A 122,972-nucleotide genomic window follows, 5' to 3' on the forward strand; every position below is an offset into this window, starting at 1 on the left:
AGCTAATTTATCCTTTGACATTTCTTCCATTGCCTGAGTTAACTGACTTATTTCCCTGTAACTATCTGCTAAACTGCTTGTTATGTTCCCTAATAACTTCTCCATATCCCTGTTATCATATTCCACTTCATCGATATTTCTGCTGGATGACCTCTCACTAGCTACATGTACCGGTATTCCTTCACACTGACTTTTCTCTCAGGTAGTTTGTATGGCTGACCAAGGAAGCTCTCTACATCACCTTCATTTTTCTTTTTTTCAATACATTGGTAATGAAGTCTCCACCACTGCTGTCTTACTGCATGGACATTTGTATTAAACTCATTTCCTCGTATGAAAGCTTCTAGCCAGCTCATAGCAAAATTCCAGGGCAAGTGCTGAGTTACTAGAAAAGTCCTCAACTCAAGTACATGCTTAACTTCCAAATTTGTGATTGTGTAATCTTTACCCTCAACAAAACTGCATGTTTTCAAAGTGTCAGCTGTGATATCTTTGTCTAAGAAAATAAAGGATAGCTGAGGCTGAGAGTAGGTGACTGGAATGCTACTTTGCATCACGTCAGCTTCATTTCCTTCCTTCCTAGCACTATCAATCTTCTTTCAAACTTTCTTTATCAAGTTACTAATTTAGATGGCAAGCCATGATAGTATGCTCAAATAATCTGATGATTCCTGGCAATGACTGCTGAATATTTCTACCTGTGGCTTAAAGACTCTTATGAATATTAAGGAGTATCGTTTGTCAAAGGATCTGCTAAACCTAATTCTGCAAGAGTAGTCTCTCCTGACAATAAAAGGTCGATGTTGTCAACTATTTTATATGTAGTTTCCATTGTCTATATGAAGAAAAAATAGCATGTCAAACTAATTAATCAACTGTCTTTGACTTTACATCTTTTTATAATCCAATTATTTGAAAATATTTCTAATGAAATAAAAAAGAAAAACCTCAGAAAAACCCAAAGCTTTGGGAAAGAACACTTTTTACATACAGCTGTACTACATGTACTACAGTATACATAACATTACTTCCGGGTTTGGGGATCGTTGACAGTGAGTTTGAAAAAAGGGTTTCAAGGGAAAAAACACCCTTTTCAGAGATTATGGCTTCAAAAACTTTATTTATTGTAAAAAAAACCCGGACATTTCAAGGTTTCTTACATTGTTCTGCGATTTCGCTAGCAACCATGACGATATGATCGAGACCCTAAATTTTCCGTATGCCATGATGTAAACAAAACGGGTAGTGTACCGGACCTTCTCTGTACGCGTCGCTAACATTTCTCATCGCACAATCAAAAATTAAACGTTAATGATGTCACACTGATCAAAATTACGTATGATCGGCTCAAATTCTTATAATTATGCACTTTGGTGACGATTTTTTCAATACTAAAGCGAACGATCGCCAGGACATCGACGCACACTGTTCGACCGACCTCTCGAGTGATACCGGTGCACTCGCCGATGTCATTTTTTGAAATTCAATTCGGAAGGGTAGCTCGTCAACTAAAATGAACAGGAATCGACTCAAATGATAATTAAAATGCTAATTTTTTCAAAATTGTTCGTTTAAAAAAAGTACATACCGGCTATGAATCTGAAATCGATCGGCAAAAACTTTGACCTCAATTTACCCATAGCTATAGCTGCCTCATCTATATGAAAGAGGTATCATCTTACAGCTTATCTTATTGGCTATCATCTAAGCATGGTTTAAAAGCTCTTAACGGATTGGCTACCCCTTCGCTTTTCCATTTTATATCAGGCACCCCGCAACCAGACGGTGCCGTGCTATACAATCGTAGAGCGCTGTAAGCCATTGGGCGATTTTTCCACCGGGAGTGAGACTTCAAAACTGCACGTACGCCCTATTTTCAGCGCGAAATCAGTGTAAATTTGCTTTCTTCAAATAATTATCGTAAATTGAAGGCACAATAATAACCAGAGTTGCTAAAAAACGACTTTGAAAATTGACATCTTTTAACAGTGTGCTTAAATTCGTACGGCCGCCATATTGGTTTCTGAACTCCCTATTCCTAGTGAAGCATTAAAATATTTTGTGGCTGAGATATATGTAGCTATTTGGGCTGGGGTGGATCTGATGGGATAGATACAAAGTATGTTAACTGGAGCAAAGGAAATGACACCAGCTGCTATGCTGTTGTAATCTTGGCAGGATTGCCTTGATCGGTGATTGGTTGGAAGTTTCAAAGGAAACATCTAGAGGCCGTTGATTGCCTGTGACTGTGGTCGTCTTGGATGAAGTGAGGGTGCCACTCTAGGTAGCACTAGTCAAGACTCTTGCTTCAATTGGCTGGGGCACTGTGAGTATCTACCGAAACAAATGAATTATCCCAGTATGTCTATGAATCAGGACGGACCTCAGCAATCTGCTTCACAAGGTGGGCTGCCAGATCACTTAGATCGTATTACCGCCGAAGTGGGGCCATGGATGGTAGGCAGAGACGAGAAAATGTTACACAACATAGGTAAACTGATGGATTCGAAGCTGCAAGGCTTTCGTAACGAAGTCAACAAGTGGGCAGATGAGAATCTAAACAAAATCCGAAGCCACCTGAAGTACAGAGAGCCCAGAACATTTAAGAAGAAAGGCTGCAAGAAACAATTCAAACACAATGACCAAGTGCTGGACTGTATAGAAAAAGCAACAAAGGAGATTGATGCCAGGAAATTGGAGAATGCCACAGAGACACTTGAAGCAGGTACAAAACTTATCCATGATAGGCAGAAGTTACTTTAGTGCTCTTTGCCAAATCTGAAAAACTTGGATGGAAGACTGCAGAGGAATATGAAACTCATTAGCTTGCTGACGATGAAGAGGATGAGAAATGATTCTGGAAAGCGGCTCAAAGGGCTGAGAAACGAGCAAAAGAGCAGAAAGGAAAGAGTAACAAACGTAAAAACTTTTCAACAGTATCCTGTAGGCGCCCAATTTCCCTGCAGCACAGGGACAGGGTCAGTGGCAGACTGGAAGGAGATGTACTCTACGTGACAAATCACGCTATGTCTGTCACATGTGCAGAAAATCCAGCCACTGGCAATCCGACTGCCCAATATTTAAAGCATGTGAGCCACTCCTCATGAACAAAGTGATTACCATTGTGTATTGAGTGTTTCCTGTCAGAAGGTAGATGGAAGGGGAATGTCGACTAAAATTTATTAAAATTAACACCGACATAAATTTTGGTAAAATAAGAAATTTCACCCACAATATATGTAACCTGTTTAATCCTTACAAGTGCGTAAATTATATTCACAAAATTGCATGATCAATATCAATCGTCTATTCATCATGCAGACAAAGTAACACTAACATATATGGAGTTCTCCGAGCATATTGTGTTTTAGCACCTAAATTGCACAGTGTAAGGTGTTAGTGTACACAAGTGAAAGTGTTCAAGTTCATTCAATGGTAGCTACTGATGTTCCAATGTCAGAGACATCTTGACTTTGCAAAGTCAGAAATGTTCATGCTTACTATAATGACTAGATTCAACTTGTTTGTAATGTTTCATCATTGAACCACAAGTTGCAAGGAATGGGGACTACAAACAAACTTATACCGTACTAGACACTTCTACAGTGAATCTTTATGGTTTCTGTACAAATTAGTTAATGTTTGAAGACATAAATGTATTATATGTTACTTTTCTGTTTTACAACCTCACTTGTCTGTCAAACTTTTCAATGTAATTCATCACCAATATACCTATAAGGACATCAAAATTAACAAAAGTTCATATTTACACATCAGATTGATAGAATCTATTACTTGAAAAATAAAATAATACTGAAAATTAGACCAAATCATGTGTAAGAACCAACCAGGGAAGTAACTGCTAACACAACTGAGTAATGGTACTCGGAATACATATATCAAATGCATTCATTTACCAACTTGCGATAGCTCACTTCACACACTGTACCCCACAATCTTATTTTGCTACATGTATGTAACACTAACAGTAATGAATTTTCTCTGACATAACAATGCTAAAATGGGTCAAACATGTATAGCGTAATTACAGTACATGACACAACATATAGTTCATTCACTTACCTGTGCATATGCATGATGTACTTGAATTAGAAAGCAACAGGCATTGTCTTGCATATTCCAATATATCCTTAGGAAGTTAGCCAGGAGTACTGGTAATCACGTGCATTCATAACGCTGATGCTGACCATGAAAGGGAGCACATTGAGATGTGAGGATTGCCAGATTGCTCATGCATGTAGTCTATTAGCCATAGCTTGCTTTTAGCTTTTCTTAATACCCTCCCATGACAAATTTCAACAGCAGAATCATTCAGATGACAGGGTTTGCACTTCACAGTTGAGTTTTCTGTGCACTGCATGAAATCTACTTTGCATACATGCTTCATTAAAGTACACTTAGATCTGACAGCCCATCGAGTGGTTTGACTTTAAGCATATAGACAGTAGATGGGGGAAGATCCAGAAGCCATAACTTTTCAAAGAACAAAGTCAACACAGCTAATTTGTCTTGTCTGACATAAAATACATTTTCTGAAACCATGTTCAAAGAAACACGCTTATTTGGGCCTACCGGTAATTCATCACCTCTAAACTTATACAAACGATGAGCACCCTGCTCTTGGTACATTAAGTACAGTATGCTTGATTCTTTGACGGATACTCATATTGTCACTGAGTGGTTGCTGTTATTAAAGCTTCACAAAAAACACTTTTGGACAAGAGACTTCAGTGGGTGCTAGCAGAAAAATCCATTTTACCTCGTAGAACAGTACTACTAATCATACTGATAGATAGTATAGCTAGAGCAATCTATGCAAGATTTGCAAGATTATTTATGTTTGGGAAGTTTACATCATTTCATATCACACTTTTATCAAGCATTTGGAATATCAGTTTTGACAAAATTACATACCGGTACATCCTATACATATCAAACAGATTAAATCTGGCAACTGAAACACTCTGCAATACAGTCATGGTTAACCTAGTGCCAAGAAAAATATATGTTGCTAATTCAAAGCATGCTAGTTCAGTAAAAGAGATCCTACGTTGTTATTTTTACTAAGATGCTGGTAGAATGCATATTTCATTTAAAAAAATGGTGCCTGACACAAATGTCAACCACTGGCATTCCTGAGTGTAAATTTTATTACTTCTATTAAGATGGCAAACATAAAGTGCTCACCTGCTTGTTTGTTAAGGGGAGAACAGTTTCATTTTTGGGTGTGGAAAATTTGGGGGAAAATTTGTTGGTAGGTGAAGAAGGAAAAAGAATAATTTGGTCCTCTTATGGCTACAGACTGAGAAAATGACAATTAATAGAAAAAAAATTGTTGTCACATTGTGGGGGGAAATTGCCAACATACCCATTTCCTCTAATCCCCCCCCCCCCACGAATGAAATGGTTCTCTCTAACAAGCAATGCCATGCTACTGTGTATATGGGATTGTTCTTCACAAGAACTATAGCTTTGCCTATTTAGGAAAGCCATCCCTCTTCTGAAAAAGCCTTTGATCTTCAATTACTTTTAGTGTTCGGACTGTGTCATAATAAATACAATTACTGCAGTACCTCACATGTCAACAAACTATTAGATCTGGAGTTCTACGAGTAAGCATTGTTTAGAGATCGTTGAAGGTATGGTAGCTCTCCACTCCATAAAACATCAAACATTTTCACTTTTATATCTCTTTTCAGAATAGATTTTTAATCCCCTGCCAACCACTTGTCAGGAATATTTCAGGGAATGGTGTTTAGCTTCCTTGACATTTTCAAGTGACATGCCCTGACTCAGTTTGCACTGATATTTTAAGGGGCTAGTAGCTGTGATCATTGATTTTTTTTCACAGTGACACTATTATATTATACTCTTGCATGACTATCAACATTGTTAACAAATGAAAGTTTCCTTTTTTATGAACCCAATGAGTCATAAGTTACAAAAATAGTTCAAGGCCTGAATAATTCACTTACGATAAGGTAAATATGACATTGCTATCTACCAGGGTGCCAACAACTAGGGTTTCTGATGAGATCTAAATTGATGGGATGTTTCTGTTTTGTACATCATACATGTACTATTTCCCTTGTTAACAAAGCGTCTACACAAGTAGAATACAGTTTATTAGCGTTTATATTTGAATGCTAGTCAGGACCAGAATTCATGTGTCAACACTTAAGTTGTTGCAGTTTACATATGTACAGGTTTATATGTTATGCTTAATACTGTGTATCTCAACATACTTCTGGTGTAGAATAAGTAATAAAATGGTGGAAAAAACCATCAAGTATTACTGTAACAGCTCTGTCCATTCAGGAGGGAAAATGGCAAAAAAGTCAAATTGAATGTGAAAATGATTCCCTTCAAATTCAGATCAAATAATTCTTGCTGCCAACTATACAGCTTTTGTATGTTGAATTTTTGTAACATCTGTATTCCTGTTAATAATAGCAGCACTGATATAGCATGTTAAAGCAGCATGTAACTCAGCAGCTGATAGACCTCCATTGTGATATTGATACCAGTACACTACAATTGATTTGAATGACTGTCAATGACAAAAATTAATCATATCATGCTAAGTTCACACGCCACAACAGTTCCCATGTATTGCATTTGAACAAGCATAAATATTTAAAGGCTCCTGAAATCTAGAAACTCTAAAGGTGATTTTTACTGACCAAACCTTCCATAACATAACTTGCCAAATAGGTACGCGTACGTATGTATAGATTTGATTCATCACCACTTTTTGCTGACTCAGCATATGTGGAACTGAGAGTGTCTGGATATGGATAAGGCATGGGATAAGGCTTAAAAGATGGCCAATAAAGAAGGCGATTTTAACACAAAATGATCAAGTTTGTTTTCAACATCATTATTTGTTCATAAACTAGATAAAATTCCTCTCTTCAACCTGCAAGCTTGGGTTATGACCAGTTTCAATTCTCAAAGGTAATGTTCTGTTAGGCCAGAATAATTAAAGTCTTTGTATTGCATCCACTCAGAACTTCAAAAGATAATCAGCTAATCTCTTCAAACACACACACACAATATTTCACACATATCACAGGTTTTACACATTGAATATTTGATTTGTTTCTATGAGTGACAATTCAAAACTCAAAGCAAACACTTCACTTCCTTCTCCAAAAATACACAACAATTTAACTTGCTTAATTTGCTGACATTTTGACAAATTTGTAACAGATTTGTAGGCACGAAAGCAACATAGTAAAAGCCTATTCAAATGAGTAGACATACACTGTTTTTTTATTGTTTTGTTTTTGTTTTTTCCCTTGTTTTTGAAAATATCCAAAATATAGATGCATAGGGATGCAAAACAAAGAATTATACTTCCTAGGCCATATTATGTTCTTGTTGTTACAATAACTCAACACGTGTGGAATAGTGAACAATCGACAAGGTTCTGTACAATTGTGTTGGATGGTACAATATGAGAACTACATTTAGAAGCAAACTTTACCATTAATTTTTATCATTTGTTTCAGTTCATTTTTCAGCAGTTGAAACCACACATGTGTGAATCGTACAGGCATGCCACGGGCGCCAAATAGGTGAAACAGATAAAATCTTTCTAGAAAATGATATATCTTGTTCAGCAAACTCTTTGTTCAAAACAAATTGCATGTGTTCCTACACCTATGGACGTGAGCAAGTTCTCATATCATTTAAAGTAATTTAACATTCTTGCAAATTTCCACAAAACAGAAGTACAAAAAAAACCTAACAAAGGGGCATTTGAGACGACAAAACCAAACACCAACGTCCCAAACAGTGGATAACATACTTGACCATAACTTATTAGTCAAAATAAATATGTTTTTTAAGAAGAAGTGGGTTAATCATAGACAGTGCATGATCAGTGAATTTTATTGGTTTGCATGTAGAAATGCATGAAAACTTTGTAATATTATTTTCTTGAACTTTCACAAATGACTAAGAACCAAAGAAGGTGTCATGATACTAGAATTCAAGATACAATGTGTCAAAATTATTCCTTTCATGAAAAGAGAAACTGAGAAAAAATGCTGACTCTACAATTTTTCTCATGGCTTTTAAAGTGGTTAGTCCTCAATTTCTGGTTCTCCTGGTGACACTGATTGACTGTTTACTTATCAAAAGTCCATTATTCTCCTTTGAAACTTGAAAATAAAACTGACAGCGAACCTCAGAGTACTACTGTGTATCTTCATTGAGGGGTCAACAACACAGTTTTACCAAGGCCATACAATCTGGAGTCATTTGTAATGTTTTAGAATACTGCACTTGAAGAGACAGTGATTTAATCAGCTCCATATACATTTTTGGGTTGAAGTGTGTCATGAAAAAGAGTAAACTGCGTAAAATCAAAGGATATAGCATATTTCTCTTTGTGAATTACCACTGGGAAGCCAGGATCAACAAACAAAGAAATAAACAAACAACCTCCCATGAGTTAACTGAGCAGTGATACTGACGGAACATCTTGAATATGTGCATGTGTCATTCAGTCAATTATTTCAATCCTTCAATTTATTATTTTCTTCTTTATTTATTTTCATCTGTTTATCTGTTTGCTTTCCTGTGGAATCATCTCAAAAGTTAGGATGAAAATCAAAAGTTAAGATGAAAAATCAACACAATTCTCATATACCAACGTCTCTACTGCTGTGTAATCACTTGGCCATGAAGGTTCTGTAGGCAACCTGTACACACATATGCAGCAGACTGTGAGTATGGACTTTGACAGGACTGTGGCACCAGCACAATAGCTGATGAATGGGTACTCCTAAATACAAGCACAGCCGCTCCATGCTAAATTACAATTGAATATATTCAAAGTTGGTTGTTTACATGTAGCAATCCAGCAATCCCACATCATCACCTCTCCACAGTACATGAAACTCTGGCTCCTTGTTTGTCTGTTTGTTTATGTGTTTGTTTATTACTTATGTATGATTATTCCATATACAGTAAAAGCCCAATAAAAAGTTGCTTTAACATTTCTCGATAAAGATCGGTGTTTCCTTGTTTGTTTTTTGTTTGTTTGTTTGTTTACAAGTGTAGTCAATAATTGATACTTTAAAAGTTTGTAACACAATCCTACATATATAAAGCATACCCCCTTTGCTGTGAGGAGTGAGCATTCATGTGTCCGCAACATTCTCTGCATACTGACCCTTCTGAGTGCTTACTCATTTACTGACTATACCTGTAAACAAACAACAAAACAACAAAACACCATTCTTAATTGACAAACAATATAAATACAACTCTTTATTGGTGCTTCATTGTATAAGGAAATAATCATACATAAGTAATAAGCAAACACGCATAAACAAACAAACAATCAAACAAGAAGCCAGAGTTCCCAGAGTATGGTCAACAACAGGCTGCTTGGCCACGACGTCTCTGCTCGCTGAAGTCTTCGAATACTTTCCGGCAGAAGTAAAACGCGCTCGCTTTATATAAATTTATATCACAGACCATGGAGACATTGGCCATAGACGTCCATGGATGAGCGAAGCGCTGCACCGACTGACATTATCTTGGGGCCCACATGAATTTGTTGCATTTCCATACGCACAACAAGCCAAGGGGCCCAATCGCGAGTCACTCAGCACAGTGCAGTGTGGTACACTTTTAATACTGAAGCCGCCGCTGAATGCAAATGAATCACAGTCTGGTCCCTCCAACCAAGGACGTGTTTTTACGTCCATGCTCCACCCCGAGACTGATGAATGAAATTATTGACGTACTTATGTAATTAATAGTGTACCAGCACAAGGGGTGATGATAATGATAAAGAGTCTCTCTCTCTCTCTCTCTCTCTCTCTCTCTCTCTCTCTCTCTGCAAAACACCATTGCTACATTTGTAAGTTCTGAGAGGGAGATGCGCTCTTATGCAAAACTTTGAAATCTCTGGGGAAGTACTGGCTCGGCGGTACATCGCAAGTTAATGCAGTGATAAGGGAGAAATGCTGAGCGGGCTGGGATTTGAATGCTCTAACAAATGTGTTCAAAAACTTCTAATACACCAAAGTCAATGCAACTTTTTTAGGGTCTATGGGCAATGTAAGAAGACAGTAAATTCATACCTCGTCGGATGGTCTTCTCGGCTTCTCCTTGTCAATGAAGGACATCTCAGAGTAAACAGTAAGGCTTTTGTGTCATTACATAACAATGTGTGAATGGGCTTCCCAAATCTTCAGTCTCGACTTGAGCAGTGGCACGTGTCACACAAGACATACTTATAACTCATTACGTGATTTATGCACTGTAAATACATGTCCGCGAAACTTTTTGAGAGAAAGTCAGTGAGTCCATGTCATTAAAAGCTGTCCTATGGTATGATTTACAAGGTACACAGTTCGTGTCCGCTGAAAAACGTCCGTATTTCCATGGATTCTTGACAGGTCAGCGTCGAAACTGCTAGCTGGTCCGGGAACATCCAGGGTCTGTTCCTCGTCTAGACGATAATTTGTTGCGATTTTCAAAACCACGCGCCGCGCCGCGCAAGCTCACATGATGCGGATAGCGCCCGCTATGTGATATGTACGCATTGAGAGCTTCGAAGCCAGACTCCGGACTATTTAAAAACAGCCTTTTTGTAAAGAGGGTACGACTGTCGGAATACATGTTTTGGTTTTATTTGACTAAAATAGTTTCCCTGCCTCGGGATTATTCGTTTAGCTACGAAATAATCTGGTGAGAGGCAGCATTCAAGCGCTGCGCTGGTGGAACTTGCCTTAAAGATAGAAGTTATGCAGAGCGGACTTTCAAAATTTCAAACACTTTTCTGGTCTTGTGCTTATATGGACCAATTTTGAAGCAAGTGGAGGCCCGTGTGATACGGAGATATAACGGATAGCGTTGCATCAGACAATTCCATTGGTTTGCATGTACTAAGAAATGCAAGAAAACATCCTTGCAATATTATCATTTTCTTGAAACTCACTGAAAAAGATTTGGAATAAGAATTCATTTAGAAAATAATATTCAAAAGTGGTGTCAAAGTACAAGATTTCACGATGAAATGCCAAGAATATTCTAGATCTGTACGAAAGACCTTGCAAAAAATGCCGACTCAGCAGTTTTTCTTTGTGTTTTTGATAAATATGTCGTAGTGTAACTTCCTCAACTTCTCAGCGACACTCATTTTCTTCACACAATCTAGGCCTAACAGTCATTTCTAAGATTAAAGATTTTTTCGAACTCTACACTGCAGCATATAACATTTGTACTTTATTCTTAATCTGCTCCGTACAACCTGAAATTTATCTTAACGCTGTGAAAATTCCATAAAATCAAAGGGTATGGCATATTTCTATAGATGTAACTGAAAAAGCAAGACGGAATACTACTCTTCCTCCTCATTTTTCTTGTCTACTCACTGTACAGGATATACAAACATTATAGAAAATGACTGTGTTCTCCTACAACTGTTAGCCGCATGCATATAATGAAATGTAAGCCAATGTCTGAAGACACAAAAGGCACGGGGTAGGGGTGGTTTGGGACTCCCTAACCCCATAAATAGAGCGGTAACCCCTTTTCTGTGTATTTTTGTTGTTAAAAATTCAGAAAATTTTTATCTGTAATCACGGTGTATCTCGGCTATTTTATATGTAAAATATCGGTAGATCTTATTTTTATTTGTTTCTCTCGTCCTTGACCGGCAGCAGTGACCCCAGATTGTTTTAGTATCCTTTAATGTAAGGACAGAAGTCAGTAAACCATGAGCAAAACTTTAAAACTTTCAGTTTCGATGCGCATATTACCCAAAGGGCGAGGGCTTCTGGTCTCCCTATAGGTCACACTGAGTGGCAGCCACTTCTATTGACCGGCATGCAGAAATGCACACTTTAATGCAGCTATCATTTCTTCAATAATTCACGAAATCAGAAACAGAAGGCATGGCAGGAAAATGTGTAGTTTAAATTATCGTCGCGGATATCGGGACAAAAAAGCAGGTTTTCTCGTTCTTTACGAAATAAAAGGCAAAGAAATTTATGGTGACGCTGCAATTTTTCTAAGCGCATGCGATTTTTTTATTATTTTTACTCTGATATGAAACGACAATAATGCTTAGGTTTTAACAAGCTGTCTGCATTAAATCAAACAGTAAGATGTATTTTTTCATTCAATGAATCTCAAAAGTAAGTTTGGATGGAACGCCAAATTTTCTGATTGTATTTCTCATGTTCTCACTGTCACCTACAGCTTGTGAACAAAATGACAATATTCTTTAGCGGTGGTCCACCTTAACATTCATTAGTTACTACGATGCGTCTATTTGTGCAAGATGCGAGGTATAATGATATTCAAATATGCAGATTACACTAATGAGCATTGTTTCGGTCAAAAATAATTCTCGGGTTTGTACTTTCATGCTAAGATGTGATTTACAAAAGCGCATTTCTGACTCCATATTCAATCATGGTTGAAGCTCTGAGACAATACTCCGCGCTGCCGATCACGCTATTATAAAAAAAAAAAACATTCCCATCGTCATTTTCTTGACCAGTTTCAGTTGGAAAATGACCAGTTTCAGTTGGAATATTTAAGGGTTTGAATTACTAGTAAAATTCAAATATAAAACTACCTATCCGAGAGGTTCTTCATTTTCTATAAAAGCATTGGCCCGAAATTCAGATGAGTGAATCATGCGTTATATGCCATGTAATTTTTTTAACCAGAAGAAGATTATGTCTGACAAGTTAGTGTTTTGTTCACCATAAGTCCTGTTTGTGGCTCCGAAGAGATCAAGGTAGGCGAATCATCATCCAAAGAAAACAGGACCATGGCCGAACTGGTGGCAGTAGCATCGATTGTATATACGTCATAACCTAGATCCAATGATTCACTTTGACCGTGTTGATAGAAACGATTTGTGTGCCGCGGGAACACAGATCGATATTATTCTCTCTCTCTCTCTCTCTCTCTCTCTCTCTCTCTCTCTCTCTCTCTCTCTCTCTCAGCAGTTAAATAGCAAATGACGTTCCTCATTTTTTAAATATACAGGTGCTACTTATAAAACAGTAGTCTGGAGAGTTAGTTTCCTCTTATCTGGTTTAGGATGTATACCTCTAGGTGCCATGTTCAGGCAACCAAACTGTGATTATCGTTCCTGAAACGATACTAAATATATAGAGTCCAAAATGGACATAAAAACGACTAATCATGGTTTCTGCGTTTTTTCAAGGTTACTCAAAACAGAACAAAACACACAACGCAACGCAGTCACAAAATTCCCAATTTTATTAGAATAGCTTTACACCAAATGTAGTTCAGAAATCATTATCACCAAATGTAGTTCAGAAATTCGTTATTTCATGATTTTGTTCCCGAAAGGTTTAAATGCCTACGGAAAAGATTTTATTTCAGTCTCTCTCTCTCTCTCTCTCTCTCTCTCTCTCTCTCTCTCTCATCCGATAAATGTACAGAAGAAAACGAACAAAAATACAATTCCAACTATTAACAGGCAGCATTGCCCTAACACAGTGAGTACCGGGGTACAACATAGGCGTTTTGACATTTTACGACTGCAACAGAAAGTAACGATGAAGTTTGAAGCTTTCACATGTTTGTAGGTAGACTTGGTTCAAGTCTGTGATTTGTTAATGTTTGAGTGGCTTGAACGCAATGATTCGTATTTTGCTTTCATGTGAAACGCGCGCGTGAGTGGAGTGTACGCGATGAATGGGGTGAACGCTATACAGGGGAGTTTCACCCGGAAGAATCCGGCAGAAACTAACTCGAGACTGCGCAGACTCAAAAGGTAACGCAGTCAATCGCTGGGAAAACCCGGCCTGGGTTACCAAATTCCGAATAGGTTTGTACGACATAGGAGAGAAACAAGAGAAACTATTATAAATGCTGTTATTTTTTTAAAATATTCACCGACTTGAACCAAGTCTAGTTTGTAGTTGATAATGCTTGGCAAAGCCAGGATTACCACTACCTTTTGTGATGTTACGTAATTGTTTAAACTGTTCCCTTATAGAAATCGGAGTCACACACTACTGTATATGTAAAGACACTGTACATGAAAACGAAAGTCTCTCACTTCAAACTAAAGGGAATAAACTTAAATATATCGCGACGCTGACTTGCATGTTAACTTGACATCATAATTTATTCCTTACACCCAGCATTTCCTATGATTGATAATATCCGGTATGTACATTGAAAGCTGGTATTGCATTGATATTTAACCATTTCTAAAACAGATATTTCAGGTCTATTTACTACTTACATATGTTTAGTCACCGCGCACTGGTGAGCACTGTTGATGACAGCAGTGTGATATGTTTAGGGGCTGAGGAGAAGTTAGTCGATGCAATGTATGTGTTCTCAAAGTTGCTTTCAGTGCTTTCTCCTCTTTAGGGAGGCCCAAGTAGTGGAGGCAAAAATTGTTTGTTTCAGCAACACATTCTAAAATGATTCAAGCTCCCATTTTGTGACAGTGAGATGATGAGAGAGGCCCGCGTCAGTTTCGATAACATGTGTATATAGGCTTTATGACCTGCCAACGCTTTCTTCCGAATACACGAGGTATGACGTCTCCGTCATTGTTTGAAATGAGGCGAGCCTCAGAAGAAATTATAATAATAATAGTGCACGACTATCACGTAAGAAAACAAAACAAATGAAAGTTTTCTAAATTGGCAAACGTCAACTAAATGGGCAACTATGAGATTTGAGGGAAAAATACAGACGAAATAAACCTAGATTCCCCATACCTAATGTATCTATTTCAACAGATTAAGGTTATGCAATGCAATGATTTTGTCGGAAACTATGATGATGCAGTGAATATGAAATCAAGCAACTCTAAAATTGAGCAGTACGTGCAGCTCGGTGCTAAAATATCACACTACATACCAAAAGACTAAATTTACCCTGTGATATCATAGCACACGTAAACACTACATTTCTCATATAATATTTCCGGATACGATAAAAAGACGCGTGCCTTATATATTTGTAAGTTTTAACTTTGAAAGCCCTATTAAATTTAACCTTTGATGCATTTCACTTCATCCTCTTTTTTCTATACGATAACTTTTTTATTCTGCTTTCATAACCATATCAAACTACCTGGCATTAATGATTATCAAAACGTCACGAGTGTTGTCATTTCAGACAAATGAAGCTGCAGTACAAACGAAACTTCATCGGAAAAAGCATTTTCCCGTAATTGTTTTGCGTAGGGTTTTCTCTCTCTTTGCTTTTGACGTATGTGTAAACGGAAAGCGGTTGATTGTGAAATAAATTATTCAGTCTTCAAGGGGACGTGCATGACGTTGATGACGTAAAGGGTGCGAATTATTGCATCACTCTATCACAAGACTTTCTTGCAGAGGAAACTCCTTTCGTCGATAGTCAAACATGGTCGGAGCATGCCCAATCGAGCTGATTAAATATAGACTATTTACACCCATTATACCGTAATTCAAAATAAGTTTGAAACAATTATTTTCCTTCCGCATGTCTTCCTAGTGGGTTTTTTCATATTAACTTGACAAATGCGGCAAAATATTCCAGAGAGTGAAAAACTATAATCATAAGCCGAAACATCGCTAAGTTCTCAGTGCATTGTACTTTCAAAGTAGCACCAGGTTACTCAATAATACTGGAAGGGAGGCCAGCAGGTCGCCAAGGTCATGCTGAATTGACACTCAATCACCAGTGACTTAGTCATGTTCAAAATTGAAAAACATCGATAACGGGAAAGAAAATTGTGGAAAAAATACATGAGGCTAAAATTAAAAATGCAGCTATTCTCTCATATGTTTTATATTTCTTTATATGAACTACTTACTTTTTGAATAAACTGCAAAATTGAGCTAGAAACGGTACCGGGAACGGCGATCTGAAACATGGCAGCACCTAATATTTACATCACTGATTTTGAAACGCATTTTTGAAGGTGAGCCAATCAAAACATCCCTTACATCGAATACTCATTTGAAAGCCCAGATCTCGCTCTTTCTCGCGATATAAGGTTCTTCACCAACATAGGGCAGTGTATATGACCAAATCTGAGACAAAAAATTGAGAGCGATTTTTCCGAGACCTAACCCGACCAACTCTCAGTGAAACGTCCTCTAGTACGCAGTTTATCATTATTTCTTTTGAATTTTTGCTAGAAAAATGAGAAATTTTGAACAGCTCACGTATTTATTGACGGAGATATTGACCACGCTTCACAGTAAGTGAGGCTACCCACAATTCTCCATGATCCGTACACACGGAGATCACTCATTGAACTGGAGCAAATTTCTTCTGTACACAGAACAGCTCGGTCCATATATCAAAATTCTGGGACCATAGTTTTGATAATCATAATTCTCTAATTTCTCACGGTGAATAATGAGAAGATCAATCCCTTTTGCACAGAGGAGATAGCAATTTTGTGATTTTGTCGACATAGATTTTTGACAGCCATACATGTACACAATATTTTCAAGGAAACTAAGGGAATAAGTTGCATCTGTGTTGGCAAAAGAAAGGGTATTGATTTTTTTAAATGTTTGTAACAAAGGAAATTTGCATGTCTGACAGGTGGTATGATGAGACCATCTTAGTTGCTGATAACTTTACCATGACAAGTATGCAATTTTTAGCACCTCCAAACATCGACTTCTCATTCAATTTACTCCTGAATTTTAAAGATGATCAATAATTTTGGAACATAGTTTTAACCAATAATCCTTAAATTAAATTCTAAGTTTCAAATTGTTCAGAAACTGATAAAATTGAAGAAGCCTTTACCAAATAATGTCAAAACTCCACATGGCCCCAGTGGTGATGTTTTGAAAGCCTTTATTTGGATAAAATACTTTTTGTAGGTAGTTTTAATGCAGTAGAGCTATTCAAAAGTGTCATCAGCTCAAAAAGACCTTCAATTTGATATATCACTTATGCAATTTGAGCTTAATATTTTCATTTTCTCATTTCTCGTTAAGTGTCGTTCATCCGTTGCCATGGATAAATCCAATATGGCCACCATCGTAATCGCGTAATTTTAGGATACATTTGTGTGTGCCATTTAAATCTATCTCCATGCCAAATTTGGTACAAAAGATGTTTATTAACAAAGTTACAGCAATTTACTGTAAATTTCAGCTAAAACTCCTTCATTTTTGTCCCATTGTTCCCATTGTTATTATATGTATTGTCTTTCTACAGAAAGAGTAAAAGTGAATGTTTTAAAAAGCTATAAAATTGTAACCGTTCATCCAATTTCGAAAATTAAAAAAACGTTTAGCTTCTCTCATTGAAATCTAAAAAACTACATTAATTAAAATGCAGATTGAACATTTCAAAATTTCAGTTGGCCTCCCTAATACTGGAAACGCACGATAATCCCCCCGGCAATTTTGTCTATCACTGATGAAAATAACCCAAGTAAAGGCTAGAGTCTCCTTTAATTCATCGTCTAGTTGCAGTGGATGCCGACATCAGACCAGACATTCATGTCAACACTGAGACGTTACGAGTTACGTTACGCTACTTATGTTATAAGACAATGCTTTCCTCCACTTTTTGCGTTAAAGATATTCCCAATAATTTCACTACTCTGCTTCATGACTTTCTGAGAATCCGCTGATCAACACTCTTCATTGGTAGGAACTTTTTCTGTGGAGAAAGAGACAGTTATTGAAAGTTAATGGCATTAGTCAGAATAAGCAAGAAGTAGTTTTCCCGAAAATATCTGTACAGACGACCTGGATTTGTTAAAATAAAATCGATCAGTACCGCCAGTTATGGCCATAAGAGGCCCATTATCCCTCTCAAAAAAGGGAAATATAAATTAGATTTTGACCTAAAATCATTATTTCATTTCAAAGTCTGTCGGTGGTCCTAGGATCAGAACAGGATTTCGGTCGCTCGTATCAAAAACAAAACCGAATTTAGAAAGGGAATGGCAGTAATTCAGAGCGAAACGAAAGTATCAACACGTGTTATCGTTTTCATGCATAGATAATAGACCCTCCATATAGTAATGTATTCTAATATTTTGACATTGGTCAACCGAGGTTTTTTGTAAGTTAGTTTTACTATATACAAGGGGAGACACAAACTCGATGCTAAGTGCTTCAATCAAAACACTAACTCGGCACGGTCTTATATCAAGTTCTTCATCACAATGCCCTGTACCAATGTCCACAGTCTCCTCGGTAACAATGGTTTGGGCCATACCATCGACAACGATGGGTTTGGGCCATACCATTGTGTCGACAGGGTTAAATGTGCTCACCTGCCTTCTTCCTTCGGGAGTGCGTACACGACCAGAATATAAAAAGTAAAAACATTATGCCTGTGAGGACAAGGCCCACGATGACACCAACTATACATTGTCTGTCACAGGCAGGCGGGTCTGAAATTAAAATATAATGTGATCGTTAAATGGTGAAATGACGAGAAGCTGCCGATTAGGTTTTTACTTTCAGATGGATGGATTAAAGAGAGAGTCTGTCCATGAGGTAATATGCGCCTTGAAAATGGAAGTGAAAGACGAAAAAGTTTTTTTTTTACTCAAACTTCCCCAAAGTATACATTTCATCATTTACTTTTAAAAACAAAAATAAAATTTAGGGTAAGTTTGCAAAATGTGGTACCAGAGAAAGAAACTACCTGACATTTACTTTTAGCGACACTGTGAAATTCAAAATGGTCACGATTCCCGTTTCAAGAATGTCCGAATATGTGTCCCCGATGTACACACTTCCTCGTTATACATTTCTTTTTAAAATTTTGTATCACTTGACAAGTCAGTAACAGTAATGTAATGAAAGAGTGGACGACAAAGTCTTTGCACCTTAACTTACAGACCACACAGCAAAAAAAAACTAGAAAATGGTGGCATTCCAGTATCTACAAGAATATGTGGTAAAAACAAGAAGGCCAAAAATTTTATCAACAGATTAACATGTGTCTGAGAACAGGGTGTTCTTATTTGTCGTAGTAATTAAGGCCGGACTCCTGACCTCGCAAGCTAGAGGAGTTGAATTTACAGTGCATTGTAAAATTCCAAATGTGACACATTGACTTCTAATAAAACTGACTCATAAGACCCTTTTACTGTATCTCTAAGTAGAATTCAGCCCATGCGTAAATGAAATTAAACCAAATATTCATAAGTTAACTATACGTCCACACAGTCTCATTTCGGTTTTGACAGAACTATTTATTGCCAGAAAGTGTGTAATAGTACGTGACAACTCACGGGGATCTTTGAGTGTTCTTGTCAGGGAAAATTCACCCATTTCATTTGATGCATTACAGGTGACCGTTATTTCGCTGTTTCTGTCGTCATCTTTCACAAGCCAAGTACGGGAGTTTCCCCCGCTCCTACCGCCCTCACCCGACCATCCATATGTGACGTCATCAGGATTTGCACTAGCTATGCATTCCAGTGTTACGCTGTTATCGTCCTTCCACGATAAGATTACAATATCGTGAATCACTGGTTTATCTGCCAGATTTCAAGAAGACAGAATATTTCAACGTAAATTTTCATGATACTCATGTTATGAAAACGAACAAAGACAAAACTGAGAGATCTGTCAAACGTAAATATGGATATGAAATCGCTACAGCAATTGGTTTAAAAATAACCATTGGCAGTCACGGTTAAATGTCACGATAGCACAATAAATAGAAATCGCTACAGCCCCAATATTAAACTGCAATACAGGCCGTAAACTAAACTGAAGGCTGAATACTGGAAGACAGCACGTACCGTGGAGGAAACACGAACAGAACTTTGAAGCTGTTGGTTTTAAATGACATTAATAATCGACATAAAATATATGCTGTGCCTAAGCTTACACTTCGACATACACAGCTGGTTTGCTCTGAAGTTGGAGGTACTATCACAGCTGTAGAGCAAGCTTCACCTCGAATTGTTAGCTCAGCGCTAGTAGTAAATTCAAACTATGATACAAGGCTGACACTGTCACCGTAGCTTCACTTCACACAAGAGCAAATCTGATCACTGCATTTAATCAGAGTTATTCGCAATCAGACTTCGGCACTAGTGGAAGTACGTATACCGGGTGCACCACGGTCCCTCCACAAAAGTGGAGGTATCGGGTGCACACATGATGACGATTATGGGTCACGAAAATAAAAGGGTGAACTCTCGATAGTTGTTGTATTGTGGCGAGTACGAATACGTTTACTGCTTATTGTTCAGACAGTGCACAAATGTATCACCCATTGTCACAGTGTATTGTAAGACGGAAAAATGCATCGGAAGTGACAAAGTTCCTCTAAGGACAATGTATTCTCTCACGGGAGGTACATCACCTGGTCTAGTCAGAGATTGAATGTATGAGTGTTACTGTGGAGCTGAATACAATGTTTATCACTGACATAATTGCCTCTTGGTTTGAAAATTCTGTTTTACATACCTCAGGCGTTGTCTCTTTTGTATTTGAAACTAAATCTGACAATAGTCAGCTACCTGATCAATCTCTGATCAAAGTCATTTTCTGTCTCAGTTATGAGCACTACATGTCAATTAAGCCGACGTGGTGACTAGTCATAAACCACTGACCCGTGCTAAATTTACACCTGATTCAGGGTCACTAAACATTTACGAAAAGACGTTTCCGAATCAAGAACAGCTTTTGCTCAACAGTATTTATATTCTCGTTTTCTGCCGTCAGGGATGGCTTATTGACAATAGAATGACAACTACATGATTACATAGACAACGAGCAGTGTGTTACTCTTGTCCGGCCAACTAGACAGATGTGACACAGCAGTGCTGTTATGTTATAGATGGAGATCGTACTAAAACAGTGGATGTGCTTTGCAGATGAAATTACTGAAAGTTTGTGTGCAAACGTTTCTTTCATTTTTACTTTTTACATCGCCGGTTTTTAGCGACATTCTGGAAAGTCTTTTTATCTCGTGTAATCCCCGACATTTTACGATGTTGTGAAACTGTTGCTGTAGAAATAGGACATATTGTAACATTTCGATGGGAGCGAGAAATAAGATAAGACCAAACGGACATTGTAGCTCACAATAATTGTTCTGTATAATGAAGTTCTGTTTCGATACTTACATAAAACATTCAGCGAGATTTCAGTACTGTTTGACCTGAGGGCGCTGTGTTGAAATGATTGGCACTTGAGTATCTGAGAGTCGTCGGATGAATTGAAGACATACTCTAGGACACTTTGACTGTCGTAAAGTCCAGCATTTTCTGCATTTTGTGTGGTTGTATTGGTGCTGAAATCAGTCACGTCCACGTCGCCTAGGAACCAGCTCAATTCAGCCTGAGGATTCCCAGCTGCGCCCTCACAAGTCAGCTGATAACTCTGACTGGCGTTGACCGTGATGGTTGCACCTGCTGTGTAGCCATCGATGACAATAGAATCGATTTGGTCTGTAAAGTCATAGGAAAGTGTGTTAATCATTCTCGCTTCAATTTTGTATTGTCATTTTGGTTTGATGAGCTATGTCACGATTCCTTGATGACCTGGTCGACTTCTTCATAAATATTGTGATGATCACCATGTTGATGATCATCTTGACCCATCTACCAATCAATCCATTCTCCATCCATCTACAGTATATATCGATATCAATCCTGATAGGTAGATAGTATCTATTAATCTACCTGCCTATCAGTACCTGTCTGTCTGTGTCTGCCTGTTTCTGTCTGACTTTCTATCTACCCATCTGTACCTGTCTGTCTGTCTGTCTGTCTGTCTGTCTGTCTGTCCCCATCTATCTCGTCCAAACAAATTCACAGGCTTTAACACAACTTGTCAAAACGGTTGGCAAAAAAAACTAAAGGTAACGTGTTGATTTCACGTGTAATCGATAACGTCGTCTTAAACCAAAACGTTTGAGAGGAAATATTTCCTTTCAGATGTTTTAGTATTCTACAGGTTATATCATAATTGAAAATTCTCTTTATTACCTAATACGACTAGTCGTGCATGCGGCGAGGGTGGTTCACCCAGTGAGTACGGGTAGCAGTCGTACTCGGCGTCCTCGTCCAAGGTAGCAGAAACCACTTCAAGTACAGACGTAGTATCGTTGGACGAGCCTGAGATCGTCACTTCATACGACGACCGATATTCCGTCACCCATTTTGTGGCGCCACTGCGATCAAATTGACAAATTTGCAGCCACTTATCGTCCACTCTCTTGGCCCACACGACTGAATCTGTCATATCAGAACCCCAATCCACGTTACAGCTGAATGACACAGAGTCCGATACGTTGGTGTACTCTGTGTTGCTAGGTCCTACAACCGTTGTTGCCACTCTGAATTCTAAACACAGATGATGTTAAAATGTCAGTGTTGTGTTGAAGTTCGAAACTTCTCAAGCAAATGATATTGATCTATGAATATTGAGGTATTTCATCGCAAACACTGACACCTTCAGTAATTGCGAGACATATTCCGGCAAGTTGTATCTCGTTTCATATCAAACATGATACCATAGAAGATTATTTTAGAAAAGTACCAACCCGATAATACACTATCCGCTATTTCATTAGAGAAAGAGATGTATGACGTGTAAAAATGCCGTGTACTCTCGCTTCCTGTTTGACCACACTAACTAGCCCGACTTATACAGCAAAAATAATTTACATAAAAATGTTTACCTCTGTCAAATACCCAAAAGTATATTACGGTCCTTGGAGCAAAAATTACTTTTCGAAACCCCAGTGTCACTAAATGAATGCACATTCTGAATATGTTGGATCGATTGCTCCTTCTACAACAATTTACCACTTGCTGCAGGTTTTACGACAACGCGAATAGTTATTCCTGACAAATATACGGCTATCTTGTTTAATTACAATAAAGATGGTTATAGTGTCAAATTTCGTGAAAAACGGGAGATTAAAAGGGAAAGTTACGTGAGCGTGCAATATTTATGAGTAAGCATCGCATGTTATATGTCACATTGTGTAAACAATCTTGGATAGGCAATACACCTAAATTAATTTAAAATGTGCACGGCACAGTCGGTGATATGCTCATTCTAATGCAAACAAGTCACGTGACAAGATACTTACCCACAACATTCAAGCGTACACTGACGGATTTCTCTGCCAAATCTTCGTTTTGAAAGGTAGTACAGGTCAGCTGCAGATTATCATCAGAGACGCTGAACGTATACCTGAGAATGCTCCGACTGTCAAAGAGATGGACGTCCCTATGCTGTGACGTAGTATTGGAGCTGTAGGCTGTGACGTCATTGTCACCGATAGTCCATTTCAACTCAGCTGGGGGATTGCCAGATATTCCTTCACATATTACCTGGTATTCCTGGCTCGCATTGACTTTAAGAACTGCGTCTGATGTTACATTCACGAAACTGACAGTGTCGATCTCATCTGTTTGACAAAATACACACGTAAAACAAAGTCTTAATACATTATCAGCATTACTTGATGTTGTCTTTGTTGGTCTTAAACGTAAATTTGGTAATTAACATGAATGGTAAAGTGGCAGTCAACAAACTCATTTAAAACTTGCAACAGGGATGTTTCACCTTTAAGTGCGGGAAAAAGAAAGCTGTTCGTTCGACTGCCCTCTATAATTTAAAAAATCCTCTCAATCAAAAAGATTTCATTGAGAAAAGTTAGTATGTAAATTTCTTTTGTCACTTCGATCGGAGGAAAAAATCAATATCCTTTTGTTTCTAAAACAGGTGTAACTAGTCTCTCTACTTTCCAAATGCTATCTCCTCTCTCAATCAAGCATAATTTCCCAAATCGTTTGAAATGGGAATAGAGAATTTTGTGCTTACAAGTACGTTTTGCGAATTTTTGGATTTATCTACACATGGGAGACATTGCAGACCACTTGAGGAATCTCCAATGGTACAAATCAGCATGAATCATGGGATATCTCCAGTACTGTGACGACGGTTGTCTTTAGTCAATGCAATTAATTATCCATCTAATCGATTATGCATGAGTCTGCGCTTGATCAACATTCCGTTCGACGTTAAATTGACGACCATTAACGCTTGCTTAGCGGATTGAATTACCGAGTACATGTGCGTCCCCCTTACAACCGTGAAAATTGCGTCGCGGTCATCCCAAATGAAAGTATCTTGACGCATTGCATACACTGGGACATGACCTGATAATCGTTTTGTGTCAAATGGAAAACTATGAAAAATGACTATAATGGTATGGATGGCTACATAATCTGTGTAGGCAATAGCCGTCAGGTCACGTGGCGAGTTGAATAGGTCAGATATATTAAATACAAGCTAAATTGAAGTGCACCAGCTGTTGCTGTAACAGATGTTCGGAAGTGCGGAAAAGATTAAAAACACTCAAAATAAAAACAACGAAACTGTTCATGTTGCTTTCATCGAAAGAAATTAAATTGTCAAATACGAAATATCAATCACCATGTGTTGTAAGTCAATGTGCGGAGCCGTCTCTCTCTCTCTCTCTCTCTCTCTCTCTCTCTCTCTCTCTCTCTCTCTCTCTCTCTCTCTCTCTCTCACACACACACACACACACAAACACACACATACACACACATTCTTCAAACACTTCAATTTTAATTGATAGAAACAGGTTGAATTGCGTAACAAAGGTTCGACATGTCGTGTACGGAGTCGAAGTATAGATAAAATTACGAAACGCAAAAAAATGCTGCGCAACATTAACTTTATAAATCATGGAACCCTACTGATGTGTTCATATATCATGATTATTTACTAACTATATTGCGATATGAGGCATTATATGGCAAGCTATTACATATCAATTATGCTGCTCATACACATCTTTATGCACTGACTTTCACATATGTACACACCTAGAACTACCAGTTTTCCGTGTGGCATTGTGGGTACTCCCACAGAATACGGGTAACAGTCGTAGATACCATCCTCTGACAGGGTAGCACTCAATACAGTCAGCTCAGAGACAGTAAATGGCGGGTCTAACTGAATTGTGTATTTGGTTTCATACTCCCGGACCCATTTCACCGACCCAGTACTGAAAAACTGCGCCAGGTGCGTCCAACCCCCGTCTTCGTACTTGCCCCACACTACTGGGTCCGTTGGATCGTTGCTCCATGAAACCGAACAGTTGAAAGTCGCTGACTGTGATTGGCTGACGTACTCCGTGTTACTTGGCCCAGTCGTTACAGATTGGCTGTAACCCAATCGTAATCCTGCAGGTGAAGGAAAATGGAAACAGGTTGAAGTGACATTTTTGTATGAGGGAGTTAGCACATGTTCCATGTATTATTTTTAAACAAAATTTAAATATTTGGTTTTGCTATTAGGCCGGCTGATCTCGCGCACTCCAGAGAAACAGTCATTAATTGCTTTTCTGGAGAAGTTTTCATTAAGACGGTCCAGTGAATTTTCGCCACTGGTATGCACACACTGGCACACTTGTAACTGTACTTGGTTCAAGTCGGCAATTGTGTAAATAATGTCACTTCAGCAATTGTTAACTCACGCTATAGTGAAAGGCAAACTCTCTGGGTTGTCATGGTGACAGAATCTGAATATGCACTGAGTGAATGCGATCGGCAGTAAGTCTACCCATGACTCCATCACATATAGGCAATTAAAAAGCCGTGAGTACTCTACTAATATTACACCTCATTTACTGAATTAGTTCTTATTCACAGTCCAGACATACTATATAATACAGTCTCACTTACAACCCGAGGTCGGAAGTACGAACACGATTAACAACATATACGAGAGTACGGTGGCTGGCCTAGCACGCACCCAGTATACTTTTGTCTAAATCACAGACAAATAGAGAGAGAGTCTTTCTAATTGTCTGTGTCTATATGTAGCATAATCCAGCCCTATAGCTGTGGGTCCATATCTGTGGTGTTTTCACACGGGATTCCTGCCTTTTTAATTTTGGCTGATTTTGACTTTTACGACTTTTAACGCCTCAAGTCGTAAAACACTGCAGCTATGGACCCACAGCTAAATCCAGCCGTAACATTATATATTGTAAAATATTGACTGTTGTCATCAAAATAAGATACATAGAAATATCACATAGCGAGTGCATTGTACATAACGCTATCTGCACGCTAGATTGTGATGACATTCGTTCTGTGAACAGAAATATCACCTGGGCTGCCATCAATGCAATAGACGATGTTCCGCTGATTGCGAGATCTCGCCGAGACTTTAATACATGCCCGTAGAAAACAGGTTTCCAGCTTAGTAATACAAGTCAAACTTTGTATGGAACTAGAAAAAGTGCAGAACTTAGCAAAGATTGCAACTTCATATATTTTATGCAGTGTTAACGTAATTAGCGACTTGTCCTGTTTTACGCAGTTTGTCCTGTGTTGCGAGAACACGTCCACTGCGAACACATATTCTCGCGATATCTCGGAATGTCTCGCGCGGTTCGGAACATGGTCTATTGCACTGTCGATGAATCAGTGTTGAAGCTTCAACCCATACACAGTATGCATGTCTGCATAATTATAAATGGCAAAAATGAATGGTATACAGTGCACGATGTTGAACCATATGCATGTACCACGCAAGATCGTTGTTGATCGTTACTTTATTACAGTGGCATGCACGATTACTTATGTCTTCCCTTACATGTAAATTCTAGCCGCGTGATCATAGGAAGAATAACACTTATATTTCTAAATAGATTTTTCTTGTAAATTTTGCCTTATTTTCAAGTTTACATGCAGGCTAAAATTATTACCGCGTTGCTTATTATTGTTAGCAATAATATTTTCAACATTTGTGTAAAATTAAGAAAATTTGAATTGATAATTCAGCTGCACATTGATTACAAAATCCGCGTGTTTCACAAGGGCCCGGACGATCGAGACCCGGATGAACGAGAACTTGAGATGTTGTTTACTCTGCAGACAGAGCAGCAATACATATATTGAAGTTTTGCCTGTAATTTTTTTTTTACCACACTGATTCCAGAGAAAAATGTTCGCGCCGTTTTATTATAATAATGTCATTATCAATATGAAGAATGTCGAAATAAACAGCAATAGAAAACGTTTAGAACTATTGAGGACCGATTAGATTATACTTTACGCGTAAGATCCATTGTTTTCGTCTAACTGGATAACACAGTTCCTGTTACTCATTCAAATGTCCTAGAAACAACGCGGAAGTTGAAGCGATATATTCAATGACGTCAGAAAATGTGTAAGCAACAGGAATATACATTTCTAGATACATTACTTGAGACCAGGATGGTTATCTGGTAAAGAATATCCTATATTATTAGAGTGCCGCAGCGAGCAATGATGTGGATGAGAATTCTAAAGCCCCCCGGCCAAAGTCTTTGAAGCGTGTTTTTAATTGAACAGTGCACATTTAGTCATCATCATTTGTTTGAATGAACATGCTGGAAGCGAGATCCATGGAAGGGTGATTTAATTGCGGGACAATACTCTAGTTCCTACCCCAGACCATAGACCCTCCGGGGTTTTTTGGAGGGTCTTTGCCCAGACAAAGGAAAAAGAAATCAATCCACATGAGTTCTTACAATGTAGCTTTAGTAGGAACAGGTACTTGGGTCATGCGTGGCATTTGGTAGAGTCAACATTTGTACGACACGGTGACTGAGTCCTTTGTTATGAAGAAACCCTCAGGACGCGAAAAGTAAATAATTTAACAGCCCCATCCCAGTTGCTAGTATGAGTACTACACAGGTAAATCAGCCGTCTTGGCTGCAGCGCTATTTAATAAAAGGAAGAGTTCTCAATGCATTACACAGCCAGAATTCATGTCTGAGTTATTAACGTTAGCTTGACCATTGTTTTTCTTGTTGTATATATTGTGTTTTAAGGTCGCTCTCCGCCCAGACGATATAGCTTGTAAATGTGTTTACTACCAGCCTAGTTAAATCAGACAGTTATTTTTATCCGAATCGTTTCGATATATTTAGATCACTGGATAGTCTATATTTGAAATATTCTCTGTACCAATACAACTGGTATTGAAAATGGGTATAATAATTGAGGGTATATTGAAATCAGTGAGGGTCATCCAAATTGAGGCAAAAGATGTCCTCTGCATAAATTTTCTGAAAGTAATGAATGTGACCTCCTCAGGATATGCGTGAACCTCGTTTGACCTTCGATGTGTGTCGTGCATTACTGTGTCCTCGAGGACATGACATCGCGATGTCAATCGGCCGCTGAAAAGCCACGGTGTCATTTTAAGAACTAAATCTACAGCAAAAAACACGAAGCGAATAGTGGCTCCAGCGAAGTATTGTTGTTCTTGTTAATGGCATGGCCCCGCCTATGCGTACGTTCTACATACCGAACACGCGTACGCGTCGACAGACTGGTACGATTCACTTACCGGATATGAACAGGAAAGTGCTTATCGATACAAGCTGGCAGATCTCCATGGCTGAATTTTGACCTGTCTTGGAAGTGAGTAGCAGCGGTACAGCGATAGAACGGTTACAAGCCTGGCAGTGATCTTATTTTCTCTTTACGTGAACGCGTAGTACAATCCAGTGTATTATCGCTGACGACTTTCACCAGCACACACTCCGTATGCAAATATCATAGGTCATGGATCTTTAACGAGAATGTTTCGAGGTCACCGCGTGAGTACGTCAACCTCAGCGACCGGAATCGACAGCAGCGTTCTCGCTTTTCCTAGGAATCTCCACCCATACTTCGACTGATTGCATCTTTTCGTCGAAAAGGACCCGAAATCAGGCGAAAATACTTCCGCATTGTATATATTTCCATTGCTCTTACAGATTCAGCACATCGTGCACGTGAATATATTGTTTGAAAATGAAATCATGTTTTTCAATCCAAATTTCCAATAATGCACAGTGCATTCTAAGATTTCCCGCCTGAATCTTACATAACAGCGGCTTCATTGCTGTAAAATTCTTAAAGAAATTCATATCGATCATTTTACTGATGTGAAAAAAAATGTGCGCCCGCGGCCCTCCGTGTTTATCTGCCTTAAATATTTTACAAAGTAAAAAGCCAAAGTGTACAACTGATATTTATTGAGAGACACTCATGCATACATTGATAATTTACCGACGAACAAAGTATAAACTTAATGTAAGAATACACAAGCAGCCTATAGTGATGCAATATGAATAACAAAATTTTTCCGCAAAAATATCAAACAATGTGAAATCGAAACTAGACTAGGCCTAATATATAACCATTTTAAACAGGAACTTCCCCTATAAAAGCCGGATTATGCTTATCTTAAATCTATGCAAATGTCAAAAAAAAGCCACGCTACTGATCAGATGTGCTGTATTTGGTCCCAGAATCCCATAATTTTGCCATGTTTCAGGCGTCATTGTCATTGAATCTTGCATATAATGTCTGTGAATGTATAGCGACTAAACTTGAGTCGAAAAAGGTTCCGTGTTTTGTCGGAGAACGCACATGTTTCAATATATGTTCCCAGTACGACCATTTGACCCCTCTCTGCATAAGTCACGAAAGCGCCCATCATGACAACCACTATTCAAATTTATCATACGGTCAAAGCTATGCTACGAGAATTCAAAACCTCCCGCCCAGTGTATGCAAATTGGCTGTGTCATCAGTAATCCCCTTATCGTGTCCTGTATGTTCCCGTTTAATATTTTGTCGTGGAATATGTAACTGTATGACCAGTCCTTTGGAAAGTCATAATATAAGGGTGAACCATTCGGTACGGAGCTTTTGTTGCTGGACGATCGTAATGAAATGTTTGCTGTCAATACTGTGTAGCAGAATATTCCTGCCAGGCATATTACCGAACACATCCACTGAGAGCTGTTTGTTAATCGTTTAGAATCACATTAGATGTCTCGTTTTGCATTTTACATAACAAAAAATGTCATCCAATCTTCGGAGAGATGTACTATCTTTGAAAATGTCATTATTCATTAAATCCTTGGTGACGGATTTGGTAGATTAAATTCAGGTGAGTACGCGTATATTTGCTGTGCGTTCGTCGTCAGTGCTTGAAAAATGTTCATCGTGTGGTCACACTTCGGTGAGCATTTTGACAGTACTGTTGTATTTGATCCTGTCGAAAAAAATGCCAAAAGATAGACTTAGGCCCTAATGTGACTTCAAATAGTCTCTGGAGCTCCCACGAATGGGGTAAGTGGTAAGCAAGGCCCTGAAAGAATAAAGGGAAATTTGCTCCGCAGATGATTATTAAATTTTGTCTGGTGTTTTGCGTATATGGCCAAATATTAAGAACAATGTGTGTGCTTCCGGTATTCCGACAGAGCCAAGAAAAAACTGCGACCCTATTCATTTTTTCGCATTTCCAAACAATTTGACCAAATTTCCTAAATTTTACAGCGTTTTATGGGTCCTTCGACCTACTCTAATTTTGAGAGGAATGTTACCGAAAACACATATTTTTTATTTGGCCTACGTTTATAGTGCTGTCAAGTATTGGATTAATTCAGTAATTATCTTTGTTATTTTTATTGTGATTTCTGTTGATTTTTTGAGTAAGATATTAGCCATGGTCCGTATCTGTTAATTATCCATAAGTCATTTCTATAATCATTACCGCTGAGTATTATTTCCTGGCAGAACGATTCATTGAGCAGCTCATGAGACCCATCGTTTACTTTATGAGCAGCTAATTAGTTGATTATTCTAAAACTGTTATTTATCAAAACTAATTAATAAATGACTGTATAGCTCACTAGCCACTGTCTTTTGTGTCAAGAAGTAGCTGTTGTTCATATAAAGTTTGTTGACCTTTCATCCCTAGTTCCCCACTCTTAATGAAAGTTTGAGTCCGAAATTCCGATTTTAACGCTGTAGTACTAGGTGACATTGACCATTGACGCTGTTTTTCTATCATGTTCTCGTCGCTAGTTGATTCCTGAGTTAATTAATTTGTTGTGAGATAAAACTGATACAACATCTTTCGATTCAAATTAGAAGGGTTAGGCCTAAATGGATTGCCGTGGTTTTGATTTTTGGTCGCACAGGAACTTGGAAGATTATCGATTACTGTAGATTATAAAGAGTTTTTTTAAGGTTTCTTAACGTCATCAGTCACATACAGGCCAATATTCAGCGAATCAGCGCGTGGGCTACTACGCTACAGGCGCCTACAATGATCAATAGAGAATTGCATTTGAATGTGCATACCTATAGACCAAAGCATTTACTCTTAGTATGACAAACGTAAACACCAATCGGGTCAAAGGTGACAAAAATCAGGTGGCGAGTCAAGACAAGATGGAGTCGTTTATTAATCACGACGGATAGTTTAAATACTTTACATGTACAACCTAGGGGTTCCTGGCTTCGAACGTCAATAATCGAACCATCCAGTCCTTATCTGCCAAAACTTTGAAATTTTAAATTAGAATGAAAAACTTGAAATATGGACAAAAGATAGTAGAGTAAACTGCTTCCAACAGGTTATATTATTCAGGTACACCACCATTGTGTTAGTGTACGCCCACGGCCATCGCAGGTATAGAATTTAGAAACAATGCAGAAATCGATGTGCGCAGCAATCCTGTTGACGGACTCTATCCCTCTGGTGAAGAATATATGTACTGTGTACTTATATACAGAGTAACAATAACAAGTACTAGTCTTCTTTCTTCGCCACACAGTTCGTAACTATGTTTATGCGCACTGTCATGTGACAGCCATGAAAGCCATACAACGATTTTTACCGATCGGTCTGAGCTTATATACAAGCCTCATTAGGTTTCATTCGGTTAAAATAAACTCACCTTAAGCCAACCTAGACTTAAATCGACCACAATGAATATAAGATTGAACTTTCTTTGTTTTCGTCTAGTGTCGGCCCACGCATGCATTCTGTTAATTCAACTTTCTAAAATGAATCGAAATTTCAATAAAATGTAAAATTAAGAGAAAAATCAAACTTTTGTGCGCTAAATCATTAGTTACGTCACAAAATGTCGAATAACTGTAAAAGTTTATGTAAAATACCTTAAGTTTGAAATGCGATGGGATTCGATTTTCCGCTGTTATTAGATCCTAGATTTTTTCGATGTTATGGTGAACTCATTCTGCTTAAATTTCAAACAATTCAATAGGAAAATCATGCTCCTGGTATTCGTCGCCATGGTGAGTTTGACCCAAGGTGACAACTTGTGTTCATGCGTATAACGGCTTAGTGATAGGGTAAAATGTTTGTGTAGAATACTGAATAGTTTGTTGTGCAGAAGAAAGTAGGCCATCAGTGAGGGAAGGTACAGGATTTTACACGTACATCACGTGACCGCATTGTGAGGACTGTAACTATTGTTAGTCGGAAAGGAGTGTTTTGGTTTTGAAATCTTGAAGGACAATAGGTATTGAAGAATATGTGCCCTTTGTCCCGTCAAGTGGTATACCCTACCTATATACCTGCCTGCCAAGAAAGTCGTTAGTCACTACAATATATCGGACTCCAATTTGACCAGATTTTCTCAGTGCCGAGTTGCTGGCGACATTCTGTGGTGGACCGGACTTGTTCAAGACAGTGTAAGAAAAAGGTGAGCAAACTGTTTCGTCATGAAAAGGAGAAGTCCCTAGCAAATATGCGAACTAGAAAGTAAATCAAATGGTGTGTTTCAACAGGGAAGTGACAGAAACGCAGTGTCTATCGCTTTCAAAACCTCGATCAGTTTCTTCTATCGCAATTTTCACTGATAATAGATAAATCACCTTCTGTTTGCAACGAAGAGCTGAATAAGAGCGAGCAATTCTGAAGCAGTGTTTGATCTATATCCAATATTTCCAAATATTTAAAATGAAAATTGTCAAATATACATATCTCGCACAATTTGCAATAATTTGAGAAAAGTGCGTCTGGCAATGTCGATTTTTCAGTTATAAACATGTCAATATGTTAAGTTGCAATTATAACAGCAAAAATAACGTAAATAACCAATGCAACAATTAACATGGTTGCAAAAATGAAATATAATCTATACCCATGGAGACTTAATTGTACGTCGTCGTTATTTTTAAAGTAGGGCATTTCTCATTAATGGAGGTCGGCGCACCTAGAGTGTTTATAACTATTGTTGATACCGTTCACTATCGTCTATTGAATGTCAAACTTGTTTTCAATGGAAGACCTTGCGTATGGCTTTTGCAGCTTTAGGATGAATCGCTGAAACTCACCATAGTGTATAAACAGCCGATTAACCTGTTGAAACACGCGCGGTAATGAATTGAATAATCCTCAAGTATCTAACATCTTATTTTAAAATATCAGTGATACTCGCCTTACAATCTGACACTAACATTGAGACTCCACACAAGTCGATTCAATGTTAAGTTAACATCTTCAAAGGCAAAATTACACAGCAGTTTATCTCATACACTTCTCAACGTTCTCTCTGGTCGGCCAGAACAAGGCAGTCGTGCTTTCTCTAATTGTGCTCCAAAACTGTGGAATGACTTACCACAAGGAATTCGTCAATCATCAAGTCTGGAAACATTCAAAAACAAATTGAAAACACATCTTTTCAAACTAGCTTACTGTGCGGACCAATTCTTCTAAGCGCCATTGAACAGATATTTTTTCTTGGATTCTGGCGCTACATAAATTATGTTTGATTGATTGATTGATTGATTGATTGATTGATTGATTGATTGATTGATAAATTATCTGCTGTGATGTATTGTTAAATATTCTAAAATATTTCAGGCGTCAGGTGGTCAACTTGCAAGGTCACTTGCCAGTAACTTGCACGAACACGAGAACAATGGAGCATGACCTTGACCTTGACACAGAGGTGTGATGTCACCTTCAAATGACATTGTCCTGTGAGCATTGGTGATCGTTAAGGCGGTCTATGAATACCGCAGCCGAAAATCCTTTCAGAAGTTGTTCATGAGAAATTCACAAATAAAGCATAAGAGGCAGACATGCGTAACTTCACTGGTCAAGCCGAATCACCTGTCCATGAATTTCGCTCTTTAAAGTTCCGTGTCCGTTTTCCCTAAATTATGTATCTGACAGAAACAAGCGGTATATGAGTTGAAGTTCCCAAATCATAATTGAAGTGAATGCGCATCTGAGAATTTAGCGTGTAATCTATTCAAAACAGTACAAATATAAGAATTTCAAACACAATAATTTTTTGGATGTCACAGTAAAAGTAAATCTGATAGATTTAAAACTACCTGCCGATTCCAGTATCATACACATTGTCTCAACTCTCGCTAACAATCGAATTAAAGCTCTGGAAAGTAACGGCTTGGGTTTAAAAGCACCTTATCGTATGTTGGGAAACAGTAATATTATGACAAGCAAAAGGGCGAAATGTCCATACCTCTAGTCATCGATCACAACTGTCGAGAGAGGTATCATAGACCGTGCTCCAATTACCTGCTTCATAAGAATTGCGATTTTACGGGGGGGGGGGGTTCATTTGTATAATCGTTCGATGCGTTGTGACCTGTCTTTCGGCTTCCGTCACAATCGTTTCATGTTCATTTTCAGATGTCACCATCGATTTTCTTGGCGTGTCTTTTCTTCTTTGGGTCGGTGTTGGGATACTTCATCTGTGCAGACCACGAAGAAGACCCATCAACCGAGTATGTCTTGCTGAAGTTCTTACCAATAGCATCACTCAAGGCGTTCGTTATCATGCACGCCATCAACGTCGGCAAGGTGACGAGCTATGCCGTGGGTATACTGATGGGTCTCGTGGTGTCCAGTCTCGGGGATTACTGCATGGTTTACAAGAAGACACATTTTTATCATGCCCTTGGCATCTTTGCAGTGGTTCAGATCATATACACGATCACGTTCGGATTCAAGCAGATGAAACCGAAAGCTTTACTTCTCTGTATAGTTATAGCTTCATGTTTATTTCTGTATTTGTATCCCGGATTGGATGACATACTTCTTGTCGTCATCGCGTTTTACATGGGCCTATTGACATTGATGGCCTGGAGAGCGATTGCACGGTGGAACATCTTCGATGGAACCTGGACGTGGGCGCAGTGTCTGTGTGCCGTCGGCGCGCTTTCGTTCTGCGTTTCTGATTTTCTCATCGCGGTCCACAAGTTTCGACACGATGTCCCGCTGCGTGATGTGGTTGTCATGGTGACTTACTTTGTTGCTCAATTCGGCATTGCCGTGTCAGTGATAGACTTCCCTGCGAAAACTGAACCTGCCAAGAAAGTCAACTGACGAGGTCGGAGAGAACACTGACTTGTTATTAATTAATATGCCTATCAATGCATATCGAATTCAGGACGGCACAAATTAATGACATTTAAATTTTATTTTTGTCATTGGAAAACTCTCACTGCACTGGCAGACTCATTACAACAGTGGCATTTGTTCCTGCCATGATTAAGCAAGAATAGCTAGTAGTATTTCAAGACTCTGTCACCATTCTAGTCGCATTTGTTGGTACTCGATTTGAAGACACAGAATGGTAGTATAACCGCCCAAAAAGAAACTTGCGTTACCGTTAATTCATCATCTAACTCAACTATGGGGTCGTCCATCATGACACTCTAAAAAGCGTAATTTCTTAGTTTTGGGTGTCAACCCCATTCACCCTCAAAACAAAACCCGGCCCTCTTTGCCAAAATAGTTTCAGGAAAAATTTGTTCATTTTATACGTGTCCCACTTCTGTATTGACATTTTTTTCTCTTCTGTCGAATTTCTCACATTAGGTAGGTTGCACCTCCAAAGTGAAAATTTTAAACTTTTGTTTAAACTTTTGTTTAAACTTTTGTTTAAACTTTCCACACGGAATCTTTCAACCATTCTCTTTCAAAATCAATAAGGTCATTGAAAGAAATTTCTTTATTTGCCGTCTATTGATTTTGAAAAACCTACCAGCCAGTAAAAACCAAACAAAGAAAAAAAAACACAGGTGTATTAATGTTAGTGCATTTTTATTTGGTTTCTTTTGGAAAAATAATATTTCCATTTGTAATAGAGTTAACATTGGGTTTGTTTTAATTCTTCATTTTCTCTGAAAACCTACCAGCACGCCGAACGGCAAACAAAGAATTTTAAGGCGCCAAATAAAAATTGGTGGTCACGGTGGACATTTTAGAGAAACAAGTAACCTTTTCAAAAAACTAAGACGGTGAAAGTTTTTCATTCTCCAAGGGCTTCAAAATGAGCCCTGACAAGTGGAATATCAGAAAAGAATTGGAAAAGTTTGAGAGGCCGAATACCATGTCCCCGAGATGCATTCTAGCAGAACCCATCTGGCGATTTTGACGCAGGCAAACCGAAGTGGGGTCTTAACTACCACCGCTAAGGAATTGCGTTTCTAGAGCGTCACAACATGATAGATGGCCCTATTGGTCTTTCTGAGTACTTACTAGTTTTTCAATTCTATTTTTCCCCTTTTTTGTAAACTCCCTGAGAAGACAAACACGAATTTGGCGAAAGATTCCTAGTATGGAACGTTACCTGGGCGACACTTCAGTAGCTACGTGTTGTGGCTGTTTTCGTAAACATGGAAGTGTACTGGGATTTATGACACAACATGTTTAATTTTAAGTCATGTATGCGAAACTTACAAGAATGAAAGTTCAAGAACAAATAGCGTATAAATACGCATGATGTTTGTGTTTTATCGTTGTTTAATAACTTGCTTGTGTTGAAAAGTAAGGTTTTTCGATTGTCATGTTTACAGTACACTTGGATGATGAGTCTATGCCGAGTTTAATAATGAAGCTCTTGTATTTAGGGACTGGTCAGTTTCTTTGGCCTGGGGGGGGGTGGATTATTTTTTGCCGACGTCAAAAAGTGGCTGACCCCCCCATTCCAAATTTTGAAAACAGGGTGACCCCCCTATTCCAAATTTCGAAAACAGGGTGACCCCCCCGGGGCGCGACATAGGTAAAATAAAAGGTGGACATAACGTACATATATATATATATATATATATATTATATATATATATATATATATATATATATATATATATATATATATATATATATATATATATATATATATATGTGTATTATATTTTACATTTACTACGTATATTTATATTTTAAATAGTCATTCTATGTTTTAATGAAATTGTTGACATGTCAGTTGTAAGATAGGACTTTTCAAAGTGTCAATCTTAAAGTTTGAATACAGTACATTTTGAATGAGCTGTGAATGTATTTCACACTTTCTATGCTTAACAAGATGTCCTGAACTGTTGTACAGAAATGGATGTCAATCATTAATATCAAAGAGGAAAAAGCAGTGAATCAAAAACTTTGATGGGTGTTAAGACTTGCCAACCATCCAATTAAATCTCCTGAGGAGCCATAGAGAGCTTTTTTAGCCAAATCTGATGTGTACAGTGTCTGAGAGGACCTTTTCTTGTAACATTGAAACCATAAAAGCACAGCTAATAATGACAAAACTGCCTTTTTTAACTGTTATTTTGTTCATAAAAAAGCATCTTTCTACAGAAAACCTGTGAAACAAAGGAAAATAATTGCATCAATGAGAAGGAAAGATATCTTGTCATTTTTCTATCTCTAAAATAAGTCACTGTATCAATATATATTGTGAAATATTTGTGCATGTTGCTTTCTCATACTGAATTCTCTAGAGAGAACAGAAAAGTATCAGAATTTGTCATCCTTTTCATATGAAATGCAGATTTCATAATGGTACACTTTCACTTAGCAAACATCAAGATATCTCTGATTTATTCAAGTATGGCGCCCGAAGGGCGCGCCGAAAAATATGAACATCCTGATATCTCTGATATATATGCCTTGTATATTAAAGTCATGCACCTGAAGGGCATGCTGAAAAATGTCTGATATATTAAAGTAATGCAGCTTGAAGAGCACGCTGAAAATATTGAACATACAGATATCTCTGATGTATGTATGCTTGATATGTTAAAGTTGGGCGTGCTGAAAAATATGACTGATTATTAAAGTACGCGCCCGAAGGGCGCGCCGAAAAATACAACTGAATGATGAAATTTGTGGCTGACACTAGCATTTTAGGCAATGATGAGCCTGTGTCAAAATTCAAAAACACACTGACCCCCCCTATTGGGCATTTCAAAAACATGGTGACCCCCCTATCACCAAAGTCAAAAACAGGGTGACCCCCCCCCATGAATCCACCGGCCCCCCAGGCTGAAGAAACTGACCAGTCCCTTAGTGACTAATGCACTCTTTTTCAGACATTGCGATTTGTAAAAGCTGTTCTTTCCTTAGTGTAGTTTATTACACTGAAGTAGCCGTAAACTGTGTATTATTTACATGTTTATTAAACTTAAATGACGTCAGAAGCAAAGCAAAGACGTTATTGAAACGCCTTCTCCTGACCTTCCCATGAATTTGGTGTTTGGTGATGCAATGACGTCACACTTATCTTGAAGCTTCTCTCACGTGACCAAGGTGTGTGAATGTTGGTTCAAGAACTACGAGAAGGAGATAGCGTCATACCTTTATTCAGGTATCAGTAAAACTTAATGAGACAATCAAGAATGGAATATTCCATGATGTAATCCTGTTTGATCTTAAAAAGCAATAAAGAACTGACGGAAATTTCCATGAGATGCCGATGTATAATGGTGATAATTTTTTTTCTTTTATGTAAGCTCAGAAAAGTATATATACTTGTGAAGAATATTGAATATGACAGATTCGAGACCTGGAATATCACGTTTTGCTATCTTGTAAAAACGATCTAAAGTGGTGACTTACAACTAACATCTTAGATTGTCAGCTTCAGTTACTGAAAGCATTACGACCCGAGACAGTTATTCAAGCGAAGAGCGTAATACTATGAATGAGTACTTTGTAAAAACATCGGTAGACAACGAAATGGCCAGAGAGGTAACTAAAGTTGCCCCGACCATAATTAACATCACCTATATGTTCTGTTAATGTACTGTATACATTTGACGTCCTGATGAAATTGCCTCACAGAGGGGAATTGGGATAGACTGACAGACTTCGAAACAAAGGTATAACATTTCTTTGATAGGGAGCCGTCATTATTTCTGACGCGGGCGTCGGTGAATTTCATTGGTAATACTGAGTAACATCCCCAGCCAATCACGATGAATTTGAATGACCCCCTCTCTAACACACAAATTTTGGCTGATCCCCCCCCACACATACACACACACAGAAAATTTAATATCGATAAATGTATTTGTAAAATTTACGAAAATCTTTAGACCTTTCAAATTCTGGTTTACCCTGCTGCGTCAACTGCTTCATGACGATTGAAAAGGTGAAACCAACAAAATGATATTCAAAGTCATAACAAATATAGATATAAAAAGCTCACCATATGTGACAGGGAAGAATTTGTTAGAACAGGGGAAATAACACGCAAGAGACTGAGGGGAGAGTACCAGAGGTGTTCCCCTCTCTAGCATAGAAATTTGGAGAAATTCATGTGTGCAATGGTGCAGTTCTGGTGCAATCTGAGAGGTGTTTCAATTTATTTTGCACTCGGTAAAACTGTTTGAAATTGACATTGAACACCGATATTTTTGTTACATTTTTGCATGATCAGTGTGTAAGTCATGTTCCGCAACCAAACAATTACAATACATTTTTTCTTGGTGAAAAACAGTTCTCAGTTTACATGAGATTGCCAATCAAAGAACATGCAGAAATTGCAATGCGGCAACTTTATTGTGTCATTTGCAAAATCTTACATTTCTGTAAACGATATTGATGGAATAATAGTCAGAGTCAGTATTTTTCTCAATCCATTCATTGTTTGGTTGCATTTTTGAGATTTTACAGTTTTGTCCTAGATCCTGTGCACTAATTATGGTATCTGCTGAGATCATTCTTCCATGACCTCTTTATATTTAGCATTTGTCTGAGTAAAATATACTTTATCTGATAATTATTTGTATGCACAGAATGCATTTCATGCATTTTATTCATGGAGGATATCAAACTGTGTTTATTCAATATTGTGTTTATCAAGAAATGTCAAAACCTACGTCACAGATGACAGAGAAAATAAACAAGACAAAGAAAAAAATTAATGTAGAGAATAAAGTTACATTTGATTGAACAATAAAAGAAATCTCTATTGCTTAGGTATATTTGGACAATGACAAATTATTTTCTGCAGTAAAAGATGGGTTGTTATTGAGGCTGTGTATTCTTTAAAGAATTAGCTTTCTTTACTCATTCTCCCAGACAATCAGTACCCTAAGAAGAGTAGATGTTTCTCACGCTTGATCAGGGAAGTATACCAATTTTTCATCAGGACAAAAAATTGCAGTTAAGATATTCAAAATCAACTTTGTAAGATTACTAAACATTTTAAGAATCCACCAAGAAAATCCGATTTCATCAAAAGAGTATAAATGTAAATTGAAAAAGTAAGATGACTAAATGTAGGGTATTATAGAAAGTGTAAATTATGAATAGCAGCCTGCTTGAGTAATATCACAAGGTCATTTCCATAAAATATCAGTGACGGTCATTAAAAACCATGTGTGTATGCATAGAACACGATGGAAACTTACATGTCTCGTTATCTAACTCTGAAAAATTAAATAACGTCTTAAAAATCATGACCAAAATAAACAATAATATACTGTGGATAGCGATTTCCTCTGGTAAATGAAGTACCTGTAAGATACAAATACCAGCTGTGAGCTAGTGTCAAAATTTCACCGTCCAAAACTTATTCGATAGATGTGAATGTTCTTTTAAAACAGCGCATAACCGCAACCTGTTGAAGAGTCCTGGAAGGAACGCTGTAGAAACACACGAAACTCCGAATAGAAAAGTGGACTCGATTCTCATTTTACCTGTATTTCTTTGGTAAGTGTACTGTACGGCACTAGTAGCCAAGGGATCATAAAACCTTTAATCCGCTCATCTGGTTAGCAGACGTTTTCTATGAAATTTGTTCCTGAAAGGAGAAAAAATATCAAAATGACATATCTGCCTGATGGGTACTACTAGGCGTAAGTGTAAGGGAGGGAGGGGTCAAGTCCGTCCTGGGAGTCAGTCCCGTCTGCAACAGTGCATGTCAGGACACGTACAACGGCTCTGTTGGTATGCATATTTCCTAACATCTTAAGTGCCCAAATTTTAAAACGGCGGCTGTAAACGACAGGCCGCAACTAAAGTTTCTTGGCAAAGTCTGCAGTGCTTAAAACTCAATAAAACTGATGAACTATGAACATGTATACATTTGTACGACTTTAATCACCAATTTCCAAAAAAGGCAATGTTTTTAAGAAGAAAGTCGCGCAGCCGCAGACGTGACCACCGTCTATTTAAGTTGCTTATCTTCTCATAATACTGAAGTGTTTTGACTTAACGCGATCTTAAGAGTCTGATTATCAATAGAAAGTCTGTCGATCTTAACACTCACCTCTTCAGAGTTATTCAGGTCATGTAATTTTTTGATAGCGTTGAAAATGTTGGTCGACTTCTTGGATCGGTCTTAGAACATGAAAGTATCGTTTCATACCTGATGACGAAATCAAAATGGTTAATATGAGCATCGGTCACAATCGTATCCTATAGACAAAGTTTATTCGTTGAGACGTCCATTCAGAAAGAATATTCAATTTAAGAATGATAATAAAGTGAAAGTACAATTCTACTCCTTTTCTAAGCATGTCGTTAGTTTGATTTTTTTCTCTAATTCTTGTCATGGCAGGCCAGTGTCGTCATTAAACAAATAATAGATAAACATATAGAAATCAAAGTATGTTTGCGTACGTATACTTACAACAGTTTCCCGCAACTGTCTGGCTTTTTCATTCGGCGACCGCCTTTCAAAGCATTAATCAGTTCTGTCTCCTTCATATCCACATACGGTGTGTCTCCTGAAATACGAGCGTATCATGGGTAACGTCTTAATATAGTCGTGATAGATAGATAGATTGACAGACAGATAGATAGATAGATAGATAGATAGATAGATAGATAGATAGATAGATAGATAGATAGATAGATAGATAGATAGATAGATAGATAGATAGATAGATAGACAGATAGACAGATAGACAGATAGATAGATAGATAGATAGTAGATAGATAGATATAGAGATAGATAGATAGATAGATGGATGGATAGAGAGAGAGATAGATGGATAGATAGAGATAGACGTAAAGTATTCGTGTCTGTGTCTCTCTGTGTATGTGTGTGCTCATGTGTCTGTGTCTGTGTGTGTGTACTTCACATACAGACTTGGACACCCTCCAGAAGTCACAATAATCACATACCTCTGGTGATAATTTCGTAGAGAACTACTCCAAATGACCACACATCGCTTTCTACAGTAAATTCCTTGCGTGTGAAAGATTCTAACGCCATCCACTGGTAAGGCAGGCAGTTCTAGGTAGAAAGAATACGCTAATTAGAATTCCTTTTGTCCTCACCATGTCAATCCATTGCATTGATTGTGGCATAAAACAAATACACGTATTGGTCCGAGACATTTTAAACCATATGAATCTGAATATAAAATCATTACGTCTAAAATTGAATGTGTAGACTATTGCTAATTATATTGTTCTTGATTCTGTAAATAGCTAAGGAAAATTGTCACGATACTTTAATAAAAATATTTACAAGTTTTTCAGTTAGAATCGCGAATAAAGTTCTCGGGGTCGACATTGAAATTTTAAATTGATTAGCAAATGACCTAAAGATGACCAATATTTTATATTCAATATCTATCCTTTTCTGTAATTACTCTTTTTAAAATTGTATATTCGCTTTTAAATGTCCTTATAAGTTAAAAAATCCATCTCGGCCTAAGTTGTGGACAAATTAGTCGTGACCAGTGCGTCGAAGGCGAACACGTGGCATCGAATGTACCTCTACCTCTCGGCTCTGTTCGGCAACGTTCATACGCCCATTCAGAAATCTTGGACAAGACTATCCAGACTACTTGGCAGTAAGAACCGTAAGATTTTAGTCCAAATACCAATCTCAAAAACGCAATCTACCTCAGAGATATCATATCATAAAAAATCATCGACGCACCTGACTATAACAATGAACCACACGCCCCCTCGTGGTAGGAATCGGTTTTTACTTTCAGGTGACTTTCATGGCAGATCAATACATACCCACTCAGTTAATGTTGATGTGCATTACAGATTAGCATAAGACCCGCCACAGTGACTTAAACTATAGCTTACCTTGTTCATTTCAAAGAAGTCATGAGTCACTCACGACATCGCTGGCATAACTGAAACCTGATATTTTACAAGTTTTACCTTCGTATACGAGGACGTGCTTGGCTGCCAGATATCGGTGAATTACCTGAATCAAATCAATGTAGATTTACATTTCCGTCGAATTCACAAACATGTCTACATCATCATGAAAAACGGATACTGCCACATAACGTGTCAAAGATAACTTGGGCAATTTAAGCACGCACATGATTGTTTCACTCTCATTTAATAACGAAAGGAAGCAAACATCGTATATATAACCAAGGCATATTGATCAAAACATGAATCGTGTAGTTGTAAGAAAAACATCATTATTGAACATAAATGCAGCAGTCAACAACCCTGGGACACATATGAAAGTATTAGTACAAATCATACACTTTTGAACTCTGAAGTATCAAGTGAGTGCGGCTGATACATCAAAATTTCTATTTAATAATATATAAAGACATAACAAACATATAGAGCTCGTGATCAAACTAGAGACATCAATACGCATGTTCAGTTTACCCTTTCGATGCTAAGTATGTCATGACCGTGTATTTGTAAATGTGACAAAAGTAATTGCCAAAGACACAGTCAAGTGATTTATGACATATTACATCTTAGGAGCGGAGAATAAAATGCCATAGACAATTCAAAGCGTTTTTATGCATGGTTAATTGAAGGCTTTATTTAGCACATCGACGGGTAGAGATGTATTATTCTATGAGTTACTGATGAAAGAAGTCAATCAATTGTGAAATATATCGTACCTTACTTTTCGCAAGATATTCCATTCCTTTGGCAATGTCAGTTGCAAACGACAGCAAATGATTTTTTGAAAATCCAGCCGTAGCATTCTCTGGCTGTTTGCGATGTTCAATGAGAAACGTCTTCAAGTCACCATACGGTGCGTATTCCGTAATCAGGTACACAGGGTCTGAAATTTGAAGTTGATAGTGATACCATATATTATTTTCACTGCGTGACATAACATCAGACTACAATTTGCTCTGTTCGTCCTTTCATCCTCGTGTGACAAAAACTGTACCATAGGTTATCAAAGATTGGTATAGAGAGCTTTGAAATTGTGTAGCAACTTACCTTGGCGAGTACAACATCCGAGTAACTTCGTTACATTTCTATTGGAGAGAGACGTTTCAATAACTTGATTTCCTTCAGCAAGTTTCCTCTCAGAATGTTAGCCCGTGTTTGATCCGAATCTGGACACAAAAGATAACAGACTTTGCGTCATTGATGTAATAATGTTCATCTATATCTCTGTTCTTTTATTTCTTTTAGTCTTTCAATAAAGACAACATGCCCGTCGTAACATTGAATACAGGACAACAATAAACAATTTGCTAAATTTACGTCCTCTGAATAATCTCGCATTCGCGCCATTTTCAGATGATGAGCTACAAAGTGTACGTCCTTGAACATTTCAGGGTGTCCGAAAAAGTGTATAGGAAGCTTTCAGGAATTGTGAGGTGGCTGGGACTCTGGGAAAGTAACTTTCATAAAAATGTCCTAAAGGGAACTTTATTGACAGTCACAACGATAAAAGGTCATGGTTATCACTTTACTGTAAATTACTTCTACATCGTTCTGCTGCACTGTACTATTCAAGCGAAGGCACATGTTATTATTCTGACATGAAAGGCTCTGTGCAAGCAGTTAGGCGATCAGTTTATCAATTAATCAGTCAATCTATCTATCACTCTACCAGAAGTCAACGTGAGGTTCATGTTTTATACCATAGGGAAACTGGGATGGTCTCATTGTAGAAAAAGGAAATGGGGTGGGGCATATTTTGGATGACCCTCAAGTCACAAATCTCTCCCCAAGTAATTAATGACGGCTCTCTTGTTTAGAAAGAACCATAATTTTGTGCGATGCTATCCAGGCTGTTTCAAGTTTGAAATAGGTCATGATATTTATGCTGTCAGTTTTTGAAGCTCCTTATACATCATACTTACCATTCGCCATTTTAATTGCAACTTGAGTGGTACCATCCTTTCCATCAATGTACCAGGCTCCCGCCTTGACGATTTTATAAAATCTACCGATATGAATATCATCACCGATGTGAAGGCGATCGTGCGGGAATTCAAAAAGTACCTTTCCAGGAACCATGTAGATCTTCATAAAGTTCTTTTCTCTTTTGAGATTTTCATAAATGTTGACGTCATCCTGAAAGAAAATATTACAGCCATGAAGACGACAAACCGTTCATGAAACTCACGTGATCAACGGAGATATAATGACGAGATGTAAACCCAAACTTTATTTTATTTCTGCCAGGATTTTACAGCGCTGTACAGTTTGGTTTTAAATACGCCTGGTTGACGGGCCTGGTTGACCGACTGGAGATTTTAGAGAAATCATGTTGATGTCTGGCTATGTTCCCTTCTGCGGGTTAAGCCGTTAAAGTAATTTTGACAAGTATATTTTCACTTTCATCTTGGACCAAGGTCCTCCATAAAACCGTTTTGTGAAGTGACCGTGGTTGGACACAATGTTTACATAATAGTCGTATGGATTCCACCCGACCTTTGAGTACAGTTCCGACTAACCCCTCCCTTTCATCATCCAAGTCATTGACCATGAGTTTTCTGTTTTATACAATCTCACAAGCATCGACATATAAGGGTATCAGTTTCTTACATCAACTCTGGGTATACATTAGATCATAAACAGTGGAGTTGAGACTACTATCTATGACAATATAGGTACCACAGTTGGTTGGAAAGACGATTTTTTCACAGGTATATGTTCGTCTGATAACATGTTTTATAAATTCTTGTGAATCCTACAATTTTTCATATATAAGTTTCACGTTTTCAGGAATAGCTCCTTTAGTATACTTACCCTATCCAGCGCTTTAATAAAATTTGTCAACTACGCTATCAGAATGCTACTGTACTCAACATCGGACTGTCTACGTCACATTCCGGATTTCCCATCCTACTCTCTGTAGTTGCGGGTGTGACTTCGAAGTGATCTCTGTTGTTAAAGTTTTGTATTACCCTATGTGTTATGTCTTCATATACCACTGGAATAAAGAACGACGTACAAATTGTTATTTCTTCATCTTGACATGAAAATTACACCCAGTGAAATAGTAAATGATGTACAGTTAGAAATGACCGAACGTTCACCAGAAATACTTTAAAGACTACAAAAATCAATAAAAAAACCAAAATAAAATAAAACAAAATTTAAATAAACCTTACCTGACTTACGTGACCGCGTCATTCTCCGAAGAACAACAACAATTATCACCATAACACAGGCAACTACGATACCAATCGTTGCTATCACAACAATGGTAGTGGGATTACCATCGCTTGAAATATCGTTTGATGTGTGAGATTCTGTGATGAGAATGGAAAAGCGAATGTGTTGCTGAAACAATTAACCATAACTTTCCTAGAACACGATTGGAGCTAATTTTGGATAACTGTATGGTGAAGTAATGCCGATTTAATCTTCAAAAGTAAATTTTATATTACACACTGGTTTTTATGAGTAATTTGCGATATTGCAACATTCAGTTATATAGCACTTAACACTTTTGAGAAATTTGCAAAATATGAAAATAAAATTATCCCAAATTAGTTCCAATCGTGTTCCAGACAGGCTTTACTTTTTATATATAATCCCATGGTATTTTTCTCTGTTTGACGTCATCGTATACGAGTGTTTTTTTGCGGAGCCGTACAACTTCGAGCCGAAGGCGAGAAGTTGTGCGGCTCCGCGAAAAACACGAGTATACGATGACGTCAAACAGAGAAAAATTCCATGGGATTATATATTTATCACATGAACAGTCTTCTTATTTTTCTTTTGACGTGAATGGATCAAAATTATCGTAACGAATTGCACGAATTTCGTCGCGATTTGAGTTTACTTATGCGGATTACTTTCATTAAAGAGTAAAGCGGCCCGTCACCCAGGAGATACTTTCATTCATAAATCCCATCAAGCTGAAATTTGCTACATTAAATGGTATCTCCACCAACCAGACATACGGATTCTGTCACGTGAACATGTCAATCATTGTCTCGCGCTGTACCGATGCCAAGGCTAGGCTAGGCAAGTCGGCCATCGGTACGGTGGACATAACTTTCATCGTGCTAGCGACGGATAGCCATAGTATTCAGAGTTATTCAGAATATTTACAAATAGATTTATGAAATAAATGCAACAACACGATCGAAACAGTAATTCTCATTCTCAGAGATTCCGTGGCTTTTCAAAATATCACACAAGTTTACGACCGTAGCGAGCGAGCGCGAAAGATCTGTTCGATGACACAAGAGTGTACCTCATTGCATGTTTATGCCCACAACGCTGCCGTCACCGCGCCGGTCTCTGCCATGCCGGTGTCAACTCGTTAATCCCGATCGTCAATGTTTGACTTTGATGTTTGCAGTGACATATATCTCACCCGTATATACATCCTAATTTTACTTGACGTAAACTCTGTTTTGAGTGTTGTCTGATGCAACTTTCGAAGTACATCGGATTCCACAGCGCTGCAATGCATATACAGCTCAACAGTTGATGTCTTCGCTAGCGCTACAGCCTTACGCCGCTACAGGTTTGATTCCGAGCAAGAATTTACGGAATTGTTTGTATTAGTCGAATGACTGCCTGAATGTCGCTTTCCCGAAGATTATACTGTACTCATTTATTCAGTTGAACTTCCGTTGAGGTGAAGATTTCAGGTTTATCGCCAACCGGGATCGCCAGGTACGACGTCCACATTGAGCCTAGTTACGAGGCGACTCGACTGGATCGGCGGTATCCCTATTCGATTCTCGGGAACAGCTTTAGTTTTAGCGACTCGAAATTTCGCTGGACATGCCTTCTATATTTCCATGTGTGGATTTATCGGGTTACCTTTTTTGAAAAAAGTGTCATGAGAGCACGGCATCGATCACGACAAATCGGTCTATGATCACGTCGCGACCCGCATGTATGAACGGTACCATGCAAGAAAAAAGTTCCGGTTGATGACGTACAACAGGGGTAATTCGGATTTCTTATCCGTCCTGTTCTACGTCACACAGGTGGGAATTCGGGCCAGTTCATGTGATAATTATATATAATCCCATGGTATTTTTCTCTGTTTGACGTCATTGTATACGAGTGTTTTTCGCGGAGCCGTACAACTTCGAGCCGAAGGCGAGAAGTTGTGCGGCTCCGCGAAAAACACGAGTATACGATGACGTCAAACAGAGAAAAATACCATGGGAAAATTATATATTTATCACATGAACAGTCTTCTTATTTTTCTTTTGACGTGAATGGATCAAAATTATCGTAACAAATTGCATGAATTTCGTCGCGATTTGTGTTTTACTTACGCGGATTACTTTCATTTAAAGAGTAGAAAGCGGCCCGTCACCCAGGAGATACTTTCATTCATAAATCCCATCAAGCTGAAATTTGCTACATCAAATGGTATCTCCACCAACCAGACATACGGATTCTGTCACGTGAACCTGTCAATCATTGTCTCGCGCTGTACCGATGCCAAGGCAAGTCGGCCATCGGTACGGTGGACATAATCGTGCTAGCGACGGATAGCCATAGTATTCAGAGTTATTCAGAATATTTACAAATAGATTTATGAAGTAAATGCAACGACACGATCGAAACAGTAATTCTCATTCTCAGAGATTCCGTGGCTTTTCAAAATATCACACAAGTTTACGACCGTGGCGAGCGCGAAAGATTCCGTTCGATTACACACAGAGTGTACCCCGGAGTGTACCGCATTGCATGTTTATGCCCACAACGCTCAACGCTGCTGCTGTCACCGGTCTCTGCCATGCCGGTGTCAACTCGTTAATCCCGATCTCGGTCGTCAATTTTTTCGTCTTAAGGACTTTGATGTTTGCAGTGACATATATCTCACCCGTAGATACATCCTAATTTTACTTGACGGAAACTCTGTTTTGAGTGTTGTCTGAGTCAACTTTCGAAGTACATCGGATTCCACAGCGCTGCAGCTCAACAGTTGATGTCTTCGCTAGCGCTACAGCCTTACGCCGCGCTACAGGTTTGATTCCGAGCAAGAATTTACGGAATTTTTTGTGTGATGAAGGAAATTTATCGTTGTTAGTCGAATAACTTTATGCTTGTGCCTGAATGTCGCTTTCCCGAAGATTATACTGTACTCATTTATTCAGTTGAACTTCCGTTGAGGTGAAGATTTCAGGTTTATCGCCAACCACGATCGCCAGGTACGACGTCCACATTGAGCCTTACGAGGCGACTATACTGGATCGGCGGTATCCCCATTCGATTCTCGGGAACAGCTATAGTTTTAGCGACTCAAATTTCGCTGGACATGCCTTCTATGTTTCCATGTGTGGATCTATCGGTCACCTTTTTTGAAAAGTGTCATGAGAGCACGGCATCGATCACGACAAATCGGTCTATGTTCACGTCGCGACCCGCATGTATGAACGGTACCATGCAAGAGAAATGTTCCGGTTGATGACGTACAACAGGGGTAATTCGGATTTTTATCCGTCCTGTTCTACGTCACACAGGTGGGAATTCGGGCCAGTTCATGTGATAATGATCAAAACACACACACATTTTTTTCTATGAGGTTGGGCAATTGTATAAAGTACAGTTTCAAATCGCATGGAGACTTTCCCAACATTGGACAAATAGAAATCAAAGGTGCGTAATCACTAAAAATGTCATAATCATGGATACAGTTTGAGCTTATCATCTATGGTAGCTTTTTGTTATGTAAAGGTAGCTAATGAGCCTTTACGAAATTTAAACAATTAATTTATGATAAACTGCAATAATTTTACAACGAACTGAATGATTTGTTGAATGATTGTGAATCTTTTGCAATCTTCGAATAATGCCCCCCACCCCCGTGAAGGGTTTATTAACACGACCTACGTACGGTCTCTGATTCATAAACTCCTGGGCACAACCAATAACAACAGACTAATTTTAAAAGCATTATTCAACCCGTCGCTCCTTACATTTTCTCGCAGTTGAACTACAAATGTTTAGATCCGCAGTAATCGACTTTTCCTTCTACTAGCTTTCCTATGAATGTACCTGTCTCAAGGTATCAATTTTGCTGCTGAAAACCTAAACAGTCCCTTGGAAAAGATTGCCACACGACAAAACGGGAATAAAGATTCAAAGATACAGATCTAAAGTACCTGGTGAGTGCCATATTATGACGTCACTCCTTCGTTCTCCCCGACTATTGAAGCTCACCACTCTGATGTTGTACATCTTCTCTGGCTTTAAACCGCCGATGGTGGCGATATTATCAGAAGATGAATCTGTGACATCGACGAAACCGTCAGGTAGTTCGGTGTACTCAACGTAGAACATCTGCTCGTCGCCACCGTCGAAGCCTCGTTCCCAGGTTACAACTATTAAGTCTGCAGTGGTTGTAACATTGACATTGGTAACTTGGTCCGGAACAGCTAAACAGATAAAAGAATTTTTTACTTATAAAGATCATTACTCCTGAGGATCAGACTACAAGGCTTTTCTATGTGTAGTGTATAGAGAGAGAGAGAGAGAGAGAGAGAGAGAGAGAGAGAGAGAGAGAAGAGAGAGAGAGAGAGAGTGTGTGTGTGTGTGTGTGTGTGTGTGTGTGTGTGTGTGTGAGAGAGTGTGAGAGAGAGTGTGTGAGAGAGTGTGTGTGTGTGTGAGAGAGAGAGAGAGAGAGAGAGAGAGAGAGAGAGAGAGAGAGAGAGAGAGAGAGAGAGAGATACTCGGACGGTTGAGACGGCAGGATAGAACTGCAAAATAGTAGCCCAACGAACACTGCGACCGCTTTAACTTTTCTTGAAACACATTTTGTTCAAAATCCTTTGCATGAGAAATAATTGTGGTTACACCAGATCTAAAACAAACTGTAAGGTCATTACTTACATTTGTGTTTTAGAGAGATGATGAATGCGACACCTCCGTGCATGTTGCGGGCCGCGCACTTATAATCACCGTAGTCGCTACGAGCCACGTTCAGAATGGAAAGCGATGCTGACGTTGACGGCGGTGTGTCTGATGACTTTTCGTTTTGCAAATAGAAGCTACTATTTGTGATTTCTGAGCCCCGCTTGTCAAACCACGTAATATTGGCTCTTGGATTGCTATCGATGTCACACTGTAGAGTTACCGATTCACCCTCATCAGCTGCAACTTGCTTATTTATCTTCTGATTCAAAAAGTACGGTGCATCTGAAAAATATAAAGACCATTCCATTAATCTTATCAAAATTGGCTTGATACGTAGAACCAACTGTAAATTCGTCTAGCCTAATTGATGTTCACATGCAGGTTTTCGAGCATGTATGTGTGTGTTACCGCAATTATCATCATCATTATCATCATCGTCATGATGATGATGATGATGATGATGATGATGACGAATAAATAAATAAATAAATTAATTAATTAATTGATATAACTTATTATGCATTATATATTCATCGGGTCCACGATGTCAACTGTTGGAACTTGTCAATTCAAATATCATCGTATCATGAAAACAGAGCAGTAGAAAACGATGACAATATTAGCAAACTTAAAACTCGTTATAAAAACGAGACACGTTATGCGAATCTTCTGCTCATTGATTTCATACTTACAGTGCACGTTGAATCCTACGTTTCTCGAAGATAACTTAGTCCCTGGAAATACCGTATTCTCGGCTTCACAGCGGAAGTCGATACCCTTGTTTTTGGTGATAAGACCACCGTCATAGTCTGTATCGTCGTCATGCCATGGAAGTCCACTCTTGCTGTACGTCATTTTATCCAAGGATGATGTAGTTTCTACATTATCTCGATACCAGCGCAAGTCAGCGTGCGGGTTGCTGCTGCAGCTGATGCATGTTAATCTAATAGTTGTACCAGCCAGGTAGAAGCCCCTTGCAGCAGCTGATCTGCTATAAGCGCTGTTTACGTGCAATGTTGTCGTACATCCTTCTGGATATCTCGGTGAACTGAAATTCGACAATTTGTTGTGGTCTGATGAAATACCCAAGTCAATGTTGAATTCAACGATGCGATTCAATGACACGAAGAAAGAAAATTATCTGTTGCCGTATATGGAACTTATATGGGGTGATCTCATGTATGGCGTAAAAAGTAGGTAAGTAAGTGAGTAAGTAAGTAAGTAAGTAAGTAAGTAAGTAAGTAAGTAAGTAAGTAAGTAAGTAAGTAAGTAAGTAAGTAAGTAAGTAAGTAAGTAAGTAAGTAAGTAATGGCACAAGCAGGTACGTAATTGGGTATTTGATAATCTTGCTGACATCTGCTCGTTCTACGAGCACAGTTCAAGTTATTAGACCTTGAAAGAGTGTAACTTGCATTCTTACAGGAGGAAAGTTCATAGGTATAATTCAATGATAACTATGTTTACATCAACAAGGCTAAATCATATGTTTTCCTCAAAACTTGTAAATTTGTTTTCATTTGTAATTATTTTGGTTACTGTAATCGAAGCACCTCCGATACTTACAATAGACGTTCATCGGCATTGCATGGGACTTAACAGCTTCTGATGATAAATTTGGATTCATCGCAGCACAGTTGATTGGAACAGAATTATCTTGTAGAGTTGTGGTGATGTGTAATTCTTGCTTTGATATAAAACCATTGTATTCACTGTCTTCTTCAACGATCTCACCGATGCTGATGCCATCATCGATCGCGTCTATGGACACTCCGTTCCTATACCATACTATCGAAGATGCCGGGTAACTGCTTCTGGTAGTACATGCATACGTTAGGGTTCAACCAGGGCCAACGGGTGACCTCACAGACATAGCCACGTGAATTGGCTTGACTGTTTCAAAATAATAAAAATGTATTCAGGTACAGTATGTGTCACTATAATTAAGAAGTAGAATTACGTCTATATCTTCCGGACATTAAAAAGGCGTCACTGGTAAGCAGACATGATCCCAGGCTAAAAAGATCAATCGCAAACTTTTAAAAGACTACGTCATCATCTGGGTATTACGACCAACATTGTAAACATAAAAATTGTCAATATGGTGAGTATTTAAAGAGTTGAATATTTTTTGTAATTTCCACATTCCACGCACTTTCTTCAAATGTAAAATTATGATTTTTGCAAACTTACGGATTCTGTATATTGCGCAATCGATAATCGTTTAATCCAGCAATGTTATGCTCAGCGAAGCAAATAAAAATTAATCAAGTCTTTTAATTTATGTATAAAGCTTTCCTCTATTGATTCTTGACGGATGTCATATGGTAGGGAATTACAATATTGTGACGTATTAAATGTAAAAGTGAGTCCTTATATATGGAGAGTCAATATTGAGATATGCACAAGACTCAGCAATTGAAGGATCGTTTGAATTTGAACGATTTCCCAGCTTTTGCAGTCTGGAGTTCCCTCTATTGGACGTCAAGTAATGGAATGGAGGTTAACAAATTGCACTAACTTTCAAGAGAATTACATTGTAACATGTAATACTGTTAATTGCAATCTGGAATGAATAGCTTTATCACGTGCACAGTTCCTTAGTTTTGCTAGTCTGCGAGCAGAGTATTCGTATGCCACACTCACAGTCAATGTGAAAAACGAACCGTGAACTTTGATATTGCTTTCTTGAATTTAGGACATTAATTGTGAGAAGTTATAACGTACTTTTTCAAGGACATTTCATTTGACCACACTTTTCATAGTATCATGATTTTACTACCCCAGATATAGTACAATGTCGATAATCATAATGTTACCATTACATTATTGTTGATCCGAAAAATGTCATTCAGTTCTAAAATGTGAAATGAGCAATTAATGGTCCAGTGAAATGCAGGATAGCTATGACGTCATCAAAATGGCTACTTTTACACTTGCCATTTTATGGATACATATTAAGAAATCAATACTCACAGTTAACCACTACAAGTGTCTTACTGCTTCCTCGCCCAGTTCCTCCAATCTGGTCACAAAATTCATTTGTTGCTTCACATGAATACACTCCACTTTGACTTCTACGTATGGCGGGTATCCTCAGTGTTTTCCCATGGTGCACCGAAGCGTCTGGATAAACCCACGTGACCTCAGCAGATGGCATTGCATTAACACTGCACAATATTTGCAAATCGTCACCTTCGTTGATTTGGTAGAGGACAGGTGTAGACACTTCTGGGGCGTCTGTTTGGATAAAACAAACATGCCCATGTATTACTGATATTTCCCTCGTGACCAATGAGAAATAAGGACAATACAATTTGAAAAAACAGACATAATCACCAAATACAGCTTAACCTTTTGATATCTGAAAGCTGTCGACAAATGAGAGAGTTTGGTGAAGTAATGATGAAAATGAATATTTAGTCATTTGTTTTAAGGTACGAATAAGCCATGGTTAGGATGCTTTATCATTCGACTGGTATGGACACAAATCAACCGCTTACATTGGACTTCCACTGTCGTCTGACTCGACGATTGGCCACTGATACCATTGTAGTAAGTGTTGCTGACTTCACACGTGTAATTGGATGGATTTTCTTCTCCAGGTTGGATGTCATGGATGAGAAGAGGATCTTCCATCGTATGGCTCACATGTGGCGCTGTCCATCTAACTCTGGTAGTCCGTGGATTACCAATGACGTAGCTGCAATACACGCTAAGCCTTCTTCCTTTCTCAATGCAAATGTAATCGGGACCCGATGCTACCGGTGGATCTGGCGAAAATGATTGTGATCGTTAATTGATATTGCGATCATTGACTACTGAAAATGAATTTCTTATATCTAATTATTGCATTTTGTTAGACGTTCACGGTTCTTTGACTATTTCACTTCTAGCACAGAATCCGCAGTTATGTAGCAACCGTGTATTCAAAGCCTTTAAGGTAGCTTTCCGCCTTTGTTTTGGTATTTTGAGTCAAAAACACGATTTTTCTTTTATCCCTGAAAACTATTCCTATAATATTGATCTTCCTTGTGTGTAGAATATCTTGGTAGTGAAGTTCCTGTTTTTGGGTGAAATTATGGAATAAAAATGTACGAGAGGCAAAGGTGTACATTTGGCGTTTGAGACTACCGTTAAGTCTTGATTGACAAGGGATTACGCTTAGCAAGCAGCGTCACAGTATTCACATGCACCTAGACAACATGCGCTGTGAAAATCCCATTAATACCTACCGTTCACTGCGTGGGTCAAGACCATAGTGTGTACCTGGAAATTAGGCGTCGAAAGGTGGGTCTTACCGTTTTTCTCATGGGGGTGGCCGCTCCCAAAAGATCACAATTTATCGACACAATCGGACAAGGTCAGACTTATGACATTGTTGACGGTACAATTTCAGATGACACAAATGGCCCACACACTAAATGTTTTATCTGGGACATTTTTGTGCTTTTGTAAAAGCACCAGGAGTGGTGGATAAGTTTCGTAATGTTGAACATCTTTGAATAGGCTGTCCCGTATACAGAAATGGTACGTTCCACTGGCGGCCCTAGTGACAGCGGGAACACTTGAATACCGCAACAGACACCCTTCACATCTTCAACATTCAAGCAACATTCGGCCGAAGTTTCGGCTTCTTTTGGCCCCAAGACATTTCGACACCCCCGTTACGATTTATTTTTTTCCCTTCAAACTTATTAGTAACAGACAGACCAGTCATATTCATAAGCATGACCTTTGCGTTCTGACCAGTATGACTTTTACAGTGCCGTTTAGGCGCCGCTTTTCAAACTTTGACAGTGTCGGCGGCTATTGCTATTGAAAATGATATGAAACTCTTTTCTCACGGTTTTTCACCATCATGTGTTCTCACAAACTTTAAAGCATGTGAATGCTGACACTATACTTCTCACTGTTTTGATTTGTAACATTTGGCACGAGTTCCCCCAACCAGGTAGTGCCGAAACGTCTTTGGTCGCGTTGCCTAAACGTCCTTGTGTCGGAAATTGTGCGGCCGAAACGACTTTGCACCAAAAGGTCTAGAAACCCGACATTGTCCGTTCGATGAGAATACTAAGTGAGTTGAACAATTTATGAATAAAAATGAAATATCAGAAACCGCGGCACTGGAACTACTTGGGATTAGAAAATACAAGGTGGAAACAAATTGCATGGGCTTCAAGACGCGACAGCAAATTTTCCCAAGGCAAAATACGTGTAGCGATGCAGAAATCACACGCCACAAAACAATAGCTGCTTTGGTTTTCAGACATTGTGGCACAATGGCAGTGAACTGATGTCGTTTCAATCCCGCGGTCCCATTTTTCCTTGTCCCATTTCGTTTCCGAACCGCGCTATTACCCAAACATCGTCCAATGCAACCACCCTATCACTAAATGAGAAACCGACCTTGACAAGGTAAAAACATACGTCGACTAACAAATGTTCATCGTACACCGGACGAATGTGAATCAAATGATTTTATGGGAATGGACACGACAACATTGTTATCAGTTATCATGCCAGTAGCCAAAATGCTGCAGGACCGAAGACAAATTTCAATATGAATTTGACCGTCACAGCGTAATAACGTAATCGCCCTGAGTTTTCATCAACATGTCATCATTGGTCGGTAAACCATTGAATGAGACGCTTACGGGCTAACTACTTGAATACAGTGCAAAACACCATCCTAATCCTGAGATTTACATGTAATGAAGACGGGTCTGATATCATATTCGCCTGGAATCGATGGTACTCATGTTGGGAACGAACAACAGCAGAGAGTTACAGTGGAATTTGACTGAGTGTCCGGTTTGCCTTGCAGAGCTCGACAAGTCTATACGTTGCTTATCATTAGAAAAGTAAACATTTGCAACAAATGAGTCTTCGGTGTCAGATTACGGCTTACACTAATTTGCGGAACGGAATGGAGCGGAACGGAACGGAACGGAACGGAATAGCCACACCAAATAAAAAATTAGTTTTTTCTTAATTAGAGTCCATTTTTCGTCCACAAAATTTTTGAGCGGAAAAGAATGGAATTAAGAGAGACATTTTGATTTAAATAAAATATATCATTTATTCAACTCTACAAGTAAGGCACCTTAATTTTTGAAGTTTCCAAAATGAAAATTATGTCAAATACCACGGGAAACTAGGCTGTAATTTCAATTTGAAGCTACATCTAAATTTACATCTAACCCGTAGCCCGTAAATCACGCCTTATAGAGGGCAGTACCATAGTGTGGAGGGGTGGTCAACCCAAAAGAGGGCGTGTCTGTGGCCAACATGTAGTTGTGCACTCTGTTTTGTACGATCGCAATAGCTCAACATACTTTTCAAACATAATTGCATGTGTACGGCATACAACGACAATTAGGGGTGTAAACACTACCTGCCTTCAAAAACTGATCACAAAAGAATGACTTAAATTGCAAAACGGCCGTAGTTTCATGTTAACGCGTTGATCGACTGTGTATGTAAGTATGAGCGATGCCTTTTGTATGTATTACTGATGTCCTTCGACCTAGTTGTTTAGTCATTCGATAGATTGAGGGGAGAATCATTTGATTTCTAAAGGAGGGGGCTGGAGGATTCGGGAGGGGGAATATTGTCAACCCCCCCCCCCCACGGAGAATGATAAAATAATTTTCTGCAAAACCCCAAAGTGAGAAAAGAAATGTTACCACTTCCCTGAGAGGAAGGCAAAAATGTGATGCGAGGTGCTGGAATTACCAAAAATGAATGTTTAGAACCGACCTTAGTATTTTGATCTTTGAGATCTGGATATTTAAAAATTTTCTAACGTGGGAATGGTTAGATATGCAAAATTCTGCAATAAAGATTACAGGTTGCATGAATGAACTTTGACATGCAAAACATATGCACGTGCACTTCATTTTGACAACAAATGAAATATATTGCATTGCCTTCAGTTGTGCAGAAAATAATTTGTTTCGCGAGCATGCTTTTGAAAAAAAATGCCGTCATAATGGGTGAAAAAAATTTGTCTACACCTCCATTTTCACAATCCCCTAAATCAACTGGTGCTCCCGTAAGTCTGCAGACCCTTGGCAACAAAAAACGAAAAGAAGTGGCATCCGCGCCAATTACAAACAATCAGCAATGCAGTTCAATGTATCCATTTTAGAAGTTACGATCCGTCACCGCCTCCCTCTTTTTTTCACCTCCGCGCCAAAAATGTAATTAGGCGCCATGCCATCGAGGTGAATTATTACACAGACCGCCACCTCATAGGCGTTCTGTTGTGTGGGTAGTTTGTAAAAGTATAGTTTATGCTACGTTCGGACGTTCTCTTCCGTAGCCTTAACGTCGGAACGTAGCAGAACTACATTTTTAAAAGCTACCCACTCAACAGAACGCCTGTGCGCGATCTCACATGCCTCATGGTAGCCATAGCATCCTCCAGCAGATGCGATATCCAGGTGATGTTTGGATTCAGGTGTAGTTTCAGATTTGAATTATAGCTTCAGTCCAGTAGTCTTATTCATTCCCAGCAGCAGTCACGGGAGCAGTCTTGCCTGATTATATGTGTAATGTTTGATTTATTGTACTTGTTCTACCACAGTTCCTGAAGTGTGTTTCTATGGAATAAAATTCTATTAGTAGTCTTATTCACGATTTTCATCACGGCAAGAGAAACTTCGAAAAACAGATGCATTACTTTAAGGGTTGAAAAGTGATATTTTATTTAAATCCAAATTTCTGTTTTAGATCCGAAATTCCATGCTGTTCCGCTCCAAAATTCAGTGAACGAAAAAAAATGGACTCTAATTAAGAGAAACTATTTTCTTTTTGGTGTGGCTATTCCGTTCCGTTCCGTTCCGTTCCGCTCATTCCGTTCGCTAATCAGTGTAAGCCTCAGATTACACCTCCAGCGAACGTTTCCCAGACACTGTCTAGTCTACAATCACGACAGTTGTTTCAGCATGCCACTCACAAGCACGCTGCACTACAAGTACACACATCATCAAAGTTTTCTTTCAGGTATTTATTTTGATTTGGGAACTTTAAGAAGTTGTAAACAAATAAATCCTACTCAAGATGCATCTTTACACTCCTCTTTTTCTTGCCTCAATTACATGACACGATTAAAAACTTTACTCAACGGACATTTGATGAACATTTCACATGAACACAAGAAATACCACTAGGCTAAATGTTATTTCATACAGCCAGATTTTCTGCTTAAATGCATGAACTGTATTTTGGCATGTAATTTCTCTAGTAACGACATAGGTAAATTAGTCCAAAGGAGATCAGCGAGTGTTCAGAGGAAATGTACTAAAAATAACTACTACGAAACACGAGAGACTCTCGACGTGATTATTTTGTATTTTGCTTCATGTTTGCTTATTTCGACAAATCTATTCCTGCATTTCAAAAGACTTGTCACCGTCAGTATTCCCTGCTCTGTGCTCACTTTCTTCTTGTGACTCGGCTGGACACGTCGGCATAATAGGAGGCTGAACCGTCGATGAATAGAAAGGACTCCCGTACATTGGGTTATAATATACGTAAGGGGGGTAATATTGGTTCATCTGTACGTACGGATCATAGTACAAATAATTATGCGGTGGTTGTCGTTGAGGTAAAGCTTGAGACAGCTGACTATTAGTATCGACATGTGATACAGGACGCGGAATCCTAACTGCTGAACTTGAAGGATCAGCGTGTCTATCCTGACTGCGACTTGAATGCAAACTGTTCTGTATGGCCTGGTCGAGTTGCTGCTGTTCAACAGGGTGGATTTGACTATCTTCAACATCATCAGATGATTTATCTTCTGAACTATCACAAGTTGCACGACTTGTGGGGAACTTCACTGGAAATACTGGGTTCGACTCCAATTTTTCTTTGATTGGATTATTGCGAGGTTTGGCAAATACGCCGTCTTGTCGATGAGTGTTGTTGAACTCTTCAATAATCGCTCGAAATGTACCACTTGCAACTTCTATATTCTCGGGTATTTTTCCTTTATAATACTTCTGGAGTATAGCCTTGTCCGTTGCTAGTTCTTGGGTACGCACAACAACTTCACCAGCGCTGGTCAAAAAGAGGTATTTCTCTTGATTGCTCCGTATTAGGTGATCATGAACACGCTCTGAGAAGGAGTTCTTTATGCTGTTCTGTGCCTGACGTTTTATGTCGATGGTCTGCTGTTTGCTCTTGACATCACTTTTAGTTTTCTGTATTTTGGACACAATATCATTCAGCTCTGCTTTTTCGACTTCATGGCCCTTTGCGTTGACATCTCCGCACTGCTCGGCAGTTTTTACACGGTCCATTCGGACACTTGTCTCGCCTGTGTGACCCATACAAATGACATTTTCCGCACTGTTTTTCTCCTGGTAACCTTGAACTTGGGTGGCAGTACTTTTTCGAAATGACCAAATGACGCTCTTCCAGCAAATTCAGCTCTCTTTCAGCAATCTGACCTCCTCTTGCCGTTGTTCGATGTATCGGTCAATGGGCGACTTGTATTTATAGGTGTCTAGGAAATTTGTTGGCGCCATATTTTCCATCCGTACTGAACCACACGCCGAGCTCGAGGAAGGTGATGGAGATTCTGAGTTTTCACCGACTTCTCTGGTTTGTTTATAGCTTAGCTTTCTGGGTTTGAACAAGTTGTCAGTTTGGAGTCCTTCGACACTCTTTGGACTTTCCTCATCCCTCAAACCTAGTTTTGAACAAGGGGTTTGTAGTTTGGCTACAGCATTTAGCAGCATTCTTCGATGTACATCACTTACTTTGCACGTGAACTTCTCCAAGTCCCCTCGCTTTAAAAATTTCATGTGATTTGTATTAACAAAGTCCAAACGACGAAACTCACTGGCATATTTTTCGAGTGTAGGATCTATATCTCGAAGAAAGTGTTCAACATCAACCGGACTGACTCTAGGCGTATTCATTTTGACTCGAAACTTTCAGCTCTAGTGCCAACGAAGTCACGGCGACAGGTACTTGATGTTGTGAGCCTGGCAAAATTTGCATACCATCAACTTTCCTTCCCGCCAAAGCTTCAACTATTTTTGTTTAGGGAATGTCGTAAATTATGTACTTTTTCTCCCCAGCTGTTACATAAATACTATATTTCCTTAATAATTTATTAATGAAAGTACTAATCGCATAAATTCTTTCCCCGAATTCAAAAGAAGAAGAAAAAGAATACATAAATTTGAACCAAAAAATAAAACATTGAACTCCTGCAACACCCCTCTCTTCGATTGCTTTCTTCCACTGAATCGAGACACGATGCGCCTTGTTCGTATACAATTATAAACAATTGATTTTGCCTCGACGTTTGGCATACACACGTACACAGAAATGTTGAGCGCGTCGACCTCAGTCAAAGGAAGATACTACGAGCGTGGACGTCCGTTGAGTACAGATCTGCGAAAACTTGTTGTTACAGAACTTGAAGACTGTGGAGCTGACAAAGGAACAGGTCAAATCCCCAGAGGTGTTTTAACAGCTGTAAGCAAGACTTTCAAGTTGGATGAAAGGGGGGTGCAAAGGCTGTGGAAACGATATTGCGACTTTGATTCTGTGGAACCAAAGCCACACGGCGGCGGGAAAACAAAAAGGTTAGGAAGAGAAGACATTGAATTCATAGAGACTTTAAAACGTTGTCGACCATCTATACAATACAAGGAAATTCGCGACGAACTTTTACAGCATTCTTCTCTCACAGACGTCTCAATTTCTACGATAGGAAAAACAGTGAGAAATGAATTGAGTGGTGGTAGATGGACATTCAAAAAGATGACAACGCCATTACCAGATCGTTTTACTTTGCGAAATATGCAGTACACTCAAGTGTTCATTGATTTTGTCAGTCAACGTAACCGATTCACGCTAAAATTTATGGATGAAGCTGGCATTAAAGTGACAACAGGTCAACCTCTGTATGGACATTCATTGATTGGAACACCGTGCGTAGAAGTTTGCCGATACATGAAGTCACCGATGTACACATTGCAGTTGCTGGTTGGATATGACGGCGTGAAACATTATCGTGTGATTGATGGCGGCTCTGACACCAACGAATATGTCCATTTTATCCACGAAGCTGTGCAATCGTTCGGCGAGGATGGACAGCGTGCTTTGCAACAGGGTGACATTTTAATCTCTGACAATGCACCGATTCATCGCAACGAAGGTGAACTGATTCTATCCGACTGGCTTGACACCCTTGGAATTGAGTACAGTTTTACACCAACGTATTCCCCCGATTTGAACCCAGTTGAACACTGCTTCAGCAAGGTGAAGAAAATTTTGAAGGCAGAGAGATATCACCGTCTCCTCCATGCTAACTTACCCGTTGCCGTGTATGATGCCGTCCGGGAAATTACGTGCCAAAATACAGTGAATTTTTTCAGAAACACTGGGTGTGTAATGGCACAAAATGCACTGTCACAGTGTTGAGCACTGTGTGTAAAATAAACACAGTTGTTCTAGTCTATTTTGTAGCTGTCATGTATTTGAGAAAAGTGCCAAGGAAGTTTCATTTATCTGAGACAGGAGAGAAGGCAGCAAAAACATTTCATGTAGGAGTGTCAAGAATTTGCTGGTTGATAATATTCATAACGTTCCGATCAACTTGAGAGAAAAGGTTTGTTGTGTGCAAACTTGTTGATACAGTAGTGTAGATTGCTCTGGACATGCTATCGCTACAGACTGTATGATGAAAGGACTGTTGACGTGATTGCTGAAATAGCGAGAAGAAAAGTTTATTTTTGAATCGAATTTACTTGTTTCTTCTGAAAGTTCCAAAATCAAAATAAATACCCAAAAGAAAACTTTGATGATGTGTGTACATGTACAAGTAGTGAAAAAGTAAGCTTGCTGAGAATGTAGACTAGACAGTGTGTGGGAAACATTCGCCGCAGGTTGTAATCTGACACCACAGACTCAATTTGTTGCAAATGTTTACTTTTCTAATGATGAGCAACGTATAGACTTGTCGAGCTCTGCAAGGCAAACCGGACACTCAGTCAAATTCCACTGTATATATCTGTGACGTATTACGCTTGACGAGCGGTCTATCGCATGCAACTTGCGCTTGATGAATGACGTACTTTTCTCTATGTTCATGTTTTCTCAACTTCTCTCCTTTGACTTTTATGCCGCCGACAGGCGATCGGTTCGTTTTAGCATAAACATGATAAATGACTCCAGAAACGGTCTTCACCCACAGAAATGCTGTACAGAGTGAGGACGAACTATTGTCTCAGAAATGCTCGTAGTTTGATTAGTGTTAATCGGTTTTCAAGGCGCGTGAAGATCTAAAAAATGGCTGCTCACTGAATCCTCGTTACTCTAACCGTAATGAATCACAGCATGGAGCTGTTCTTTTTTATCTCCATGATCACAGACACCGCAAATGTACATCCACATACAAACGCAGATATTTTTGTCGTCAGCCAATATTGTTTTCCCCATATCACTCATCGGGCTCGCTTTCATTCCGCAGCCGTGAGTCGTTTCCGAGGTCGAATCGAATGCTGCCATAAACTTACACTGTAGTGTACGCTTGTCATGGAGGTAATTAGTCCAGGCGCTCGTGTAGACGGCATCGAGATGCCGTAGCAGTTCCGACAGTTAGGTCGAACAGTTACTACTCTATTTAAACCTTACAACTAATCAGTCAACAGATTATGCATAATCCCTTCCCTGGCACTCCCCAAGTTTATTTACTCATCAGCTACTGTGTAGATTGCGCTCTAAAAAGAGTACAACGCTCCCAAAATTCACCCTTTTTAGCCTCATTTCGACCGTTGACACTTATTTCAATGAGTGAATATACTGTTGAAGTTGAACACTTTGATTTCACTATCTGGTTTTAGTGTTTTGTCGGTTGAGTACATTGTTTATTGCCATTCAAAAGGAAAAACCGAACCAATTTACTAAATCGCCTTTTTCTCAGTTCGGCATTTTGTCACATTGCAGCACATTCAAAAGAGTTTAACTCGAGAACGCGTGAACGGAAGTTCACCAGATTTTCACAGACGTTTGTCAAGTAGGTTGTCTCCAAAACCGTGTCTCAGTTTTTTTATGAAGATTTTAAAGTCGAGTTATTGCTGCTTAATTAGGCGGCATTGAAAGACTAATCGGTGGATAAACTTTGACTCAACGATGTGAAAAACTAAGGCCTTTTTCAAAAATCTGAGACACGGTTTTGTAGCCAGTATTCTGAAGACCAATTGGCCCGTTAAACCACAAACAATAGCCCACACACACCTAAACAATAGCCCCTCTCCGCTCAGACTTAAACTTTTTTACGTGAGACCACCCATTTTCTTTACACTTTCACTAAGATCTTCAAAAAAAATCATCGCACACTAATTTTCTTGATAAAATAAAAATATTCATAGAAATAGCTTTCAGGTGATATATAATACTTGGGTAAAAGTACACATCTTGATGGCAAAATTCACGTTTGAAAATAGGTCGTCGCAAAGCGGAAAGCTACCTTAAATGAGTTTGCTTAAAGATTGAAAAAAAGCCTTACATTGGACGTCAGGTATGATATCATTTGGGCATTTCCATGGCGACGGTATGCTCTGGTGTTGTAATCTGCAACTAAACAGTCTCCCGTTGTCTTCCTTTTGTAGAATGTGATTAAAGATAATAGGCGAGGTACCGGCCGTGTTAGTGTCCTTGCCGTCACGTGACCAGACCAATCGTCCTGGAGGAGTGGCCTTGCCGTCAATACTGCAACGTAGTATAAAGGCACTACCAATAATTACTTCACCGTTGGGTCCCATTTTAGACAGAATTTCACATGACGGGTCGCCATCTTGAAAGACAAAGGATGACAAAATACTCGATTGTTAGTGATCACAAACTATCACACGCGGCGTCAATATCGAATATTGTCATCTATCATATAGGTTACGGCAGATCAACATCCATGCAAATCTGAGAAATGTATTTGTTTTGACTTTCGATGTGAATGTAAGCTTTTATTTCATCGTCTTCCACGGTGTCTTATGATGCCAAACAATGCCACGGCTTAATTAGACACAGTACAGAATTTTAACCAATAGATGCAAGCATATCTTTCCTTATACAATCGATGATATTTATTTTGGAGCAAGAAGTGTTAAGGGAGCTCTCGAATCGATAGAGATTGGTATTCGGAGTCACACAAAGATCTTGCCATCGATCAAGTCATAGAATCCCATAGGAATAGCCAATTATGCAAATGTTTAAACACCCACAACTTCATCAAAAGTGATATTGTAACATTAAATGGAGGCGGGTTTGGAACTTTGCTTAAAGGTTGCCAGGGACCCCAGAACCGATGTAAACACTGTATCTTGGGTACGTTGGCGATTGATGAAAGTTAAAACGTGTTTGTTACAATGAATATCGTAAAAAATAAAATTTGGAGCTATGTTGCTAGATATCATGCAAAAAGTGCATTGTTTGTAAACAGGAATATTGCACACGCGCAGTTTAAACGACCCTCTCCATATAAGAGAATGTGTAGGTAGGGATACACAGAAGTAAAGTATTAAACTTCATGGATACAGCAACGATCATTGTCGAGCTGTCACTACGATAGGGAGCAAAGAAGCAGTGAAATGGCAGACCGAGAGAAGACAATGTTTAATTTTCTCCCAGATAGTGAAGACTGACCGCTGTCTGTCTTTGCATTACAGCAGACATGAGGCTTACCTATAACCAAGACTTTTGAAAATACTGGTGCAACAGTCAATGAACTTGGAGGAGTACAGTACCAACGTCCCTCGTCATTCAGACTTGCTGATTTGATGACTAGGTCAACTTCACCTTTCGTAATATCACCTGTGACGTCACAGCAGTCGTCACGTGATATTCCAGCAAATGTTATCCTCTGCTCTTCATCATCGTGTCTCACAACTCTCCAATGAGGAGGAGTGCTACTGTATTCGTTTATGTTTGCTTTACAGCGCAGCGTCACTGGGTTTCCCACCCTAACCAGAGTATACGGCGTTGGTTTGTTTTCCCAGTAATTCTGACTCAGTGCTGGAATGAACGGTGATAGCCCTCTATATCATACTGGTATAGTTAGTTGTAGTAAAATGCTGTTTTACTGAGGAATGACAATGATATGCTGTTGTGTTATCATTTTACGGTGGCATGCGTATGGTATTTTTTTTTGGTGGTATGGTATACTGATATTTGAAATTCAAATGACAGTAAATCCTTTGTTATCTCTATGAAGAAAAGAAATTTTCGATTCGAAAAAGTATGACGGTGAAAGTTTTTCCCACATCAATAGTCATGACAATTTATTTATTCTCGCGATGGTTTCATTTATCGTGTCAAAACCGGGGTCGAATATATGCATGGTCACCCTTTAGTTCAGTAAATTTAAACATGTCAAACAGTATAAGTAGTATCTCGTATCAAACAAATTCATGAAAATGGCCGACTTTGTCCCTTTAAGATGAGTCACACAAGTGGTAGACCAGAAAAGAATTGTAAACGTTTAACAGTCCAAATGTTTGTTCCGGGGCGCATTCAACCTTTACAACGTACCCAACAGCACATGATTATTTTTCTTTATAGTGACATGGTTAGACAAGAAAGGATCACAATTTGTTTAGTGAAACAGAATCTTTAGATCCGTAGTTGATAAGACATACGTATTATATACACGTAGCTTGATTACCATTGCGGAAAAACTACATTTTAAGTGGTCATTTCAGATCTGTATGATGAATGCCAGTATGAAATGTTTCAACTGCTATGAACTCATCTCGTCGAGAAATTTGGAAATGACACAAAATAAAGCAATAACTTAAATTACATACCAGACCCAGCCATTGCAATTGTAATCAGTAAAATAAGGAATATCTTCTGTTTCATTGTCATCCACAGTTTCTCCAATCTCTCTGAGAATGATGGAAAGACTACAAAATGGGAATAAATGAAATAATTAACCCAAAATAAAGCATTATTCGGGAACAAATTAGTAATAATCAAAGTCACAATGTAAATTCAAGTAACCTTATACAACTTGATCTATTTCTGTCGTATAATATTTCAACCTCCAGTAACTTAAAGTAAAATTTTACTTCACGAGACGCCGAAAATTTGCTGAGGAAATTCCGATAAATTTTATGATTATTTTGGCAAAATACACTCATAAAAATCTCCGTTCGTAATAGTGAGTCAGCATTCAGTAATTAGTCTCATTTCCCAAAAACGTGTATACATGTATGAAGCAGAACTCATTTTCCATTACTATTATGTCACTTAATGTTACAACCTACTTTGAACATTGAATTGTTGTCTCTGTTGTGTAACTTCCAGCTAATAATCTTATTTGTTTGTCTTTAATGTACTCTCAAAAAAGTCTTCCTGGCTTTCCAATTACTTGTGTTTTCATTATAAAAGTTCTATCGAAAATTTGTACACTATTAAAGATGTCATCTTTGAATATCAAGTCTTTCTTGCCTGTTTTGAAGAGTGGACCAGTATTTTCCTTTCTGTGTCAAGATACAAAAATATGCGGTTGACTCAATAAAACTGTACGTAATGTGATGTTATGGGCTGAGAGGAACGCACGAAAAACCAAAGCGTTAGATATGTCACATAGACAAGAGATAGTTTATTTCTTATCAGTTGAAATCATCTTTAAAATATGGGTAATTATATCATAGCATGTATATTGATGGCGCATATACAGCGATCTGATTGGTCGAGACGCGAAAAGAACCGTCACGGTGGTATATATATATATATATATATATATATATATATATATATATATATATATGTATTGGCGATATACCACGGCTGGCATACGCGCGAGCTCTCAGCTTGAGCAAAATCCGTTTTTTGATGTTCCACGCCAGAATTTCAATATACTGTTTGATATAAAATAGCAATAAATCACACTCGATTTTGACCAGTTCACTTCATGTATGCACTCGCTATCGCTCGTGCATGTATGTCGTGAACTGGTCAAAATTTCGTGGTATACTATCGTGGGTGTGCTTAATTGCTTAAATATCTCCACGATCAGTGGCTGAGAGGAAAAATCGCCGGGTGTGCTTAATTGCTAAAATATCTCCACGATCAGTGGCTGAGAGGCAAAACTCAACAGTCTTGTAGAAGTAATGACATCATTCTTCTTGTACAGTGTCGGTTGTATACCATGAATTCGTTTGCAATACTCTGTACGTTTCAACTTTATATAAACCAGGAGCTAATAATTAACTTTTCCATATCAAACAAACACGAAGGTCTATAAATACAACCTGACGACATTACATCAGTATGTAACGCATATTTTAGTTTCTATACGTACAAGTGTAGCGGAACTCGTGATGTGATAGATCGTCGTATTCAGCGAGTTGAGAAATATAATGACATTTAGGAATATAAAGCTTTCAAACTGTGTGTTTGTTTTACATAGTGCGCAGCAGCATAGCTATATCTTGTGGTTTGTCGGAATAGATAGCACTGGATGTATTTTGCTGAAGTGATTCTAAACCTAGCTCTGCGTGGCAGGGCTGTGTGTTACCGGCGGTATACACACAGTCCTGCCACGCAGAACTAATTCTAAAACGTGAATACCAACAACGATTAATGTAGATCTGCTCGCAAAATTCCTATAAACCTCTGGAATAAAGACAATCCTCTACCACCGCTAAGAATTTGCCATGATTTGAATTCAGTGGATGAAGTGAATGATGGAAAATTTGTTTGTTGGAATAGCGGCCAAATTTTTGTAATTTGCCACTTATTTTACGGTCAATTTTTCTTGTTTAAAACGTATTGGCAAAATTAGTAACCTTTAACGCCTCGTTTCCATCGCCTATGCTTTCGCTTAACTACTACTATTCTTACAAGTAAGTGCCTACTATATCGCCGAATTTATCTGGCATGTCGATGTAAAAGGTCAAGGTCATTTGATGTCATAAAAACTCGCGTATTCTTACCTGCAAATGTAGATGTGACGTTAGAATGCTGTACCAGTCAGTGTAAAGTACAACTTCAAATTGCTATGCGCATGACCAATAATTTAAATTGGCCTATTTGCCGGAACTATGTAGGAGAGTTTTATGGTTTCATGAAATATCAGCGATGAAGGAAGGATCGCCATACTTCCAGGAAAGGATTCCATTGGCTTGGATAGGCGTTGGTAACAGCAATAAGGCCGCTCATGCAAAAACTATTCGTAAGCGTTTTTTGGTGGACTGGCGGGCATTTTACCAGTCAATGATGACATTGATATCAAATGTTTAAAGTTCAAAAGAAACAAGCATTCTCCACGCTGTAATATTTAAATGTTTCACTTGTTCTAATACCATCGAAGACACTGTTGGGAGCAGAGTTTGAAACTTTTGGCGAAAAGGATGCATGGAGATTCCCGATGGGTAGAGGGGACCTACAGGGCGACAGGGGATATTTTCAAGTCTAAGAGAAAGGGTATACTTTGTGTCATTCGCCCCCAATATTCTCTCTTCATAATTTCTATTTAGTTCCAAATACTGTCGCGTAAATGTACAAACAAGCTATACAACGAGGATAAATGTATTTTATATATTCAGATAAATAATCTCACGAATTAACGTTTCAGATAGTGTCTCCCTTGTACATGTAGGTATGTCTCTTATGAAGGGGATTAAGTGATAGCGCAAGAGACGAAGAGAACGATCTTGTCGAAGCTTAGGATCTGTAACTTTACTTTACTTTGGGCGTGGCGTTAACCGTACAGTAAATACCATAAATGAATTCATCCAATCATAAGCATCAATACAATTATTGAAATAATCATACATACAATTTGTTATTCATCATTGACACATCATCGCGTGAAATTGTCATATTCGTTTCATAAAGTGTAGACCACCTTCATCTTCTAAAGATAATTTAAATGTATGTTGTTTCCGTCAAATACTTTCAAAAACACTCGGAAAACACCTGCTATCTTTCTGGAAAGTTTCAGTTTCGTATGCAAATCAACTTACAATTGAGACCCTGTTGTTATTACATTGATAATATCAGTGTCGACAACCGCTAGATGTATGAACGTTTGTGTAAAATATTTGAGAAAATCTCAGTAAGAAGAGTTACATTGTGACACTACATCTTTTAGAACGATAAATAAAGTTACCACTTTTCAAATGCCATAGTTTAAATCTCAAATCCTAAAATGTACAAATAATACACAATAATAATGGCTCACGGTAACTCACACAGCATATCTTATCAAAGAGATAGTCTGCGTGCTGCAGAAATTATTGTACTGCACTGTCTCTGGTTTTGATTTTCGAGACGAAACTTATGGTACACACTAGAAATAGGTTTTCCTATCCAGTGCAGCCATCGGTGTTTGAAAGAAGAGACATGAAAATAACATAAATTATGAAATTACTGAAAGAAATGGCATCAACTCTTACTTTGCCATCCAACATCACCGGTTACATTATAAGTTTAATATTCATTTGAAGTTACCTACACTTTGCAATATTCAAAGTGGTCTGCCTGCAACCAACGGTGAATAGCTCAAAATTATCTAAAATAAAACATATTATAAGTGTAAACGAATTAAAAATTACACATTTCAGCTCAATGTGAGGTACCGTGAAATGTTTAGTAGTACTCAAAACAACTTCCACACGACAATCTTTTAGTGCTTTGTCTTGTACAATGTCCTAGCTTTTTAATAGGGTGATTTGCTGCAAACAAATTCGTATGTATATGTGTGACCTAAATGATGTCTCACTTAATATCAGTTCCTCACCGACGAGCTGAGAATGCTGCCCTTACTGTATGTATCTAACGACGAAACGCAAGGTGCAATAGATCCAATACGCAAAGATGATACCTGGCGTAGTTTGACCCTTACATCACCCCTGTAGAGTCACAGCGCTCTGAGAGAACAGTAATTCAAAATTCGAAAAAGAAATCAACACTTGACAGAAGGCCAAAAAAATATACAGAACAGGCACAAGCGCATAAATTACAATAGAAAGAGTACAATTACATTAATATTCACTATTAATATTGTTCACTATTAATATTATAAGGTTATTAGATCGGTCAAGGCTCGACGAAAATTACTTCGCACTTCCATGAACGTCATGAATGTCGCTCCAACGTTTGACGGACTTCGGAAATATATATTCAATCATTTACTCAAGCTGTGTGTGGGAATGCTTTTTATGCAAAATTTGTTCCTGAAAGAAGATGAAAAAAAAACCGCACCAAAATTACCTCGTCATCTCGTCATAATATATACCACCTACTAAAACGTAGACAAGTGAGCTATCTATCTTCTTATGCACCCGAGGCGTTTTGATTAAAAGAAATGTTAGCGAGTGTGTGATATTCATGGCTAGAAATTTTTTGCGAAGTCTTACGAAAACGCCCGACAGCACATACGGAAACGTCTATTGATCTGAACACTCACCTCTTCAGAGTTATTCAGGTCATGCAATGTTTTCAATAACATTGAAAATGTTGGTCGACTTCTTGGATCGGTCTTAGAACATGAAAGTATCGTTTCATACCTGATGACGAAATCAAAATGGTTAATGCGTACGTCATTCATACTTCAGGAAATATAGGTATTTGGCAAGAATGTCTTCGGAAGTAATTTAATATAAAGTATATTGAATCAATGTGTCAAATACGCTACTGCATAGGTCTGATTGGACGAGAGCTAAGGTTCTCCGTGGTAAAATAGTAACATACGAATACTTGGATACATCCCTAAACAGTCGATTTGCGTTCATTTCGCTCCATCAAGCAATTGCTTTGAAGGCGAGCTCTATATTTTGTGCTTTGTACCTAAACTTTGTGTATAAGTGCCCGAAGCATAGATTTTTCTGTAATGTTAAATGCATACTAGAATCATAAGGTTCAACCCCGAAGAAAAGCATAGTTTTCAAACGTACCAAAATTCTATTTATTACAGGCAGTTCAATCCTCAGATATATCGACATAATGAACACGGACATCATACATCTGAATCATTGTAAGTTTATATGTATACTTACAAGAGTTCACCACAATTGTCTGGCTCTTTCATACGGCGACCGCCTTTCAAAGCACTAATGAGTTCTATCTTCTTCATATCCATATACGGTGTGTCTCCTTTGAAAAAAGGTGACGGATAATATAATTTACATACATAGTACATACACACTTGTGTGGTGGCAGTTCGTTTGAGCTTTTGAATCAAAGTAATAACGATCAGATGTCCTCATTTATCACGTCACAGATTGTTTGTTATATTTTGGTCGAAGACAGGCTAAGTAACATTGGCCGGCTCATAGACTGAATTGCATTCTAAAGTGGATTTAAAAGCTCTGACCTTGGGTGATGATTTCGTAGAGAACCACACCAAACGACCAAACATCGCTTTCAAATGTAAATTCCTTTTGTGTCAACGATTCAAGCGCCATCCACCGGTAGGGCAGGCAATTCTGTGCGGAAAGGATTGAGTAATTAGTACCCCTCCCCTTCTATCTACCACGTCAATCACTATATTTATAGGGCCGTGGTGCAAATATTAGTATGGTATTTTTTTCTCTTTTATACAATGCCACTTTAGGTCTAAATCACTTAGATACAGATTAATGAGAATACAAAATCGTACGCGTTGAAAATCACGTGTTGGTAGAATGATTAATGATTTTTGAGGATGTCATTTGTTTTGAACCACACGTACACTTGCACACGTATTGAACGTAAAACATATACTCAACATCTAAACTTTTGCTGACACTGCCTTTGTAGAAAATACAAACTCTTCTTATTCTTCACCGTAAATGCTCGTGAGCCGAGTCAGAGGTCTTGGACAAAGCTGTGTAATGACGAGTTGTAAGATTTTCGGAGTCTGAATAACCTAATCGAGGTTCAATGTTTTTATGACGTAATGTACAATGAAATATCGGAACAATTGCAGAACACAGGACCACTCTGTCTGCTAGAAATCAGTGCTTCTGTCATGGTGTTGTCAGGGCTAATAGAAACATACCTACTAGGATAATTGTGAGTTGTACAAATAGATCAGCGCAGGACCAAAATTTATCAATCTTGCCACAGTGACTTAAACTATAGCTTACCTTGTTCATTTCAAAGAAGTCATGGTCACTCACAACATCGCTGGCATAACTGAAACCTGATATTTTACAAGTTTTACCTTCGTATACGAGGACGTGCTTGGCTGCCAGGTATCGGTGAATCACCTGAATCAAATCAATTTGATTTAGGATTTATGAAAAGTTGATAGAATGTGTTAAAATAATCAACTTTGACAATTTAAACACACACATCAGTATTTCACTCTTATTGACTGATTAACACGAGATGAGTACACAGCATCTGATATTTTCTTGGCGTTGGATCAAAATCGATTTAGTAATGGTACGAATAGTATCATTATCGAAGACCTTAGATACGTTCGCATATTCAAGTTATTGGCATGATCATATTTTATCACTTCTGTCATTCGAAGTGACAAGGGGGCTTTGATGGGAAAGTTAGAAATTCTGTATGCTTAAAGACATAAACAGTTATGTAAAATTAGTGTGATTAAAGAAGTTAATAATTGATCTTTGAATGTCAAGATAGAGATAGGGTTTTGCATGTCTAGATTTCCTCCCCTGAGCTAAGTATGTAACGACAGTATATTGTGTTCTATTTCAAAATACAAGGTCAAATGATTTACTAAATGCTGTCTGAAAGTTGGACTTTGTGAGTCTATATGTGTCCGTAATTTCGAAGCGGTAGGAATTTCGTGTTTTATTGTGCAAAACAAACAATAAGGTGCTTCATCAACTAGGCATAGTTAGCTCTTCGTTGGCCAGATGTGTGTAATTGGCGGAAATAAATAAATCATGTTGTAAAATATATCGTACCTTATTTTCTGCAAGATATTCCATTCCTTTGGCAACGTCAATTGCAAACGACAGCAAATGATTTTGTGAAAATCCACCCGTAGCATTCTCTGACTGTTTGCGATGTTCAGTGAGAAATGTCTTTAGGTCACCATGGGGTGCGTATTCCGTTATCAGATACACAGGGTCTGAAATTTCAAGATAGTATCAATAACTTAAATTACTCCCATTGCAAAACACAACATTAGACTAATTCTTGTTCGCCCTTTCACATTGAGTTACAGAAAAATGTGTACCACAGACCGTCAAAGATTGGTATAGAAAGCTTTGAAATTGTGTAGCAACTTACCTTGGCGAGTACAACATCCTAGTAACTTTGTAACGTTTCTATTGGAGGAAAGACGTTTCAATAACTTGATTTCCTTCAGCAGGTTTCCTCTCAGAATGTTAGCTCGTGTTTGATCCGAATCTGCGTGTGACAACAAAATAATAGAGATTGTGTCTCAGAAGAAACGAACGATTTAATTACGGCTCCGATTTATTTTTCTTTCGATAGTGATAAGCTGACTTGATCAGCTTGCAGTCATGTTGAACACAGAGCAATACTTAACATTTTGCTGAGTTTAAATCGATCTCACATCCCTATCATTTTCAAAGTGAATGAATCGTAACGGCTACATCGTTGAACATTTTGAGGGTCCTAATCTAGTACGGATATGAAGCCTTCAGTAATTATAAAGAGGTAGCTCGGAGAATCAGAAAAAATCTTTAAAAAACACGAAAACACGAGTGTCACCATTTACAAACCCGTTTCAGAGTCACAATTGAACAACTTGAAGCTAAATCGAATTCTAAATAGCTGTGCAACATTTCAATATACCGACACGAAGTCACACATTGATATCGATGGGTAAGCTTAAGGTCCTGTGCAAACCGTCATCAAATCGATCACCCTTGCAAGTAGTTGAGGGGGAGGACATGTAAGTTGGGAAACGGGAATAGTCACATCTTTGAAGCGAAAACGGGTGTAGGTTGACATTTAGGAGGGACTCCTGCATGCCCAAGTTCCCTCCAGCCCAGCCCCTCCAATTGTGGTTATGTAAAAAGAAGCGTAATATTGTGCCATACTCTCCAAGGTATTTCAAGCTCGAAAGTGGTCATAATATTACACTGACAGTTCGTTGAATCTCTCATAAATTCATACTCACCATTCACCATTTTAATCGCAACTTGAGTGGTCCCGTCCTTTCCATTGATGTACCAAGCCATCGCCTTGACGATTTTATAAAATCTACCGATATGAATATCATCACCGACATGTAAGCGATCGTGTGTGAATTCAAAGACTAATTTTCCGGGAGCCATGTAGATCTTTCTGCAATCCCTGTCCGTTTGGGGGTTTTCATAAATGTTGGCGTTAACCTGAAGGAAATATAATGATTAAGACAATAAATATACAAATTATGTCGGAAATCAATGTGACCATACATGAAATAATGAAATAGTTTAATGTCTTCCTTCACTCAGACTTTCTTATTTCTCTGCCGAGGACGTCACATTATAATGTGCAGTCAGGTTCTAGATACACTTGGATGATGGATGTCAACATCTGATAAATAATAATGGCTCGCTCTGTTCAATGCCACAGTTGTAAGACTAGCTCGGTATAGTATACTGCAACGTTCGTGCAGATGACTGAAGTCGCAAAAACACCATTTGTTCACCGAAATCTCTCTCAAGTTTTCTTTTCTGTATAATATTAACAAGAATAAACCAAACTTGGACATTTTCCAGTTCAAATTAGTAGTCTTATACAACCGTTTCCAATCCGTCATATCACAAGTTTGCTGCGTCTAAGTCCATCTGATAATATATATATATGTATATATATATATATATATATATATATATATATATATATATATATATATATATATATATATATATATATATATATATATATATATATGAATTCGTATGAATTCGTATATTTTTCTACGACAATTCATAGCTAAGTTACGAAGAAAATTTTCAGGCAAAACGTTCAATATACTCACCCTATCCGACGCTGTCTCAATTTCGCTATCAGAAATGTCATCATACTCTGTACAACTACGCAACGCCGGTCTGTCTTCGTCACACACACGACTCTCTATCCTACTCTCTGAAGCTGCAGGAATGTCTTCAAGTTGGATTCTGTTATTTAAGCTTTGCCCTACCCTTTCTGGTATTTCTTCATATATCGCTACATAAATCAGAGCCAAGTTAGAATTGAAGATTACGCCCCGAGAACCAATAATTGGCCACGTTAACCAAAATTTAAAAAGAAAAAAGCGAAAAAACACAAAACAAAACGAAACAAACGAGACTGAATTTCACTCCAACTATTTCTCACAGCTTCATAATGAGTACAAGTACTACTTACTTGACCTCTTTATTCTTCGAACAACAAGGACAATTACCACTATAACACAGACAACTACGATCCCAATTGTTGCCACACGATATAAACTGTATTGGAATTACCACTGCTTGGAATACCGTCTGATGTGTGAGATTCTGTGGTGCAAACAGAAAAGGTTATCGAGTTGGTGAAGTATATAAAAACTTCATGGTATCTTTGTCATTTATATTTGAATCAGTGTTGAAGTTACTGTATCGAGATAATATATTGAATATCATACCCCAGTAGGTGTATCATGTTATTTACCTAAATTGTTAGTGTAAATACAGAAACAGCGGATAATTTTCTTATCAATTATTTCTGAAAACTACCACTTGTCTCCGACCGCGCCTCGCTCCTTGTGACATATCTAAATATATCACAGTACTTAGTTGTAACCACCTTATTAAATTGTAGCATTGTTGTTGTAGTTGTAATAACACGCTATATTAATATGCATTTCTTTGATGATTACGTTCCACTGTCTGTTCATCTTCTTTTGAATGTAACGTCAAATATTCTTCGCCATAAGAACTGCCTCAATTTTCAACTCAATTCCTCTTTGTGTTTTATCGGTCTTTGATCCTTCAGATAAACAAATAAATTAATTAATAAAAAATTCTGTAGAACAAAATACAGTGAACAATACCTGCTGAACGCCATACTATGACGTCACTCCTTCGTTCACCGAAGGTGTTGAAGCTCACTACTGTTATATTGTACGCCTTCTCTGGCTTTAAACCACCGATGGTGGCGATGTTATCAGAAGACGAATCGGTGACCTTGACGTAGCCGTCGGGTAATTCCGTGTACTCAACGTAGAACATCTGCTCGTCTCCACCGTCGAAGCCTCGTTCCCAGGTTATGACTATTATGTCAGCAGCGGTCGTGATGTTGATGTTGGTAACTTTGTCCGGGGTGGCTGTAAAACGATTGAAAAACATGTCTTGCAATAGTTGGTATTTGCATCGATTGTGGTACACGTATTTCCTAGCAATACATTAAAAGTTGAGAGTGACTGTAAACAGATAGAAGTTGAGAACAGTTTTCACATCCCCTCCAAACATCAATTTTCTTCAAAATTCGTAGATGCAGTCAATTTCACAATGTCTTGAAATCGATTGTTTGGTCGCCCTCGTTTACAGCAGACACTAACAAGAAGTCTTTACACTTACATTTCCGTTTCAGAGAGATTAGGAAAGCGACTCGTCCATACAGGTTACGAGCCTCGCAGATGTATCGACCATAGCTATTGGCAGTTACGGTTCCAATCCGGAGTGTCGCTGACGTTGAGGGCTTTGATTTGGATCTATTCACAGTTTGCAAGTAGAGGCTACTGTTTGTAACAACCGAGCCGCTGTTGTCAAACCACGTGACATTTGCTGGTGGGTTGCTATCAGTTTCACAATGCAGTAGGACAGACTCGCCTTCATTTGCTGCGACTTGCCCATTCTTCTTTTCATTCAAAACCAATGGTTTATCTGCAAGTAGAAATATCAGATTGTTGCTTCACACAATTACAGATACATTACCTGCATTTCTCTGTTTTCCATGGTCACTCTTCGTTCTTTCCTTTTCTCCAAGTGGCTGTTTTAACCCCAACTATCTGCATGCTAAATATTTTGTTAACTAATCACTAGCCCTTTCATCTCCTCATTTCTTGCCATTACTTTTCTTTCTGGTAAGATGTCAAATTTTCATCAACTCGTTGACTCTTACACGGTCAGTACTTACAGTAGACGTTGATTGGCATCGCGTAGGACTCGATGGCCTCCGAAGGGAATTCTGGGTTAATCGCAGCACAGTTGATTGGAACAGAATTGTCCTGTAGAGTTGTGGTGATGTGTAATTCTTGCTTTGATATAAAACCATTGTATTCACTTTCCTCTTCAACGATCCCACTGATGTTGATATTTTTTTCTGTCGCATCTATGGGTACTCCGTTCCTATACCATACTATCGAAGATGCCGGGTAACTGCTGCTTGTAGTGCACACAAAGGTCAGAGTTTCGCCAACTCTTACAGGTGATGTCACAGAAATCGTGACTTGGACAGGTTTGACTGTTTTCCAAAATAGAAAGAAATAAAACTAAAATAGCAAATGTGGTTCTTGCAATTCTGCGATATAGGCTTTATATGCATACTATTACAAAGTGATAACCACATCAAGTAACGAAGGGCAGGCTCTGCGTTCAGTCTGTGACAAAACATCTTGATGATATGCAAGTTTTGGGCTTTCTGATTCTTATCTTAATATTGTACGAACCTCATATTCTTCTTTAGTGAGCAACTTGGATGTTGTCCTCGACGGCAGGGGTCTCTGACAAAATCTCCATCTTTCAATGTGTATTGAGTCATGAATATCAGAATGTTTTGATAACTTTATGATAATAAAATTGACCACTTATAACTTGATCATAATGGCTACGGAGTCCATTCATTTCCCCCCCGGAGGGGGGGGGGTTGTGTTATAAGAAACACATCACTATTTCCAACTGCTTTCGCAAGCGGAAATAGCGAGTGTGTCTTGTAAGACACAGCGAAGAATTGTTGTAAGGGCGCTGTAACAATAAAGAGTTTATTGTACAAGATTTCACATGCTCAATTTATTCAGTGCTTCAGTTTTTATGAGTCATAGTGCATGCATGTGTCATAATCTTCCAATTGGCGCACAGAATAGTAATATTTCACGCTCAAATACATTAGCGTTCTTTGACACGAGTGATCAAGTTGCAACTTTTCTTTGTTCGGACTCTAACAATGCTGGCGCCACGAAATACCAGCACAATATCGACAACATGATCTCGCTCATTTACACATTTAAAAGAATTACCCGGTAACTTATTGTTCTCATGGAGGTATTCTGCTTACTACCCTCATGTTCTATTGTGTTTCAATCGATCGTAATATTGAGTCGTTGTTATCATTTTAATTTATTCATGGCGTGGGTTTGAAACAAAAGAATTGTAGCAAGCCACGCACGGGCAAGTGATAATTTCTACTTTTGTAATCCTTTCTAATGTCGGTAAATCAAAGCATTTTCTTATTATATTCTTTATGGCGTCGGCATCCGACATAGCCAAGATATTGTATAAATAGACTTTAACTCAGAGACTGGAGGACTGGCAGCTGAACTTGGACCACGGTCACTCTCTAGTGGAGTGACCGACACGAGGACCGATAACCACGGTCACTCTCTTGTGGAGTGACCGAGACAGGACATTCACAGTTATGGTTCCGTATTCAATAAATAAGTTCCAGTTGTACATCAGCACTCGTCGTCAATTCAAGCTTCTTTCCTTTTACGTTATGACATGGTGGAGATACCAAACCCGGTGCGAAGACTGACTTTGGGTCGTCAGTCACCTCTCGTCGCCAAGCGAGAAGCTCTACGATCAATTCCCCGAAGCACGAAAGTCACCATTGCCAAGCCGACCACTTTGCCGACAAGCGAGTCCCCCGTGTGAGTAAATCCTCTACGATCCGCTCTCAAGAAACAATCAACTTGAAGATTCACATCGAACAATTCCCCGATGAAGGACGTCTTGAAGACGAGGAACTCTTCCTGTGACGAGGAAACGGGCCACCCATAATCAACGATCAACAACAACCATGCAGTGATTCTATGATGCGATCAGTAAGTTTGAAATTTAGAATGATAGGTTTGTTTAAATGATTGTATTTTCGATTAATGTGAAGACTAGAATATGCTCTCTGATTTCTTTTTAATTTTAAAAGGGCTCGTTAATCGCATATCTACGACAAAGTAACACATAGCAAATCCTCGAGCCTACTACACACGCGGGATGGAATACTTAAATATTATAACGCAATTCAAGCGGGTTGGGAAAGAAAGAAATGTTTGAGTACGATTCTTGGCTTTCAATCTTTCGATTATATTGCCATTTCGAAACTTGCGTTTGTATGCAATCACTGTGAGAACATTTCAAACGACGAGATCGCTGAATAGAATTACTGAAAGGAAATTAACCAACCTCGGTAACTCTACAAACCAAACAGTTTTGACAGAACAACGACCAATTGAAACGAACTATACAAGCGCCAGGAAAAGAAACTGAACTCAAGCTACCAAAAGAAGTAAAAGATTACCTTACGGACAAAAACGTAAAGACATTTTCTTTGTGCGCTAAGAACAAATAACCATGAGAATAAAATAACTGACTAAAGAAACAAGGACTCGAAATGAACGAACAAAAAAATACAAAAACATTTTACTTTACTGTTTTATTTTAAAGAACGTACTTTACAAAAACATTTTTACCTGCATTTGTTATAACTGTGACGTTTCTTAAGTGTTTTTATCAGCTGTTGAGTGACACATTGACATTTGCTATGATTTTATCGTGTGAGATCTCGTAGTGTGCGGGGTAACGGCCGGCTCCATCATACTGCCTGATGTCACACCCTCAGAAGCAAAATTCTTTGTTTCACGATTCAGTATGATATCATTATAGGAACTTCGTCTACATTATGTTGTATTGTATATTGTTTCTTCGACATTCTAGTTTCCATTGTGTAGTTCTTTTAATGTTGCATCTCAATGTTAACTCGTGCCTTCAGTTATGCAAATTACCCTTTGTATGAAATTCAATTGTTTTACTTTCGCTGAATGCCAAAATCTGAAAACGTTCATTTTTTGTTTCCCTCAAAACTTTAACAGTGTTAGGTCCAACAAAATATCATTTCATACACTTTAAATCATACGTTTCCGTACGAATGATGATCTATTTGAAGGCCATTTTTTCAAAGATTTTTGGAACACCAATGCTTAGTCTCTATTTCCGTTTTACGCTACGCCAGCGTGTTTTTCTTGTTAGTAAGATTTACAAACAGGCTTTATTTATTATTATGCTGACGGCAAACCAAGAGATGGTCAAAAGAAGACGCACAAAGTCCGCCATCCGAATGCCTACACGCTCTTTACTATTATTCTTCGAGGCCAACGAGCCCAATTATTACCCGCCAAAGACGCGAGGATTATTTTTAAGGTTAATAGCGATCATGCATTTTATGATTATAAATCACACGTGTTTCAGACTTTCTTCAAAGAAATGTAGTACTTTGTCATATTCTCAACTCAGAGGGAACGGACGTATTATTTTGAAAATGAGGTCATTTTCTATTTCGAAATTGGCCCATGTCATAATCTTCCAAATTGGCGCACAGAATAGTAATATTTCACGCTCAAAATACATTTGCGTTCTGGGACGCGAATGATCAAGCTGACGTTTCTTTGTTTGGACTCTAACAATGCTGGCGCCACGAAATACCAGCACAGTATCGACGACATGATCTCACTCATTTACACATTTACAAGAATTACCCAGTAACATATTTTCTCATGGAGGTATTCTGCGTACTACCCCATGTTCTGATGTGTTTCAACCAATCGTAATATTGAGCCGTTGTTATCATTTTAATTTATTCATGGCGTGGTTTTGAAACAAAAGAATTGTAGCAAGCCACGCACGGGCAAGTGATAATTTCTACTTTTGTAATCCTTTCTAATGTCGGTAAATCAAAGCATTTTCTTATTATATTCTTTATGACGTCGGCATCCGACATAGCCAAGATATTGTATAAATAGACACACTAACTCAGAGGACTTAACTTGGACCACGGTCACTCTCTAGTGGAGTGACCGACACGAGGACCGATAACCACGGTCACTCTCTTGTGGAGTGACCGAGACAGGACATTCACAGTTATGGTTCCGTATTCAATAAATAAGTTCCAGTTGTACATCAGCACTCGTCGTCAGATCCAGCTTCTTTTCCTGTAAGTTACGACATGTCATAATCTTCCAAATTGGCGCACAGAATAGTAATATTTCACGCTCAAAATACATTAGCGTTCTTGGACGCGAGTGATCAAGCTGATGTTTCTTTGTTTGGACTCTAACAATGCTGGCGCCACGAAATACCAGCACAGTATCGACGACATGATCTCACTCATTTACACATTTACAAGAATTACCCAGTAACTTATTTTCTCATGGAGGTATTCTGCGTACTACCCTCATGTTCTATTGCTCTGTGATTTCTTTTTAATTTTTAAAGGGCTCGTTAATCGCATATCTACGACAAAGTAACACATAGCAAATCTTCGAGCCTACTACACACGCGGGATGGAATACTTAAATATTATAACGCAATTCAAGCGGGTTGGGAAAGAAGGAAATTTTTGAGTACGATTCTTGGCTTTCGATTTTTCGATTATATTGCCATTTCGAAACTTGCGTTTGTATGCAATCACTGTGAGAACATTTTCAAACGACGAGATCGCTGAATAGAATTACTGAAAGGAAATTTACCAACCTCGGTAACTCTACAAACCAAACAGTTTTGACAGAACAACGACCAATTGAAACGGACTATACAAGCGCCAGGAAAAGAAACTGAACTCAAGCTACCCAAAGAAGTAAAAGATTACCTTACGGACAAAAACGTAAAGACATTTTCTTTGTGCGCTAAGAACAAATAACCATGAGAATAAAATAACTGACTAAAGAAACTAGGACTCAAAATGAACGAACAAAAAATACAAAAACATTTACTTTACTGTTTTTTTTAAAGAACGTACTTTACAAAACGTTTTTACCTGCATTTTTCTTATAACTGTGACTTTTCTTAAGTGTTTTTATCACCTGTTGAGTGACACATTGACATTTGCTGTGATTTTATTGTGCGAGATCTCGTAGTGTGCGGGGTAACGGCCGGCTCCATCATACTGCCTGATGTCACACCCTCAGAAGCAAAATACTGTGTTTCACGATTCAGTATGATATCGCAATAGGAATTTTATCTACATTATGTTGTATGTATATTTTTTCTTTCATTTTTAGTTACCGTTGTGTATTTTTTTAATGTTGCATCTCGATGTTAACTCGTGCCTTTAGTTATGCAAATTACCCTTTGTATGAAATTCAATTGTTTTACTTTCGCTGAATGCCCAAATCTGAAAACGTTCTTTTTTTGCTTCTCTCAAAACTTTAACAGTGTTTAGTCCAACAAAATATCATTTCATACACTCTAAATCACACGTTTCCGTACGACTGAGGATCTATTTAAAAGCCATTTTTGCAAAGATTTTTGGAACACCAATGCTTGGTCTCTATTTCCGTTTTACGCTACGCCAGCGTGTTTTTCTTGCTAGTAAGATTTACGAACAGGCTTTATTTATTATAATGCTGACGGCACACCAAGAGATGGTCACAAGAAGACGCACAAAGTCCGCCATCCGAATGCCTACACGCTCTTTACTATTATTCTTCGAGGCCAAACGAGCCCAATTATTACCCGCCAAAGACGCGAGGATTATTTTTAAGGTTAATAGCGATCATGCATTTTATGATTATAAATCACACGTGTTTCAGACTTTCTTTTGAAGAAATGTACTTTGTCAAATTCGAAACTCAGAGGGAACGGACGTGTTATTTTGAAAATGAGGTCATTTTCTATTTCGAAATTGGCCCATGTCATAATCTTCCAAATTGGCGCACAGAATAGTAATATTTCACGCTCAAAATACATTAGCGTTCTTGGACGCGAGTGATCAAGCTGATGTTTCTTTGTTTGGACTCTAACAATGCTGGCGCCACGAAATACCAGCACAGTATCGACGACATGATCTCACTCATTTACACATTTACAAGAATTACCCAGTAACTTATTTTCTCATGGAGGTATTCTGCGTACTACCCTCATGTTCTATTGTGTTTCAAGCAATCGTAATATTGAGCCGTTGTTATCATTTTAATTTATTCATAGCGTGGGTTTGAAACAAAAGAATTGTAGCAAGCCACGCACGGGCAAGTGATAATTTCTACTTTTGTATCCTTTCTAATGTCGGTAAATCAAAGCATTTTCTTATTATATTCTTTATGGCGTCGGCATCCGACATAGCCAAGATATTGTATAAATAGACTTTAACTCAGAGACTGGAGGACTGGCAGCTGAACTTGGACCACGGTCACTCTCTAGTGGAGTGACCGACACGAGGACCGATAACCACGGTCACTCTCTTGTGGAGTGACCGAGACAGGACATTCACAGTTATGGTTCCGTATTCAATAAATAAGTTCCAGTTGTACATCAGCACTCGTCGTCAATTCAAGCTTCTTTCCTTTTACGTTATGACACATGTACCTATAATTCACCGTACGAGTTCTCATCGCCGGTGATAGACATATTCTTCACGGAAATAAATCTGTATATTGTGCACTTCAATGATCTTGTTACGGATGAGTTCTTTAAATTGTAAGGCTGATGTAATGTAAAATCTCGCCCTTTTTGTCAGCAGCTCGTTATGCAGAGCGTTCTGACATTCATTACATTTTCAAAACTGCAGACGATACTACATTAATGGTCGTATGGCCAGGTATTTATCCAAGAACAATCTTCTTAGGAAATAGAGCTTGTAAAACTACCCTCTCCTATTGTCCTTATCTATATTCTAGTCGCGTGCCAGGTGCATAATGAGCAAGTGGCTCGTTATAAAATAGAATATCTCTTTACTGAAAGGTGCTATGATCAATCGGTCTCATGATATTAGACGTAACCATAATTTTCATTTAATGAATTCCTATTTTCAACATTTTCTATCGAACAATTGGGAGATTATGATTGATTGACTCACAATTAACGAGTACTAGTGTTTCACTCTTTCCCAGTCCAGTTCCTCCAATCTGTTCACAAAATACATTCGTTGCTTCACATGAGTACACCCCACTTTGACTTCTACGTATGGCGGGTAACCTCAGTGTTTTCCCATGGTGCACTGTGGCGTCTGGATAAACCCATGTGACTTCCGCAGATGGCATTGCATCAACATTGCACAATATTTGCAATTCGTCATCTTCGTTGATATAGCGCAGGACAGGTGTCGATACCTCTGGATCGTCTGATGAATAAACAAAATGCAACATGAAATCCGGACATGATTAGAAAACTGTGTGCCTATGATGCTTTAGACGATATTTTTAATATGCGACGTCAATTTATCATCCCAAGATTACTTTTACCTTTTTGCAAGAACATATTTTTCATGTAAACACACTCACTGTTGTTCCGAATAAAAGTGAGCAACTTACATTGGACTTCCACTGTCGTCTGACTCGACGATTGGCCACTGATACCATTGTAGTAAATGTTGCTGACTTCACACGTGTAATTGGATGGATTTTCTTCTCCGGGTTGGATGTCATGGATGAGAAGAGGATCCTCCATCGTATGGCTCACATGTGGCGCTGTCCATCTAACTCTGGTCGTCCGTGGATTACCAATGACGTAGCTGCAATACACGCGAAGCCTTCTTCCTTTCTCAATGCAAATGTAATCGGGACCCGATGCTACCGGTGGATCTGGCGAAAAGGCACAGTGAAACGATGTTTCAAGCGATGGTAAAACCAATAGGTCACACAGAAACGTGACTCGAAATCAGTCTTGAAGTCTTCCCTGCTGGGTTTTTGAAGGCTACAGATAGATAGATAGATAGAGAGTTAGAGAGATAGATAGATAGATAGCTAGATAGATAGATAGATAGATCGATCGATAGCTAGATAGATAGATAGATAGATAGAGAGTTAGAAAGGTAAAGATAGGTAGGTAGGTAGGTAGGTAGGTAGGTAGGTAGGTAGGTAGACATTGCAATTACCAAATGGATTTGATACTTTGCCACTTCATTATTAATTACTAAACTACTTATTGCCTTTGTCGACAATCGCGAGACTTTTGCGTTGTCTTCTATTTCCTATTCAATATGGCTACCCGGTCTGTGGACAGAACAAGAGCATGAATGGATGCAGAAAACATGATTACATTGGACATTAGGTATTATAGCTTGAGGACATCTCCTTGGTGACGTCATACTGTCATATTGTATCCTGCAACTAAAACGTCTCCCGTTGTCGTCTTTTCGTACAATGTGACTGAACAGAAGTGGCGATGAACCAGCCGTGGTTGTGTCTTTACCGTCACGTGACCAGACCAATCGTCCTGGTGGGGTTGCCTCGCTGTCAATACGGCAACGAAGTATAAAGGTACTACCAATGATTACTTCACCGTTGGGTCCCATTTTAGAGAGACTTTCACATGACGGGTCACCATCTTGTAAGACAAAGCATAAAAAATATCCTCATTTGTAGTCATGTATGTCGAGATATAATTTCTTAATGATGTAGCGCCAAATTTCTAAGTCTCTGCACTCGTGAACAAAATCTCGTGAGTTGTATTCCTTGACTATGCAAATCTCCGCAGGTACTCGTCGGTGTCAGCCAGAACCTATCTCAGACTCATGTAACACCAAGGGCTAGCATACACTTAGTATGCAGATGTAGAAAAGGATCGAGTAACATTAAAGCAGTTGAACTCGGGTAAATTGATACATAGAGACAGGATCTATATCTCATTTCTTTAGCTTGTTATTGTATTAATGAGCTTGCGCTTATGATGAGTAATAGTAATCCAAATAAATTCTCTCCCACATTGCGGAATGTCGCGGCAAGGAGATTAATGTGTAGAAGAGATTTTATATTGTACTGTGCCAATACATCGCTAAAACATGATGATACTGTAGAGTGTCTGCCTGATCCCTACTCGGCTGATGATAAAGACAGAAAGCTGTAAAAACAGGAATTACATACCTGACCAAGCTGTTGTCGCTATAATGAGTAAAATGAGGCTTAATTTCTTTAAGTTCATCGTTAACTGTTAGCCTCCAAAGTCAATTCTACAACAAGATATTCAAAAGAATTTGCGTGTATTAAAAATGAATCAAAACGAATCGCAGACTAAGTTTAAAGGCCTGTATTGGCACCAGATTGTCTTATCAGAAAATTTACCCACAAGATTACTATTTCAATGGAAAACAAAAGACTATCACACCTCCAATATCCTCTTACAGACTAGAACAAAGGCGATCCCAGAGATCGCGAAAAGTGCCTTTAACATGACGCTCTTTTACATTAACTCAAGACAGCGTTTGATCCATTGTAGATTATTTTCTAATGTATTTTTTAATTGTATAAAAATGTATTGCTATGCACCTATCGGTGTCAATTTAAATTTTGTCAATTTTAAGTGTTTTCAGCATACAACACGCAACGTGGATAAGCAGAAAGGCTATCGCGCATGCTCATTGTGAAAAGTGTAAAACTGGTGGTTGTGTCATAGGTTGTGAGCGGTGACGGGGCAACTAATATGGACTCAGTGACCCGATGTATACAATGTTGCTGTTTTTAGACTCTTATTGACATAAACATACAAAAACCCGGGCAATCATTAACAGACATCCATATGACAATGAAGCAACACGCAGGCGTGACGTCCAGTTAGCGGCAGTTTCGGTACGTGTACAATAGAGCAACTTTGTGACGTAAACACGCGTACGCTTTCTATAGGGAAGTCAGGAAATTATATAAAAACAAGATTGATAAATTGGTAGATATTTATCAAACATTGATCTCAAGGAAGGGTTACTTTATTGCTGTCTTTAGATGAACAGAATTTATAAAGAGCGCAATTGAGTTATCTATATTAACGCAAATTGCTAACGCTAGCTTTTTCGAATACAAACATGCATGCATGAATGCATACACTTTGTACTAGGACCTAGTACCTGCTTGTTAGATTCCACAGCGGAGTACGGACATTCTACTATCAGTTGTATACCATGCATTTGCCACGGCTCAGAACTTTATATATTTATTTATTAAGCGAAATGAGGTGAAAAATTGATCTCTACCATAGCAACTAAAATAGTAGCGATTCGCCCCCTCGCCGTACTATTTAGTGTGAATAAGCAACAAATAAAGATATCGTCGCCCCAACAATATGACGGTTTAACTCTTACTCCTCCAACTGAACGGCTAATTTACCGAGAATTTTATCTTTTACGTCTATGTAAAGTAATACTGCTTCATGACGTCATGAAATGTTACAGTATCTTACCGTGAAGATGTCGTTGTGACGTCAAAATGCCGCACCAATACACCCCATGAAGTGCGCATGTCTGTTATTTCAGGTTGAAGTACGTACACGAACCGTATGAGTGGAGGCTCGTTAATTTATACTGAATAAAAAAACCCTGATGTTATCGCGAAGAACGTTATTTAATTATGCCTTTGATATTTTCGCCGGATGCTGGCGAATATTGTACTGTAATATGCCTAGTAAGGTGCAAAGCATCCCATGATGCAATTCAGACTTGTTGTATATCGCAGGGAAAGGATGCTCTCTTTCGTTTTCTGTGTTTTCTTAATAATATCCACAATGATATCAATAATGAAGTGAAAACAACCGTATCGTTCAATATCTTCAGTTTTATATGGAATCCATGCTCATTAATCTTTCCAGTAGATGTTACACCCTTGACTATAGCTGTTTAATCTCTCTGTCTTGCAAGTTCCAAGATACAGTTGCAAAAGATTTCTCAAATGCTGCAAGATTGACAGAACTCAGAGGATCAGGTTTGATTTTAAGGTGAAAATAATGTTCAAACCTACGTTTGACGTGATGAAAAATGTGACTAGGTGTGACCGCTTTAAACAAGTGCACTTTATAAACACTGCATCGTGCGAAGAGAGTGTAGCCTTTTGCCAATTTGGTTTGGACACTACTTTATATTATAAGCTGCGTGTCATGATAAAGTTACCCCAATTGCACTTGTCCAGGAATCTTTTAAAACAAGTAAAAATTAAATTCGATGTCTTCATAACCATTTAACACGGTTGGAACTAATTTTGGGATAATTGGATCTTCATAGTTTTCAAATATCTCAAAAGTGTTGGGTGCCATATAGCTGAATGTTGCAATATTACAAATTACTCATAATAACAAGTGTAAGCTTATAACTTAAAAAGAAAAGCAGATGAGATAACATTTGCAGATTAAAACGACCTTACTTCATCATCCAATTATCCCAAATTAGTTCCAATCGTGTTATTTGTTCTTTTCCTAAACCATCTAATTACGTTAAAATGTACCTCTGCTGTCCTGTCCTGTCCTGTTTTTTATGAAAAAACAAAACAAAACTAAAATGGATTTTTATCCACTGTGATAGTATTATCCGAAAGAGGAATTCTATCCCCTCCTATTCCAAAGACATGTGAATGTGTTCGACAATGCAAACATTGAGTTAAGCAAAGCGCAGGATATGCTGTTAAAACCTTTATTTAGCAAATATGTCGCCCATAATATCGCTTCTATTTTTAAAATGAATAGAAAAGAACTCTCCTTAGCTAAAAGTCAAAGGTGTCTGTTTTGTCGAAATGAAAAACAATATGCAGATTTTTCCTTCGGCAACGTTCTGGTATCCTGAAGGATTTTCTTGTCGCTCACTGAATGTATAGAACGCGAAATATTCCAAAAGTTTGCTCTCTGGGATCCCGCGTGGTCTTCTTGTTTTAACTTAATGTTGTAAAGTTGTCGGTTCATATAATGGAAAACCCTTTAATCTTGATCTGCCAACAATGCTATTCACTTGCAATTCATACTGTAAAATGTAAAGATTGTCTCCTGTGGAGGTATCTGTTTTGTTATGACCGATTTTCGTCAAGTAACCCACACAATGACCTGCAATAAAACAGATGATAATTTGGAAATTAGCGAGATTAATTTTTCTATTAATTACAATGTTTCTTATAGACTCAACCAGGGCGCATAATTTTCTACGCAAATTCTGATATCTGCCTTGCAATGATTTACTTACAACACCCTCATAGCGAATGGCTTAGTCAGGCATCATAGCACCATGCCACAATGTATGCTATGATTGCATCCAGCCTAAATTTCTGGCCGGCGTCAAGAGAGTGTAGAGTGTGGTCAAAGCACTTTCACACAACATAGCTTGCAATAATTCCACGACAGTATACAACAAGCAGTTCTTCAGTAGATTAAACACATTGATAAAGCAGCAATTAGTAGGATATGGTAAAAAAACGAGATGACCAATGAAGGTAATTTAACACACATAAAAACAAGAAGCGATTGATCACAGCAGCCAACCATGATGCCATAGCAAATCCAGTCTATTTGGCTGGCAATCCACGGATACGTAATACTTACTTATTCATTTTCACTCAGTTCACGGAACGTCTCAGTAAGCTCGGAGAAAGAAGGACGGTTTCTGATCGCCTGCCTCCAGCATGAATACATCACGACATAGCTATAGTTTAAAAAAAAGAAAATATTACTCTGTATTTGTATAGTAATAAAATTAGAGTATGAAAGCGTTCGTTTTCGTTCTCATCGATACAGAGACTTTCGTTTGAGGTACACTTCACATGACTATATGCTGTGTGTGCCGCTGTCTCTCAATGTTCAGATGACACAAAGCAGAGAATGAATCATGCAGCAACCTTAACGGAAATGTTGCCATACTCTCATTACATCCTCTGTGGATTATTGAAAAAAAGTAAGTGTGATCATCGCGCGGACAAAATTATGAAAAGACAGAAAGAAAACAGACACACATCGAAAGGTTAACAAAAATCGACAAACAGTAAAAGCAGAACAGAAAAAAAAACAAAACAAAATAAACAAATGTCACTTACAGTTCCGTTCCGCAGTAAATCGGCTTTTGAAGTCTAAAACCATTGTTTAACCTAACAACTATATCATCTGCAGAAATATCTGAGTACGGGTCCTTACCTAGATCATAGATTGGTTGATACAATTTAAAATGCAACGTAATGTAAAATAATGCAATGTAATGTAATACAATGTAATGTAATATAAAATAATGTAATATAATGTAATATAATGTAAGTAAAACGCTACGGAAACAATATTTTCGAGTCTTTACATTCAATCGAGTTGCTCTTCATTATTTGTGAAGCACATTTTTCTATCAAACACAGCCAACAGGTTTCACGATCTTGACTTACAGGGTAAGTAACTGCTTACTTTTCTATGAGTCGTTATAATTTCATTATCTCGTCACGTTTCCTCTGTGTAAGATTAAATGATAATTTTTTCCATTGCATTGCCGATATTGTCGATACCATTATGCTAGTTTTCATTACGCTTTTACTGGCACGCAGATCTTATCTTTTAGAATAAGAATCCCGGTATAATGCCCCTCTGGGACAGATATTCGGACTCTCAAACTTTTACAATACTTTCTCTTTAGCTGCTACTCGTATTGGCTCATTTTGAAGTTCGTGAAGTAAATACAAATTTTGACAGTCGTATCTTTGTGAACATCCAAAATTTAATTGTTCCGAAATATTTAACACAGGCATGGCGGCCAATTGAATTTCAAATATCGGCAAATTTAAGGTAATCCATTCTTCTGGTACCAGATTTGAACGGTGAATCCTGATTTGTATTCCTTATTTTGAAACAGAGTGGTTGAAAACTTTCTTGAGGAAAGTCTAGGCAAAAGTTTGAGTCTTTCACCTTTCACTTTCAGGGCGCATACTACCTTAGGTCAACTCACCAAGAGAAAACATTTCCCAGAGCACCACACCGAACGACCAAACATCAGAATACATTGTGAAATGTTTCTTCGTCAGCGACTCAACAGCCATCCACTGATAAGGAATGTTATTCTTCATGGGGGAAAAACAGGATCATGAAAATTTTCTGTAAATAACATTAAATCCTCTTCGAGAAACTGATGTTATTTGAACAAAAAGAAACAAACCAGAGCAAAAATTGTATAATAATTTACCCAGACTGATACATATTTTTCAGTGATTCCTTTTCCTTAATAAAGCATATCCTGTGCCAAAGCGAAAATATAATAAGCTTTGCATCTAGAAACTTTACAACTCTAATTTGTTCACTCTATGGCTTTACCTCGATCCAGAAAACCAGACAACATGATTTCTTGTTGCCTCCTGTATTGAATTATGTCTAACTCTAGGAGGACATAGTTTGTTCAAAAGCTTATGAATATGCAGCCTGTTCGTCCGTAAATAATATCAAATGCAAATTAAGTCACCTTGTGTATTTCAAAGAAGGCACTGTTACTGATCACTCCGCTGGCATAACTGAAGTTGGATATTTTACAGATTTTCTGCTCTGTTACTAAGACGTGTTCAGCAGCCAGATATCTATGGACAATCTGCAAACAATGATGATACGTAATTAATTTGTCTTCATTTTGTATACAAACATTTGTAAGGGAATTGCAAAACAACGGTCCAGTAACCGTCAAGTTATATGCTTGGACCAGTAACTACAACTTACCAGTGTAATTGATGCATATTGTGCAGAACCCGCAAATTTGTTTTCAGAACTTATCTTCATACAGATTAGGCACCATACAACATCGAATGATACCGTGCTTTGTCAGAATCAATGAAATATCACTGTCTTTACACATTTGATCGTAAATTTCAAAGAAGACATTTTGTCAATGAAAATAATACTATGCTACAAAATTTTGCATCTACAGCAAAACGCCTAAATGTTTGGACAAATTGAGTTTTTGAATCCACAATTGTTTACCTTTAGCTTCGTCAAGTGGGCCATACCACTCGATATGTGACTTGCAAATGCTAACATTTGTTCTTGTGACAGATCAATACTTTCTGTTACCAAGGTTTCACGGTGACAAGTGAGATACGTCTTGAGATTATCATGTGATGCGTACTCCAAGATAATACACAGCGGCTCTGTAAGAGATGGGGACTTGGCTGAAATTTATTTACATCCATTGACTGCAATTCACTTTACTCTAAGTGGGAAAATGTTGAAAGGACAGTGGTATCGTCCTTGAATGATGCCAGTTTTGAAACTTGTTCATTTTTATAATTTCTTTCTGTACTATTTACTCATCATGCAGGCAGCGTCCAGTTACAGGATGAGGTACCCATTACCTACTACCCAATGGAGCAATTAGGAGTAAAGTGTCTTTCTCCGGGGGCACAACACGCTGCTGGAGTCTCGCCATTCTCTGACAGTGAGTCGTTTCTCCTACAACACGATGCCTTCCCAGTCCACCTCATTTTTGGAATGCAAAACAGCCAACGACATGCAAATGATTATCTTAATTGTAGCCTACAGCTTGTTATCGTGTTAAACTGACTGAATTTGAATACGGATACGTCGCAAAGGAAATGAAAACAAAACCGCAGAGTATCCTGGTATGTTCTGTATTTGTCCACTGAAATTAAGTTCACTCACCAGATTTCGTACAACAGCCAAGAAAGTTGATTATGTTTGGCAAGGACGAGACCTTCTTCAAAACTTCAATTTCTTTAATAAAATTTCTTTTTGTAAATATTTTCGTCTCTTTTGAACCTAAAATGTCCCATTGTAGAAAGAATTAGATTTTAATAAATGAATTCATTGCATTCGTTTATTGTTATTGATGACATGCACGTGAATGTTATATTGGGAAAGCGTGACTCTCGTGAATTACATTGCTGTACACTCTCTTTTGGTCAAATTGATTTTCGCAGTTTGAATTGGCCCCCTCGATGTCCACCCACAGAAACACTGTGTACTTGTTGTTGAAGCACACAACTAAATGAGTACATTCTCACAAATTTATTCTAGTTTGAAAATAAAATCATAAAAATAATGCTAAAAGATACAACTAGTGGGGCTTGAATGTTATAAGCGTCTGGTGAAGGCGTATCAGCCATGATAAGCGTTTACTGCTCCATTGCCATATTGATGGTGGATCAGTTATACAAACTGTAAAATTCATGATTCATGTAATCTATTATCTTCATCCTAAAATCTGAAATACCTAGAAATATTTTCAGCGCAGCTTTGGTTATGTTTTCACTCCCATCGACCACTCTGACGTAACCATTCATTATCGAGTAAAATTTGCCTCTTGATATGAGATCATTTATCTCTATGTCGTCATGTGACATTTCGTATAGCCTCGTTCCTATTTTTGTATAGTCACTGTGACGTGCCATGTTTGGTGACCGCCTTGTGTAACCTTGTACCATCGGTAAGTTCTGTAAATAAAGAAGGTCAACTTAAGAAAAATATCCATCCGACATAAGTAATGTTCATACATACATATGGTGTACATACATACATACATACATACATACATACATACATACATACATACATACATACATACATACATACATACATACATACATACATACATACATACATACATACATACATACATACATACATACATACATACATACATACATACATACATACATACATACATACATACATACATACATACATACATACATACATACATACATACATACATACATACATACATACATACATACATACATACATCCTGAGGCACTGTATTCTCTTATACTTTCTAACGTGTTACATCGTAGTGAGAGACAGAGAGTAAATATTTTAGACAGTTTTGCTTTTAGGATTTGGAAAGCTATTCCAGGGTATCCTTGAGACATTTCAAGACATACAAAAGTATCCGCTTAACAACGAATGGAACTCATACACCCTTCTTAAGTTGTATTTCCTTCTTGTAAAATGTCATTGCTCTTTGACACGGCTCCTGCTAATTGTCCCTTTGATTACACTTCTCATGCGTCGCGATCTGTATTTAACCTGCTTTTATTAAATTAATTTACTGCTTTGTGATATTGGATGGAGCACGTTACTCCCTCTGGAAGATTTGTGTTTGTGCATACTTTAATATGTGTAAGCATGTGTCTCTATGTTCGCCGATACATTCCAAGAAAACCGTCGTCTGTGCGAAGAGGTATGGATAAGACTACCCAGTATATGTATACAGGAAGTAGGTAACTGAGTCTTTGTAAAATCGTAGAGATGGTTTAACAATTTAACAGATATATCATTACCTCATAGTCATGATCTCCATTTGCTTCTTTGTTGACTTCAATGTTTTTCCTAGCTGCAAGCACTGCCATTGGTATCTCTTCATAATCCTCAGACGAGTTTGTCATACTGGATCGAACTGAAGAAAACTATTTTGTATTAGATGTGAATGTGGAAAGGTTTAATCTACACAATGTATTTATATAAAAGGTGAATTCCCAGTACAATTCAGATGCCACCCGCAACAAATTGATCTGTTCAATCATATATTGAACCGTGCTAATAAACAGATGCATCAAAGAATACTTTGACCGTAATAATAGAAAGACCTTTCACAACCTGATATCGAAGAAATTGATAATGTGACGCCACGATTATGCTTGAGTTAAAGATATACTGTCACCTGTTCCAATTGTGCCACAGTTACCATGAAAAGAGAAAATCTAACCAATTACAGATTTTAAGCGTGTGGCTGCTTTTTAAACACAGCGCCCTCACATGGGCATTTCAAATATCAAGGAACGCCCCTTTCGTCTTGATTTTGAAGTTCAACAATCTCAGCGCAGAAAATCAGAATTATGGAAATTATCATAATTATGGAAATTACAATGTATGCCGAGATTCTAGAGAAACTGTAAATCATCGGCGGATGTGGTTTACCTATTCAATGGCGTTACTTTGGCAGGTATGAACCCTGGGTAACCCCAACTCAAAGTCCCATTGTAGTCAAGCGTATTGATTGTCAAGAAACAGAATTGAGGATTGCGGTACAGGACTGCGTTTCTCACCCCTTTTGCAATGTACTGTAAGCTTATGAAGCAAACACTGTCAGTGTGTGTATAATCCGGATATAAAACGTAAATGTGAAACATTGAAGATTACATCAAAACACCTCATCCTTAAAATGTTTTATTTTGTTTTATGTTAATATTGACAAAACGATACAAGATTCTAGTAAGATTCAATGAATGACAAATGAAGGACTGTATGTGTTACCGGTAAAGTCCATAAAATATACCTGTAGTCAATTCTTCTTGGATGATTTCATTGGGTAGCAGTTCGCTCGGTTCCAATCCTGTCAGCCATAGTTTACAATATGCAGGCTCTCATGATAATATCTGAACAACTGACGACAACCACCGGCATTAATTATGAAAACCTTAAACTTCCCAGTGAAACATCAAACACGTGGTGACTTTCTACTCATCCATCAATCTCAAGAAAACGTTAAACTTCCAAGTGAGATATCAAACACCTGGTGACTTTCTATCCATCCATCAACCCTTTGATACAAACAAACTGACCACTTCCGAAAGGAAGAAGCGTCAAAATCTGAATCTAACCGAATCTCACCTGTTGTTTTACGTTCCTTGCAGTTACGACACAGTAAACATACGATAATTATACCAAGAATAGTTACAACGACAGATGTGACAACCAAGACAATCACCATCAGGAGAGTATAATAACCTGTTATGGCAAGAACAGAAAGATCGTGTGATTGTGGATTTAGAGTGGATATTAATTATGGACAAAATTCGACTGTCATTATGTTGTTATTTTAGAATTTCATGAAACTATAAATATCATATATATATATATCATATATATATATATATATATATATATATATATATATATATATATACAGTCGAATTTTGTATATATATATATTTATTATTTAGCATCACAGCCTGAACTCTCGTCGACCTGTACTTATAGACACGTCAATAAATCAAGAACACGTGTGCACTGAATTCCATTCTGTATTGACTATTTAACTGTGTAATTTATCCGTATTACCTTTATCAGCATATCCTTTTGTTGATGTGATTGTTGCTTCTGTTGAATGTTCATTTTCTACGAGGTCGCTGCTGGTTGGAAGAGTTGCTGTGGACAGAGTTTGTAAAATTATTGCAAAAGTGACCGTAAATACTAAAATTGCAAGATTGTCTGACTTTACCAAAGATGTCCGTATTCGGCGACAATTTTGAAATTTTGAATCGTCAGTTCGGTTACGCCTTGTGTACCTCCCTAAATGATACTCAGTCATACTGTCATGAGTTGACCCTGCTAGATTCTTTATTTGTACAACTTAATAATGGATGAAGTTCATATATTTTGTCAGATCGACTACTCCTCTCTGAATTGTTAAAATTGAATGTACATATTGGTTAATTGTTAAGATATCACGCAGTACACAGTGGTCTACTGGTTGTTTAGAGCGGTGAAAATTTGGAGAATCCGGTAATTCTAATTTCTGATAAAAAGATGTCTCAAGTTAGTTAGATGTGTTTCGTGGCTGCTTAAATGAATCGACTTTTACCCTGTCTGTCGTACTTCGACAATATTATTTACTTGTCTCATTACAAAAGTGTTTGTTTTTTCGTTAATGACAGTGAATATCTGTATGTCATTATTACACGCATTGAAAATGTCCCATACGTCGAGTAGTAATTTTTCAATTACTTGGCCCTACTCGATCAATTAAAACATCTCAACTGTTGACGTGAACTGCATGGCATCATGCTGTATCATGTGCAACCCTTTGATAACCGAGTTATGTTTTCGTCGCCGTGCAGTCACGTTGAAATCTGACAAAGCATACATTGTGTCTTTGTCAAGAATTTACTTCAGTCCTTTGATGTTGACACTTCATAACATCTGCCTATGGATAGTTAGATTGTTACTTTCGAAAACTATAAGTGACTTTCATTTCCCTTTACCAAAGGCTGTTCCTTGTAATCTACTTTACTTTCCGCATAATCGGCTGTTTAACGGTCTGACTTGCAAGACTAAACGGTTTAACTTACCGTTTACAATGGGTCCTATTGTTGAGTTTGCAGTCGATGCTGTTACCACATCGTCACCAGCACATGTAAGTAGAATGTTGATAATGATGTTATACAAACCTATGCCCTAATATATCCATTTGATCGTTAAGTTCTCATCATCAGTGAAAGCTGTCTATTTTAGCTCTAGCCAATAACGGCATTAGGTCAGATTGATATTATTTGCTGGATGGAAGATTGCGTAATAATAGTTATGTCACTCACCAAAATGCGGTGTGCTAACAAAGAAATCGATGGTTTTGTGATCAGAGTATACCGTCTTAGGAAATCCCAACGCCTCCGCTGAACAATGAAATGTGGCCAGCTTATCCTCTTCTTTTGTCGTGATGAGAATCTGTTGTGTCGTTGTGTAACCCTCGTACTGGTTGCCTTCGTGGTTGGGTTCTCCAATTTTGATGCTTTGATCAGTGTAATAAATGTTAATATTATCTTTGTACCATGATATCATGGAAGCTGGGTTACTCCTACTCGTTTTGCATGTCAACGTGGCAACATCGCCAACATTCACATCAGAACTGATGGCTAAACTGACACTCCTAGGAGGAACTGAAAATTAGAGATGAACGTTTTTGAAATATGACACTAAAAACGATTGGTACTTATTCACAGAAATTTTGTAATAAAATAATGGCAATTGTCTGTGAGATAGTATTTTGGTAATCTCCATTTTTTGCCAACCAACATCTCTCTATTTCGTCCGCTTTAAGGTACAGCAATAATACAATAAATGCTAGATCACAGATCACTATTGATCATTATCTACATAAAGTCGATGACAGTAAGACTCCCAAAAATATTAATTTATTGTTGATAAATCTCAATATCATAATAGAAAATTACGCATTGTCATTATGTACTCAGTTTGAGTTTTTGTAGCATTTTAAGAGTTGTAATTTGAAAAATATCCAACGGCATTTTAATGATATGTAGATACGCTGACATCGAAAGGAAAAGACTGATATTCTTCAATGTCGTTGTACTCACAGCGTTCACTAAGTGATCCGAAATACTTACATAATATAATAGGTCTTATACTGGTTTCACAAGTCGTTGATGTTGCTCCTGAAGTCTCCTTACAATTAAATGATATTCCAACATCATCTATCTGTATTACTCTCTCATATTGCAGAACAACTTTTCCTGTCTCAAGAGTGTCTATTCCATTCTCAGTCCACGTTAAAGTCGATTGCTGAACCGAAGTGGTCTTGCACAAGAGGATAATTGTTTCACCTGGCAATGTTTCATTATTCTCATTGAAGCCAGACACAAAAGCACACTCTGGTCGCTTTCCTTTGATGCAGTAATAAATTATCAATGATTAGTTATATTTCACTTTGATAGTATAAAAGGCATAATGTTTCACTTATAACATAAGCTGGAACACTGAATGGCCTACCTACCTACCTCCCTACCTACCCACCACCTACCTACCCACCACCTACCTACCTATCTACCTTCCTTCCTATCTACCTACACACATCCACACATCCACACATCCATACATACATACATACATACATACATACATACATACATACATACATACATACATACATACATACATACATGCATGCATGCATGCATGCATGCATGCATGCATGCATGCATGCATGCATGCATGCATGCATGCATGCATACATACATACATACATACTACATACATACATACATACATACATACATACATACATACATACATACATACATACATACATACATACATACATACATACATACATACATACATACATACATACATACATACATACATACATATCGGAGAGTAATAAATGACATTTATATTTGATACTCACCTTCAGTACGTACAGCATACACGCAAACAACGATAAGAGCGACACTAAACTTCATCGTCTGCCTGTGCACATTGTATGAAACGAAGAAGAGTGGAATGTTGTGTAAGGTCACCATTTTGTCGAGTACTATCATTGTTTTACGACATTTGTACAGTAATCCTTCTGAAAGAAACCAAACTATGTTTTCACTCAAGTGAAACACTTATTGGCGAGACTTTCAGATACACATACACACAGAGATGTAGCCACTGTGTTTCCTATAAAACAATCTAGAACGGAAATTTGCAGTTCGTTAAACGAAGAAAAGCCGTTTGCGTTGATAACAATATGAGCACCGGCCATTTTCAGTAACTATTCCTCCCTATAAGGCTGGCTAGTAAATGAAATTGGGATATCAGCAGGACTCCTTGTATGTTGTTGCCAAGATTGCTGGTATAGCTGTCATACAATACTTGTTTTTAAATAAGCTGTTATGTTCAGGCTGAGGGACCAGTGTTTTGATTCTTGGGTCATGCTTGATAACCTTATCAAGTTAGAACTTTGTACTCTGCAATTTGCATTGAATAACAAACATGGCGGCGAAGGAAATAGTTTGTAAGTATTAAAGCTGCTTCATCTGACAACAAAATTATGCTGAAAACAGAGAACACAATTTTGAAAACTACCTGTTAGAGGACAGAGAAATTCATTGAAAAAGAATTCATCGACAACCTGTTGAGACTTCGTTATCCTACGCGTAGGTGTTGTCTGAAATGTTGACGAGTAGTTTAGTCTCTGGTTTTATGTGGATTTCCTTCTCAGGTCACGCGTCAAACGCCCACATTGTGTTATGACATAGATGAACAGCTATTTGGGGACGAATAGTTTCAAAGTCTATCTTAAACCATGTTATCCATACAACGAAGCATTGTGTCACTGTGATGTATTTACATGCAAGTACTACAAAAATACAGACCGTAACTCACCGCCGTTGCATACCTATCTTTTAAAATCATGTCATTGTCTGAATTGGTAAAATAGTCGTATCTCATCGATTCACAGGTAACTCCCTGTAAGAGTTTAATAAATCGATGAGTATTTTAAAACTGGTTTCGGATTCACTCTTTGTGATACCCTGCTTGAGATTGTACGTCTACGTCCGGTTCATTTTGCATCGATAACTGCACTAGGTATAAAGTCACACGGTACCGTATTGCAGTAATTGTTCACAAATTTTAAGTTAAAATTTTCTGCTCATAAGAGACTGAAAGATCTTACCTGTTCTTTACAAACTTTGAACGGCTGTCTTTGTGTGTAGAAGACTAGCTATTCGTTACCGTTAAGTACCGCATGGTGGACAGCACATGACTCAGAGAAAATCCACCAGACTGCAAATACTTAAACTGTTCGATAAGGTAGCTATGGCTAACTAATAATAAATCATGGACTCTATTCGAAGTCTACTACAAGCTGACGTCAGCAACGTACCTTTTCGCAACGTAATTCTTGGTAATGTTTAAATATTTCTTATCACGCTTTGTTGTACCACAACACGACAACTCTTGTTGAGAGAACATGACCAAATAATGTAATTGTGAGAGTGGAGCTAATATTTCAATTGCTAGTCTCGTCCTCTTCTGGCTTCTAGATGCGGCTCACTGATACACGTGCGTCAGACTGCAGCACGATAAACTTAAAATTCTTAACGGCATGGTCGCTGCCGTTGCAATCCTATGATTCTTGTGACTGCGTCATGTACGTCAAGGCCCGGCTTTGATAGTTTTTTTTTTTATTTTGGGCAAGATTTGAGAGCAAAAAAGTTATAAAACTACTAATAATATAATAAAAAAACGTCCATATATTTTCGTTTGGGATAAAACATATCACACTGTTCGATAGCATCAGCGTTGCACGCGCTCTGGCTGCCGTCTACTTGTGTCTAGGGCCACCACTGGCGCCGTAACACAAAGTGCGCTGCAGCACTAGGTAGTCGGCCTCAGCTCAGCGAGCTTGGCGAACGCTGGCTAGTACGAGGCTGTCGGCACCTGTGACGAAGAGGAGTATCTTAAAATGTCTTTATCCAAAGCCTAGCTACTATGTACAGTGAACTGTCACTTTATTGAAATAACACAGCTGCGCAAGCTTATGGGCTCAGACCTAGTGTGATATTACCTATTAAAATAACTGTAAAGTAGAAGTACACGACCTACCTTGAGGATTATATGCGATTATCCAGCATTGTGGCCCATGATGTTTTTTACATCTACGAATTCACCGGCATCGCCAAAAGTGTAGAATAATAGCAATAATATACCACTCCCGTCCAATAATTGATTCAAGCAAACTTTGCCTGTGGCCTCCATGATATACTTGGTGTCACCCTGTACATTATGTCGTGCAAAGTTTGCTTTCGTCCATTATTGCTTGATTATCTTTAATCCAGCGAAATATGTATTCTATGTGTAAAATGTACGTTGTGTGTCGGTCATGGATGGTTTTCATGTCAGCCAAAGTCCAAGAAAATCCCCCGAAGAGCCTTATTGATTATGCTCCTTAAATAGATCACTGAAGTATTAAACTTGAGTGTAAGCAATATAACTTGACTCTGGAACAAGACTGGTAAAGGAACTTTTAAGAAACAGAGTAAATTGTGTGATCTGTACAAGTCTTCATTTGTAGACACGTCAAGAGCTTCGGTCAATATTAGCGAATCAGATTTATTTTTACAGCAAGACGATGACGCAATACCCGTCATATGGAAAAGCCCTCTTCGAAATATTTCCCCTGTCGCAGTTTTTATAAGTTAGTGTGTACTTAAGGCCGTTCACGATCCTATTATTAATTTTTAAAGTTATTGGTGTTTGTTTGGTCGGGTGAAGATACTTTATGATCTCGGATTTTTTGTGAAGTCAGGTTAAAATTGACACAAATATATAGAAACGTATTTTGAAAAGAAAGGAAACAAATTACATATGTTTAGTATGAATATAATATACAACGCAATTTTGAAATTTAGAAAAAAAATAGGCATTCAATTTCATTACTTTGACTTTTGTGAAGACAAATTGTTTAATTGAACAGACAGCTTACCTAGTGTGCAAGGAATGTTTCATTAATGTCATATCCCACTGAGACTAGCGCCATCAGCGTCGTTTCATCGTACTGACAAGAAACTCAATTAGCATAACTTTCGTGTTGCAGTACAATATGAAAGAATAAATTAGAGTTGAGTTCAATTGGATTTGACTGCCTTGACACGATGACAACAGAGGTGATTTAGAGCGGGTCTATCTTAATTTAAACAAGTCGCGTCTTGTTTATTTGCTTGACCCGGAGTCCGTCCACGCAGTAAGCATGACCCGAAGTCCGTCCACGCAGTAAGCATGACCCGGAAGTCCGTCCACGCAGTAAGCATGACCCGAAGTCCGTCCACGCAGTAAGCGTGACTTCAGTTGTAGCCACGATCAGTGTTCATTGACAGCTAGCCACCCTTCATGACCAAACGACTAAATAGCATCGTTGAGCCAATCATACCCTTGCACACTGAAGTCAATCTGTGATAATAAATTACAACACAGAGTGCTAGGTGACAACATGGTGTACATACTTTAAGTACAGAAACTAGCATGCTTTCATGTATTGCGTGGACTTTGGGGAATTTCGATGACGTCATTACCCGAACTGAACGCCTTATTGTTTGCTGCAGCACATGTGTAGCCTCTTTCAGGCGTGGCAAGCAAGTGAGAAGGGCCAACGTTGTCTATGGACAGACAGCGTGGTATCATATTGATGGAGACTTTTAAAATGACAAATTTCTGTCGTGGACTGAATTTGTGTTGTGTTTGAGAGATAAGTTCTATCGATCAGCAAATTCAAGTATACACATGAAATGATCGACCAACCTTTTAAAAATTCTTTCCCGCCAACAGACGACTCATAGAAACCAAGTGATGACGTACTTCTTGTCACTTTAATATCTGCCATACTGCAAATGAACGACAAGCTACTCCTCTGAACAGTAGTGAATTCAGAAATTTCACTCTGGGTTTCAAACTCACAAGCTGACTAGGTATATATTAACTTAGCGAAGAATTCGGCAATATAAACCACCCAGCTGAATTCCCGCCTGAATGGTCGACAAAATGTTATCTTCCCTCCCGTTGACAGACGGAAATTACAAACGAAGCGATGACATCATTTCTGTAACACTTATCTGCCGCAGTGCAAATAAGCGAACGGTTACTCTGACAAAACTTATAAATTCTAGGGAGATTCTGCTTGGGTATTGTATCATTGGAATTTATAATTTGCTTAAAGAAGGTATTTTCCTGACGTACGAAGATCGTAAATGCAACAATCCCAAACACGATCATCGAAACTAAAGCTTTAGAAGTTACAAACAGATAAAAACTGGCAATAGAATTAAGATCAGGTATGTTATCCATTGTTTGGTTACCAATGATTCTCTGAATTGCGCAGAAGCCAACACGCCAAGTTTCCGCATAGCAAACACAATTAGATGACTGAAATATACAGTGTTTTGACTTTATCACTTGGCTTTCAGTTGACAATGTTAGGACAAGAATAGAAATATACAGACAGAAAGACAGACAGTACTCTACTACGGATGCAATTTGATAAGAAAAGTGTCATCAGCTCAGAAATATATGCGGAAAACGTATGAAACATTAATTGTTTATTTTATTTGAAATGAATGATATAAATGTCATACAATGTCAAGAATGCCAGTTCTACATATAATCTTACAAAAATTGGCAGTTTTAGTCAAAATTCCGATTAAACAATCTTTAAAAAATGTTATTTCAAGAATGAAAATTAAATAGCCGCAGAGTATACGAAAAATTATTGTTACATAAAATTGACAATGTCAAAGGAATTTTCATTTCCTGGAAATAAACACGTCTGTAACATTACGAAAATACACAATGTATCAAAATATATATATATTTAATAGTCGCGCCAGCGGCTTACTGACTACGCATGCGCTTATTCATAATATACTATGCGAGTAACCGGAAGTGTACCTTCTGTCATGGGCGCCGCCATGGTTTTTTTTTGAGTACTCGTAAATAAACAAAAACGAAACAACTTACTATTATATAACATGCCTTTTATTAAAAATACCTCTTTTATTAGCCAGTAAATTTTATTATGCACCTTGTCTCTGACACAAAATATCGTTAATATAGATAAAGGGAGAAAACTGTCGTGCATATGAACGGGGGCATACGCAAAGAATGCTGGGATTGAATTATAGAAGAGCGCCCCCTGTGTCAATAATTAGATTCAAAAATTGCCAGTTTTTTGACGGAACGCTATAGTTTTCAGCTTGCAAGTGGAAGGTGGGCAGTGCAGTTACCATTGCAATGATAATGATTGCATAATACGTCCCTTGTTTATCGCAATAGGCTGTTATCATTGTAAAAATTGCCAAGTTTTGTCCAAAATTTTTACATGCTACAGAAAATCTATACACTGCCCTGCTGCAGGGTTTGACGTCGTGTACGTACGTGAACTGCTTTCATCAGAGGGAAACTGGGCATAGTTGTCATATAAACGTTTATAAAGTAACAATCTTTAATAACCCCTGGCGCGACACCAAGGGCTGAGCCCTATATAATATTATATATATAAAGATTTGTTATCTATTTACCGAAACATAAATCTTGAATAAATGTAAGTACGTAAAAATTACTACTTAGCCTATACTCTGTTTTAAAGCAAATGACGTCATTGTTCTCTAACGAATATGAAAAATACTTATCAAGTAAATTTAGATTACAATTTTGAAAATTAAGCTTATAAGAATGAAGACACGCTGAACACGCGACTATTGTTGCAATGAACACCGAAAAAGACATTATCAGCTTAGAATACGATCTTTAACAACAGCCATGCATGCAACATGTACAAGAGTTTCAGAATTTCATAATCAAGAAGGAAAATAAGTAAAAAATCAGTGATAATCGCGTTTAGCAATTTGAATTCGAGAATGAAGCATGTCATCTCAAATTTGCCGATATTTCAAATTCAAAATGGCCGCCATTCTTTGTGCGAATTCTCCGTGATCAGGATTTGGGTTTCACTAAAACAAGGAAATTAAAAGTAAGCTTTTTGTACAAAACATTCTAAATAACTCAGCAGTAGCAGTAATACTGTTGGCAATACAATTCAAAGGTTTGCATGGCTTTTACTCAAAGTTAATAATATGGAGTAAAACATTAAAGGATACATTAAAAGTATACTTTGTATGCATCGTATCGTATTACTAAGCTAGATGAATTACTTTCATAATGGCTGCTTTGAAAACAAAACTAAAAAAACAAAGGAAAAGAAATTACACAAAATTAATGAAAAAACGCTGATAAAAGGAGACTTTGTTCCTTTAAGAAATCTATCAGTAGATGTATTATTCATATTATTATCGTCGAAATAATTCTCCCTGATGCCCGGTGCATAAAGCTTCCTTATGGAGTTTTGGTTCTGTGAACTGTCGACAAAATATAATGAAAGGTGAATTAATTTGAATGCCATGATAACAATTCGAAACCCAGCAGTAATCGTATCTTCTGTATTAGCAATACGCCGATCATTTCAAACTGCCATACCATCACAAATAAAAAACTTTTCGAAATTAAATGACACAAAGATCACTTACCCTTTCCCCTAAATTATTTCCACTTGTTATTTGATGACATCAAGATCTTGTACCACATCGATCATCGTTGGCCGACTCCAAGGCTTCGATTTCCAACATGCTAACATCAAATTGAAGCTGCAAAAATTGAGAGAAACAATATTAAGAGAACATCATGCAGATCTCTGAATTTCTCTGTGTGTGGTCTTTTTGTATATACGTGAGCCAAGTAATTTAAATATTTTTTAATATGTAAACACTTATTAATATTTGTCTATTCTCAGGACTTCTTAACTTTCCATGTTCCAAGAAATTACTTACAGTGTCTCTGAATATCCATCGATTTACCACCGCATCGAGAAATATTTACAAACGACTTATCTTACACATTGTCTGGACATTTTTCAGGCGATACCAGCCTGCGTCCTTTGATGAACTCCTCCATAAGTTCGTGTTCCGTGAATGCCTCGTATGGAACTCTTCCTGAGTTGAGAAAGAAAGAAAGGATAAAAAAGAAAAAGAAAGAGAAAGAAGAAAAGAAGGAACAAACAAAAGTAAGAAAGAGAGAAAAAAACAGTTACAATCATTTTATGAAACAATCGTCATGCACCTGATAAAGACATGAGTTTCGCTATGATATTTCCCTCAATCGGACAATGTAGAGCTGAAGCTGTAGATATCTGATTTGAATGAGAAAAATTTCAACTAGACTGCATAAACTTTGTTGGGAATATTCGACATTGTTTTACAGAAAGTTTCTTGTAAAAATGCTTTTGACGTTTGATGTATATTACTTAGAATTGCATACTTAGCTAATTAACTGTTTACTTTGAACGAAACACCTAAGAAGTGAGTCCATAACTGCTATGGTTCCTGTAAACTCACCGATAGTGTATATTTCCCATAACAGGATCCCATAAGACCACACCTCACTGGCTAAACTGAATTCTTCGTTCATCAACACCTCTGACGCAGTCCAACGGTAGTCAGGTTTCCTCTGCAAAGATATCAATCTATTATGTCTGAACATAAAAATTGAAAGTGCAAATATTGGATGAATATTCGACCTCGGCCTTCTGAACTACAAACGATTTTCCCTTAATCACGAAATTTCCATAATGAATGGCACATGCGTTTGCAAGCCATGTAAAAAGGAATGTTTATATTACAATCCCGTAATACATAAACCTTACACAAAGTTGGCGAATGCATTTTGATGTTTTCGTAAAACGGATACGATACGGCGTTTTTATGTTTATAGGCAATGAATAGTAAACACCAAAAAACGTAAGAAGGTCTATCGCAGCCTAAACCGTTATCTATTACATTGTAAATGTTTTTAAGTATTTACGGTACACATCTCTCTGATAATAACTGAACTGTTGCAGCTCGGGTTTAGTTTTCAAAATTCATACCAAAAATATACGAGAGAGAGAGAGAGAGAGAGAGAGAGAGAGAGAGAGAGAGAGAGAGAGAGTAATGAGAATGAGGGTATAGAATGTCTATAGTTTCTGTAAAGAGCCATTGATTGTTGTATAAGTGGTGGTATTATTTGATTTTCCGATGTTTCTGATTTGCTATATTACCTCCATTTCTTGATATCTTCCCGGATTGGTGATGCTGCTTGCATATCCAAAATTTGATATTTTACCTATCATCTTAGCGATTCCCTGTTTATGGAAGACCAAGACATGTTTTCCAGACAGACACCGGTGGAGAATCTAGTGTCAAGGAATGCAGAGACAGTTGTTGATTTCAGTATTTCGTTTTATCATCAAGATGAAATTGTCACAGATTTAAGTCTTTTCCCTAAAACTAATCACAAAGTCAAAGTTAAAATAATCATGAACATCGGCATGTATTCTAATTTCAGTATCCACAAAAATACTGATTATGGTTAGACTTGCCTTTTGTTCAGCCAGGTACTTCATACCCTTGGCAACGTCGATTGCAAAGCTAAGGAACTGTTTGTGATGATCAGTCACTGACGTTATTCGTTCACGATTGTAGACCAAGAATGTCTTAAGATTACCGTAGTTGGCAAACTCCATTATCAGGTAGGTAAGGTTGCCTGTTGATCAACGGAGGGATGAAAATATTTGAAATCGTAATGAGATAATGGCAAATGCGTACACAAGTCTTTCCAAAACACCCACCATGAATGATTACCAAATTCCAATGTCTAAATGTTCTCTTGTTCACCATAAGTGCAAATCAATCAATGGGTGGAAGGATGCGAAGCAAAATCTGATCGATAGTATTAATCAATCAGCTCATAACGGTAAATTTGTTTGTAACCTGTCAGTGAGTAGTGCGCGCGCTGCAAAAATTTTGCAAATCCGGAGATTTTTTTTTAAAAAAGCGTCTAAACTTGGCCCACAAGTTCTCCAGTTTATTTTATGGTTGATTATGATCTTTGTACAAATCACAATTTTCGTTTTAGCTGTAAAGTTACTGTGTTTACGATATTATTCATATTCACGGGCATAAAATCAAACCATTACTGTGTATTTGTGGGCAGTCACGTGGTTCATCTCGACCAATTAAAACGCAATAGACAGGGCATGGTAATATAATGCTTTGTGAAGGGACAAAGCCTTGTGCTCAAATTTGTAACACATGAGTTCGGCTGTTGAATCACCTTTTATAGATTAAGAATAAGACATGTAGCCTGTGAGTTTGCATGGGATAACAATATTACTAAAATGTGAACTGGTTGACCACCCAGTTCTGTGGAATAATACTTTATTCATAATGTTGTAGGTATATTTACGGAATATTTGTTAACGTTCGTCACAAAGTCCCTTTATAGCAAAGATTAGAAGGAAACTTTCAACCATTGTCTTCAGAGGTAAGTCCACGTTACCCTTACCTCCTTTAGTGCAAGTTGCAAGAAGCTTGACAAGATGACCATTAGGTGGAATAGATTTCATTGTCTCTATTTCTGATCTTAGACTGGCATCAGAGTTCTTATCCGCAACGTCTACATAAAAAGTCAAGTTGAACAGAGAAAAGTGATAACGAGTACAAGGTGTAACAATGGTTTATTATACATTCGTTGTAAATTTAGAATGCACTTCGGGGACCTTTCTATTATTATCAATCACTTGTGGAGGCTCATTTTGAAGCCCTTAGGGTAAGAAAAATTTTCACCGTCTTAGATTTAAAATATAAAATTTATTTTTCTCCATAGAGTTAACACAGGAATGGCGGCCATTTTCAATTTTCAAGTAACGGTAAATTTTTGGATAATTCGTTTCTCTAGTACCAATTTTTGCTCTGTAAACCCTTATCTTTATTATTTACTTCGATGAATTTTCCCTACAGAAAATTTGGGCAGAAGTCTTCCTATTGCAAGGCACGTACAGTCTTAAAAGACAGTTAAAGTGTTACAGGAAACGTGACTCACATTAATTATCCGGCGAAATGGTAGCGGGACCGTGGTTAAGGTAGTTTGCGACTCGAAAGTGAAAGACTTAAACTTTAGCTCAAACTTTCCTTAAGGAATATTTAAACCAGTCTCTTTCAAAATCAAGAATAAAAATCGGGGGTCACCGTACAAATTTTGGTGCTAGAGAAACAGATAACCCAAGATTTACCGATATTTGAAATTCAAAATGGCCGCTATCCCTGTGTTAACTCTATGGAGAAAAATTAAATTTTCGAATATCCAAAAACTAAGCCGCTGAACTTACTAAAAGAACTTTAAAATGAACCCTACAAGTGGTACATCAGAAGAGAAAAGTTTGTGTCCAAATGTCTGTCCCCGAGGCGCGTTCTACCTCAACATCAAAACCTTCACCGGCGCATTTAGTGAAGTGTTACACTCACAGTATGCAAAGAGCACTGTTTGATCCTTTTTCACAAACACTTGCATCTTACTTGGTTACTCCATATTTGTCTTACGCACAGCTTAAAAATTTGGCTTCTTTACCCTTTGGTGTCTTGATGACGACCGATGTCACTCCATCTTGTCCAGCAACGAACCAAGCGTCAGCCTTGTAAATGTCATAGAACTTTCCAGAGTGTAGAATCTTCTTCAAACACGTTTGGTTGCTATTCACTTCAAAGACGTGCTCACCACATTTCATGTACGGGTCTTCCGGTATGACGTCCGGTTGGGCATATTCACGGTTAGTGTTCACCATTGGCGTCACTAGGGACACACAAAGCGAGGAAGACGCATATTCAGCCCTGGTATTTTCGACTCTTGGTGTCTCCTGCTGTCGGCAAAAATTACCGACAATTTAAATGCAAATAATTAGTACTCCATTCCATCACCAAGTTCATGATCATTCAGCATTTGTCATTGCAATCTCAATTAATCAAATTTGTTCTCATTTGTTACGCACGTCAAAACACAGCTTGGACGACTAAGTAACTGTCAGGGTTAACCTTCTACCGTACACTAAAATCTATGCGAGCTAAGTCTTAGATCATTATGAACTGTTCAAGTATTGGGTTCACCTAGGCCGTAAATATTTCAGACACACACCTCACTATTAAATACATCAAGTGTTGCTGCGTCGTCATAGTCATGGATTTCATTCATTGGTATTTCCTCTGGGCATGCGTGGTGTCCATTTGCTTGAACTGAAAGTAGATTAAGAACAACGAATAAAAATTGCAGTAATCTCTGGCGAGGGTTTAGTCTTACACTTTCCATTCTACGAAATTCACAAACTTTCATTTGTGATGGTTTATTCTTGCAATCATAAATCTGGTATAAATTATAAGTCGCCTTGATCCATTGTAGCACTTAGTCGACAAACGCGTTTGGGAAGTTACTAAAAGTATAGTGAGGATAACGCGTACCTGGGGCATCGTTAGCCTTTACTTCCTCGTAGTCATTTTTGCGCTTAAAAACTGAGAGAGAGAGAGAGAGAGAGAGAGAGAGAGAGAGAGAGAGAGAGATGCGTCAGATCATCCATACGTCAGGCGACGGGATTCGATTTAAAGAAAATATATTTTCAAATATGACAAGCAAAGTGACATCTTTACACAACTTTGATGTTGTGAACAGGCAATTTGAATGGAAAGTTGATTGTGTTAAAAATAGATTCTTACAGGTGTGTACGCAGCAAAACATCGTATGACCTTCATGCTGTATTTAGGTCACTGATCCACGATTCAATAGGCCCTTTCAAAGTTGCTGCCAACGGCGTATTGAAGTGTTTAGACATAAACACTTGTTTTCAATCGCCTGAAACTCAATAAAATCTTCTTCTAAGGTTAAAGGCCATTGTAAAGGCATTGTAAGTAACTCTAGAAATAGACCTCATCTTTTAATAACTGTTTGTTTTTGAGTTTCGATCCGTGACATCGCTATCAATGTGACTTCCTGTGTATTATTAGGTGATGGTAATTCGCGGTATTTGCCGCCGTCAACCTATTCATGATTTAACGTGCCGGCCGACAGAGAGATGTATGATTTATGTAAAGACTATACAGTACCTAATAAATTATAGTTGTTGCTAGTGAACACAGGGCAATACCCTCCTTCTATGGTGTGTTAAACTACTTACGTACGTTTCAACACGCTATAGGATTACCGCTGTTTTGAAATGATGCAGCATATTGATAGTATCGAAAGTATTCAACATGTGACAGAATATCTGAAGAGGGATATAAAAGTTTATCGTTGAACTGAACTCCTGGATACTAATCTAGAAACATTCCCTACAACCAAAATATGCCGGTCATTGAACTTTACTTACTTTTTCTCTTCAGGATGAATAGGATTATCACCGTTACCGTTGACACCAGTACGAAAACAACGACAGAGACGATCACTGGGGTGGTGTAATCTTGTTTGATCTGTTCATCACTTGTGAATACGGCTTGAATGTGAAATAAAGCGTAGTTTACAGGAGACAAAATGATGATATTATTAGATTAGTTTTGCTGATGACGGGTCTTCAAATGTTGAATATGGTCTGGCATTTTGCCTGAGAACACTTTCATATTTGTGAAAGTGAGTAGTATGGCCTTAGATCATGTAATAGGAAAGATCGAAAGTTACACATAACTTTCACAAGTTTCTCTTACTTACTTTAGATACCCGTAAATTAACTTCAATCCATCGATAAGACAACCGTTTACGTTTTACTATTAAATTTCGAGAGTTTAGTTCACATTCGAACTTGTTCTAGATAAAGCAGAGAAATCAGTTACATCTATTTTCAACACCATTCAAGAAAACTGGTACTGAACAAAAACTTAACCAGCCGGATTGTAAACTTACCTGGTGTTTGAAATGCAAATATGACGCTGCTACTGTTTCCTAGCTCATTGACGCTGATGATTTGTATCTCATAATTAGTGTCTTGTTCTAAGTGTTCAATTGTATACATAGACTCGTTAATATATAATGTCCTTTGCTTATTGCCGTCTGGAGTTTCCCAATACTCTATCAGAAAATTTTGCATGTGACCTCCATCGAAACCTGGCGTCCAGGTGACAAATACGGTGTTTTCACTGACATTGAAGTGGATGTTGACAACAGGATCTGGTTCGGCTGAAATGAAAACGTCAAGCAATGTAAACACTGGCCTTATTTGTGAGGATAATAATCCTGTATTTGCAGACGATTTAATTTAGTTTGTATTTGAACTAAATGATCGTGTAACGCGTCTTTTTCATTTTTAAATTCACCAGGTCTAAAATCTTCCTGTGAAAACGCCACAACAGAACATTTAGGAGGCTGAAGGATAGATACAAGATTCGAATAAAATGTGACCTCCCGTGACGTAATAACTGCCTTCGGCTCCACAAACATCAGCGGCAGCAAACATTGTACCTTTCACGGCTGGAAGGTATGTTAAAATTTTAAGGAAAGCCGCGAAATGAAGGGATATTTAAGACAACATAAAAGTTATCGCCCACGTAACTTCATGGAAGAGTATAGGGCAAACAAGTCGAGAAATTGCGTGGGGGAAACGGCGGGGCTATTATTGCCTTGCAAGGAGGTTTTTTGACGAATGGCGTGTGTATTTTTAGCTACACTGCTATTGTGTGTTACTCGGAAAAGGACCTCTTTCTGGTTACGTATTCGTCATGCTTGTTTACTGAAGATCAGTTTTCGCTCAACAGGTCAGAGATCATAGAGCAGGTTGTTCTGTAGAGGTCTGGTTTGCCCTAAAGACGGCATGTAGGTGATATGGTCGAGGTCTGCATACATTGGCGGTGGGAACGTACAGTGTATCTTTCATTTTAGTTTCTTAGACTATGGTTTTAACATGTCATTTGTAATTCTATACATTAGTTTTCAAACACATTCTTAATGGTACTGCATTGACCTTCCTTCAAGACCATTTTACGCACACATGAAAATGTACAAATAATTCCTAAAGCTTTTTATAAACTCGTTTGCCCAGCACAGTATCATTGATATGAGCGTTGGATGTTACTTCACAAAAGAATGGACTGGCGGTTACATGAATGATACTCGAGTCGAAGGTCAACAGGTGATAGGTTTCAGCACGTGCTGTTAAGGTAGCACGCGTCTCGATATTGAAGATCTGTAACTTTTGCTCAACTTTCCGTACGGAAACTTCAAACCATTCCCTTTTGAAATCAAGAAGAAAACGAAAGGGCGATCGAGCAAAATGCTGTACTACAGGATCAAACTGCCGAACAGTTCCGGACACATGAAATTCAAAATGGCCGCCATCCCTGTGTTTATTCTATTGAGAAAACGAAATTCTCCAATTTTTACAAAAGTAAGCAGGCGAACGAAAAATTCATTCACTCCTTTAGGCTATAAAGCCCCTTCCAAGTGGTAGACCAAACAAGTATTGTAATCGTTCAAGACTCTAAATTTCTGTCTCTGATGAGGCGCATTAATACAAAATGAGGCGAATCAATCATGGTATTTACTTCATTTTTGTTCAGAACGTTTGCCGACCGACAATTCTGACGATTACGCACACTGTCATAAAGTGCAATTTCCTGACATAACCTTCGATCAATCACCGATCGAAAAGGAACAAGTGAGTGAAATATACTATATATGTACTCATTTCCTGGATGTTACACCATAGACCCTCGAGAAAAGGGTCTATGGTTACACAAATCAACGATGGTATTTAATAAAAAGATTTATGTTCACAATAGAGTTCGTATGATCACATCCTCTTTGGATGATTGACTGAACAGAGGAAAATTTGAAGTTTGTTTTCACTAAATCTATGCACTTGTGTAAGGACATACTTTCACAGTCACAAACGAGAGCTAATTGCCCGCAATTGTCACTTAATTTGTGCCTCGAGTTGGGTCATCAGGTTGAATAAAAACATAAACACAGATACACATAAAGTCTGGAAATTGTTACATTTGTTGTCTGTGGCAGTAGTTTATGGGGACCCACACAGTTAAAAATTTAGTTTAGATTAGTTTGCAGTTTAGTTTGCGTCTATGGTAAAAGGTACAGCAGAGCAGTCACCTTAAGTTGATGATAAATACGGAAGAGCGCTACTTGTAATCTATCCTATTGTATGTAGCTTTTGACATTGCGATCCGATTAAGCGGCCAATTGGGCCAATCGAGAAAATAATCTGCTATTGTGAAAGCAATGCTTACGAACCCCCCCGCTCACTTACGCCCGGTTCCTTCTGACAATTCAGTCAATTAACCCAAACTCCCAATCCCTATTGTGCTTCACTCAACACAAAAACCCAAGCAGTCGATCGTAGAATTAAAAGTGGCTTAAAGAAAGTGAAAATTCATTTTATTTTAATATTATTAATTAGTCAATGTCTCAATTACTAAGTGTTGGTGTTTTGCGTACGATGTTTGTGACGCCATCAGCTTGCGGCAATACGACTTCTTGAATGCTGCCAAATATTCCTGTATTAACGATTAACCCCATTATTAAAACATGACTTACATTTTCCTTGAAGAGTTACGTTGAATGCCAGGGTACCCTTTTCGTTTCTTGATATACAAACATAGACTCCATAGTCTCTGCCAGGGTCAGTGTTATTGATCATTAGTTTGCTGACCACAATCGAGTTACCAAGAACTTCATTTTCTCTGAAAATATCAGAATTTTGTTCAAGGGCGCCACCATTCAATCGAAACCATTGAATTGACGACGTAGGATAACTGTCAATTTCACACATCAGAGTGGCAACTTCACCTTGATCGGCCGCAGATTTACTGTTCTGGATTTTGTTCAGCGCAGTTGGCGGATCTGAAAACGAACGAAATAGGTATCGTTTACAAGGTGACAATATACAGCATCCTTGTAGTTGTGAAAAGACATACTACTAAACTTAGATATCTATCATCGGTATAAACAAAGAAAAAAAACTGTGCCTTACTCAAGTACAGTTTCAAAATGTGATGAAATTCGTTGTTTCCTTCCTCGTATATTGTCTATCTCCAGCCCAGGTCTGTAGTGTGTTAGTCTGTCAGTGTACGCGTGCATGCCTGTCTGTGTGCGGACCTATCTCCTCAGAATAGGCTTATTGTTTTCCTGTATTTCTAGTGGATCACCACGCTCTAAATCTGATGCTAAATCTGGTAGATTAATGGATTCAATTCTTAAACTTACACATCACCAAGACTCTAGTCAATCCATACGCCGTCCCGAGGTACTCTTCTTCAGTACACATTGAGTTGACAGCGCTGCAATTGTAAATCCCATGATCTGTTCTATGAACAACATCTATAACTAGTTTACGTCCGGGTACTTGGACTCCGTCAGGACGAATCCATGTAACCAAAGATGGCGGATTGGAATCTACAAAACAGTCTACAGCGAGGTCGTCTCCTTCGTCGACTTGTATTTCAGATCCGTGAGAGATAGAAACCATGGGTTCATCTAAAAGATCGGGAAAAACTGCAGCGTCAATACAGAGGTGCGCTCTAAGTATTTTACGTTATAGTGACGAGTTGTGTGTTTAAGCATTAAGATGAGAAAGAGGCCTAGCGTCATAGACTTGTTCCAAGTCTGTGGAGATATAAGTATCAAAACGTAATAAATTGAACGACTAAACATTGGCAGATTGTCGCGCTAATGGTAGGCTGTTCGTCGATCGTGGGGTGAACGCCTTACTTGGCCAGCCAGTAACGCAGCTCAGAGAATACCCAGGCGACTGGGAGCCAGCCTACTAGCGTCATTACAATAGGTGTATCTAGTAAGAAGTGTAATATGGTATGTCACGGCCTGTCATTACGTTAGACTTTTACTTCAGAAGGATTTCATAAACCTCGGGACAAAGATATTGTTGTAAAGTTAATGACATGTCACTACAGTTCAACGGGAGATTCGTTTCTTACATTGCACGTGGACAATAAACTTGACTCGGACGCGGATGACAAGTCCATTAAAATTTTCACTTGTTGCTGTACATGTGTATTTGATAGGACTTGACACTTGACGTCCGATGTTTTCTACTACCAGACGATTTACGTCATGTCCTTTCCCATCAACTTCCCAAGTTATGTTCTCCACAGGAGGAGTTCCTTCCGTGTATGGACAAGTCAAATTCAAGGTTTCGCCCTTCCTAATGCAGAGGGAAATCTCTTTATGGTCAGCCGTCGGCGGATCTAACAAGAACAACATGACAAAATAGACGAACGCTATAATAAGGAAATACATTGAGACCAACGACTTTCTATCGGCTGATATATTTTAATGAATTTGTCAAATTTAGAAGAGAGAATGACATCTCTCTCTCTCTCTCTCTCTCTCTCTCTCTCTCTCTCTCTCTCTCTCTCTCTCTCTCTCTGTGGATATACATAATATAATGAGCAAAGGCATATATATATATATGCATGTAATTACTTTTGTGTAGACATACAATGTCAGAATAAACATCAAAGATTAAATCAAAAGCAAACAGGTGAGTTACCTTGAACATGAAACACAATACTCTCGTTACACGTCCAGGGAAAGTCAAATGTGCTGTGGTTAAACCTGCAATTCATGCGAATTCCATCATCTTTGAATTTGATAGTTTTGGAGAATAATATTGGATTCAGAAACCTTCTGTCCATATCTATTCCATTTCTTGTCCATACTAAGTTTCCATATTCCATGGCACGACTTTCAATACTGCATTGAAGTTCAACTGTGCTGCCGATGATAACCTCTCCATTTGGACCAACACCAGACACTTTTACACAGTGAGGATCGTCATCTGAAAACAGAATAAATCTATTTGTTACTAAAATGCTGTTTGATTGGCTGATCCAATCAAAGCACTGCATAACACCATATAACACAAAGCTTTTCACTGCAAATTTTTCACTGCACAATATTGCAGAATTACAGATAGGTATTATCATTCATCTATGCAGGGTAGTACACATGTATTAACATGTATGTATGTATGTATGTATGTATGTATGTATGTATGTATGTATGTATGTATGTATGTATGTATGTATGTATGTATGTATGTATGTATGTATGTATGTATGTATGTATGTATGTATGTATGTATGTATGTATGTATGTATGTATGTATGTATGTATGTATGTATGTATGTATGTATGTGCTTGCACATGTATACATAGATTGGTGGGTGCATGGACGAGTGAGTGAAAGTACGTACTGATGTTGGAAGCACGAGTAGATTAGATAGGTACTCTTGTCTGTAAGTAGGTAGGTAGACAAGTGGGTATACAGAAGAATGTTTTCTTTCTTACCCAAAACTGTCAAATTAGCCGACACCTGTCTTATTCTTTCGTCAATCGTCGAGTCCGGAATTCTACATATCCACGTTCCCTCATCTGTCTTGTTGACGTTATTGATGACAAGATCTGCCTGGCCTACCAACGACCTGTTGACGTGAAGTCCTGGATGGTACGAAGCTCCACCACTTGAAATATGAAGCAAAGTTCCGTCTTCTTTCCGTTTATACCATTCCGGCAAAACATGACCAGAGTAATTGTTAACTTTGCAATGCAGAGTGGTGGGTTGACCTTCCCTGGCTATGGTGTGGGACGGTACTTCATCCCAGATTGTTTGTAGAGCTACAGAAGTTCTTTTCTTTGTTTCCCAAATTGTTTTCTGCTTTTCAGTTGGCTCCGGTATTTCTGATGTGCAAAAAGTAACGTTCATATGATGGAGAGAGAGAGAGAGAGAGAGAGAGAGAGAGAGAGAGAGAGAGAGAGAGAGAGAGAGAGAGAGAGAGAGAGAGAGAGAGAGAGAGAGAGAGAGAGAGATTAGGTGGGTTAGGGTGACAAAAGAGAAGGTGAATAGGGATGAACTTCCAAGAAACTCAAGCAAAGTAGAACAGTGAACCAAAGTAGACAGGCTGTAAGATAGCGCAAGCTTCATTCTAAGAAATTTACATGTTCATCTTAGAGTACGTGATAAAAGAGTCGTAAGGGCGACTCTATCATGAACAGAAATGTTTACTTTTGAAAAGTACACGTAGGTTACGTACAGCGGCTTATTACCGTGGTAAGGTCTTATGATCAGAAGGAGACAATATCCAAGTGACTCAAATACCGCATTTAAAAAGAGAAAACGAAAATGCATTATCATCTGCCATTGCAGCTCTGTGTAAACTGTAGGAATAGATTGAAACATCTCACGAACACCAAGTCATTACCGAGTTTGTAACACCTCTAGTGAAATCTTAAAGCCAACATTTGAGATATTTCAAAGTTAATGTTATCAAAATGGAATCGTTGATGTCCTCACCTAACACTGTTAACTGAGCGTATCTTGCTTGATCGTTTACTGTTCGAGGTGACCGACAAATCCACGTCCCTTCATCTTCAATTCGTACAGATCGAAAGACTAGATTGACTTCACCATTAGTTCGGTTACCGGTAACAATACAACAGTCATTGTAAGACGTGCCCGAGTCAGTAATCGGATCATCGTCCGTACCGTCTGCTGTCATCTTGTACCATTCTGGCAAATGGATGTCGTTCCCATCTGTCTTTACTGCGCAGTATAGTGTGACTTCTTCGCCTACTCTCACGGTAGTGTTTTTTGGTTCCATTTTCCAAGTGACTCCGCTAAGGACTATATTAAAAGCTTTCATGAGGAAATTGACCAATCCACATGGCTTTATTCGGTGGCACATGTTGCGATAAAGTAAAAAAGTATAATCATAAAGCTCGACTTAAGTTTGTTCTGACATGCGTAATCTTAGATATCTCGAACGTTCCGTTATTATTATTTTAGTACTGGGTAGTAACGAGCTGCACGTGGATTGCTTTGGCGTAAGTATAAACTGGGATTATATAGCGCTTTCATGTAGTATTCTATTGTTGTGGAAGACAATTCTAAGACGTCAGGAAAATGCTCAATCGACGAAGTTCAGGAAAATCCAAAATCCTAATGTCAAACTTAAGGGTGTTCGAGAGAAAAGTTTCCGGTAGATTTGCCCTGTATTAAGGTTATAAAATAAGGTCTTAATTTGAGATATTTCAGAAAAGAAGACAGTTTGTGGGAGAAAACGCGAAATCGACTTGTTAGCGAAGCTGTGGAGACTGTTTACCAGGTAAAATTTTTAAAATGTGAAAATTTGTTGATATGTTGGGATCATACGAAAATGTCAAAGTTAAAAAAAACGTTTTTGCAGTTCTGTATCACTTCTATGTCCAAGCTTCGGAAATGCCGGTATCGATGTGGCGTTATGAACTCCTATCGGTAAGATATTGACGATATAGTCAAGTAAGCTGGTTAGTACGTCAAGTATGTACGATGGAATGCTTGATTTACCGCGTTCAGGTAAACAGGTATACAGATAAGCCATTACTGAAGTGTATTTAGGTCAAATGATCAAATGGTTAGTAAAAGACAGGAGGGGCATACTATAGTAAGCGCTGTTATGGTGATGTGCTGTCTGAGAGTATTTCAATTCACTTACCAGGCTGGGACACATTGATTACGATCGATAGTAGCAGTGGGACCAATTTAGAGACAGAAGTAGTCCACTGGTTGTGTGTCGACTTCATTTTGTGGTTTAGTATTTTTTAGTTTCGGTTGCATCACGTGACAACCGACCCTCACCCCCTGCCTCTGTTGCCTAAATCTGTCATAAAACTTACTTCCTTCACGAAAACATTTCACGGATTTACCAAGAATAACCTCTTCCACTAAACCGCTAAAAAGTTACGTAAGTTTTAACAACATACCATTTCACCCTAGAACATCCAAAAATGCAAGCAAAAACAATGCCCATATTTAGTTTGTTGTACTGTAAGGTGGCCATACTCTTCGAGACTAAATTTATTAAGTGACTGGAATACAAGACTTAATAGTAAACTCAAAAGGTTTAATTTACTACTCATGCTTCAACAGCTGCTTATTAAATAGTTAGGTAGAGAACCAACAGCTAAGATAGCTTCGGAGCATTTGAGGGCGCTATGTCCCTCTCAAGAGTGGCCTTTCTTATTTAAACCTTTATTCATTGGTTATGCAGAAGGATCCTGCGAAGCGAAAACGTGACAAATGATGTCATGTTACGTGACAGTCAGCACGACTAACTGTATGTGAGTAATTGGAATGCAATGACAAACCTGACATTCTTCTCACTCAAGTCACTTGTTTGCTGAAGCAGCCATAGTGGTGCTTCCAACACTCCTCCTTGTAGACATGAGCTTGATACAAACGGATATAAATCGATGGTTAGGCTGTTATCAAACACATTGGGGAGTAGAGAGAATCCAAAAAAGTTTTCTGACTTTTTAAAATGCCCTAGCAAACTCTCTTTACGTTCAAATCCCCCTTCTGACTTGCTATAATTTTGAAGTCCCCTCAAAGGAAGGCAAAATGTATCCTATATCACACTTCATCCAAAAAATATCAAATCATTATACATGGGAGTCTATTGGGCAAACTATTAAATTGTTTCAAATAAAAACATGCTATATCTCTTTATTTATGATAATATGTGTTAGATAATTCATGTAAATTTACTATGCTTTAAGTGGCTGGTAAAAACTGCATGTGTGTACAAGAAAATTGATTTTGGATTTCATCGATAATGTTGATCCACTATACATGGTGGTCTATGAGAAAACTATGAATATTTTTTTTCCCAATATAAAGCCTGCAATATCTCTGCATTGATACACGTTCGATAATTGACATAAATGTACTTATTTGAAAAGGGTGGTCACAAGTGTAAATGTGTACAAGAAATTTATTTTTGAATTTTCTCGTAGTAATGATCAACTATACATGGGATTCTTTAACAAAACTGTGAATAATTTCTTTCCCAAGGATAAACTGACTATACTTTCAATATATAGAAGCTGGATAATTGACATAACTGTGCTTGATTAGAATAGGGTGGTTTCAAGCGCATATGTGTACAAGATTTTGATTCTGGAATTTCAACGAAAATGTTGATTCACTGTATATTGGAGTCCATGAGAAAACTACGAATAATTTTTTACAATACTAAACTAACTAAATCTGTGCTTTTAGAAGTGTTTCGCAATTGATTTAAATTTACTTAATTCAAATATGATGTTTGAAAGTTCAGATGTTGACAACAAATATGATATTGGAATTTCATCCGAACTTATTATTTCACTTCTTATGGTAGTCTACATTTAAACTATTAAATAATTTCTCTGACATACTTGCTATAAATATGTATATATTTAAGTATTATTAGGTCGCAATTAGTTTCTCGATAAACGATAATAGTGCTCTCTGTATAATATCAAGCAAACTAATAAATGAAGGTGAATATTACAGCTTTGTCCTTTTTGCTATCTCATAAAAAGGTTGAATATAGCATGAATTCTCTCACCTGTCATTGTCAGGAAAACTGGACAAAATTAACATATTGTATAAAAGGGACATTAGATGTCCCTTTTTTGCCAATCAAGTATGTTTTATTCTGTGTGTCGACTGCAGTTTCTTCTTCTATTTCTCACATCATCTAGAATAACAAAATTATGTTTGGCAAATACTCTGTAAGTTAAGGTGTAAACACCGTAATCATCCAAATGATGACAAATGAATTCTAGTCCAGACCCCGGACTTTGATTCAATTTTAAACAATAACATTCTGACTGTACACATATCGAACTTTCTGCAAATTACATAAGGGTCATGTGATAATCAGTTAGAATAACATATCAAAACCGTCTACAGCTGCCGGTCTGAAAATGGACGTGTCATAAATACGATTCAGAGCCAAAAAACAACAAATCGCAGAAATAATTCGCGAGGTGGATACAACAGCTTTTGATCGAGCAAATTTCGACCAGGAACACTACAGCTTTCTAAACGGTTAATGTTTAAACGTTTGTTTGAGAGATACAGAACAGTGACTGTCACGAGATTATAGTAAAGAGAATGGTCGCTATATACAAATCACAACATCAGGGCTCGAAATTAGCGGTAGTCCCGCGTCCACAGACTACCAACTTTTCCCTGGAGCTACCGAAGTCCATGAAATGGTAGCCCACACGGACTACCAAAGCCTGGGACATGAAATACTTG

At 38.1% G+C, this 122,972-nt stretch overlaps 8 protein-coding genes and 1 long non-coding RNA gene across 13 annotated transcripts; 1 reads left to right on the top strand and 8 right to left on the bottom strand.

Annotated features, from left to right (window-relative positions):
• Positions 1–17,384: 17,384 nt before the first annotated feature.
• On the bottom strand, positions 17,385–28,593 carry LOC139125535 (uncharacterized). Its single transcript, XM_070691601.1, has 8 exons — positions 28,383–28,593; positions 24,860–25,219; positions 23,092–23,412; positions 21,980–22,336; positions 21,116–21,439; positions 19,265–19,513; positions 18,296–18,415; positions 17,385–17,673 (listed from the first exon to the last, which is right to left on the bottom strand). The coding sequence occupies exons 1-8, from the start codon at positions 28,429–28,431 to the stop codon at positions 17,645–17,647; spliced, it is 1,809 nt and encodes a 602-aa protein (XP_070547702.1). The 5' UTR covers positions 28,432–28,593; the 3' UTR covers positions 17,385–17,644.
• A 3,603-nt stretch (positions 28,594–32,196) lies between these two features.
• On the top strand, positions 32,197–38,347 carry LOC139125633 (uncharacterized). The gene is made up of 3 exons (XR_011550310.1): positions 32,197–32,547; positions 34,509–36,739; positions 38,173–38,347. It is a non-coding gene; the product is annotated as an uncharacterized lncRNA (long non-coding RNA).
• Positions 38,348–40,644: 2,297 nt separating this feature from the next.
• LOC139125199 (fasciclin-2-like) lies at positions 40,645–66,986 on the bottom strand. Its single transcript, XM_070691301.1, has 10 exons — positions 66,974–66,986; positions 65,853–66,182; positions 64,681–64,968; positions 54,647–54,916; positions 54,120–54,383; positions 51,123–51,428; positions 50,396–50,668; positions 46,421–46,561; positions 46,056–46,239; positions 40,645–40,911 (listed from the first exon to the last, which is right to left on the bottom strand). Exons 1-9 carry the CDS (start codon positions 66,984–66,986, stop codon positions 46,094–46,096), a joined length of 2,031 nt encoding a protein of 676 aa, XP_070547402.1. The 3' UTR covers positions 40,645–40,911; positions 46,056–46,093.
• Positions 41,379–45,371, bottom strand: LOC139125542 (tyrosine-protein kinase receptor Tie-1-like). The gene is made up of 7 exons (XM_070691606.1): positions 45,164–45,371; positions 44,289–44,407; positions 43,958–44,124; positions 43,164–43,287; positions 42,240–42,351; positions 41,743–41,839; positions 41,379–41,478 (listed from the first exon to the last, which is right to left on the bottom strand). The coding sequence occupies exons 4-7, from the start codon at positions 43,170–43,172 to the stop codon at positions 41,394–41,396; spliced, it is 303 nt and encodes a 100-aa protein (XP_070547707.1). The 5' UTR covers positions 43,173–43,287; positions 43,958–44,124; positions 44,289–44,407; positions 45,164–45,371; the 3' UTR covers positions 41,379–41,393.
• Positions 66,987–69,852: 2,866 nt separating the features above from the next.
• On the bottom strand, positions 69,853–76,259 carry LOC139125540 (tyrosine kinase receptor Cad96Ca-like). The gene is made up of 9 exons (XM_070691604.1): positions 76,078–76,259; positions 75,229–75,442; positions 74,370–74,489; positions 74,042–74,208; positions 73,247–73,369; positions 72,493–72,604; positions 72,176–72,272; positions 71,587–71,686; positions 69,853–71,353 (listed from the first exon to the last, which is right to left on the bottom strand). The coding sequence occupies exons 2-9, from the start codon at positions 75,383–75,385 to the stop codon at positions 71,309–71,311; spliced, it is 921 nt and encodes a 306-aa protein (XP_070547705.1). The 5' UTR covers positions 75,386–75,442; positions 76,078–76,259; the 3' UTR covers positions 69,853–71,308.
• Positions 76,144–78,648, bottom strand: LOC139125541 (synaptogenesis protein syg-2-like). Its single transcript, XM_070691605.1, has 5 exons — positions 78,198–78,648; positions 77,639–77,944; positions 77,113–77,385; positions 76,446–76,579; positions 76,144–76,265 (listed from the first exon to the last, which is right to left on the bottom strand). The coding sequence occupies exons 1-4, from the start codon at positions 78,214–78,216 to the stop codon at positions 76,500–76,502; spliced, it is 678 nt and encodes a 225-aa protein (XP_070547706.1). The 5' UTR covers positions 78,217–78,648; the 3' UTR covers positions 76,144–76,265; positions 76,446–76,499.
• Positions 78,649–79,821: 1,173 nt separating this feature from the next.
• Positions 79,822–87,258, bottom strand: LOC139125200 (cell adhesion molecule 1-like). Its single transcript, XM_070691302.1, has 6 exons — positions 87,127–87,258; positions 86,303–86,590; positions 85,576–85,845; positions 85,122–85,385; positions 80,579–80,610; positions 79,822–80,028 (listed from the first exon to the last, which is right to left on the bottom strand). The coding sequence occupies exons 1-6, from the start codon at positions 87,182–87,184 to the stop codon at positions 79,822–79,824; spliced, it is 1,119 nt and encodes a 372-aa protein (XP_070547403.1). The 5' UTR covers positions 87,185–87,258.
• Positions 87,259–89,637: 2,379 nt separating this feature from the next.
• Positions 89,638–101,350, bottom strand: LOC139125672 (fibroblast growth factor receptor-like). Of its 3 annotated transcripts, none has more exons than XM_070691772.1 (16): positions 101,157–101,350; positions 99,900–99,961; positions 99,100–99,375; positions 98,290–98,631; positions 98,047–98,085; positions 97,037–97,123; positions 96,587–96,703; positions 95,257–95,372; positions 94,188–94,407; positions 93,617–93,733; positions 92,939–93,105; positions 92,430–92,552; positions 91,923–92,034; positions 91,036–91,132; positions 90,548–90,647; positions 89,638–90,055 (listed from the first exon to the last, which is right to left on the bottom strand). In XM_070691772.1, the coding sequence occupies exons 2-15, from the start codon at positions 99,952–99,954 to the stop codon at positions 90,548–90,550; spliced, it is 1,968 nt and encodes a 655-aa protein (XP_070547873.1). In that variant the 5' UTR covers positions 99,955–99,961; positions 101,157–101,350; the 3' UTR covers positions 89,638–90,055. The 3 variants fall into 3 exon arrangements, with proteins under 3 accessions (XP_070547873.1, XP_070547874.1, XP_070547875.1); XM_070691773.1 differs by lacking the exon at positions 101,157–101,350 and adding an exon at positions 100,611–100,700; XM_070691774.1 differs by lacking the exon at positions 101,157–101,350 and adding an exon at positions 100,565–100,654.
• Positions 101,351–105,523: 4,173 nt separating this feature from the next.
• On the bottom strand, positions 105,524–121,101 carry LOC139125168 (fibroblast growth factor receptor 1-like). Of its 3 annotated transcripts, none has more exons than XM_070691275.1 (19): positions 121,031–121,101; positions 119,199–119,528; positions 118,196–118,585; positions 117,396–117,683; positions 116,821–117,090; positions 116,093–116,362; positions 115,424–115,729; positions 112,781–113,053; positions 112,254–112,376; positions 111,352–111,402; positions 111,032–111,129; positions 110,471–110,759; positions 109,409–109,519; positions 108,444–108,607; positions 108,123–108,257; positions 107,422–107,533; positions 106,923–107,019; positions 106,558–106,674; positions 105,524–106,389 (listed from the first exon to the last, which is right to left on the bottom strand). In XM_070691275.1, the coding sequence occupies exons 1-18, from the start codon at positions 121,035–121,037 to the stop codon at positions 106,584–106,586; spliced, it is 3,405 nt and encodes a 1,134-aa protein (XP_070547376.1). In that variant the 5' UTR covers positions 121,038–121,101; the 3' UTR covers positions 105,524–106,389; positions 106,558–106,583. The 3 variants fall into 3 exon arrangements, with proteins under 3 accessions (XP_070547376.1, XP_070547375.1, XP_070547374.1); XM_070691274.1 differs by lacking the exon at positions 121,031–121,101 and adding an exon at positions 120,379–120,549 and having other exon boundaries at positions 110,471–110,756; XM_070691273.1 differs by lacking the exon at positions 121,031–121,101 and adding an exon at positions 120,379–120,549.
• Positions 121,102–122,972: the final 1,871 nt, after the last annotated feature.

Source organism: Ptychodera flava (genome assembly GCF_041260155.1).
Source record: "Ptychodera flava strain L36383 chromosome 3 unlocalized genomic scaffold, AS_Pfla_20210202 Scaffold_25__1_contigs__length_14229661_pilon, whole genome shotgun sequence".
Lineage (NCBI taxonomy): Eukaryota > Metazoa > Hemichordata > Enteropneusta > Ptychoderidae > Ptychodera > Ptychodera flava.

What these genes read in the sequence shown, in the direction of transcription:
- LOC139125541 (XM_070691605.1), bottom strand. An exon ending in AATCTCTCTGAAACGGAAAT is followed by an intron (nt 77,386 to 77,638) that starts GTAAGTGTAAAG and finishes ATCGTTTTACAG; the next exon opens with CCACCCCGGACAAAGTTACC. An exon ending in CATAGTATGGCGTTCAGCAG is followed by an intron (nt 76,580 to 77,112) that starts GTATTGTTCACT and finishes TTTGCACCACAG; the next exon opens with AATCTCACACATCAGACGGT.
- LOC139125542 (XM_070691606.1), bottom strand. An exon ending in CTACGAAATTATCACCAGAG is followed by an intron (nt 41,840 to 42,239) that starts GTATGTGATTAT and finishes CTCGTATTTCAG; the next exon opens with GAGACACACCGTATGTGGAT. An exon ending in GACAGTTGCGGGAAACTGTT is followed by an intron (nt 41,479 to 41,742) that starts GTAAGTATACGT and finishes TTTCGTCATCAG; the next exon opens with GTATGAAACGATACTTTCAT.
- LOC139125535 (XM_070691601.1), bottom strand. Translation starts at nt 28,431, where the DNA reads ATGGAGATCTGCCAGCTTGTATCGATAAGCACTTTCCTGTTCATATCC. An exon ending in TGCACGACTAGTCGTATTAG is followed by an intron (nt 21,440 to 21,979) that starts GTAATAAAGAGA and finishes ATGACTTTACAG; the next exon opens with ACCAAATCGATTCTATTGTC. An exon ending in CTCCCGAAGGAAGAAGGCAG is followed by an intron (nt 17,674 to 18,295) that starts GTGAGCACATTT and finishes CTTTCTCCACAG; the next exon opens with AAAAAGTTCCTACCAATGAA.
- LOC139125199 (XM_070691301.1), bottom strand. An exon ending in TATCATACCTGACGTCCAAT is followed by an intron (nt 54,917 to 64,680) that starts GTAAGGCTTTTT and finishes CATTTTCGCCAG; the next exon opens with ATCCACCGGTAGCATCGGGT. An exon ending in GACACTTGTAGTGGTTAACT is followed by an intron (nt 51,429 to 54,119) that starts GTGAGTATTGAT and finishes TATATTTTTCAG; the next exon opens with ATGCACCGTACTTTTTGAAT.
- LOC139125168 (XM_070691273.1), bottom strand. Translation starts at nt 120,466, where the DNA reads ATGAAGTCGACACACAACCAGTGGACTACTTCTGTCTCTAAATTGGTC. An exon ending in AATCAATGTGTCCCAGCCTG is followed by an intron (nt 119,529 to 120,378) that starts GTAAGTGAATTG and finishes CTTTTAATATAG; the next exon opens with TCCTTAGCGGAGTCACTTGG. An exon ending in AGTACCTGGCTGAACAAAAG is followed by an intron (nt 108,258 to 108,443) that starts GCAAGTCTAACC and finishes CCTTGACACTAG; the next exon opens with ATTCTCCACCGGTGTCTGTC.
- LOC139125672 (XM_070691772.1), bottom strand. Translation starts at nt 99,954, where the DNA reads ATGAAGTTTAGTGTCGCTCTTATCGTTGTTTGCGTGTATGCTGTACGT. An exon ending in AAAAGGATATGCTGATAAAG is followed by an intron (nt 96,704 to 97,036) that starts GTAATACGGATA and finishes TTGCCATAACAG; the next exon opens with GTTATTATACTCTCCTGATG. An exon ending in CTGGGAAATGTTTTCTCTTG is followed by an intron (nt 91,133 to 91,922) that starts GTGAGTTGACCT and finishes TCTATGATCTAG; the next exon opens with GTAAGGACCCGTACTCAGAT.
- LOC139125540 (XM_070691604.1), bottom strand. Translation starts at nt 75,385, where the DNA reads ATGGCTCCCGGAAAATTAGTCTTTGAATTCACACACGATCGCTTACAT. An exon ending in GACAATTGTGGTGAACTCTT is followed by an intron (nt 71,687 to 72,175) that starts GTAAGTATACAT and finishes TTTCGTCATCAG; the next exon opens with GTATGAAACGATACTTTCAT. An exon ending in ACCTGAATAACTCTGAAGAG is followed by an intron (nt 71,354 to 71,586) that starts GTGAGTGTTCAG and finishes ATCTTCTTTCAG; the next exon opens with GAACAAATTTTGCATAAAAA.
- LOC139125200 (XM_070691302.1), bottom strand. Translation starts at nt 87,184, where the DNA reads ATGAACTTAAAGAAATTAAGCCTCATTTTACTCATTATAGCGACAACA. An exon ending in AACACTAGTACTCGTTAATT is followed by an intron (nt 80,611 to 85,121) that starts GTGAGTCAATCA and finishes ATTTGTTCTTAG; the next exon opens with CGCACAAAGAAAATGTCTTT. An exon ending in ATGTCTTTACGTTTTTGTCC is followed by an intron (nt 80,029 to 80,578) that starts GTAAGGTAATCT and finishes TCCTCGTCACAG; the next exon opens with GAAGAGTTCCTCGTCTTCAA.